Source organism: Momordica charantia (genome assembly GCF_013281855.1).
Source record: "Momordica charantia cultivar OHB3-1 chromosome 6 unlocalized genomic scaffold, Mcharantia_2.0 BLBB01000006.1, whole genome shotgun sequence".
In the NCBI taxonomy this organism is placed as follows: domain Eukaryota; kingdom Viridiplantae; phylum Streptophyta; class Magnoliopsida; order Cucurbitales; family Cucurbitaceae; genus Momordica; species Momordica charantia.
In genome coordinates this window covers 25,656,700-25,782,678 of record NW_028275164.1, presented here as the reverse complement: position 1 = coordinate 25,782,678, position 125,979 = coordinate 25,656,700, and the positions used below count along the sequence as shown (strand labels likewise).

The 125,979-nt window shown below is 34.9% G+C and overlaps 15 protein-coding genes, 1 long non-coding RNA gene and 1 other non-coding gene across 38 annotated transcripts in view; 9 read left to right on the top strand and 8 right to left on the bottom strand.

Moving 5' to 3' along the window:
* Positions 1–10,291: 10,291 nt before the first annotated feature.
* GG1 (Ggamma-subunit 1) lies at positions 10,292–13,744 on the bottom strand. Of its 2 annotated transcripts, XM_022290194.2 has the most exons (6): positions 13,309–13,744; positions 11,984–12,036; positions 11,769–11,813; positions 11,586–11,654; positions 11,352–11,387; positions 10,292–10,897 (listed from the first exon to the last, which is right to left on the bottom strand). In XM_022290194.2, the coding sequence occupies exons 1-6, from the start codon at positions 13,444–13,446 to the stop codon at positions 10,873–10,875; spliced, it is 366 nt and encodes a 121-aa protein (XP_022145886.1). In that variant the 5' UTR covers positions 13,447–13,744; the 3' UTR covers positions 10,292–10,872. The 2 variants fall into 2 exon arrangements, with proteins under 2 accessions (XP_022145886.1, XP_087982311.1); XM_088126185.1 differs by lacking the exon at positions 10,292–10,897 and having other exon boundaries at positions 11,146–11,654; positions 13,309–13,730.
* A 1,292-nt stretch (positions 13,745–15,036) lies between these two features.
* Positions 15,037–18,297, top strand: APG1 (S-adenosyl-L-methionine-dependent methyltransferases superfamily protein). Its single transcript, XM_022290229.2, has 3 exons — positions 15,037–15,914; positions 16,400–16,706; positions 17,958–18,297. The coding sequence occupies exons 1-3, from the start codon at positions 15,370–15,372 to the stop codon at positions 18,111–18,113; spliced, it is 1,008 nt and encodes a 335-aa protein (XP_022145921.1). The 5' UTR covers positions 15,037–15,369; the 3' UTR covers positions 18,114–18,297.
* A 2,112-nt stretch (positions 18,298–20,409) lies between these two features.
* LOC111015270 (uncharacterized) lies at positions 20,410–22,699 on the top strand. Its single transcript, XM_022290230.2, has 4 exons — positions 20,410–21,443; positions 21,762–21,919; positions 22,006–22,083; positions 22,429–22,699. The coding sequence occupies exons 1-4, from the start codon at positions 21,365–21,367 to the stop codon at positions 22,561–22,563; spliced, it is 450 nt and encodes a 149-aa protein (XP_022145922.1). The 5' UTR covers positions 20,410–21,364; the 3' UTR covers positions 22,564–22,699.
* A 1,302-nt stretch (positions 22,700–24,001) lies between these two features.
* On the top strand, positions 24,002–29,149 carry LOC111015296 (uncharacterized). 6 transcript variants are annotated; one of them, XM_022290283.2, is made up of 3 exons: positions 24,002–24,873; positions 25,153–25,223; positions 29,028–29,149. In XM_022290283.2, the coding sequence occupies exon 1, from the start codon at positions 24,044–24,046 to the stop codon at positions 24,653–24,655; it is 612 nt and encodes a 203-aa protein (XP_022145975.1). In that variant the 5' UTR covers positions 24,002–24,043; the 3' UTR covers positions 24,656–24,873; positions 25,153–25,223; positions 29,028–29,149. The 6 variants fall into 6 exon arrangements, with proteins under 6 accessions (XP_022145975.1, XP_022145974.1, XP_022145972.1 ...); XM_022290282.2 differs by having other exon boundaries at positions 25,153–25,235; XM_022290280.2 differs by lacking the exon at positions 29,028–29,149 and adding an exon at positions 25,897–26,075.
* A 3,564-nt stretch (positions 29,150–32,713) lies between these two features.
* LOC111015295 (heat stress transcription factor A-7a) lies at positions 32,714–36,529 on the bottom strand. Its single transcript, XM_088124934.1, has 4 exons — positions 35,242–36,529; positions 34,823–35,139; positions 33,737–34,569; positions 32,714–33,641 (listed from the first exon to the last, which is right to left on the bottom strand). The coding sequence occupies exons 2-3, from the start codon at positions 35,129–35,131 to the stop codon at positions 33,880–33,882; spliced, it is 999 nt and encodes a 332-aa protein (XP_087981060.1). The 5' UTR covers positions 35,132–35,139; positions 35,242–36,529; the 3' UTR covers positions 32,714–33,641; positions 33,737–33,879.
* A 1,202-nt stretch (positions 36,530–37,731) lies between these two features.
* LOC111015293 (kinase superfamily protein) lies at positions 37,732–57,019 on the top strand. Of its 10 annotated transcripts, none has more exons than XR_015791331.1 (21): positions 37,734–38,151; positions 38,685–38,943; positions 41,294–41,399; positions 41,479–41,620; positions 42,145–42,406; positions 42,594–42,961; positions 43,806–43,879; positions 44,540–44,687; positions 45,528–45,708; positions 46,771–46,990; positions 47,350–47,844; positions 49,715–49,772; positions 50,949–51,036; positions 51,618–51,692; positions 51,784–51,867; positions 52,676–52,819; positions 55,143–55,212; positions 55,678–55,760; positions 55,860–55,914; positions 56,501–56,617; positions 56,726–57,019. XR_015791331.1 is itself a non-coding variant. In XM_088124931.1 (20 exons), exons 1-20 carry the CDS (start codon positions 37,863–37,865, stop codon positions 56,564–56,566), a joined length of 3,267 nt encoding a protein of 1,088 aa, XP_087981057.1. In that variant the 5' UTR covers positions 37,734–37,862; the 3' UTR covers positions 56,567–57,019. The 10 variants fall into 10 exon arrangements, 2 of the variants coding, with proteins under 2 accessions (XP_087981058.1, XP_087981057.1); XR_015791329.1 differs by having other exon boundaries at positions 56,695–57,019; XR_015791330.1 differs by having other exon boundaries at positions 56,689–57,019.
* A 378-nt stretch (positions 57,020–57,397) lies between these two features.
* On the bottom strand, positions 57,398–62,669 carry EOL1 (ETO1-like 1). 4 transcript variants are annotated; one of them, XM_022290277.2, is made up of 6 exons: positions 62,333–62,666; positions 61,714–61,910; positions 59,892–61,613; positions 58,849–59,140; positions 58,131–58,440; positions 57,398–57,810 (listed from the first exon to the last, which is right to left on the bottom strand). In XM_022290277.2, exons 2-6 carry the CDS (start codon positions 61,839–61,841, stop codon positions 57,590–57,592), a joined length of 2,673 nt encoding a protein of 890 aa, XP_022145969.1. In that variant the 5' UTR covers positions 61,842–61,910; positions 62,333–62,666; the 3' UTR covers positions 57,398–57,589. The 4 variants fall into 4 exon arrangements, with proteins under 4 accessions (XP_022145969.1, XP_022145967.1, XP_022145968.1 ...); XM_022290275.2 differs by having other exon boundaries at positions 61,714–61,941; positions 62,333–62,665; XM_022290276.2 differs by having other exon boundaries at positions 61,714–61,915; positions 62,333–62,665.
* A 1,899-nt stretch (positions 62,670–64,568) lies between these two features.
* LOC111015253 (uncharacterized) lies at positions 64,569–70,611 on the bottom strand. Its single transcript, XM_022290213.2, is given in 8 exon segments — positions 64,569–65,494; positions 65,496–66,228; positions 67,297–67,560; positions 67,689–67,802; positions 68,488–68,586; positions 68,679–68,831; positions 68,922–69,071; positions 69,879–70,611. Coding segments are annotated over 8 exon segments (2,427 nt in total). The 5' UTR covers positions 70,417–70,611; the 3' UTR covers positions 64,569–65,118.
* A 1,361-nt stretch (positions 70,612–71,972) lies between these two features.
* On the bottom strand, positions 71,973–76,425 carry LOC111015247 (uncharacterized). The gene is made up of 7 exons (XM_088125328.1): positions 75,876–76,425; positions 75,644–75,793; positions 74,771–74,959; positions 74,577–74,675; positions 73,413–74,017; positions 72,784–73,115; positions 71,973–72,651 (listed from the first exon to the last, which is right to left on the bottom strand). The coding sequence occupies exons 1-7, from the start codon at positions 76,387–76,389 to the stop codon at positions 72,327–72,329; spliced, it is 2,214 nt and encodes a 737-aa protein (XP_087981454.1). The 5' UTR covers positions 76,390–76,425; the 3' UTR covers positions 71,973–72,326.
* A 3,748-nt stretch (positions 76,426–80,173) lies between these two features.
* LOC111015289 (protein LIFEGUARD 4) lies at positions 80,174–82,082 on the top strand. Its single transcript, XM_022290259.2, has 4 exons — positions 80,174–80,719; positions 80,825–80,938; positions 81,515–81,672; positions 81,782–82,082. The coding sequence occupies exons 1-4, from the start codon at positions 80,467–80,469 to the stop codon at positions 81,986–81,988; spliced, it is 732 nt and encodes a 243-aa protein (XP_022145951.1). The 5' UTR covers positions 80,174–80,466; the 3' UTR covers positions 81,989–82,082.
* A 696-nt stretch (positions 82,083–82,778) lies between these two features.
* On the bottom strand, positions 82,779–85,586 carry FKD1 (FORKED 1). The gene is made up of 6 exons (XM_022290258.2): positions 85,211–85,586; positions 84,975–85,100; positions 83,921–84,353; positions 83,468–83,704; positions 83,278–83,385; positions 82,779–83,179 (listed from the first exon to the last, which is right to left on the bottom strand). Exons 1-6 carry the CDS (start codon positions 85,559–85,561, stop codon positions 82,971–82,973), a joined length of 1,464 nt encoding a protein of 487 aa, XP_022145950.1. The 5' UTR covers positions 85,562–85,586; the 3' UTR covers positions 82,779–82,970.
* A 156-nt stretch (positions 85,587–85,742) lies between these two features.
* LOC148211015 (uncharacterized) lies at positions 85,743–87,236 on the top strand. The gene is made up of 2 exons (XR_015791538.1): positions 85,743–86,462; positions 86,780–87,236. It is a non-coding gene; the product is annotated as an uncharacterized LOC148211015 (long non-coding RNA).
* A 4,682-nt stretch (positions 87,237–91,918) lies between these two features.
* Positions 91,919–97,923, bottom strand: LOC111015300 (protein NETWORKED 1D). The gene is made up of 6 exons (XM_022290289.2): positions 97,751–97,923; positions 97,429–97,587; positions 97,162–97,223; positions 96,792–97,051; positions 93,663–96,643; positions 91,919–93,326 (listed from the first exon to the last, which is right to left on the bottom strand). The coding sequence occupies exons 4-6, from the start codon at positions 96,892–96,894 to the stop codon at positions 92,094–92,096; spliced, it is 4,317 nt and encodes a 1,438-aa protein (XP_022145981.1). The 5' UTR covers positions 96,895–97,051; positions 97,162–97,223; positions 97,429–97,587; positions 97,751–97,923; the 3' UTR covers positions 91,919–92,093.
* Positions 97,924–101,605: 3,682 nt separating this feature from the next.
* On the top strand, positions 101,606–105,060 carry STN1 (Nucleic acid-binding, OB-fold-like protein). 3 transcript variants are annotated; one of them, XR_015791261.1, is made up of 3 exons: positions 101,611–102,383; positions 102,966–103,131; positions 105,043–105,060. XR_015791261.1 is itself a non-coding variant. In XM_088124808.1 (2 exons), the coding sequence occupies exons 1-2, from the start codon at positions 101,941–101,943 to the stop codon at positions 104,093–104,095; spliced, it is 489 nt and encodes a 162-aa protein (XP_087980934.1). In that variant the 5' UTR covers positions 101,606–101,940; the 3' UTR covers positions 104,096–104,400. The 3 variants fall into 3 exon arrangements, 1 of the variants encoding a protein (XP_087980934.1); XR_015791260.1 differs by lacking the exon at positions 105,043–105,060 and adding an exon at positions 104,050–104,400 and having other exon boundaries at positions 101,612–102,383; XM_088124808.1 differs by lacking the exons at positions 102,966–103,131; positions 105,043–105,060 and adding an exon at positions 104,050–104,400 and having other exon boundaries at positions 101,606–102,383.
* A 5,288-nt stretch (positions 105,061–110,348) lies between these two features.
* On the top strand, positions 110,349–115,508 carry LOC111015230 (type I inositol polyphosphate 5-phosphatase 4-like). Its single transcript, XM_088125998.1, has 14 exons — positions 110,349–111,259; positions 111,357–111,441; positions 111,687–111,752; positions 111,848–111,935; positions 112,056–112,160; positions 112,261–112,879; positions 112,979–113,172; positions 113,297–113,405; positions 113,499–113,647; positions 113,739–114,042; positions 114,330–114,407; positions 114,557–114,629; positions 114,743–114,831; positions 115,167–115,508. Exons 1-10 carry the CDS (start codon positions 111,230–111,232, stop codon positions 113,953–113,955), a joined length of 1,662 nt encoding a protein of 553 aa, XP_087982124.1. The 5' UTR covers positions 110,349–111,229; the 3' UTR covers positions 113,956–114,042; positions 114,330–114,407; positions 114,557–114,629; positions 114,743–114,831; positions 115,167–115,508.
* Positions 115,509–120,591: 5,083 nt separating this feature from the next.
* TRNAK-UUU (transfer RNA lysine (anticodon UUU)) lies at positions 120,592–120,664 on the top strand. Its single transcript has one exon. It is a non-coding gene; the product is annotated as a tRNA-Lys (tRNA).
* Positions 120,665–121,619: 955 nt separating this feature from the next.
* Positions 121,620–125,979, bottom strand: part of LOC111015327 (KOW domain-containing protein) — a 4,991-nt gene continuing 631 nt past the window's right edge. For both annotated transcript variants that reach the window (XM_022290324.2, XM_022290325.2), the window contains 5 exons: positions 125,543–125,642; positions 125,361–125,456; positions 124,623–124,726; positions 124,413–124,549; positions 121,620–121,925 (listed from right to left, as the gene is read on the bottom strand). In XM_022290324.2, the coding sequence (XP_022146016.1) occupies positions 121,843–121,925; positions 124,413–124,549; positions 124,623–124,726; positions 125,361–125,456; positions 125,543–125,602 (480 nt within the window). In that variant the 5' untranslated portion in view covers positions 125,603–125,642 and the 3' untranslated portion in view covers positions 121,620–121,842. The remainder of the gene's footprint in view (positions 121,926–124,412; positions 124,550–124,622; positions 124,727–125,360; positions 125,457–125,542; positions 125,643–125,979) is intronic.

Genomic DNA, 125,979 nt, shown 5'->3' with positions numbered 1-125,979 from the left:
AAAATAAGAAAAATCTAAATCTAAAAATAGAAATAGTTATCAAACGATCTTGATATTTATGTCAGAGCTAAGATGACGAGGTGAAGAATTTAGAGAGATGAAGATTCCATATGGGAAGTAAGAGGGAAAGAGTCAAGGAGCACGTGTTAGCCACAGTTGTCTGTACAGTGGCTAATTAGGAATAATCATAAGTGATGGGACAGAATTTTTCCCATCCCGTAAGATTTTGGACTAAAAATAAATAAAAGACCCTTCCATGTTTGAGTTTTTAGTCTCTTATTGAAAAATCACCAATAATTTATATAAATATGAATGAGAAATTAATAAATTGTTGTAAATTTTTTAGTTGAACAAAGTTGGAGGTGGTAATTTGAAAACTTGGATATTTATTTTGAATTAAGATTATTTCTATTGGAGGTGGATTTTTAGCTTACACATGGATGATTGAACTATAGAAGACACGCGTCTTATACTGCCAATGCAGAGTCTCGGCCATGATAGATATGACCAAGTCGATCTCTTTGGTATTTGAATCGACCAAGCCATGTTAAGTATTGTTCTCAAGTCGTTGGTTGAACCAACTTACTTCACTTCGACTCCACCTCTTCTCTGGTATACTCCACGCAACACGTCGAGTTTCGTGGTAACCTTAAAGAGCTGTTGAGGTATTGTCAGGAACATGACCCGATATTTTGTCTATAAATAGGACTCATTTGCTCCATTAAAAAATACGTGAATGTTAAATTCTCTCTTGAGTTTAGTTTGACCAGCTACTGACTTTAGCATCATAGTGTGTTCTATTTTGCAGGTCACTCGTCCAGTTCATCCTTCGAATAGCTCTCAGTCAGAGCCGAGGTTCACATAATTGGATAACTTTTCTCATCAAACAATTTAATCACGGGTGATAGTGTCCTAATAATTAAGAAGTACATTTTTTTGTACTTCTTAATTTATTTTATACTTAATATTTATTAGTACTTTACTTTTGCCGCTCTACTCGTACGTGCTCCTTTATTTTCAATAAAACTACTATAAGGTATAATGATGGCAGTTTAAAACCAAAAGGAAAATAAGAAAAATGATTATATTTGCTCATTATAGGTTTTCTAGGATTGAATTAATGACAATTTTGCTTTTAAAAAGTATATTTGATTTACTAATTATTTTTCAATAAATACCTACTTATAAAAAAAACAATTTTAAAAATCATAAACAATTTACTAAAACTAAAAATGCAATTGTTAAGAATCTACGTCAAGATTTCAAAAGAATTTTCAAAAATTTCAAATTAAACAAAACAAAAGATTGTCATCAAATAGGATATTAATTAAAATAAAACGAATTTTGTATACATTTTCTATCTCTCAACAAAGGTCAATGTTAATTAGCAAATAATTACTTTAAGAACCATAATATTTTCAATGAAAAATAAAAGATATAATAACTTTCTTTTTCTTTCTGAAAGCAAATATAGAATATGTTTCAAAAAAAAAAAAAAAAGCAAATATAGAATAACAAATACCTATTTTGGTGTTTTTGATAAAAACATAATTAAGCAGAGGTGAGATGATAGTAACAATTACAATAATTAATTGTCGTAAACTTTTCATCCTGTAGAAAGATTTGAGAAAATCTTCAAATTAGTAAAGAAAATCTCATGAGATGAGAGATCAAATATTTGCTTTTTGGAAGTTTTGTAGACCAAAAGCTTCCATTTAAAAAAATAATAATAATAAAAAGTTTAAATAAAAAAAATAAAAAGAAAAGAAAAATCTTTTGCCAAATTTGCCTGGTCACTTGCTTTGCTCCATGTGATCCTTATTTCCCTTTATCCATATGCCTAAGTTTTCACCTCTCTCTCCTCTGTATCACAAACATATTATTCCAAATCATATAATTTATTAGACAATTGAATTATTTTATTTTTCTCTAAAATTCCGGTTGATATTATTGCGTAAAATAACATATCGATTTCTTTTTTAAAAATGATTTAGTGAGATGATAATTGTTAAAAATAAAAATGAAGATAAAAACAAAAAGATAGAGAGAATAAAGCAAAGTTGAAAGTGTATATAGATACAGATCCCTTTTCAAAACTTTGTTATAATAATTTATCCATCTCTCTCTCCAACTCCATTTTAATTTTTAACCCACGTGCATATGAGATCTACAAAACCTACTTTAAACATTTCATTTTATTTATTTAAAAATTATATGTGTGGAAAAAATAAATAAATAAATAAAATGGGTCCCATCCAAGTTCTCTTTAACTGTGACTCAATTCTCATATTCTGCTGCCACACACATTCCTTAATAATGTCCTCATGCCCCTCACGTGACTCAATTTGGGGTCCTGATCTGGCCACCCTTCTTCCATATACATTGTTTTTTTTTTCAGGACTGTTTTATAGTTTTGATATTGATGTATATAATCAAAATTGTAATTTATATATCGAATTTTACCCTATTTTTAGGGTAATATATCAAATCCCTTTTATAGTGTCATTATATTTTGTTAGGTAATATATTCTTTGCTATGGCGTGCCAAATCAATTAATGTTTAATAATTGGCCTCGTATCTTTGGTAGAAAACAAATGTCGCGTACTTGTTATTTAGTTAATGATATTAAGATACGACCAATTACTACTAAGCTATGATCGCTTTGGTAAGTTAAAAAATATATATATATAGACCTCCACTATTTTCTATTTTCTTGAGGAACTAACTCTCAAAACGGATTAAAACTATAATTTAATCTTAATTTTATTTTGAATTCAATTGGTTTGAAGTCTTGAGGCAAATAAAAATAATCAAATTCTTATTCAAAATTTTCCTTGTACCATCATGATTTGTTTATATTCAGTTTTATCCATAATCCAACAAAAATGCATGACTAACAACATTTGTAATCGCTCACATAACTTTAATATAAAATGGAAAATTAAAAAAAAAAGTTAAAAAATACCTATGTTCCGATTACTTTGGTTAAAGTAATGATTTAGTCTCTGCGCTTTCAATTTGGTATCAATTTAATTCATAGTAATGTAATCCTTATAGTTAGAAAATACTCGCCGGCGTCATTGATGTGTAAAAAAAGATCTGATTTTAGAAAAATCTAAAACCAACTCATGAATAAATTTTCATTTTTCACCGATTCCCAATCTTGAATTCCCTACGGAGCGTAAGGCGCCTTCTCTGGGGGTACCAAACGCCTAGAGATAGAGAATCGCTTCAGCCAATCACTAACGCCTAAAATGGGCGAAATTAATTAACAATTGTGTGACTGCCGCTTAAAAAAAGGGAATATTCAATCCTTAAAAAGGGATAATCTGCTAATTAATCCATATTTAATTTAAATAAATATTATTATTGTTTTTTTTTATTTTTTTTACATGTCCTTCCATATGCTTAGCAAAATATTTAATTCATCAAAATTAGGGGATTGGGTGAAATAAATTTTTGGCATTCTGAATCATAATGATGAAAGAGTTTATATTTAATTAATAAAATAAATAAAACGATTCTGATTCCTTTTTATAGGGTTTAGGTTTTAGTAAGCAGCTTTGGAGACTGTTAGTTGTAATCTCCAACCTCTTAATCACATGGGGGCTTTCCCTTAAACATGCATTGTTTTCTCATTATCCCCATTTTGCCCTTTCCCTTTTGCTTCATTAATTTATAAACCCCATTTTACCCCTTCACAACGTTTTTGTGGTCCCATAATTTTCTTTTCTTGGTTATGAAAATTGAGCCCATTTTCTTTCTCCACTTCTTTCTTCTCCAATGTCGCCAAATTTTACAAACAATATATCTTTTTTTGGAAACTATATATATTACATCTCATCTCATTAAATTTCATTTCTCATTTTTTATTACGGATACTTTTGCTTTTATATATACTAAAGAAGTTTGAGAAAAATAAGAGCAAACGAGAAGGAGAAGACATTTCATTCATACTCAATATTTAGTAACCAGTGTAAAAATACTATACTTTGTACTACATTCAAAATAAAATAAGAAAAAAAAATGCAAAAATAAAAATAAAAAGAGCCAAATTATAAAGATTCTTTTTGTCTAAATAAGAAAATTGATCTACAATTAGCCCCTAAAAATTCCTGTTAGGCTGTATTAAAAATGCTAGCTATTCTTCCTTGACACCCTAAAAAGAAAATAACAATAATAAAAAGAAAAAGAAAAAGAAAAAGAAAGAAAGAAATATTCCTGTATTGGTAGGAATTTAGATTCTATTAGTGTTATGTCAGCTAAAGAAGTATTTAAGGAATAAAATCTCCAAGCACAACACAGGTCAAAATATCACTAGTTTCCAAAGCATATTGCTGCTAATGATCAACCACATGAAATCTTATCTTATTTTATTTATTTATTTATTTATTTATTTATATTCCTTCAATAAGTAGAAATAATAATTAGAAAAGAGAGCCAAGAACCATTGCACATGTTTTCCAAGCTGCTTCTCTTACATCATCATGTCCTTGTTTGCTGCTCTACACTACCTTTCTCCATTACCTGTCCCTTCTTTAACACATCAATTTCAATGTTTTATATTTTTCATATTAATTCGTTCCTATATTACATGCTATCATTATATGAAGCTTTAGATCCTATTTCCATTATTTTAAATATCAAAAGAATTAGGTAATTTGTTCCTAAAGTTAATACTTAATGATAATGACTGCCATTTTTTTGGGGACAAATTTGATGGTTTAACATTTTAAGAAAAATGTAGGGATGAAAATAAAATATAAAAGTATTTGTAGGACTAAAATATGACTTATACTTTAGGTTTAAATATTATTTTGATCATTTTACTTTCAAAATGTTCATTTTTCTCTTTGTGTTTTTAACTTTTGTCGTTTTAGTCATTGTATTTTCAAAAATGTTTGTTTTGATCCCTATATTTTAAAAATGTGATTAATTTAGTTGGGTCATTGCTTGCAAAATTTTAACATAAATTTTAATATAAAATGAAAACTTTTCGATATAAATTTATGACTACATTTTAAGAATTCTAGTGAGTGAAGTATCATACTATATGAAAGGACTACAATTGTCACTTTTTAAAAGTACATGGATCCGTTTAGAAAATACATTACCTAAAATGATCGAATGAATGAAAATTAAAAATAAAGAGACCAAAATAGATGTTTTGAGAAACCAAAATAGTATTTAAACTTAAAATTTATTAAAAAAATCAATTTAAATAAATTCTTCCAGTAGATTTTGTATGCCATCAATTTAAACTAGAGTATTTTGCCATTTTCTATACATCTAACTCTCATTTGTCTCGAGATCTATTGATCCAAGCACATAGCTTTTAGACTCACCAATCTTTTAGAACTCAAAAATTTAAACGGTGAAAAATAAAGTAGACATTTAAGGACTTGAATACCACAAATCTGGATATGATATATCTATCTATTTGTAGTAGAATAATGTGAATTATAAGATTAAGTAATCCTAAAGTAATGGGAGATTGAATTTAAGTTGAAAAATGAATGAATGAAAGAAGACCAAACATGAAAAGGAAATGTAGCCTAAACACCATTGTATTTGGGTAAATGGAAAAAAAAAAAAAAAAAAAAGAAGTAAGAGTTTGCTTAAAGCTGGGGCAAAAAGGGGAAATAGGGTTTTGTAGTTGCAAGTTGGTAATTTGGAAAAAAATGGTAAAAGAGGGTGCCATCTCCCAAAACCAATTGCATTTAAATTATTGGATTGGAATGGTAGAGATGCTTAACGGTCACTTTTCCTGCACTGTACATGTACGATTTTGAACTTTGAAGCCCACTTGTTTATTTATTTATTTACGATGTAATGGTTATCTTCATTGGTTGCTTTTTGGGTGAGACAAAAAACAAAGCCGTAGCAATTATGTCCAAAGCAGACAATGCCGTATTCATTGTGGATATATTTGAGGTACTTGGGGTGCTAACGTCCTAGGCCCAGGATTCGGAATCTGGATTTGGCCCTAATCGCCCCGACATTCTCCTTCGATCCGACTACGCCACCACCCTCTAACTCTTAGCTATTTAGAAGAGCATAGACTATCCTTACAAACTAATACAAGTCCTTCCAGCATGCAAGCACACTTAACTTTGAAGTTCTTACGATTGAGCCATCGAAAATGAAGGTGCATCATATTAGTATAAGTAGTGACTATCAATTCTTTTAACCATTTCTTGATCATTCTTCCATGATCTCAGAATCCCCTCTCATTTGGATGTGGTTCATTCGTGTACCCTTCATCTCTAGTCGGGCGTCACAGTACGGTTATCCTCAGCACCAGCAGCAATAGTTTTTTTTTTTTTAATGTATAATTTTTAATTTAAGGAAAGTATGTTTGAATTCATTTGGACTAATTTATAGACGTAAATGGAGAGTAATTATGTGGAGAAATTTGAAGATGGGTTGATGATTAGTTGAAAGTAGAAAGGGAGGAGAGATTTGTGGTTCCGAAAATGTTGAAGACAAAAACTGGCTTGCGTCTGCGCCTGCCTTTCTCAGTCTCTCTGTCGCTCTATAGAAAGTAAACAATTTTTAGAGACTCACTTCCAAACCCAAGCCAAAGCCCATGGCCTCGGGTCCTGTCCACAATTCCATTCATTTATGGACAAAAAAATGCTAAATCAATCTGCATCGTTTATTATTATTTTACCTTTTTTATATATCAAACAACAACTTTTGATGGTGATTGATTTGTATCAATAAAATAATATAGGTTTGTTACAATACAGTGAGAGTCAACTCCAGCACAATTCAGTTGTTGAAAGATATTTCTTCTTTCTTGAAGGTTGAAAGTTCAATCTTTTGGACTTGATAATCTCATGAAGTATATAAATTAATTTATTTTAATCTACAATCGATCTAAAAAATGATATAGTCAATATGAACATAACTTACGACATATGTCATCTACCAAATTAAAAGATCGAAGGTTCGAATCTCTATCCTCATGTACTACGTCCAGTTTTTTGCAAAGGTAAATTTTACTATGTGAAGATTATTATAGTTGGATCTCTAAATGCTCAAAGCTGTTAAGGTATCACAACAATAATGACTACCTAACACTTTAGGATAATGTCGTGGCGCTGTGGACGATACCTAGACGTTTTCTTCTCGACCTCTCGTCTTGTGCTGCAACACTTTCATCCTAACTTTGAAATGATCACTTCCCAACTAATCTTCTCGTTGAGAATTTCATATTACGAAAATAAGTATTTTATACATATATATGAAAATGAGGATTCAAACCTATGATCTCTTGGTCTCGTAAATAGATTCTAATTATGGCTGAACTAAATTCATCTTGACGGTAAATCATTTAATATAAATGGATTGATTTAAAAGTATTTTACTACCTGATGGATTTAATTATAAAAATATACGAACTTACTTTTTGATTAAAAATAATATAAAAATAAAACAACAAAATGTATTTTAACCCTCTGATTCATATTGCATAAACATAATAAAATGAAATAATTTAAATTACTGCCATATTCCACCGTTATTCCATTATTTCGTATTTCTTTTTTTCATTTTTCCTTAAATGCCCTAAACGGTAAAAAAGGTTTCCTTCTACTGGTAGCCGATAGGGTAGAACAAGCAATTATAATTATTATGGGGTAGATGATCAAACTCACAACCTCTTCATTGAAGATATATGTCAATTACTACTCAACTATACTCGTTTTGACGTAATAATATACACATTATACTCTATCTCTCCTTCAACTTCATTATATGATATATCTATGTATCTTTATTTAAAAATGGTTGATTCGAATTATTGAACATAGTTAAAGTGGATAAAGATATTTATTATCTTCTCTCTTGTTTCTATCTCTAATTTATAATTTATAAAATATATATATTTAATTTAACCCAGATGAAATAAATTCAGAAATATATTTAATTTTCATCTGATTTTTAATGTTTTAAAGTATATTAAGTGGATATATTTCAAAGTCATATAAAATCCAAAAGATTTTATTTTATTTTACTTTTTATTTATTTATTTTAACTATTCTACTTCACCTGAAAAGAGGGCATCAATGTCCTAATTACATTCTGAATCTCAAAAAGCACAAGCTACCCATAACCGAGGATTTGATGCCTATGCGCTCATAATTTCTACAAAATTAGCAAGAGGAATTCTTCTCGAGGATGTTTCACAATCAATTTTTCACAAAGGTCTATTTTCAATGAAAATTTTCACTTTTATACTTTTACGATTTTTTTACTATATTGCCCTTTTTTAATTTCGACCATTCAGGTCTATTATGTCTATTTATCTTCATTGATACTTTTCATATACATGTTTTTTTAACTAGTAAGAAACACGTGTCTTGCACATAGAATCTTGTAGTTCTAAATTAAAGTAAAACAAATAGTGTTTTTTAAGTTTATAATATTATCATTTTAAAGAAAGAAAGTGATTATATATAAATATAAATTCAAGGTATGATATTGTTGTAATAAAAGAAGATGATGAAATATTAGTATGGAAAGTAAGTACAAATTTGAAGTGTAAGAAAGATGAAAAAGCACCAACGTGCAAGGTTTTTTTTTTAATGAATGAACGTTCTTAATTTACCTCTAATTTTCTTGATTATAAATTATTATATTACATTTTATCTTTGTTAAATTGTATGACGTTAAATCATTGAGTTTGTTCATTCTAGAATGAAAAAGAAAGGTAAGAGTGAGAGAAAGAGTAAACCCTAAAAGGTCCAACCTGATGATATTGAGAGGGATAAAAATTGTTTGTTTACCCTAACTTTGTAAAAATAATTACAACATTTCACATATATAAATCAAAAACATCAGTTTAAAAAATAAATAAATAAAAATCAAACTCATAAGCATTCTTATTATCCAAATTATGAGAATAATCGAATTTTGCTTTTTATCTCGATTCCATCGACCACCATCTCGACACATCGTACTCTAGAATTTCTTTCAATTTGAACAATGATAAATTTGGGGAAAGTGAACCGATGCCATCAACTCAGCTTTAATTTGGTTTCTCTTCACTATCAATTCTCCTCTCGATCACCCATATGTGCATTGTTGTTGTCGTTGCTAAAGCAAGAGAGTAATTTTCATACCTTCACACCACTTGGAAAATTTTCCACTTTGTTCCATCCACGACCTCTTCATTTTTGGTTGGCATGAGAAAGAGAGGACACATATTTATATATGGATTGGAAGGGGATTAGGAAGATGAAATGATTGGGAGAGGGTATGTGATAATTTGAAGGGGGTTAGGAAGATGAAAGGATTGTGGGAGAGTATGTGGTAGATGAAAGTAGTTAAAAAAGAATCAATGAAAAAGATAAAGTTAATGAAAGAATAATTAAGAGAGAGAAAATTAGTAAGAGAAAATAGGGGAATTTAGAGGGATGAGATCGTGATGGAGAGAAGCGATAAATTGAGAGAGAGAAAATTTGTATTTAAATGACACAATTGCCATCAAAAGAAAAGTGAAAAGAGTTATAATGAGAGGGCAAAAATGGTATATAGAAGTTTCTCTTCATCCTACATTTTATATATACTATAGATTAAGACAAAACATTCTTCCATTTATTAAAGATTTTATATTTTCAAATTTATCTTGCTTAATTTTTCTATAATTCTTTTTTTCTAGTACAATATGTAGGGGTGAAGGGATTGAACTCACAAGTTGGAGATTATGCCAATTATCGAAGGAAAATACTCATGTTTTTCTCAAGGCACAGCTTAGCAAAGTCCCTACCCAAATTTAGATCTTAGGTCTTCTTTTAACTTTAGAGCACCACCGAGAACAAATGATGTAAATATTTCGAAATGCACATGTCACCCCAAACATTTCACCCGAGAGATTGACCAGGTTAGTGGGACAGATTTTGGCTCTACTTCAACCTCGTGAGAGGTGATTGTACCAGTAGCAAAAAGATCTCAATCTCAAGAGTTACCATATCATATGTGTTACGAAAATGAGTTACCATATCATATGTGTTACGAAAATGGACATGACACAGCAAGTTGCTAGTATAACTTACTCACACAAGGGTTAAAAGCTTTTTAGTCAAAGGCTCGCTTTGGCTTTTTGTTCTATAATTCTTGTTCGAATTTTTCGACACATATATATTTTTTCAACACCTACATGTACTCCTCAAAAGGTTGTTATTATATACTAATCTATAATATATATTTTTTTTAATCGAATTTACAGTATGATAATAATATACTCTCAATGTGTTACGTATACCCGATTCATATTCCACAATATATCCAAAATACATGCTGCATATATATATGATTTAATTAAAAGAAATATATACCCAATATACACTCCATATACTTTCTCTTTGAAAAAAAAAATCCTAGGATGACCGCAGATCTGGGCTACTGGCCATTGCTATCGGGGTTCAGCTTGCTGGAGGAGAACCACAGATCTGGTGCGGTGGGGGTTCGCATCGTCGTCGAAGAGGAGTGCAACCGAAAGGGAATCGCCGCCGCGTGTCTGCTTGTCGCGCCGCCGCGACTGTTGCCGAAAGAGTGTTGCAGGGGGCGTGCATATTTGGTTGTTCGGGTCCGTGGGTGTTGCGCTACAAATCTAGTCGTGGAGGTCGTCACAGATCTGGTCGGGTTCGTGGTTGTTCGTGGATGTTCAGGTTCAGGTTCATGGGTGTTGCACCGCCGTGGGTTTGCCGCTGCTGAAGTCGAATTTCTTGAGCCGCCACCATCTGTGGCTTGTCGAACTCGTAGGGGCTGCGTACTATCGCACGTTTCATCGGATGGGTCTCGCCAGTGCCGCTGGTTTGAGATCTGAGGTTGCCGAAGAAAGAGGTTGGGGTTGTGGTAACTGGTCAGAGAGGAGGAAGAGAGATGGACCTATGATTTCAAAAGAATTTGGGGTGTAAAAATTATATAATGGAGATGCCTTAAAATTGAGTTTTCCCCCCTTATCTGTATTTTATTTATTAAAAATATATTAACATCGGTAGCTTGGTAATTTTCACATGGACCCCTATTCTATTTATTAAGATTTAAGTCATTTGTGTAATTAGGTTATCTCAATTAACAAAGGAGTCTTGTGTTTGTTTTAGGGGAAAAAAAAACAAAAGAAGACAATAACTGTCTTTAAGCAAGTCAACTAGAAAATAATTGATACGCCTAGTCATGGGCCAAAAATATTGGGCCGAATCCAGGTTGTTAACAAAACGAGAGCCCAAATGAAACAAGCCGACCCATATCGTTGGGCTTGGGCCGGCTGCTTCCACAGTCCAACCTCAATGAAGCAATAATAACTACACAGATATCAGCAAGCTGAAGAAGTTGGTCTTACCAACAAACAAGTCTGTTCCAATCCACAATCTCTGTCCTGTCCCAAGCAGTGTGAAAAACATTGCATTAGTAGTAACGTAGTAGACACGGATTGTCACCAAACTAGACCATTCAACGTTACGCGTCATTGCAAAATCCGAGCCTCAAATGTTCGAGGATGTCGATTAGTATGTTATATATGCCAGACATCTTCTACATTTGAAAGGAATAGTCAGTTTTTTAGAGAATCCAGCACCTGCAGTCTGGTGAACTTGGGGCTCCTTCGAACCAACGATCCCAGAGTGGATTTACAACGCCATGCAGCCTGTAGACAAGAAGTTAAGCTGATAAATAAATAAATAAATAAATAAATATAAATATATATATATATATATATATAGATCGATATGGTTGAGGGAGGGCGTTGTGTAAAACATACACTGGCAAAAGTGGGTCTGATTTGGCTTCAATGCAGGGTAGCAATCTGGGAGCATAAAAGAGGATTGTTTTAAATCCATATTCGAAAACATTTCATTGTAAATGAATGGATTAAAATTACCTTCTTCCTCCATTTCCCTATGCTAATTAGTGATCTCAATGCGCAACACCAGAAATAAAAGGGGAAAAATATGTAAAAAGGATAACTTGACTTACTCCTTACATATGGTTGAGATGTTTCCCATTTTCTCAACCTCTTCCAACTCTTCCTGAACAGAAGAAAACATTTACAAGTCAGTAATGAAGTCAATATTTGAAAGTGTATATATCTAAGCAAAAGAGAGGAATCATGGGTTGTTCTCAGCTTGTTATTTGGTAGTCAATTTGATAATACAAAGGCATGGAAGTCGGAAGACTTAATACCGATGAACAGACGCAGATCGCTAATGTTACATCTTCCTCGAAGATGAGAAGTCACAGACAAAGCTTAAACAATGGTAGGTATGCAAAAAGTATAACAGCCACAGCTACATTCACAATTAATGGCGATAGGATAGCAATACTGTTACAAGAAACAAGTAACTTTGAGAATCAATGATAATGGATCGTGCACTATAACTATATGGGAATCAAAATTAAATATACCCTTCTCATTAAGCTATTCATTCATCTTAGATTCAAGGATAATATAATAGATAGTACACAGATATCTGGATCCGTCATAGGTTGACGTATCAAGAAGAAACTCCCATGTTTTATAACTTGAAAACAAACTCAACCATTACTATAACAAGAAAATTAGCCCTGCCCACGACATGGAGACATTAATAGATTTATGTTTCTTCTCCATGGCCCTAATGATGTTGAAAATTCCATTCTCTCCTTTGACTTGTTCCATAAATTTTTCTTGCAGTAGGTAACAGAAGATTCATAGCCGATACACTCTAACTGGAGAACCCTACTTTGCTCAGATATTTTCAGGTTATACATTTACCATTATTATCTCCACCAGTTTGATCTCAAGCATGTCTACTTCTCCAGATTTCATCATATCACAGTGAAATGTCAACATAGATTTAAATGGTATCAGAAAAAACAAATTAAGGCTCTCTGATACTTAACTTAGCATACAACTTATAACCCAAAAGGAAATTAACATTGGCGGCTCTCTTTTACCAGAAGAGGAAAGAAGCCATCAAAGTGTCCCAAGTTTTAAGTTCTGTTACCATTGAACAATTCATCTTGAAATTCTGTTTGGAAATTGGAAACCTCTTAACGAATACAGAATATACATTGCTTCATTTTTAGCACAAGACATAGCAAACAAGCCTAATTTTAATCTCTCTTCTGTCGCCCTTACTGTTTTTTGCTAGTATTGCATCTTCTTCTATGAGAGAAGCCTTCATTTCCTTAATTTTTCCAGAATTCCATACGAAGATCAGGAACGGGCAAGTGATTTGAAATATCAAAGAAATTGGGGAAATGCATTGAAAACAAACAGCAAAATAAGCGAGACCATGAGACAAGAGGCGAACAAAAACCTGCAAGAATCTTTGTTCTTGTTCGAGACGCTTGAGTTCCGCAAGAACGCGATGCTTTCCTCTCGAGTCAACGGCGGCTCCGACTCCAATTGAAGCCTCGGGTACGAGCTGTCCGTCCAGAGACGACGCCATTACCATACACCAAAACGGAGCTCCGCAACCCACAGTCTACACTCACTGTCTCTCGGGTCCCATAGAGCAAGCAAACTTGAATTGAACGGTTCAACGGATTTGAAGAGGCAGAATCATTCTGCAACCTACAAATCTCATCCCGCAGACGAGAAAGAAAGAGAGTTCCAACAAATTGATGTCGTAATCAGCAAACAAATCGGGATTTTATTCTTCTTGTTTCTGGTTTCCGTTTTAGCTTCGAAAAATTTCCACGCTTCAACTTCAAAAAAAATTTGTATTTCTTAAAATCTAAAATCAAAGTTATTCTGCATTATAAAACTCTGATTCTCCCTAAAAATAGTCGGGTGATTTTTCAGTGCATCTTAATTACAGGTTGGCTAAGTGATTTTTCATTTTAAATTCGTCAATCTGAACAAATATTGTTAATTAGAAACAAAAAAAAATTTGTTGTTTTTTTCACACGTACTTTTTAAACTCGCCATTTTTTTTGTTGAAAATAAGTTATTTAACAAATTTATTTATATTCAAGTTAGTTGACTGTATTGTGATTAGATGGTGAGAATAAGAATATATAAAATCAGTTTAGTTAATTTATAAAACCAGTTTGTAATTTCTAATTGGTTTATAGGCTGATGTAAAAAAAAAAAAGTGTTTTATAGGCATTTTATATATGGTTCTTTCTTAGTATTGCTTAAATAATATTTTAGAACTTGTTGTAAAATCACATTACGTGATTTACTTAAGCATAGTTTAATATGTATTTGATAATTGTTTTCTTCTTATTTTTTATTTTTAAAAATTAAGTTTATAAATACTATTTTCGTCACTATTTCTTTTTTTTTTTTATCTATTATTTAAAAACGTTTTCAAAATCTAAACTAAAATTTAAAGCTAAACAAATAACAAGAAGTTGTTTTTATTATTTTCAACTTTGGTTGTTTTAAGAAAGGTGAAACATACCAACGAGATTAGAAAACAAACAAAATTTTAAAAATAAAACATAAAAGGATTATCCAACAAAGTATCAATGATGAAGATATTTGTACCTTTGAAAGGTTCTAATTCGAATCTATTTTTCTAATTATTTATCATTATTATTTTTTAATACAACAGGTGGATGTGAGATCCAACTCACAATCTTGATTGAAATATACTAATTACTACTCATCTATACTTGTTTTTACTTTCTAATTGTCTATGATGTAATATTTTAGAAACAATTTAATATATTTGATTTTGTTTCTTAGTTCATCAAAATGTGGAGGTGAAAATTCGAACCCTAATATTTAAGTCAATAATATATAATTTAATAAGTTGGGCTATGAAAAAAATCTAGGAATAAAACTAATTTTAGTTCATTTAAAAATATAATATAATAATATTTGTTTAAAAAAAGAAATAATAATAGTATAATAGAAAAAAGACACTAACATTGCAGAATGGTGAGTTAAAATGGTTGTTATTGTATTATTTAATATGTAATTTAAGTATTCGACCATTCTAAAAAAGAGTTAAATAAAATAAATAAATAATAAAAAAAGGCGCAATCGTTTTCTAATTGGAAATTTGTGTAAAGGAGGAAGTAGCGCCACACAATTGCTGGGCTCACAAGTGCCGGTTTGCGTTAACTCTCTTCCCATTCCACACATTCGAGGCTCTCTCAACTGTCCGCCTCACTCTTCTTTCTGATTTTGCCGTAGCTGTAATCTCCACTCTCCCGTTCGTCGCTCCGTAGACAAATTTTCGACTGCCTCTGCTTAGAAATTCCCTCACGCCTCTGCATGCATGTCGCATCCACCAATTTGCACCTTCAAACGGACAAACTTGTAGGTTTTGGTCGCCGGTTTTCTTGATAAGTTCTCTAATTATCTGACCATTTTAGTCAAATTTCACTGTCTTTGCCTGCTGGGTTGTTTGCTCCTTTAAATTATGGCTTCTGCAATGCTCAATGGAGCTGAAAGCCTCAAGCTCACCAGAGGATTGGCCCCCAAGGGCTTGGGTTTTTCGGGTTCGAATTTTCCCAGATTGGGTATTGTTTCCACCTATAGATGTTCCAAGGCCGCGCCCATGGCGCCTAAGTGCAGTCTTTCTGCTTCCAGGCCAGCTTCTCAGCCTAGGTTCATTCAACACAAGAAGGAGGCATTCTGGTTCTATAGGTTTCTCTCAATCGTGTACGACCACATCATAAACCCTGGGCATTGGACCGAGGACATGAGGGATGAAGCTCTCGAGCCTGCAGATCTCAGCGATAGGAATATGATTGTGGTAGATGTTGGTGGTGGTACTGGTTTTACTACTTTAGGGATAGTCAAGCACGTGGATGCCAAAAATGTGACCATCCTGGACCAATCGCCTCATCAGCTTGCCAAGGCTAAGCAGAAGGAGCCCTTGAAGGATTGCAAAATCATTGAAGGGGATGCTGAGGATCTCCCATTTCGTACTGATTATGCAGATAGATATGTATCTGCTGGAAGGTGTACTGCTGAAACTTTTCTCTTCGTTTTTTGTGCATGTTGTATGTCTAAATGTTGATTTACTAGTTGAAACGGAAGTCTAGGGGATCTTGAACATTGTGAATCACTCTGAAACAGAAACAATTTTAGAATATGTTTCCTAAGAATTTGGCATTCCCATATCAAGACTGAAGAAGTGAGTCATTCCCATTTAATCAATAATTTATTTAGAATTTTTTTATGTGTGTAAAAGAAAGAGATCATATGGTAGCACAATACTACTAAGATAGAAATGTGGCTGCATGGTGGATGGAGATCATTCCAACTCAAATTTTACTAGAAGAATTTGCAATTAGCTTTTTTTTATCTAAAGAGATTGTAGCTGGAGGACAGATAAGTGGCTTTCAGCATAAGGGTTGTGTGTGTTATATGTTTAACTTTTTGTATGTGAGAGATAGACAGCTTTAATGGTAACTCTGATCTTGTTTTATGATTTCTCTGCTCAGTATTGAATACTGGCCAGATCCACAGCGTGGCATCACGGAAGCATATAGGGTCCTGAAACTTGGTGGAAAAGCATGTCTAATTGGTCCGGTGTACCCAACGTTTTGGCTGTCTCGCTTCTTTGCAGATGTGTGGATGCTTTTCCCAAAGGAAGAAGAGTATATTGAGTGGTTCAAAAATGCTGGATTTAAAGATGTCCAATTGAAAAGGATTGGTCCAAAATGGTACCGAGGAGTTCGCCGGCATGGGCTAATCATGGGATGTTCTGTGACTGGAGTGAAGCCTTATTCTGGTGAATCTCCTTTGCAGGTAAGTCTTTTCACCACTTTCAACCTATGCTCGGGATCGTTGTAATGTTTCTCATAAATCATATCTGATTGCCATTATCTTATAACCATTGTCAAGAATGATACAGCACTGGATAAATTGTTATTTTACATGTTCTGTGCCCCTTTTCAGTTTGCATCGTTAAACAATCCCCCGCAAACACACACTCACACACAAAACAACAGCTACAAAAAGTGAGGAATTCTTTTTCTGAGTTTCTGACTACCATTGGTTAAATAAATCTTTGAAAATCGTGTGCTTGTACATCCTTTTGCTGCTTCTTTGCCCTTAATAGTTGCTGCTTCTCCCCCATAATAATGTCAGAGTCTATGTAATATCTTTTTGAAAAAAGGCACTTGAAGAGACCTAGAACGACACAAAAAAAAATTTAACTGTGAGAAATAACTAGTTTCAGAGCAATAATCTGGTGATTCTGGTATAAAATTGCTTATCTATTCTTCTGTTAAGATGTGCAGCATGGGCTAATTAACTTTGTGCTCTGATCGCTGTTATCATAAACTCTCGCAGTAGAGATCTTGATATGCCCCCATATCATTGGATTATTAATCATTCTCAATTCTATAAGTATTGAGTATTGACACTGAATTTCAGACTTCTGGCTGGAGGAGAATTCAGATGGTTAGGATCATTAATTAAATAAAATGTGTTAGAATTTCCTAAGAAAAGCAATTACTCATTTTGAAGATGCATACATCATTCTAAATATATTATTTTAATCTAAAGTCCTAAATTTACCGTCTTATTTTGGTTATTGCTTCTTATAAGTGAGCATGAGATGAGCTCGTACTTGGGTTTTAGCATTCATCGAAGTTTTCAGCATTAAGGTAGACATGTTTGCATATTACATTTTAATTCATCCAAATCTATTCCTATTTACATATTTTAGAACATGTTACATGCTACCCCAAGACTTCTAGGGAACTGCTGTGCCCCTTTGCGAGGATGCATCTGCAAAAACCAGTCCATGGTTATCATATGGATTCAGTTCTTTGAAATCATCAAGTCTCTGAACACGAACACTCATTCTAACCAGAAACAATTATGAACATGAACATCCGCATCAAGACTTTGAAATCATAATATTGAGTGATAATCTGAAGTATGAGATCTTTAACTATGTTTCATTAACATATTCGTCGCAGATGTTCTGTCTTTGTAAGGTTGTTTTTACTTCATGTTCAGCTTTTTGAGCATTAAATGTATACCTTGCAGCTCGGTCCCAAGGAAGAGGATGTGTCGAAACCTGTAAATCCATTTGTGTTCCTGGCTCGCTTCCTTCTGGGAGCCATGGCAGCTACATACTATGTGCTGGTTCCCATATACATGTGGATGAAAGATCAGATTGTTCCAGAAGGGCAACCAATCTGAGTTGGGGAGAAGGGTTCAAGTTGATGTTCTACTCTTGGAGATGCAATTATAGTTTGCTAATCGTAGTACTGTTTGTTTCTTGTTGCTTGTCCTTTCCACTTTGCTAAATGTGTATGATTTTGATTAAAACTTTTGCAGGATTCAGAAAACTTCCATAGAATCAAATCAGTCCTTCCAAATTAAAGCTCCTAACGTCATCTTGAGGTCAGAATGACTTTCAAGAGCCATCCAAACTTATTCAGACTCAAGTAAGTCCAATTTGATATAAAATAATTGCAAGAGAGAGAAATTTGGAATATAAAATACCTTTACAAAAATTAGAGAAGGACAGTGAAGAAGCAATTATAATTTAGTATGGTGAGTCTTGTGTCAAGCCAAGCAACCTAAGGACTACGTTCCTATTGAAATGTGGACTACACATTTAGGGCCACTAGCCCACCTTGCTATATTTGGCTTATTTTTTTTCCTTTGTTAATTTCTTACTCTTTAATTAATTAATTTTTTTATTGTTAAATTTAAACTTTTTATTTTTTTTAATTAAAGTCAATGGTCAGATTCTTGAATTCAACTCTTAACATTATTGCCATCCATCCACTAAGCCCGGACCACTCCTTATTCTACTTATATTTCCACTTCATAACCCCTCTTCCTAATATATGTATTTAAAATTTTCCTTATCTAAACCATTATAGAGAGTCATCAAACAAGTTCTTGTCTTGGACAGGCATCTTCTTGTCGAACCCTTGTAAAAATTGCATCTTCTTATCCACTTGATCTAAAACAGTTGATACAATTTAGTCTTCTTTTGTTCTGATAAAAAAAAATGATACTTCTTTTTGTTTTGTCATTTTTATTTAAAATGTAGAGTATGAAGATTTGAACCTCTGACTGAGAGGGAGTAGATCTCATTTATTACTAGTATCTGTTCATGCAATCATTATTGGACCAAGAGTTTGTTTATAATTTTGTTAATTAATAGGATGTGTTCAACTGTTGAAAATTTTTCGTAGTATAGGCATGCTAAGAGTCCAATCACATGTAGATGTAGTTTTAAAAGTTACTGTCCATGCTCATGAACTAAATAATGTGCACCGAAAGAAGTGTGAATTGAACCGTAATGAAATGAGTCGGAATCGAAATGTTATTCTATTGATGTAATGAAATGAGTCGGAATCGTAATGTTATTCTATTGATGTTGTTTACCACATGGAATGTTATTATCTGGAATCGGAATCATATACTAATTCATAGTGTTTACTTCCATTTAGAATTGTAATTAGACATATGATGATTACCAAAATACCCCATGTATGTGTAACTAATTTAAAATTGCATTAATTAAAAATGATGTTATAAGATTTTTTATATTAAAAATAATAATTGCTTACAATAATTTTTAGATCTATTTTATATTATATTACTTAATAGTAATAAATTGTACCTTTTGTATTTAAGTTGAATTTTTTTTACACTTTATTTGATATTATTATTACATTATTTATTATAATGAATTTTCTTTTACCAATTCAATATAATTTTTTTTAAGAATACAAAATTAAATAATTATAAATTAAAAAATATATATATCTAGAATGTTTAAATGCACCTAGATGAGAAGTGATGTAGGAGACTTCAAATATTTGAAAGTTGACAAACAGATCTGGGTAGAGGAGAAGGTTACAAATGGGAAATAGGAAAAAGGCAAGAAAGCAGTCGGAAAAACTAAGTCTAAAAGAAACATGCAGAAAATCGTGAGAGAATATGAGAGAGAAAATGGTATTAGTTGTCAAATAATCAAAAAATATACTGTAGATCACATGGAACCAGAAATAATAAGACTGTACACCTGCTTTGGGTGTAATGGAATTGGACTTCTTTCGGGGAGTGATTTCCAAATTTGAGGTAGGTCCCACTTTTATTCCTATTTAACTAAACGAGGCCTAAATATATTAACTTTACCTATTTTTCATTAAAAAATCAAATCAGAATAGTTTATGCAAGTTTGGTTGAAGTGATGAGATAATTCAGTGTGTTGGTTTTCCTTTAACAAAAGTTAATTAAGTTTGTCCATCATTTGTTTGAACTTTGGGATGAAATTTCGGGACAACGTGTTTAAAGTCAACGTTTAATTTTAGCACAATATAGAACAGCAACCCTCCAAACGGGCAAAAAATAAAAATAAAAAAATTATATATATATATATATAATAAATAAATAAATAAAAAGTAAGATTTTTCTAATTTGACTTTACGTGATAAGATCTTTATCAATTATTAAATTATACAATGACATATGCATTAATTAGCCGTGAAATTCATATATGTTAACAAATTAATCTCGATTCATTTTTGTACATGAAAGACTAGTTGAAAATTAAGACTTTGAACAACTTTTGTCCTTTCTAGAGAATTGAACTTGAATTGAAAACTTTCACATAGTTAGTTTCAGGGACGTAACACTTTTTTTAAATTTATATATGATTGAATTACAATAAAAACTGTAACTCCGCCTAAAGTAATAATAATAATAATAATAATAAACCAAGTGGGAAAATTACCCTCCTTTCTTTGCTCCTGATTCTTTTCACACCCATGTAAAGAATTCTCTTAAATCATCGTGTTTCCTTCCAATTCTATTTTTTTTTTATATTATATTCTTAATTCATATGAGTTATCTATTAAATCAAATTGGAAATAAACTAATAAAACGTGATTTATTATATTGATTGGAAACGGTCAGGCAAAGACAGCTGCCCGGGGCAATTGTTTCGGTTCCATCTCTATCAGAACATCACGTGTTATTTTGTATTAGAACTCCGCAGTTTCTTTGTAATTATAATCCGATTATATTTGGATGAGATTTGTTGAACTTTGGGATTGTTTAATTAACTTAATAAGTCCGATTTAGTTGACCCCAAAAAGTGGGGTCTGAAACTGGGCATGATCTCAAGTCATCGTTAAGCCATGCGGTTGAAATTTTTCTGGGTCCAACAAAACTTGTCTTTCTAGAAAATTTCTCATTCAAAGGGGCGAAAATTTTCTGGGAAAATTATGGTTTTCTTTTTAGCGCGTTTGACTATTCCAATTTTCATTTATCGACCAACAATTTCTTTTTTCTTTTTGGCTCACCTACTGATTGCAACATGTATATAAGAATAAACTTAGGAATACTATTGCATTACAACTCCTTGGTTTTCTTCTCCTCTTCGTTTTCGTTTCTGTCAATTTTTTATCACAGCGACTGAGCTATCCATGGCAGCTGAAGCTTTGACGGAAGAACAGATTGCTGATTTTCGTGAAGCTTTCTGTTTGATTGACAAAGATGCAGATGGTGCGTTCTTTTTCCCTCTCTTTTCGTTCTTGCCCACCACATGTTTGTTATTTTTCCTCAATGAAACATAAGGCTGGAAATTTGTAGCTTATTCAAAAGGAAGGTTCAATAGAAACATATTTGGGCACGGATGATACAGAAGGCTGAATTTTGTAGCTTATTCAATAGACTTTAAGAAAATTTTTATATTTGAGCATGATGTATTAGGAATTCGTAAAATCAGTTTTGAAAATTTGCTTTTTAGCCTATCCTCTTTTGAGTTTAAAAAGGGAGAAGGATTAAAATTATTGTTAAGTGAAACTTGTGGGGATATTTTAGGATTCATCACCATGGAAGAGCTTGCGGGAGTACTTCAGTCATTGGATGGACATCCCACCAAGAACGAAGTTAGAGATATGATAAGTGAAGTTGATGTCGACGGTAACGGGACGATAGATTTCGATGAGTTTCTGAATGTCATGGCAAGGAAAATGAAGGTAAAAGAGCAAAATAAAGAGTATAATTGAATTGTCATAGTCATTTTACACGTATCTAGTGGCTCAGAAGGGGTTGGGTTTTGCAGGACAATGTTTCTGAGGAGCTAAAAGAAGCCTTCAAAGTGTTTGATAGGGACCAAGATGGTTATATCTCAGCTTTTGAGGTAAAATTTCAATCTCTTTCTTCCATTTCTCCCTGAATTGAAGTCTGGTGACGTATGTACACAAGCACTTCCTCTTCACAACACAAAGATTTTCATTTTTCCAAAAGGGTCTTTCAGAGATTTCTTTCTCCCTGCTGTTATGATTGGTATTATTTGCCTGCCTCTTGAACTCATTTGAAGGCCATTGGTCAAAGAAAAACCATTCAAAACCTGAAAGTCAACAAATACTTTATAGGAACTCCATTATTTTATTGTCTGAAGCTGAAACCCAATGAAGTCCAGTTAGCTTAGTTGATAAGCCAAATCTCTTACCGACAAAGTGCTTTCTATGATTTGAATATGCAGTTGAGAAACGTGATGATAAATTTGGGAGAGAGATTGACAGACGAAGAGGCCGAACAGATGATTCGAGAGGCCGATTTGGATGGCGATGGCAGAGTGAGCTATGAAGAGTTTGCCAGGATAATGACAATCAGTTGATCTCATTTCCAACATGTGATTTACATTAGATGAAACTTCACAATCTTTCATTCATGTTTATTGATACCATCACTGTAAATTAGAATACTAAAAGTTGTTAGATTCTTAATAAAGATTAAAGAGATGTTTCTTTTTCTCTATGTATCTTCATTTGATTTTAAATTACTGATTGTTTTGGTGTAATCCTGGATGTAGCTTCTCATATTTGTTCCTTTTTGAATTCCCATGTATCAATAATATGACCATTTTGTAATACGTGCCCATAGAGAACAGAACAGAGGGTTTCTATTCTAGGATGGCCAATTTGATTTCTGTCCACTTTTTACCAAATTACATTTTACTGAGGTCATGTTGAATCTGAATGCGAATAAATGGAAATGAAAATCGGAATGATAATGTTATTCTTTTGATGTTGTTTACCATAAATTTTATGAAATCGGAATCAAAATTTCTTTAATGTTGTATATTAAAACTGTTTGGAATCCGAATTGGAATTAAAGTTAGATATATAACCATGGCTAGTATACCTCTTTATTCCTTTTTAGTTAATTACAAAGCTATTATTGTGTTGATTTGTTTAAATTAAATAATAATAAATTTTAATTTATGTTTTTATGGGTAATTGTAGTGGTTAGCAAAAATAATTCGTAAATTAAAAAAAAATGTCACCAGCTTTTCAAAATTTCAAATATAGTAAAATATTTGAATTTTTATTTTTGGAATTTTTATTATTCCAACTTTATCCTTATGATATCTTATATACATTCAATATATAATTCTTATTTCCGAGTAAACATGACCTAAAAAAATATTACACTTAGACTAAGATATCTCTAATCTAATATTTTTATCTAAATATATATAGCTTACAAATATACGTATTTAATACGAAAATATATTAGACATTTATGTATGTCTGTTGGAGGTCGTAGATTGGAATTTTAATTCTTCAGAGGTATAAATGACAATAAATGGACCAAGTAATGAGTCAAGGTTGAGTTTATGGACTTCTATGGCATATTGGACTTCTTAGCTTTCTAGCCTACCACAAATTACTTCCATCTTTGGGCTCAACTTCCAATCTGTACATCTTTTTCATTATTATTATTATTTAAATTATTTTTAATATTTTAGTCCAGAATATATGTTTCGTTATTTGTTCAAAAGGAGTAAAACAAACACTTGAAAAATAAAACAAGCAAAATTGATATTTTAAAAATACAAATATTAAAATAAACTAAATTTGAAAAAGTACCTTACTCCTAAAATAAAGGAAATTGTAGTTGGGAATAAAATAGAATAAACTTGAACTTTTACGCCGTAAATTTTTAAGGATGAAAATGGAAGGATTAGCTCAAAATATCAAAATGGGAATTTTTCTTTTTTTGTTTTGTTTTGTTTTGAATAATATCAAAATTGGATTTAAAGTCGAGTAAAATAAAATGTATTTCTCTTCGGAAATTTAACATGGACAGTGGCGATGAGCTTTCTAAACCCTCCGATCATGGAACCCTCGCAACCCCAAAATCCCGACGATTACTCTGCTTCTTCGACAATTATCACCTTCCAGCGCCCTATTCCTCTAATTCGAGGGCCAATTCGAGCCGGTCCATCTGAAAATCCCTCGGCGGGTCCGTACTTGCTTGCATTTAGGGATCCCCAAGCTTGGGAATCTGCGTACAAAATATGCGAGTCGAAGATTATCGAACAATGCGAGGCCGGGGCGAGGATCGGTTGCTCAATAACTGCATCAAACAAATGCAAGCCGCCGTGGTGGGGATTTTTGATACATTCGAGTAAGGGGTTGGATTTGAAGGAGAGGGAGCACTGCGAAGAGCGAGAAATGGAGGCTTGTTTGGCTGCCGCGAAGGAGAAGTGTGTTGGTTTTGCAAAGGAGAAGTGTTCTAAGCCGTTCATGGAAGCTAGAATTGTGGCAAGGGGGAGAAAGGTAACAGAGAAGGAGGCGAAAATGTGGGTTTGTTGGGCATCGGTGGGTAATAAAGATTTTGTTATCCCTTTAGTGGAGATCGGACGGAAGTTTTCTGGGGTTGGGCATGGGGAGACGACTTATAGGGCTGGTGAATTATTTTAGACAGCTACTTCTCTGGAACTGGTCTTGGTGATGGTGGATCAAGTAATGGTTGTGCATCATAGGAGGAACTTTGATGGAAACCTTGGCGTATTGTCGTTTGTGGCTTTATTGAAGCATGTGGCAGTAAACGGATTTTTTTTAAAGGTCTGATCTGATGGAACATGTATTGTGGACGAACAACTGCTGCAATGGTTCAGTCGAAGATGGACAATATGGAGGTATATTTTAATTTGCCTTATTCTTCTATTCATAAATTCGTATACAATTGAGTGAAATGCAAACAAAGTTTCTTGATCTATCACATTGTGGTTTGCCTGTGGTTACATGCTGATGACACTGTTTTCATGATCAAAATGTAGAAATACCAACTATAAATAGCATTTTAGGACTTCCTATCAATCTTAGTATCAAAGGTTATGATGCATAACTGCAACTGTTGTCAAATGGCATAGTTTTGAAAACAATGTAATCGAATCGCTCTCTGTGTTCTTATACAGGCCGGTTCATTGCACTCACTTAATAATAGGAAATATCTGTTCGACGGCCATACATGTACCACAATTTGCGGGTCAGTTTCTTGGTAATTCTATGAACATTTACTTCTAGATGATTAAGTGAATGTGGTGTAGGGAATAATAATTTATAGTTGTTTTAGGTACATAGTGTGCTAGCTTATGTTCAGTCGAATTTATTTTAGTATATTACTTTAGTTAATTTGTAAAATAGTTTCCTTTGAATTTTTTAGTCTTTCCCCCATTTCTTTTTAAGTCTAGAAAAAGCCACTGTACTTAAAAACCAATTGAAGTTGATGAATTAGAAGAGTCACTTCTATGGAATCTTGAGTTCTCTTTGGGATGGATTTCCCATTTCTTTATTGCTTTTGATGTTATCCACCAAATGCACTGCATTCGAGTAGGATCAATGAAGCTTCTGCCCATCAAACTACATGTTAACAAATAAATTGAAAAGATTGAGTTATCTGCCTAATAGCTTGCTTATTAAACTTATAAATCTGGTCGTATTTAACATCTTATCGATGTAGGAATCATGAGTTTGAATACCTACAATGCTATTTTCTTTTGATCTTATATTAATAGTCTAGGTGTTAGATCATGTAATCGGAAACTAATGTTCGAGCCTAATAGCTTGAGCTTTTTAATCTAATGTTGATTCGAATGACATGAGAACCCATCATTCGTGCTGAAATCCTAATAATTAGTGATCACTTTGTGGTTTCACAGAACGACTGGAATGAAGTACATTGAACCTCTGTTTATCTTCATCAATCGTCATCAAAAATAGAATGGCATATAAAACATTCAAATCAAAGCAGCTTCCCAATGTATAATTTGATTCAGACCCTTTGTGGTGGTAGTTGTTAAATCAATGTGAGTATGATGGAAATGGTTTGCTTGAATAACCCAATATTTCTTTTTTGGCACCCAATCCTCCCATAACAGATTTGGTTAATTTGTAGTTTTTATTGCAGATTGGTCTGAATTTAGAGAAATTGAAAATTGTTTCCATGATATTTCTGAAGGTACAACATATCCGTGTGAGAATGATAAGTACCCGAAAGATATTAGTGAAATACTTTAGGCACAATTGTGTGGGAAAATAAATAGATGCTTTGTGATTTAAATATGACGTGACTTATTTTTATTGAAAGACCAAGCTTTAGAACACAAATGGTCCATACAAATAGAAAAGCCCCCACAATGAATGGAGCCCGAAAAAAAAAGCTTGTTACTAGCTACTAGAGTTAGAAAAAGAGGCTCCAATGAGAATGAGGCTCCAATGAGAATAAGGGATAAAGTATAATTGTAGAGTTCCTTTGGAACCAGGAGCATTAAACCTGCATCTTCTCTTAAAGACGCTCAACACCTTGAAAAATTTTCTCATTCCTCTCAAGTCAATTATTCTTTGGAGAGGGAGGGGAGAAAAACTGGGCTTTAACAGCAGGTGAAATTTGACCTCCTCATTAAATATGATGCTCAGTTAGTGTCTGATATATTATCGATACGTTTAAAGAATTTTGGATGAGATCCTGAACATGTGTTCTTGATCTAAGTGGGAGCTAGAAAATCCTCTCTCAGCAACAAAGATGCAATTGAATATGGCTTTCTCACATCAACTGACGTTAAGCCAACCATTCACACGCAACTTTAAAAACCAACTTCAGGGCATTGAATAATTTGCGGTGAAGTTACAAACCATCACCTTTAGTCGGTTGATTGGTTTGCTCAAAGTTAATGAGGAAATTTACGAAAAGCAAAAGGACATGCAAGATAGAAACGAATAAAGGATTAAAGCTTGGGCAGAATTTGTTGCATCATTTGGAAGGCTGTACCATCATAACCACTTTGGATTTGGAACAATCTCCTGATTCTTCTTACTGGTTCTACCACTAGGCATATAGGAGTTTTTTTATTTTGGGTTTCACTCTGAAGTGAAAAGCGGGACCGAGTGCATGATGAAGGGAATTAGTTGATAATTAATCAGGAAATTAAGTTTTCTTTGGGTAATTAATTAGCAGAGGTTTAGACTAATAGTTTTGTAACTAATTAGTACAGGTTTAGTGCAGGTTTAGTGCAGGTTTGTGAAGCTTTAGATTAATAAACCTAGATGTGTGTAATACGTGTTTGGACTGTACAAGAAATGGATAATCAATTTTTTGAGTTATGTAGATATGTGGGTTTATGATTGATAAAAATTAGAACCTAGTGTAAAAGATGGTTCTCATCAACACAAGTTTATGTACCCGTGGGATTAATAAATCCATACCTTGGGATAAAACATCTCGTACCAAACATAAGTTCGACCTCTTAATATCTGAACATGGTTAATGATATAGCTAACCAAGAGAAAAAATAGAGAGATGGGATGAAAAGGTGAAGCCACGTTATTAAAGCGATTAAAAATGGTAGACAAAACCGAGGTGCGCGTAAACTGACCTGGACACTCACGGATATCTTTTAAAATGGTAGACAAGATGGTGGGAGGCCAACCCAACACCAACAACAACAGTCCGCTGTAAACTGTTTCAAAAGTGGAATGTAGGTTTTCTCGAGACCTTCAGACAGACAAGGGCAAAAACAAACATCCAAAACTGTTCATGTTTGGGAATAATGGAATAATATAAAATGCCTCCAACAACATGGAAACAGAATAGTTCACATATATAGTTTCTTTAATGCTTCCTATGAATAAAACAAAAATATCCCATAAAGACAGTATTCCAATCACCATTACACAGGAGCTTTTAAAATGATGTTTAAGATGGAATATTTCAATTACTGAAGAATATACTGTCGAACTGAATTTATGGTTCAGTTCAAATCCGGTTTTAAAAATTCGTATATAACATATTATAGAAAGAAATAGTGAATAAAAGTTTGTAGAAGTTCAAAGCAATAAGCATAGAGAATGGGATCTCAAAAGCACCAAAAACCTCTTTGGATAAGAGAAATTCTGTCACTCAAAACCCTAACAGTAACATTGGTTGGGAGATTCCCAGAGCCACGCATTTATTCTACTCAGAATTCCAAGTGCAGATCTGCTTCCCATGCCATTTTTAGCCAAATCTCAAGATTCTCCATTGCTCTCACCCACCACTCTTTCTACAAACTCTGTATATTATTGCCCCATAACACGACAAAACCAAACCTGCAAGACGAGAGGGAAAGAAAAAAGAGCCTTTTTTCCTATACAGGAAGTTGTTAAAGTGAATTGGAAGAAGCTCAGAAAGAAGTGAAAAGGAGCTTGGTATCCATAAATGATTGATTACTGTGGAAGATTAAAAACAAGGAAGAAGAAATGGGGATGGTGGTTAAAAATAGTAAAAGTGTTGAAGAGGGATTACAAAATGGAACATAATGGGTTTTTATATATGTTTATCGTGATACCATCAAAAGGTGAAGCTACCATATGATCTGATCTTTCCTTGTGTGAAGAGCAAGAAGAAGTTTAGATCATGCTGGCAGCTTCAACTGCTGGTGATGCACGGAAGCCATCACAGAGGAGCCGGGAGAGATGAGGGAGAGAGCTCTGTGTGCTGTGATTTGAAGGGCTATGAGTAGAGGAGGGGATATAAATAGAGAGGGGAAGCATTATTTGTCTCTAGTTTTTGTAGGTGATTATGGTTTGAAAAAAGAAGCCAATGAATATGATGAAACTAAATAATGAACAAAAACCAGATGGCAGACTGGCAGTGGTCCAAACGTAAGACAAAATTGAATATTGTGAAGCCCCACGCCACTCACCAGCAGACAAGCTAGCGAGTAGCTCTAAAATTTACCTGGTGACTTTTTCACTTTATGCAGGTCTCTCTCTCTCTCTCTCATATTGTATTGTAAAATCTTCCATGAAACAGAAAAGATCAAGACAGCAGAACAAGAAGTGAGCAGTCTCTTGGGGACCATGTGCATGGCTTCTAACAAACTTTTGGAGAAAGAAAGACCCAGCATCTTAACCCACCAAACCCAAATCATGCATGTGAGTCTCTCTCTCTCTATCTATCTATCTCTCTCTCTCTCTCTCTCTCTCTCTCTCTCTCTCTCTCTCTCTCTCTCTTGCTTTGCTGGTATCTGTTTTATATATTTCTTGTTGGGTATTTCCTTAAGTTATAGTGACAGTGAGAGTGAGATCTATACTTATCTTTATTGGCAAAGGGGGATGCTATTTGCTGGAGACTTAATAATGGACTCTTAAGACTTAATAATGTCAAAGTGGTCAGTTTGGACTCTTAATAACGTCATATTTTACTCAATCTTCCATAAAAGGAACCCATCTGGTGCAGGTTCAGGTAATATTTATATGAGTCTCCTGGTTTTCCATGTACTGAAAATGATGGATGAAAACAAGACTGATAAATCATTTTTAAGAAGAAGAAAACATAGATCAAGTTGTTTTGCATTTATGGTTGTGACATTGACACATTCTGTTTCTTTCTGATTTGTGTTTGGTTAATTTGGTTGGCTGAGATACAGATGATGGCAACCAGATCTGTTTTCCCCAAATAAATTTCTATTGAAGTTACCTGAAAAAGTGGAAAATGTAAATATTCTGTAGGAAAAGTTCTATCCTTTCTTATCTCGAATTGGGATTTCATAGAATATGATCCAACCACTTCACACTCATTATTTAAAAAAAAAAAGTCTTTAAATTTGAAAATTAGTCTTTTTCTTCCATCTCCTGTCTCTGATTTTGACTGGTTTTGTTCTCATTTGTTTTCCAATTGGATCGTAATAAATTTGACAAATCATTTGAAAATCACAGGATTAGATCACCAAGTACCAAAATCAATTCTTATCATTAAAAATTACAAAAGTAAAGCAAGGAAAACGCTCACTGTCATAAAAGAATTACAGAAGTAAACCAAGTACTCAATGCATTAATGTGATAACCCCTTTTGAAAAAGTCGGCCCATGCTTAACAATAAATTATGATGTTAACTTGGAGAAACAACACATCAAAGAAAAGATTATTTGAATTCATCCCTTAGGGACACATGAACTTTACCTTTTCCATTACATATATATATACTTGGTGTGATTCCAAAATTTTACTACTGATGAATAAGAGTTGTTGGATTCATTGAACATTATTTTTTGTTTATGCATGTGATTGCTACATTTTGTTTGTATCTAGAAAGCTTTATTGGCGATGTTTATGAACAACCTTTCTGCATTAATTGTTAACTTAAATGTCTGTCTTTTTGAGTTTTATTGTGCTCTAATTTCTGTAATGAGATACTTTTTCCCACTAAAACATTGAATTCAAGAATTCCCCGTTAGTATTACAATGATTTAAATACTATTTTGATGATTGTAATTTGAGGCGTTAGTTATTTTAGTCCATAAACTTTCAAAAGTTTTTGTATTTTCAATTTTTGTTTATTTTAGTCCTTGTATTTTTTCAAAATGTCCATTTAGTCCTTGTATTTTGAAAAATTGACCATTTTAATTCCTCGTTCAAGACCGGAGCTATCAACCACTCGATCATCTCTCCGAAAGATAATTTCTATTTGATTTATATTTGATCTCATCGAATAGAATAGTGACATATAAGTTGATACTATTACTATCTATACTATAGAAAAATATCAAGCGTGAGTAATAAGTCTATCTACATGTATATATAAATATATATGATCTAGTATCCCCTTTTGTGAAGTAAAAAAAGACTAACCCCAATCCCATGCATGCTAAAGTATTAAACAAGTAAGAAGTAATATAGAATCAACGGATTTATGGTAAAATCCCTCCATGATACATTTTATAAAAATTTTGACTGGGTGGTAAAGAGATCAAAATGGTATATTTTGTTGGTAGATTGGAGAATTAGAAACATGACTATTGCTTTCTAATTGGCTGTTTTTGCATTAATTGTTACTTCATCAATCTTACTAATCAGTGTGTCCGTCGTATTTGCTTCTCCTGATGGTTGGTCGGATAACAAAAATTTTTCATTGTTATCTCATTTCTTTTCATCATAATTTTAGCACGATATTTCACTTACTCAGTTTCTTAAAATGTAATCATAAATTTGTATTAAATAGTTTTCATACTGTATAAAATTTGTATTAAAATATTGCAAATATAGATCATATTGGTCAGTTTTTAAAAATATAGGAATCAAAATATATATTTTGAAAGTTCAATAACTAATCAAAAGTTAGAAAATACATGATCAAAATAATTTGTTTTTCCTCCTCTTTTTGTGTTATAAATTTTGGCAGACTCATTTTTTCTAAAGCACGTCTTTTTCTTTCTTCTTCTTTTTTTTTTATTTTTTTATTTAACTTGCTTTATAAAGTTTCTTTTGATAAATGCTAATATTCATGAGAAATGATCTACTACTATTTTTAGCTCCAACGGTACTCTGAATGTTTGGAAGTTGTGCATAATTCCCTACACCTTTACGAGTATTCATCATAAATGTTGTTGAATTCAAAGATAGATTGATGGAAATATAAGACTTCTACATGCTTTTTTGATCTGATTCTTGCATCTGCTGGTTTCTTCGAAGCCTTCGATATTGACCATACTCCATAAATGATGTAATCAAATAAATGTTGCATTTGAAATTATAACATATGCTTTTTTTTTTAATATAAAATTTGTGTACTAATTAAGGGGCTTCCACTACTGTTCAACGCGTGAAACTGAAAGATCTCAAGAATTTTGAGTTGGGCCACCGATAAATTCTACTAATCGTTCGATTTTTCAACAATTTGACAAAGTGCGCTGTATGTAATTTTGAATTTAGGACCCAGCAACAGTATTGAATAGTCACTGAATTGTCCTCACCACGAAAGCCCATGTCCCATTATTTCAGTTGACGGGATGATTCTTTTCCTTTTTTTTATAATAAATATCTTGAGTGCCCGGACCAATTGGTGTACATCTCTACTAATCTCACGGGACAACTATTTGATCTTATTGTTAAGAACATATATAGGAAATTAATTCTTAGGTCATTGTAGAGTTTGAACCAACGAGATGAGAAATTGAATCATGGTATAATGAGATAGGCCAATTGAGTTAGGTGTATTTCATTTATAAATTTATTTTGTATAACTTAAATTTGAAAATTTGGGTTCTTTTTAATAATTATTTTGTTTTTTGATTTTCCATTTAAAAAAATTAAACCTAGAAACATAACTTGTATGGTAATTTGTTTTGTTGTATAGTTTTAATAAACATTTTGTAAATGTTGGATAAATTTTGAAAACTAGAAAGTAATTTTTTTTATTTTTTAAATTTGGCAGAAAAGTGAAATATACGTTTTTCAAGTGAAGTGAAGATCTTACCAATAAAATTGTATAAAAACAAACTAAATAACATTTACTAAATAACATTTACAATTAATTGATCATTATGCTAAATTGTCAATATAGCTAAATTATCAAATTAAAATTTAGAATGCTAATATAAAATATTAATAACTTAAAATAATTTAATTTATATTATTTATTCTTTAATTAAATTTGATTAGTTACTAAACAATCTTTACATTGACATAAAAGATATATTTCTAAACTAATCACACAGAATAAACATAAACATATATATAATTTATTCTCAAACCTTCAACCAAACAGCCCCGCGGAAAAGTTGTTAATTCCGGTGAAAAATTATTAATACATTTAATTAACATTTACAATGAACTAAACTAGCCTATAAAGAAATATACTATATACACAATTAGACCTTAAATAATAAATAAATAACCTAAATCACATTCTACAAATCTCAATCTCACATAAGAAACTCAATCGTTCTATTTCGGAACATCAAAATCTCATTTCTCACACAAACCCAGGTTTAATGTAAATTCACATAATGATCATTCACATGCAATAACATAATCCCCCTGCAAGATCTCATAATGTTCTTTCTTTTCCTTCTAATACGTAAGACAAAATCACATCAACAAAAATGAAGTAGTGGTATGGTCCAATGAATGGAGTAGTATTTGGTCATGGTTGTAAGGCAGTGAAGGGAATGGGAAAATATCTGGGATTTTTTGAGTGGCATGACAATGAAAACTCAGATGCGACACCGACCATTTAAAAAGCAAGCAAAAGGACAGAGCTAAAGAAACAAAGAATTGGACCGACCCACTTAACTACCAACTGCTAAGGAGAATTGAGAATCAACTTGATCAGCTACCTAACACCTCCAATTTGGCTGCTTCTGCTGCCAACTTCGCCCATTTCAGGCCACACAAATTCGTTGTTTATTGCGAGAAACTTTCAAACTTAATGCAGTAGTTCAATTGTGAAAGGGAACGGACCTTAGCTTGATTCAAAATCATGATGTGGCTACCAAAGTCTCTCTCCAACCCTGCAACCTAATAAAGCCAGGAGAAAAAATGAGGAGGAGATTTGATTTGTTATAGGAAAAATGAAAGGCAGAGAGAGAGAGAGAGAGAGGAAAAGACAGTTTCCCTTTTATTACTGTGCTTGCCAAGATTTCCCATCCTGTTAATGCCAAGCAAATCACAAGAGAGTTATGGGTTTTGATGGAATATTATTTGGACATCGTTAAGGATTTGAAGTGGGAAGCATTTTCTTACCCAGAAGAAATGGAGATCTGAAAATTCTTTGAACCAAATTGCAAAAATGGCAATGCAGATGTGTGTTTCCAGCTACCTTACTTTGGGGTTGGGCTTGAACTTAAATAGCCTAAGCGATCGCTCAAGGTTTTCATACCTTCTTCTTATTCTTCTTCTTCTTCTTCGTCTGTTCTTTCACTGAAGAACTCTTCCCAAAATTCCTCATCCAGCTCTGTATCTCCACTCTCTGAAGGCTGCAACTCTTCCTTTACTTCTCTTTCTTTCTTCATTGCCTTGCCTAATCCTTGCATTTCCAAAGCAAGTGCTTCCAGTTCAGATATCTCATATCCACAGATTTCCAGAGGCTCAATCTTGATGGGGTTTGAGATGCCTTCACTGCCTCTGGAGCTGCTGGGTCCTTGATCAATGGGCCACCTCCTCTTCTTTGTTGCAGCCTCTTCTATGTCCCTCTTCTTCTTCTGCTGGACTAGTTGGTGAATGAAGCCCGGGTTCTGAATTGCTCTTGCCATGAATTTCATCATCTGCCGCTGTTTCATTTCTGTCCCTTGCAGCTTTTGCTCCATTGCTTTTAGATAGGTTCTTGTATTCTGCTGCTCATGTCTGAGCTTAACCAGTTCCATCATCACCACTTGCTTGTCCCGTTTCAATTGATTGAGTTCGGCATCCAGTCTGAACCGACCGAGTTCGACACTGGGACCGGCTTCTTGTTCCATAGGCAGAGGCTCAGAGGATGGTGGTTTTCTTCTCCTTATGGTCCTAAGAAGATGTTTTTGGCCTCTCAAGAATCCTTCATTTGCAAACTCCCATCTCTCTGGATTTATCTTCCTAAAACCCTGAATGGATCATAATCCATATTCAGAAATCCAAACCCAAACTTCAAGGACTCTAAAGAACCAAAGTGCCAATGAAGAACTGAGAAAAGAAAACTAGAGAAACTACAAACAGTTCAGTAAATAAATAAACAACTTGGAAACAGACCATCTCTTGTGATGTTAAGTACAGAGACTTTGGAGAACTAAAATCAATCTTTCCATAATTTACTCAATCAGGGAGATGCAATAGTATTCTAGACAATTCCAAACTTACATAAGTGTTGAGCTGTCGAATGAAGCTTGAGAAGTTGTTGTGATTGAAGAATCGAGGCAGCAAATTTGCAGAGAAGGCCTTAGGATCCCATACGATGAAGCTGACGCCTTCCCTGCCCCAAGAGATAACGTGATCGGTACTTGGATCATCCACAATCTCAAATGTCTTGATCAGAAATGGCGGTGGACCAACTTCGTATAGACCCTCCATCGGTTCCGGCGTAGGCGTCGCCGATGAGCCATAACCGCCGCCTGCCTCCGGCGAGCTCGGCCCCCAGTTCTCCTCCTTTACTGGGTATTGAGGATTCATAGAAACAGCTGCCAAACAAACGAATAAGAAGAATAATGGAGTCAATTGAATAATCTGTTGGAACAAGAAACCCCCCTAAAAAAATTGCCCAAAATTGTAAAATGGATTACAGTTCAAGTGAGAGGAGAGGGATGGAGTTGGCAGGTGAAGCTATGAAAATGGAGACGCTGATCAGAGGCAATAACTAAAATGGCAGCGAAATTCGAAAGAATTCAGTAGAGAATGACCTGTTATGGCGAGGAAATGACAGAAGCCCAAAGTGATGATTGCGAGAGGACAAACGCGGTTTCAATTCTTCGTAAGAACGTCTCTTTTTCCCATCGCACGTATTAAACATAAACCCCAGAAGGAAAAAAAAAAAATCTACTGTTGTTTCTTTCAAACTTTTGGAGCCCATCTCAAAATTAAACCCATTGAAAAGAAAATAGTTAAACCAAACGCAAAGAGTGATATTATTTTGTTTAATTTGGAAAATGCAGTTGGCCATTCTTTCACTTTCTGTGAGCTCTTCAAATCCCAACTGCAGGTCTGCAACTGGGGTCTGATTTTGTACGGATGAAAAATGAAGTTTGTCTTGTAGTGATTGAAACTGGATGGCGTTAGTTAAAATATAAAATATTAATAGACAGGTTCAAGAGAAAAGTCTAGGCCCGGGCCATCCTTTCGGAATTTATTCTTTCATTTTTGTGCCCCACTTTCTATATATAACAAGTTCTGCAAGAAACTTCTGGAACACTTCTTTATGGCCATGGACAAATATTATTTTTCTTTTAAATTTTTTACCTGCCTATTTGGACATTTCCATTTGATACTTTGGGACACCAACTCATGATTTCTCGTTTAGTTCGTGCTGAAAGGTTGTATCTTATTTACCCTGGTATATCAATAATAGACTATTTTTACATTTGTCATAAACGCTATAAGTGATATACCATTTTCATAGACGGGTTTCATTGATCGGTTTGTACAATGTGAAAACTGATGCCTCTTTCCTCTGGCCTTCTATGGCTGTCGGTTTAGGGATAACTATTTAGGATTCTGAAGGTTGTGTCCTTTTCACTTCAACAAAATTCATTCCCTATTTGACACGATTGATGTGGCTGAAGCGTTGGTTCTTCGTGAAGATTTGTCTAGGACGGCAAATTTAGGTTTTTGGCCGAGATTGACTCGCTTCACTGTTTCTCGTTGTTGACATCCTTTTAGAAGTGGGTTTTTCACTTTCAGACCTTCGTTCGGGCGGCGCCTCTTCTTCTGCTGTGCAATTTAGCTGTACTCATCGTGAAGGAAATATGGTGGCCCACCAACTTGCTTGCTTAGCCTCATCTAGACGGTTGGATTGCTCTTGGGGCGAAGATGAGCTGTCTAAAAAGAAGCGATATACCATTTTCCTAATTAGCAATATATTGTTTTCATTTTATTGATATGATGTATCAGTGATATATTACGTAGTAAATTAGCATGCAAGCAAAATAATGATAGAAAATAAAAGATGCATAATAATTTATATACGATTTTAAATACTATTGATGGACCATATATGAAATAATCATGCAAACTTAATACTTAAGTAAAACAAAAAGTTACATAATCGTTGTTATAGAGTTTTCAATTTTTATTGAATTGATGTGTGGTATATTAGTGATAGGCTGAATATAAACAAGCGTGCCAATGTACTAAAAAAACCGGTATAATGTACTGTCAATGAATCAAATAGTAAATAAACGTGAACAAGATTTATTGGGTAGAAAACTAAAGTTATATAATCACTTGTACACTATTTTAATTTTTCTATTGTATGGTATAATAGACCAAATATTAAACAAGTGTACAAAAATAATATTGATAGATAAATCAAAGTTACATAACCATTAATATATATTTTTCATTCTATTGATACAAAATAATAATGATAGACTTATATTGCTGGTAGGATATCAATTAGTGATAGACGCTGCAATGTTGAAATATGTTGAATTTTTTCGATATCCATACACTTTGTAGAAACTATGCTGGAAACTTGTCATACGCAAAAAAAACATAACAATAAATCTACCTAACTAATAAACTTTAATAATTTGTTAACAAATATATTTCAAAAGAAAAATTTGTTAAAATATAGAACAGAATTTTTATTTATCATAAAACACAATAAGTTGTTTATTATGACAGTATTTATTAAACAAATTTACTAATATTTTAGTACCATTAATTTATCATATCAAATTTAATAATTATTAAACGACATGTTTTTTTTTTTTGAATTCAAAACAAAGGTAGGAGATTGTAAATTTCACTTGTTCTAAAAGTAACAAGTACCTGTGATAAATAATACATTTAAATAAAAAAGGTAAAAAAAGTGTGTTAAGCTAAACTATTAATTATTGTAGTAATAATTAGCTGGAATATAGTTTAAGTAGATAAAATATTTATAGTAAAAAAAAAAGTAGAAAAAATATTTATGGTCATCCGGACAAATAATTATTGAACTAAAAAAATTAAAATCATAATCATGGAGTGGGAAATAAATAGTAAAAAAGAAAACAAAAAATAATTTTAATAAAATGTCTGAAACGGTCATCAAAGGAAAAAAATATAAAAAGGAAAAAGAAAAGAAATGGGAATCACCGCCATTGACACAGTCCAAGCAATCCCGCGCTCTCATGTACTTCTCATCTGTTTCTCCCGCTTCCACCCTTGCAATTTCTTTTGATTTTCAGTCTCATGAGTAACAATGGCTCTCCAGAAGATCGAAGTAACCAAATTTTATATGATTATTGTATGGTTTCTGGCGTACGCAAGAACGTACTCCTTTGCGGAATCGTCGACGTGCTTGATGGTGTACAAGGAAGGTGGCGCTACGGCAGTATTTCAATCCCCGAAATGTCCTCTCTGGAAGCTCTCCGACTACACTTTTCAATCACCCAGCGCCTCTCATTGTCAAATTGCAATGCATCAGGGTCGAAGAAAGTATCAGGAGGATCGCACTCTCTGTGCTCTCGATGTTCGAATTCCCTTCCCAGGTACGCCGTATCTTCCCTGTCCGATCGTGAATATTCATTCAGATTTATAAATATGCATGTTCCTCATGGAACTAGGAGCTCTGTTGCATGCAATATATTTAAGATTCGAGAAACCTTGAAATTAGGAGCTTTGTGTAAGTCCTTCACTTAGCCTATTTGTTAAAGGGTGTGTGTGTGTGTGTGTGTGTGTTTTTTTTTTTTTTTTTTTTCAAAATTTTATTTGGGGAAGCCAGTGAACTTAGGCATTAAGTCTTGTGAGGTTATTTCCATAGAAACGTCACTCGCTCTTTGCATATGTCTTAATTTTAATTTTTTTTTTCCAGATTACGTGTTAAATATTTTCCAAATGATAATTAAATTGGTGGTTAAATGTAAACTTCTGCTCCTTTATTAGAATGACTAGCAGAAATCAGGTCTTTAGTGTAAAGCATCTTATGTAATGGAAAGTTTCTCTCCTGTTTCAACTTTCCAGTCAGAAAAACGCAATTGGTTTTTTCTTCTATTTTGGAATCTGATATCTTTAATATTTGTAGGTAAATCAGGTCTCACGGAGATCCCTGTCGGAGTAATAGCGGTTTTCGATGGTCACAATGGTGCTGAAGCTAGTGAGATGGCTTCAAAGATTTTGTTAGAGTATTTTGTCGTGCATACTTATTTTCTTCTTGATGCCACTTATTCTGGAATTTTCAAGAGATCCGTTAAGACGTTTTCGAATGAGAGGGATCATGGTACCATCTTTAATCAGCTTAGTTGGAATGAGGAAATTAGCAAGCGTGGTCTGGAACTTGGAAGGTGCTTCCGCTCATAGCTTTATATGGTTTTTATCTATCATATTTTGGTAACTATGGTGTTAAAAGGATTATTGTTCTTGTTTTTGGTGTTGTTATTATTATTATTTCCGTGTTTTGTTTGGATAAGAGACAAAAGTTTACATTTGTGAAAAGTTAATTACCTAAAGGTTTAGCCAAAAAGAACCAATTAGCACCCTTAAGTTTTCTCTAGTCCACAAATCTTCGTTTTAATTTCCTTTTGAGAAGATCCCAGCGTTGCATTCAAGTCACAATTCCCAAACCAAAGCTTTCACCCCGTTCAATTCCATAGAATTCTGCTCTCTTTTGCAAGTCTTTGGCTGTAGTAGAGGGCCGTCTCCTTTTACTTTGTTATTATTATCTGAACATAAATTAAACAACCGGAAGAAAGCAGTTCAACAATATAGATTGTACGGGCAAAGGAAGAATAAGTGACCTTGGTATTCTTCACTTTGGTAGGGAAGTGCACACCAATTTGGTACCATAATCATATTGGGCCGTTTTCACTGTATGATTTCTCGTGTGAATGCCTCCAAGAAGAAGAGTCCATACAAGAACTTGGTTTTATTTGGTAGCCTTTTTTCCAGGCTGCTTTCATCACTTTGAGAGGTAATTCCTCACTGGTTTCCAGCAAAGAACTATAAAAAAATTGATGGAGAAATTACTATAGTATTTATGGGGCCACACCTTTTACTTAGGACATCTGCCTCATGCTATTTAGAGTTACCGTACGACTTCATCATACTCCCTGCCACTAGCCCACACCTCAGAGGCAAATTACAACTCTGACCGTTGCCATCCCAGCAGTTTGGATCAGGCAATTCTTCGATAAAGTCACTTGGTAAAGACCTGGAATAGCTCTAAAACAGGAGCTTTTGCCCACCACCCATTCTCCTAGATGCAAATTGAGGTACTCGTGTTAGTGAAGTGAGCTAACATGTGATATTCTTCCATGGGCTCCTTTTGAAAACATTCCTCTTTATACTTGGAAACCCACAAAGATTGGTGATGATCCCATGGATACTCTTGATCACCAAATGCCAAAGAGTATTGTGTTCAACTTGGAATCTCCATAACTATTTTGTTACCAGAGGCTAGTTCCTTATTCTGAAATTTCTAATTTTCTTTTGGAGCTCTCGCAACCTTGCAATGTATTTTGAAGATTGTCAAAAATAGGGAGGATTGTAGCTAAACACATATTGCGCTAATGCTGGTCTACCCCTTTTGGACACAATTTATATATTTATTTTCCACTTCATTTTTTGGGCATTCGTTCTTCCCTAATATGCACAAGAAGTTTTTCTTCAAGTCTTGGAATAACTGCTAGTGATGGTCATTTTTGCAAATGTATGGATTGGTCTAAGTATTCAGTGATGTATAGAGTATCATCCCTACAGGGTTGGTTACTTTACTAATATTTACCAAATGAGCTAGGCCTAGATCTAACTCTTCAAACCAACCATTTTTAGCTTTTAGGATAATTATTTATTCGCATAAAAATGAATAAAAACACAAATTAAGGTCACAGTTACTTTTGCTGGCTTGGATTTGAGATTGTTTAGGTTTTTTAGTGGCTAGTCCGAGAAATAGTAGTTGAGGGGTCTTTTCTTTTACCTTGCTATGACTGACCAACCTTGAATCAAACAAGTGAAAGAAAGCAGTGAACTATAAAGATTAAACGGGCAAAGGAAGATATGTGGTCTTGGTATACTTCACTTTGGAGGCAAGTGCGCACCAATTTGGTATGAATAAAGTAGCTCATACTTGAAGGAGAACTTCCAAATTCATATGTTTTCAAGCTTTTGTTAAGCCTTTTGTTAGTCAGCTTTTGCTAGTGATGCTTTGGGGTGGTCTTAAATTCTATTTGATGGACTTTTGATTCATGTATATAGCTGTTTTGAGGTTATTCTTCCCATGTAAGTTGTTGGTACATGTGTAATTTTTCATTTCATCAATGAAAAGTCGTTTCCTTTTAGGAAAAAAATGTCTCAGAAAGAAATGATAGAGATTTTTGCAAGTGTATGGATCCCTCCAAGTAATAAGTAGTATTGTCTCCATATGAATTGCTATTTTACTAATAATTATGAAATGAGATAGACCAAGATCTATTTGATTAATCTTTTGTGCAGTGGTGTTGACTTCTATTTGGTTGTGGCTAAGCCATTTTTAGCTTTGAGGCTTACGTATATATGTGTGTGTATGTACGTACGTGTGTTTTGTGGATGGTGAAGATTTTCAACAAAAGAGTAGTGGAAATTAACTTAAAGTTGTGTTATAAATCTCAGTATGAGAATCTTCTATCCGTTTGTGTTCAAAGTTCTATCCTTTTCCAGGCTTAAATACTTACTTCCAGCAGATCTTGATAATGATTTCCATTTGGAAATTTTGAAAGAAGCACTGTTGAGAGCTATACAAGATATTGATAAAACATTTTCCAAGGTAGGTTGTATTTGATGTCTCTTTTATTCGTGTAAGAGTTGTTGCTTTGGATGCTGATGTGTTCTATTGAACCATGAAGGAAGCACATAAATATAATCTCGTTTCGGGTTCTACTGCTACTGTTATATTATTAGCAGATGCGCAAATTTTGGTTGCAAATATTGGTGATTCAAAGGCTTTCTTGTGCTCTGAAAAATTTCAGTCACCCACAGAGGCTAAAGGTCAGCAGGAATTATCTTCAAATAAGATTGCATTTAATTTTTCCTTCCTTGTGTGGGCTGATCTTATCAGATTGAACCATTAAACTAAATCAAACCACCCTTTACATGATCGGGTTTCTATCCTTTATTATTATTCTTCTTACTTTTCTTAAATCAACTAAATCTGTTTTACATTTTGTAAAAGCTAATGATTTGGTTTTGTTTAGTTCATGGTTATGCCTGTTCCTTCTTTTTAACATAAACTATTTTGGTTCCCTTCCCGAATTATGTATGTCTTTTTGGTTTTCAGAACCACATATACGAACCTTGAGTGTGTGGTTTCTTTGACTCTTTTTGTCACTGTGATAGCTGAGTGTTTTCAGCCTGCAATTATTATGTAATATCTTTTATTGTAATATTTTTTATGGCCATCATATTTTAAATTTGATCTCTTCTTTATCTTAACAATTTTCTTTCTCATGTCAACAAAATCATGGTAAAAGTTTTATTTATTTATATTTTTAATTGTATTTGTTGAACTGCAGCCACATTCTTAAGGTTATACAAGCAAAAAAGATATAGTGGTGCCCCACGTGCAAGGGGCCATGGCAATTCTAGACCGGATTCCTATGATGGGCTGGCACATTTTTATGTCAAAGAATTGACAAGAGATCATCATCCAGATAGAGAGGACGAAAGATCTAGGGTGGAGATTGCTGGGGGTCACGTTGTTGATTGGGGTGGTGTACCTCGAGTAAATGGTCAGTTGGCTATAACCAGAGCAATTGGTGACGTGCCTTTTAAAAGGTGCAGTCCACAAACTTAACAATTATCTTGTTTTGAGAAAATGATTCACTTTAGTTCAACATAGATCTTGTACTTTATGCAAGCTGATTTAAGAATCTTGGCAATGAATTATTAATAGGCATTGGGAATTTATAATAATCAACACTGTTACCAAGTAATTTATTAATTTATTTGTTTCAATTATCAGCTATGGGGTTATATCTGCACCAGAAGTGACTGACTGGCAACCTTTGACTACTAACGATAGCTATTTGGTGGCTTCATCTGATGGCATTTTTGAGAAACTGAGCTCACAAGACGTATGTGACTTGATGTGGGAAATACACAATGATGGTATGTCAAGTTCTGAACATTATCCTTCATGCTCATACTCATTGGCGGATTGCATTGTTAGCACTGCCTTTGAAAGGGGCAGTATGGATAACATGGCTGCTATTGTGGTTCCTTTAAGACCTGCTAGTTCTTCTCAGAGATATTTGGAGGCAAGCTTTGTTGCAAAGAGAGACTTGAGTTTTCCCATATCTGGATTAGAAAAGCTTACTAGAGAGCACTCAGGTAATCTTTTGGGCTGTTAAATTATAATGTGTATATGGATAAGATTTAAAGAGAGAAGGCTTGGGAGTCCAATTTTCATCACTTTGAGACTATTAAAGAGAGAAGTTTTTGTTGCTTTGGCTCATTGACTTTCTGAGTTCTTCTTCACAGAGATACTATACCTATCCTTGGTGCTTTTGTTCTTCAATATTTTATTTATTTGGAGATCTATAATTTATTTGTTTAGTTGTTTGTTCTTCTTTGAACTACCAAGGGAGTTTGTATCCTTAAATATTTTTCTTTTGTAGTTAAAAAAGAAAAAAATAATATGGGTATTATTTAGTTTAGAACTCCTCTTCATCTGAGTGCTGAATTTGGACTTTGGCAAGACAATTATGTTTTATCTTGAGAAATCGAAAACTTTTTAGACATCAAATACCCAACTAGGATGAGAAAAATTAATACCTCAATGTAGGATTCTGATCATTTGGATATTTTTCAAGATGACCCTGTTTTGTTGGGGTTCTGAACAAATGAAATGCTTGCAAGGACTGAAACACACGCAGTATAAAATATTCTTTTAGACTTTTGAAAACGTCTGAGCATTTTCTTAGGATTTAAGTATTAACCTACAGAATATAAAGTACTCTTGTTGAAAAGTTCTACTTGTTGCATGTCAGAAAGAAGTAACGACAGAATTTCATTTTAATTTTAGAATCAAAATATCTTTTTAAAATAAAATTTATCAAGTTGGATATTTTTTTCAAGGTTTTTACTTTAGGTGTTTACCTGGAAGTTAACAATTTAGTTATCTAGGTGATTGCTTATATGCTCAAATTCATTTTTATTTTATTGTGCTGATCAGCCAATGGCGTGTCTTCAAATGCTGTCCAATTGGAGCATTCTCATCCAGTTATGTCCAAGTTCAAGAGATTATTAGTAAGGCTATAGAAAAAAGATTATTTATTTTGTCTTCCTTTCTTAAGGTTATTTAATTTCAATCACCCTCTTTAAAATTAATGCAACAAATTTTCTGTTGTTTCATGGAAATTCTTGAGTTCCTTGTTCATTGTAGACCATTGATGTTCATTATATTTTTGCATCTTTTCTCCTTTACATGGCTATTGCTGTTTGAAAGATGGAAGAAGGAAGAATTTTGATGGGAAACACACACATACATATATATTGCATTTGAAATAATTCATTCTTTTAAATGCTTGGAGTAGTATTTTGGAGCAATTTCTTGCTTTTTCCACATTTACCATGGACGTCAAGTTCACGGTTGACAATTTAGTCCTTATGACCATATCATTTCTTCTTGCCAGTATATTTGCAAAAAGTTCTTTTTGGTTGAATAGTCGAGTTGCCTTTACGTGCAAGCAATTCTTTATTCTTGACCTGTTTATTTATCAAATTGACAAAATTAATTTTTCAGGAGGCACTGGACTTTCCTGTTGTCTCTCTCCTTTATTTTTCTGCAGTATCTATATCTCTGCACTGAAAAGACTTCTGCCTTTTATTTTGTCAAGGTTGTTGTATGCGTTGTTAGTTGGTCCCAGTGTTACTAAAATCTGGTTTATGGTTGGTCACATGGTCTAGGTTGAAGGAAGACACAGTAATGTGGGATGTTTTTATCTGTCTGAGAATCTGGATGAATACAAGGATTACGGGTTGAAAACTCAAAATGAAGAAGAATATTTGTGTGATCTACCCCACACTCTACCAGAATCCATCAACCAGCCCTATGGTAAGTAAAGAGTTTAGTTTTCTTGGTGGTGTTTACGACTGACCAGAGGATTCCATGAGTTAGCACGTTCTATCCAATTTAGCATTATTTAGTTGAACCGTGTATACATTTATGAACTCTTTTTCTTTCTTCGAATCTAGTGCTAATATATCCTACATTTTCTCATCTAATATTATTGGTCAGCTACATATTTTAGCTAAGATGTATGAGCACCCTATAGGAGAGAATAGTTTGTGATCATGATGATTATGAAAATGGCACAAGATGGCTGTCTGTCTTCGTTTCTCTTCCCTTTATCTTCCTCCCTGCCTAACTGATGCAGTCTTGCACACAAAGTTTGATAATATTTCAATGAATATTTCAACGAATGCTTTATTAATGAAGCTGAAACCTATTTATAGAACACTTGACAACAGTAACTAGTGCAGTAAACTGAAAAGCTAACTAAACATAAGCTAAAACTAAGGGTAATTACATGGTAAAAGCTATTTAACAGCTACTGACTACATCACTAACTTTGTTCATCTCATGATGGCTGGTCGGTCTAATGATTAATGAAAATTCCGCATGATATTTTGGTTGGAAAGGAATTGGCAAAATTCCTAGGAACTTATGGGTGCTTGTGATACTTTCTTCTCGCTTGTGGGTTTTTTTTTTTTCCATCCAGTCATTCTAAGTTTTCATTCTATACTGCATTATTCTTCATTTTCCTTCTTGCTTGTTTTTTTCCTTATGTCCACGCACTCTTAAGTTTTCTCCATTCTGTACTGTAGTTCTCTCCACTCTTCTTTTTCTTCTTCTATCCAGGAACTCTTAAGTTATCTCCAATCTATACTGTAGGTGGATCTTTAAATGTGTACAATGATCAAAACTTGTGCTTTCATCTTGGAACGACTGAAGCTAAAGATCAGTGCTTTAATCCTGAAGGCTTTGCTAGTTTTCTTGGTTTTCTTGAATCAATTCCTTTTCATGATCCTGGTCCAGATTATCAACTATTTGAGCATCCACCGCCTGTCTTGAGGTGCATAAATTTTCTCTACTGTTGTAATCAATTTGGATTGTGTCCCTTTTTCAATTGCCTTTTCTGATTAACTGGGAGTAGATGCCTTTATCTCCTTGTCTTTTAATTTTAATTATATATATATAGATAGATAGATTTGTATATAGACACGTATGTACATATATGTAATGTATATAGACATGTATATACATATGTCGATATATACATGTATCTACATATGTATATATAGATATAGATGTATATATACATATGTATATACATGTATATACATACATATATAGGTATGTATATGTACATGTATATGTGTATATGTATATGTAATGCCTGACAATATAATTTTTGATAGATAGTCGTAGGAGAGGGAAGGGGATACGTGAGTGATTTTTCAGATTTGTTATTGTTATTAAGGTGCAGGGACCTTTGGTGGGACGCAGAACATATGAGTTAGTTTTGGGTATGTTTGATTTAGGGGCAAAAGATAGGATCTGGGGGTATCTTTGTTTGAATTATTTTTGTACTTGCTTTCAGAGTTAGGTAAGGAGAGGCCGGGAGTGCTCGAAACACCCTTGACAATTTGACAATTAGCTTGGTGCATAAATAAACTGGATCCTATCAATTTTACTCTGTAATTTTTCACTTATAAACACAAGTTTCATTTGAGTATCTGGATACTGTGTACTGCATTTATGCTTGTTAGGCTTACATTGGAAATTGTTGCTGGGATCACATTTTCCTGAGGGAACATATATATATATAGATATATATTATAACTGGAAACAACTGGAAAGCTCCGGAAAGCTCCTTTCCTTTTAAATGAATTGGAGTATATTTTTCCTGAGGGAACAACTGGAAAGCTCTCATCGTATAGTTTCTTTTGGGAGAGGGTGACCTCCGCTCTCTGCCCTTGGGTTGTTGGCTCCTTTTGTGTTTAATACACTTTCGTTTCTTATCAATATATATATATATATATACACACATATACATACATATATATTATAAAATCTTATTTCTTGTAAATATTTTGTATAGTACAATCAATATACTCCCCCTTCTGGTCTTTAGGTATGTCTTAAAGAAAAGGTTCGGTCGTGGTTCCTATGGCGAAGTATGGCTGGCTTTTCATGGGAACTGCCAGGAAGGCTTTAGTGGAGTTGGAGAGAATATTAATGTTTCATGCAACTCACCTTTTGGTGACACCAACGTTGGAAACTGTAGCTGCTCTTCAAATAGTTCTCAAGCTTACTTTCTGGAGGATAACTTGTTCATCATGAAACGTGTAATGGTAATTATTTCAAATGGTGTAGATTTCACTTATTCATTTATATCCCATGACAGTTTTTTCCATCCCACTTTTTCTCTAAGACGTGACTAATGGTGCGTTCTACTTCAATCAAATGCTATCTGCATCATTTTGACAATTTGAGACTGCCTGGGTTGGTCTTAGGTTAAATTCAGATAAAAGTAAGTTTTTAAAAGAATTCTGAAATCAAAAGTATCTTCTGTGATCAATGAAGAGTTGAAGACTATATCATTGAAGTTTAACGGTAATATTCAGTGTTATTCATAGTAGAAAAGTTGTCCATCAATAGAAGGATATTACAAAATTTCTCTCTTGGATGATGAGTTAATGTTCATTGACAGGTAGAAAGAGGTGCTGGAGTCTATTTGAGTGGCTTACGGGAGAAATATTTTGGTGAATTATTTTTTAATGCAACTATACGCCTTGGAGATGTGTTATCAACTGGAATATCGAACTTTGTCTTTGAAGAGCCACTGTGGGGGTCAAAAGACTTATTGGCAAAAGATGAATCACTGAGTTATGAAGTAGGGAAAATCAGGCATTCTAAAAATATTTTTCTGGATCAGTTTAGACCAAAGACAGTTATCTATGAAGAAGGTTTAAATCATATTGCGAGATATGTAGAATCCTTTGAATCTAGGTCTAATGAAATATGGCTTGTATTTCATTATGAAGGCATGTCCCTCTCAAAGCTTGTATATTCTATCCAAGATTCTGATGAAGAAACGGTTGAGCCAAAAAAACACGTTCAAATTTTACAACCTTCTAAGTGGTGGCACTGGTTGAAAACAACAGAAGCAGGACAAGAGGAAATGAAACATTTGATACGCCAGTTGGTATGTTTCTGACAATTAGTAGGTTGTTTTTACATATCTTTTTTCATCTAAAAAATTTTGTTCTTCTCTCAAATATTTTAGTAGCATTATTTTTTATTTTCTTTTATTTTAATCCTCCCAAAGAATTGGGGAGACCTCGAGCTCTTGAACAACGACCCTTCTAATTCTTTCACTCTGGATCTCCTGAAGAGGAATCTGTTCTTTTTCTAAAACACTTGCACAAAGAACTGAGGAGGGGTCTTTTTGGCTTAGTGCTAAGAGACATAATTGAACCCTCATGATCAGGTGATTTATCTTGTTCATGATTTATCTTGAGAGTGAACAAGTTGTCTAAAGAATTAACTAGTGAATCCTGGGCCTGGGGCGTTATAAAATGGTATCAGAGTGGAACCTCTCCCAGTACGATGTGGTTCGGGGGCGAACCAAGGTGGAAGTTGGTGGGCATGTGATGTTCGAGTAGAGAGGAGGTGTACATGAATGAACCGATATCACATTCGAATGAGAGAGATTTTGAGATCATGAAAGAATGGTCAAGAAGGGCTTAAAAGAATTGATAGTCACTACATATACTAACAAGGTACACCTTCCTTTTCGGTAACTCAATCGTAAGAACTCCAAAGTTAAGCATACTTGACTTGGAGCAATCTTCGACTGGATGACCTCCTAGTTGCTTTACTAGGAAGCATGTGAGTGAGGACAAAGCATATTGAAAGGACTCGTGTTGGTCTGTAGAGATAGTCTACTCTCTCTAAGTAGCTCAGAACTAGATGGTGGCGCAGTCGGGTCACAGGGGATGCAAGTGGAATGCCGGGGCGATTAGGGCCAAAATTTGGAATCTGAATCATGGGCCTGGGGCATTACAGAATAAAGAACAAGTGAGCTGTATTTTCATTATGAATTTTATAAAAAAAACATATATATCCTGAAGGAGGGCCTGCTTTAGCTTTCTAGCCTGATTCTTACCTTATTATTCATACTGAACCGCTAGGCTTATAGCATCCAAAAAAAAAATCTCCTTAGGATTTTTGTCCTTCCGGAGAACTTTAAAAAGAACTTGTGAACATATAGGATTTTTTAAGAACAGGGAGATCTGCAAGAGAATAACACTAAGTGCTCAAAGTTCAGCCATCCTCATTTTCATCGAGGGAAAAGTTCTCCAGCAAGGATTCATAGTTACCCTCTCTTTGATTTCTTCCTCTTCCAAATTAAAACAGTAGCAGCTGCTAGTGGAGGGATTCCAGCACTGTTTTACAGAAGGTTTTTAGTCCTGCTAGAGGGTAAAGCTTTGGAAAAATATATGAGAGAGAAGGGATGCTGCCTGATCTGCACTCTAGAGCTGGAGTAATTAGTGAGGTTTGCTAAAGTCTGGAAACATGAACGTGGGCTACGGCTGCTAGAATTTCATAGTGCTCAGTTTCTACCAATATTGTCCGAAGTAATTTGAATCATTTATAGTACCCACATTTGTTATACCTAAACCACCAGGTTCTCAGGGAAGGGATGCTGCCTTCCTCTTAATGTGACGACTTCATTTTTTCTGCCTCTTCCTGTGAAATATTTGTCAAAGCACCGTTAACATCTTTAGTCACTGCTACAGGAACTATTAGAAATGATAGGTAATGTAAGTTGGTTGATTTGCAAGGACAACCGGAGCTAAAGTGAGCCTTCCACGTTCAGAAGTGAAGAAAATCCCAATAATTTATTTTTTTTGGATAAGAAAATCCCAATAATTTAGGAACACTTATTTGTGTAACATTGGTATATTTTTTTTCCTGGACTTGTTTGTCCGCTGTTAGCTCGTTTTAGTTTTCTCCCTGTATTTTTAGCAGAAGAAGGAATATATCTGAGATGTCTACTTGATTTTGCTCAGTTGATGGCACTCAAGTCTTGTCATGACCGCAATATCACTCACAGGGATATTAAACCTGGTAAGGGAAACTGGCTATTGTACCAACTGTTTAAAGCAACATTGTTACGTTGATTGTAAACTTAATTGTTGTCCTGTCCTTTGTTGCCTACTTAGTCGGTTAACCAACCGAAATAAAAGAAACTTTGTCTCCAGTAGGACAGCATGATTCCAGTGGAGAGCTATGTATTTAAAAATTATGATCCTTCCCAAAGAAAAATATCATAGCAGCATAAGTGATTAAAGAATAACTTGCTTGAATTACAAGTTATTCTTTCTAATCAAGGTGGCAGGCTAAAATGATATTAATTGTATAAATAGAAGGTTTTAGGAGATGACTTCAATAAAATTAAAAGTTGAATCTGTAAATTATTATTAGACGAAGGGAGTGAAGTATGATTAATTTTATGCTAGCTAAAACAGAAAGATATTGAACATTATTTTAATTGGTTTAATAATATTATTTATGCTGATGTAGCATTAAAGATTTGATTTTATATTTTTCTTATTGCTTACGGGGAAAAATGTTTATTGCCTTAGAAGAATATAAAACTTATTTTTAATGCCACATTTTTTTTAACAAAAAAAACAACTTTTCATTGATATATGAAAATATGAAAAGGAGAAAAAGTTCAAGGTTACAAACTCCCAAAGGAGTTAGAGAAAAAGAGAACAAACTAAAGAGGCTCAACAAGGAGCATTACAAGCAAAATAAGAAAAATAATAAAAGCCAAGGATCAAGCTAACTACAAATAAAACAAACCACCAAGATGCGAGGACACGAAAAGAGAAATTTTATGAGTCTTACTTCGGGCTTGCCAACTTAAACTTCTGGAAATATATCTTTAAGATCCTGCGAAATTTGGCTCGAATTTAAGCTAATTCTCTAGTCCGATCAGCTTGTATGTCCAACCTTCTTCTATAAAACTCTTCTATTATCATAGCCCGTTCTTTGCGAAGCAGCAAAAAAAGAGGCTGCCAAATGGTAGCCAAGCATCTTAAGATAAGAAATGCGTTTCTAGAAAAATCTGCAACCCAAATATATCAGCCAATCAGCCGAGAGAAGGACAAATATATATCAGCCAACCAATCTATTTTACTATTTTAATTTTGTTTAATTGTTTTAGATAGGAGTAGAGGCTACAATACTGCGTATGAATGGAGATCTTGGGCTAACTCATTACTTCTTATTTTGAAGAGAACATGGTGATATGCTTCGAAGATCAGGCTACTGGAAGATGCTTGAATGGAAGCCGATGGGGAGATGAGAACTTCTCTACTAAAATGTATCATTAATTTATTTTATTATTATTATTATTATATTTGGTATTAAGTTTTGTTTGTTTAAATATTCTTCTACTTCATGATTCTTCTGTGAGTGTGGGGTGAAAGTTGACATTATAGTGTCTGATGATGTATGGTAGTTTATGTTACTAGCTAAGTTGGAGTCCTCTGAGTTAGTGTTCTCTTGGCACTTTAATATGTGTTACCAGTTTCTTTTGGTGCATATATTGTTGTTAGTCTTAGTCTCCGGTACTCTCTTTACTAATTATTTTTCTTTAATAACGGGGAGTCGGAGCTTTACTCCACTATATTCATGGGCACCCACACCCACTTTAAGGCCTGGATCCGGGAGACATCAAGAGTTTTTGGTATTAAGCTCACCGAAAAGTTCGGACTTGAGACCTCTAAACCAACATGACCAAGAAACTCCAAGCCGTTGTCAATCGAGCTGCTCATTGGGGCCTCTCTCTACTAATTATTCAAGTAGATGTGTGCTTTTCTTGTTGTATGATTTTTTTCAGAGCTGTGATTTTTACTCAGATATCATGGCAGAGCTTACATTAGCGCTTTACCAAATTTTCAGGCGCATTATTGACTTTGGTAGTGCTATTGATGCATTCACAGTTAAACATCTATATGGATCTACTGGGCCTTCCAGGTATCTCATTCCTTTTTGAGATATTATTATTCAAAATTTCTTATGTTTAGGTTTTGTACTGCCTGTTCTTAACTAATATTTGTGGTTGTAGAGCTGAACAGACTTTGGATTACGCACCCCCTGAAGCCTTACTTAATTCAAGTTGGTATCAGGAGATGTCAAGCTCGACTTTGAAGTAAGTTGTGTTGTATCTGATTAGAATTAAAGCTTTGTTATTCTTAGTTCACGTATGAAGCAGCTAATCATAAACATTAGAGTTTCAAAGTTAAACTTCCATTTTGATTAAGCTGGCTTGGATTGGAAGGGTGACAAACATAGGGAAGTTATTTCTCTGTTGTCTTTCTTATAAAATTTTAAACACCCAGGATAGCGTGCAGAAAATAAACCCTCATCTGACCATCTCCCCATTTGTTGTCTTGGCTACAAGGAAGAAACGTTAGACCACATGTTCATTTATTAGTTGCGTCTAAGCATTGGTCCTTTGTTTTATAAAAGTTTGGCTCACTGTGGTGCGCTATAAAATATTATGGACTGGCCTCTAGAGATCCTCTCTAGGGTTTTTTTTTTCTTTTCTTTGACAATATAGGGTGTACTGTTATGATTACGATGATACCTTATTAAAGCCCTGTTGTGGTGTATGCAAAAAAGTGGCTGAACGTTTGGTGTTTTTGCTATAATCTACGATATCTGGTTAGATAGAAGTAGGATGGAAGAAAATATGGGGTTTCTAGGGGTTTGTGATTTCTGGAAGAAAATTAATATTCAGCACATTTTGATGCCTCCTCGTTAGGTCCAATTGACTAATTTTTTTGTGACTTTTCTTTGCTTTTGTTGGTAAACAATTGGTGTCCTTTCTTGTAACTATCTTTTTGCTCCTTTATTATGTTTGTGGCTAGTACTTCTGGATGACCTCTCATTTGTTGTTCATTACACTCGATGGAAAAAAAGGTTAATTATTCCCATTTCATGTTAATCATTGACAGGTATGATATGTGGAGTGTTGGTGTTGTGATGTTGGAATTGATCTTAGGATCGCCCAATGTTTTTCAGGTAAGTGATTTAACCCGCGTTCTTTTGGACCAGCATCTTCAAGGTTGGAATGAAGGCTTAAAGGAGCTAGCATACAAGTAAGTCATTCCATACGAAGTTTTGTGATTTTAATGTCAGTTGTTGATAGTCATTCTTTATTTTGGAAATTAGTTATGAATCTGGTTAATTCCACCAATGATGATGTTTTCCCAGTGTTCTTTTCTGAGGTGGCCTAAGTTTAAAATTCCAAAGGCTCTAGTAGGAAGAGAGTTCGCAGTTTCAAAATTTCTCTACATAAAAACAGTAGATATTTGGTTTTCCAAAACTGCATCTCCAGAATGAGACTGTTGTTTATATAATGGTAAGTTTTGACATGCATAATGAAAACGAATACTTGGTTTCTAAACGCTGGATTATTATTTTTTGGATAGGAAACAAATTTCATTGATATCATGAAATATACCAAAAAAACCTTATCCAATGAAGTTACAAAAAACTTCTCCAATTGAATATGAGAGAGTTCAGACTGTAACTATTGAAAGGATTTACATTTTTGCACCAAGATAAAGCCAAAAAAATAATAGTCTATCAATTGTTGGTGTGAATGGTCAGAATCCTTGTAAACGTTGGATTTTCAAAACTAGTTTATTATGTATGGAACAAAAATATTTTGTTGCATGTGTTTGATTATTGCGCATCTTTCTGCTTCTGTTGTTTTCCTTGCATATGATCAAAGAGCAAAGATTTCATTGATATAATGGATAATTTTGTAATTGTTTCTATTGAACACTGCAATATCTAGATACATACATGGAAACTTTTTTCATTAAGGTTAAGAAGATTTGCAGTATAGGAAAATCTGATAATTCTATTTTCAATGTATATAAGCTGGCTGTAAAGAATTTTGTTTATCAGGAACTATGTTATTTTGTTTCAGTTTGTGGTGAAAGTAGAGAAATGAGGTTCTTATACGCCCCCATTTATTCTGGGGGAAACTCAAGTTGATCCTCTGAGGTTAAAATAAAATTCTAAGATACAATATATAAGAAATTCTTTTGTAATTACAGCCACTCTATTATTATTCAAGATTACAAGATTACTGAGCTTTTCTAGAGTAGTTTTTGGTTTGAGAGGGGTTCCTCTCATGCCTGCCCATAGGCTGTTTGCTTCCCTCTTTTCTCTATAAAAGGTTTCTTATCCAAAAAAAAAATTATATATATATATATAGATTGAGATTGTGAATCTGAAGTAGCTCTATCTACTTAAGCACGTGAAAAATATCCAGTAAAGTCTTCCTTTCCTCGTGAGGGAATCAGTTGGTGAATATGTGGTAATGTTTTAGTGCAACCATTTATTACCTCGGCTTCAAACGATTTTTAAACTCCCAGTTGAGTATGAGGTAACTTCGTCAGTTAATTTTCTTATGATAATCGAAATCATAAAATCTGTAGGAAAAAATAAGAGCATGGAAAATAAATACGTTGCCACATTGTCAACGTTTTGAAATTTCTAAATTGTATCCCAAAAATGGTGGACAACGTTCTTTTTCTTAAAAATCAATTACATTTTCAATCTTGTCCTTCTGTATTGACACTGATTCTTTAAGATCTTCTCCTTCACCAACTCGTTTTCTTGAACTGTCTTCTTAAAAGAAGTTCCAACAAATAGAATAGCTAGGCCAGGCAACATAATATGACACTTTTTCAAATGAAAAACCAGCATTCATTTCAGTCAATGAAAGTGCAAAAGCACGGACCAGTCAAAGATGAAGCAAAGGAGTCCACAAAGATAAGAACTACAAAATGAGGTTCCAATTATTTAGACTAAACACAAAGGCTACTTTACAAAAAAATAAATAATTAATTTTAGGATACATCCGAATGAGGCATTGCAGTGCGCAACACTCCAAACCTCCTTCCAAAGTATGCTAAGATATTTTAGAGAATAGCAAAGAGAATCAGCTGCCAAAAATGCTGCCATCCGCTAATACAAAAAGGTTGGTAGACACTCCTTATTCTGACAATCTCTACTCAAGGAGGAAGAAATCGAATTTATGATAACAGCGCTAGAGAGGAGTTTTACTTGTGGGACTTGATTAATTTTTTGAGCTCATATTGTACATTATCTGCCTTCTCTTTTTGCAATTATAACTTTTTTATTTCTTGTAGAAACCAATTGAATTTATCATAAAATAACTCTAGATAAGATCGGGATTATAATTGCTATTTAAGTTGGATAACCTAAAATGATCTGTTGTGCTAAAGAAAAAGAAAAAAAAAGAAAGGAAAAAGTGTTCCACCTATTATTCTTGAGAAGTGGTTTGTTTACACTTTTTCTAATATTAAAACAAATACAGGAACACATTTTGAGGATGCAGCAAATTATTTACTTATGTAAGAAGTATTTAATTTTATTGTGCAGGCTTAGAACGTTCATGGAGTTGTGCATTTTAATTCCTGGAAGTTCCTCAAAAAGTAAAAAAAGTGATCATGTTAGTTATTTGCGATCTTTTCTTTCTAAATTTTCATTTGGTAATGGTATCATATATCAACGTGTTCCTCTTCTCTTTTCCATCATTTGCATAGTACCTAGACAAGGTGGTTGTGTTGTATCAGTGTTTAACTAGTATTGTCAATTGTGCGTGTTCGTATATGAGTAGTTAAATGGGATAGTAGTTGTAGTCTCTTGGATGGGATTGCTGATGGCTAGTGGTTGTATGTAAGGAAAAAGGACAATGAAGTGAGATAAGGTATTCTGCTCAGTGGTATCTGGAATAGAAATATAGCACTTCTCAACTAGTGGTTTTGGAGGTTGGGGATAACGTTTCTCTTTGTGGCAGAAAAGGTTCCCTTGGTAGTTGTGCTTATTATTCTGGGAGGTTTTGATAGTTGCATTTTTTTTCCCTCTTCCTATTTGTGATTTGAAATCTAGTTGACACAAATCTATTATAATCTAGCAAGGAGGTTCACCAGCATCCTGGAAATGCTCTGAAGAAGTTTTTGGCCACCAAATAAGGAGTAGAGATCCTCTTAAACTTGGGTCAGTAATATAATAAAGGTTTAATGCGATAGATACTATCATCATCTAGATTTCTTAAATTTTTTTACTCATCATAATACGTTTTCACTGTGGCATCAGGTTTCCAAATGTTTGGGCTTTACGGTTAGTCCGCAATCTACTACAATGGAATCCAGTAAGTTTTTAGTTCGGAAGTATGAATATTTTGCATCTTTTTAGTATCAATAATGGAAGCACCAATCTTGCATGCGGTGGTAAAAACTGGATTGAGAGAAAAATTCTCCTGGAAGTTGTCTATAAATCAGATTTTTAGCTTGTCTGTTAATTACCAGGGAAAAATGTACCTACAGGTTTATATGTTTAAAATCTTTGCCGTGAAAAAAGTTAATATATTGGTATATGCTATCTACCTTGTGATTGCGCATGATTCATATTTTTTAGGAATTGTATTTGCTGACATAAATATATGACCTTGGCATTTTTATCCTTAGAATGATCCAAATGCATTTAAGAAGACATGCCTATGCAAATCAATAATCTTATTTCAAACCAAAAAAATTGGGGTTGTCATTGATGATAACCGTTGAGCTTTTTGCAATGTATTCGCCTAACAATTGCATCAGACAAATAAATAGCTCACTTGACAAGAATTGTGGGCCAGATAGTGGTCTCAGTGAATAGTTTCTTGTTTTTGCTTCATGAAGTCATACAGTACTGTAGTATCATTAACTGAAACGTTGTGTAATGCGTATGAACTGTAGGAGGATCGTTTGAGTGTCGATGATGCTTTGCGACATCCTTATTTCCACCCTTCTTCTAAAGGATGACCTTGCAGATTGACAAATGTTATACAGAGAGTAGTTATAATTTCACCAAAGGTACTACTTTCTCAAGAGTCTTATATTATAGTTAATATTTTCCTACAATATACACAATTCTCTTTCACAAGTTGCAGATTTTGTTGCCTACAATCGAAAATTGAACAGAATCAGAAGCTCGGTTGATGCATTTTTCCATCAATTGAGGATTTCGACATTCTTCTGCATAAGAATACTGATGCAAAATCTGGATGGAGCCTTTCATCTCTTATTCACAAGTCGCCCGTCTAGAGCTGATTATTGCCAGTGTTGTTATGATACTTTGTGAGTAATCCACTGTATCAATGATGCTAAATTTCTCGGTCAAGGCTCGAGATGTTCTGCTGCCACTGGTAGTAATATCATATTCATGTAAAGGTTGTAATTAAACAATATCTGTGTTATATCAAATGAGGTTACTGAGTTTGGGCTCTCTAGAAACTAATATGGAGAAAATTATAGGAAATTGCGAATTAAAAGCAGTATTACTTCTACTTATAAAGAGGAAATAGTAAAACTAAGAATAACAAGAAGAAATTCAAGTGACTGACCAACATTTTTATTACCAAAATGTATCAAGCTGTGGTAATACTTATCAACTTTCAAGTAATGCATTCGTCTAGTATCGATTCAAAGAACTACAGTGATATCAGTACCAAGATTAACTCTAATAAGAAAATTAAGACCTTACTTGGGAGGAGGGAAAATAAACCCACATTTACCTTTTAATAGCTGAAAATACTTTGATTTTTGTCCCCACTGTTTAAGTACTTTGGACTGATTCTTCAGAATACATTACGATACAGGAATGGAATCAGATGATTTTACATTAATTGATTATAATTACCAAAAATCTTACAAATTTATAACTTACAAAACCTGAAATACGGGGAAAAAAATCTATGAGAAATGGTCGTTACATACAAATGCTCTAGTATACATTATGCTGATGATATTGCAACTTGACAATTGTTTTTACCACCCATTCTACATTCATGGCTCATGGCTGTTTACCCGGCTGTGGAGCTCCAGCATTTCTTGATGATTCGGGTCAACTGAGAGAGCAGCTCGACAATCCCGCAGAGCACCCAAGACGTCATTAGTATGCTCGTGGAATGCGGCTCGTAGATGTAGAAGGTGAAGGTCTGCTTTGAATGCAATTGCCCTCGATAGTTCGGCAATCGCTTCATCTACCTTGTGGCTATCCATCAACACTGCTCCCACAACAAATCATTTAGTAAGACAAAAAGTGCAAGAAACTAAATCCTTTGCAGTGGGGCAAAATTGAGGAAAAATTTAACTGGTTCATCTAGAGAATTTACTGGCCCAAACCAAAGGGCCAACAGGTCACCAATGCCATCCATCTAAAAAAGTTCAAATGGATAATAATTATGTCCTCATTCCACATTTATGCTTTATTATGTCAACTCTATTATGGGCTCACTAATCACATGTAATTATTATTTGCTTGACGTTTAAGGCAATATTAACTCTTAATTTTTGAATAAAGTAAATAGAGGAAGAATATAACAACCTGCAGCGCGGTATCTGTATGGGTACACCCGAAGAGGATCCAATTGAGTGACCATATCTAGATCTGCTTTTGTCAAGTCACGATCACCATACTCGGACCTCTTCTCATAGGCAGATGCATTATTGCGCGCCTTCTCGATTAGTTTGGTCATCTCCTCGTACGCTGTAGTCTTATCATTTCTGAGATAGTGAACCCGAGCAAGGCCTTGATGCGCTCGAGTGTGACGGATTTTGAGGGCATTAATGTAGCAATCAGCTGCTAAGTCTAACTTCCCACAGTCAACATAGACACTCCCAAGATTGTTCAGTGCCTGAGAAAAAATGACCAGTTACACAATTTAAAGATAATTTTTCAGTACTTGTCACGAGTAGTTGCCTAATCACATGTATCATTCCACTGGCACAGGACGAGAAAGGAAACGACATAGGCTACGTATTTCTTCCAAATGAACCAAAGTTGCATATTTTCTAATGATTTAACATCTCATAACAAAGGTATATGGAAGAAAACAGACACTAAAAAACATGTTTCAAGTTATTGCGATCCTATTTTAAGACGATAAACGAGTCAAATGAAATATATCCACTCAAAAACAGAATGCTTTGAAAAAAAGTCCAAACATTACATACTTAAAGATTTATCATAAGTGAAAGACGCTAACCATTATACCACTTCGTGGAATTTGTACTAAACATGTAGGTGATTGAGAAAACCATACCTGACCTTTGCGCAACCTATCAGAGGGGCACTTTAAAGCATCTTCTAGAAGGGAGATAACTGTAGAAGAACAAGAGGGATCTTGGCTTGAGTCAGCCAGTGCATAGGCCTTCAAGAAGAAAGCTTCAAAGGATCTCTTAATTTTAATTGATTCCTCAGCTTTTTGGAGCCCTTCCTCGCAATGACCTGTATCGTACAAGATCCAACCCTCATAAACCAACCTTTCGTGCTCGCTGGATGCATGTTGACGAGCTAACTGTAAACTCCGCATGGCGGCCTCAGGACAGTTCAACCTGACAAGTCAATGAATGAAATCTTCAACTGACACTTGAAAAAGATTGCTTTCCCACTTCACTAACGGGCAAGTTTTACATAGAACTGAGGGAGTCCCAAAGAGGGAAGGGATATGCAATGACAATTGAGAAGTTTCAAGATAAGAGGAGGTATTATTGGTTCATTTATTATTGTTATTTTTATTTCAGTTGAAGAAAATAAAAAATACAATGCTGCTGATGATGAGCTAACTATTTTTAAGTAATTAGAAGTAGCTGCTAATCCAGACTACATTTCCTTTTCATGTGGTGTAGATCCAGCTCTCCTCTCATATAGTTTCTGGTGCATTACATTTCCAGCACAAATAATGTTCTTGCACTCTGCAGTTGTGACGTAAAGGGTTCAATTGGAGTTTATCGTATGTTGGAAGAGCAAAAAAACGTTCTCTCGTTCCTTTGGAAAGGCTAGCATTTAAATGTTTTAAATCACCAGTTGAAATCCATAATATAACCGTTTTGTCTTTGGTTATGAAGTTTACATGTTATGAATTTAGCATGCATATGCTCAAAAATCAACCTAATTTCTGCAATTGTAAGCAATGCTCAAAGGTCATCTAAAGCCAAAACACATAGGTTTCGTAAACCTATCAGGAAAAGAGAGAGCACTCTATTCTTTTGATTGCTTAAAGAAAGTTGCATTCAGCCAATCATTTGCACGCCAAATAAAAATAACTCAAAAGGAAAGTCTCAGGCTGGGGTTAGAATAACATACCGTAGAAGAAGCAAGGACTGTCTGAAATATAGAACACCTTTTGATGCATCAGACTCAAGCATCTGGTAGATTACAGACAGAGACCCGATATCATCAACTGAAGACCATCTATCATACAATTGAATCCAACAATCTGCTGTTGTCCAATTGTTAACATGCTCACGTACAAGAGTTCGGAGTTGAACTGCAGCTGCTTTCCCCTCAAACATCCGATAATCAGGTGAGAGAGTAAGAATTGCTTGAATGTCACAGATTGCCGCTTGATAATCTTCAAGAGCAAGGTAGAAACAAAACCGAAGTTCCAAGCATTCCAGTGCAAGTTTAAACCCAAGAATACGGTTGATTTCGGCAAGAGATGCATGAACATCCTGTTTCCTCATTAATGAAGCAGCTCGGTACATATAGGGATATGTCAGAGTTGGATCCAAGTCAGTTGCTTTCTCAAGATCTGAAAATTTCTTGTTGCCTTCACAATGTAATGATCTCTCCTGATACATCCACCCAAGTGGAACACCAGTAGAGATGATAGATGTCAGCTTCTCTTCGGACCAGCGCTTGTTACCATTGATCTGGCTCAACCTAGCCAACCCAACGGCAGAATAGATATGGCCTGCACTAAAAGCAGCCTCGAATAGACGTTTGGCTTCATCATACTCTTTCCTCAAGAACCTTACACATCCCAATTGATGAGAAGCAAATAGTCTCTGCCTATCAGTTTCGGCAAATTCCACCAACCTCTCTAGAAAGCAAGCGGTGTTCTCAGATCGAGGATCAAGGTTTATAGAAACTTCACTTAATAAACAATAGAGGGAAAATGAGGCATGACCAACCATAATTGACCTTTGTTGTCTATTTGCATGCATAAATATTTGCACTACACGATCATCACTCAAGCAATCAGGAAGATCATTTAGAAAAGTTTGCAGACACGATGCAGCGAGAACATGGCAATTTTCTTCCAGAGCATAGTCCATGAGCTCCACCGCATCATCTCTAGAGGAGGCAAGAGATGCTAGCTTTCTGTCACATGCATCTTTGAGCTTTTCGCAACAAAATTTATTTGCAAAAATCAATATTTCCAACAAAATATCTGGAGAAACTTCACCCAGGTCCCCTGTGTTGCTGAACTCCCTTATAGCCCTCATGCCAGAAGGGGAAAGATTGTTCTCAGACAAATCAATGACCTCACTGTTTGATTCAGTGAAGCACCCATTAAGCATAGCATGAAAAGGAACTGAGAGACCAGAAACTTTCTGCCTATCACAAACAATATCCTCATCATTAATTTTAAAAGTGACATGCCTTGATGTTGGGTTCCCATCAGCTGGATACGTGTCATAGGGATTTCCAGCGTCTAACACAGTATCTACAGGGAACTGGGAAGCAATCTCGACCAGTCCAAACTCTTGTGCGCATTTTTCACAAGTGGAAAGTAGGTCAGTAATAATCTCTTCCCCCTGCTTCTCATATTTTAACCATGCCCCAAATATAAGCTTTTCGTGAACAATGCTAGCTTTCTGCCAAGCAGAACGAAGACTTCTTCGCATAAGTTTAACCTCGCCAAGCCCCCTAAAGACCTGAAACTGAAGCAAATAGAGATTCGATCTCTCATGGGCAGGACATGACTCAAGCTCTTCATGAATTTGAGCTAAAACTTGTACATAATCAACAGGTTTGAAGTACGGCAGAATTGGTGGCTCAGGGACCTTGATAAGAGATTCTCTACAACAATTTAATCAACCCTAAGAAAATTAATTTGCTGAAATGAATCTCAAATAGCTACTAGACTGCAAAATAAAATAAAATAAAATCATAATCTTACATCGACGAAGAAGAGGATTGTAACGAGAGTTTGGATAGTTTCCCTCGTTCAACCTGAAGCCAAGCCTGCGGATAGAACGCATTGAGCTGCGTTTCTTTACAGGATTCGGAAGGGAAGAAAGTCCTCATAGCGCACAAGAGATCAACGCGAATCCCAGATCTCCAAAAATGCCAGATTGCTATCTTTCCCCAATCCAACTAACCTAACGAGGACCAAAAAGAGAGAATACTGAAACATGGGTTGCACACAAAAACAAATCGTTAGATCGCAAAAACCTAATCTGGTGGGAAAATTTCATGCCGAACTATTCAAAACTCTGCAAGAAAAATAATTTCAGACTACGGAAAGGCAGCTCAAAATCATTTTGAAGCGGAAAAAAGCCGAAAATGAAAAAAGAATCTATTTTCAATCCATAAAAAGAAAAACCCCTTATCTTCAGGGATCAAAATCCGAGCAATTTGCAGTGACCACCATTGACGGGGCGAATAATAAAATTAAGAAAAACAAAAAACAAAAAACAAAAGTTGTGAATCACCATTTTAATTTGAAATACAGAAATATAAAAAGAAAAATGAACAATCATTGATTAGTGTCATCAACATGTAAAGGAAAAACCCACCGCAGGCGCAGATTACGTAAGATCTCTCTCCCAGAAGCGCGACGAAGAAACCCACGAACTGATCCATCCAACTCCTTCATAGATGATCAAATCGGAGATTACAAGCTGGGCTCAGAAATCGTGGAGATCAAATCGATAGGAAAACGAAAATTTGAGAGTTGAAACCAACATCTTTTGGTTTTTGCCCTCCCTTTTTTTTTTCTTTTCAATTTTTTTGGGTTTGGTAAAAAGGAAAGTAAGTTGTCTTCTTTTTGTCTTCCTTTCTCACGATCTTTCCGTTGGGGGAGTCCAGAAAAGATTGGAGGCATCCACTGTTCGTGTTTGGTTGGAGAAAATGGTTAGAAAATTAAAAATATTCGCAAAATTAGACAAATCTGTACTGTGGCATTGGCTTGGCAACTGGCTAAACGCCGTCGTTTCCATCTAATCTTTTTGTTCCCTTTGCCATCTGGTCCATTAATAAAATTGAATAAATTTAATTAATGGAATGGAGAGCATAGCAGAGCAATATTGGTATGTTGCGCTCGTACCCTTGTCTTCGGTACGAACGGATTGTTGATGGAATGTCATCTGGGTCCCACATCCACCACAGCATAACTTCTTCCCTACACACAAATCAATTCGATTCAATTACCCAAAATTCAATAATTCCATATGATGTCAATACAAGCCAAACAAGTTACAATAATCAAATCCCATTAAATTAATTTCTATAATCTTTATTCGAGGTTAATCATCAATTATTTGGTTTTGGTTTCTATTTGGTCTCCGAATTTAAAAAACATAACGTTTGGTTCCTAAGATTTAAATTTAATTTCTATTTGGTCGTTAAATTTCAAAAATGACATGTTTGGTCTCTAATGTGTGAATTTAGTTTTTAATTGGTCCTTGAGGTTTGGGATTGGTTTCAAATTGAGATTTAAATTTTGTTTCTAATTGGTCATTGATTTGAGTCGACCATTAGTTGACCTAACGAAATTATGATATCACAATTAACATATATTGACTAGACTTTAATACTTAGGCAAAAGAGAATGAAAAATCTGGTTAGGTTTAGTGACGGTCAACTTAATTCGGGGACAAATTATAAACCAAATTCAAACTTCATGGACCAATGAAGTCCAAATCTCAGGGACAAAAAAAATATATTTTACCTTAGATTTTATCTATCTTTTTTTAATAGGAGACAAATATATATATTAATTATCGTTGTGCTATGCTCGCTTTGACTTATTATGATAATAAAGAAATTGGGGGCAATCGAGGAGGGGCAAGATGGGAAGTTGGGTAGTTTTTGTGGGGCCCGGGAAAAGCGTGCCAATAAAAACGCATGAGTGAGCAGTAGCACAGGGAAACAATTGGCGTGGCGTGGGGTCCTGCCTCCCATCCCACTCACAACACCAATGCAATTAACAACTCATTCCATTTGGTCACCCAATAAAACCAGCTAACTGCCAACGTGACCAATTTTTCGCATCAAATTACTAAACTCACCCTCACCCTCACCCTCACCCTCACCCTCACCCTCCACTTGCTTATACTTATCCTCCAATGTGGCTCGGTTGGAACTTGGAACACTTGTCTATTAATTAAATATCATCTTGCTCTCTCAATTCTCAAATCTCTCAATTTTAAAAATTTATGATTTTGAGCAAACTTTTAACACTTTTTTTTAAAAGAGAAAAAGAAGATTCTTTTAGATTGTTAGCAAGGATTTTGGCTACTCAAATTTAAGAAGATAAATTTAGATTTTTAATAGATACATTTATTTATCTTGAATTACATATTAATCCTAAAAGCTACACAAATTCATAATTATGATTTTTTTAACTAAAAAATCAACTTATTATAAATATGCATTTAACTCTTCTTTTAAATCCAAATAGATAGAGATATATGAATAAAGTAACATCACGTCTGAATTGAGAGTGATCTTGAGATACGAATGTCGAGGTCATAAAGTATGAATCCAAATTCTAAATCCGGGCATGAATCATGAACTTGAAACATTAACAAAACATATGCTATACAAATCCAGATTTATACAACATATTAATTTTCTATATATTCAAACACATCGCACAAATTTAGTTTTTTCGAAATTTTTTTTATTACAATCGGGTGTCAAAAATCACATTTTTCGCGGTTGTTTGAAATGGGGAGAACTACTCAGCTTTCAAAAAGTATGTTTGATCGACGAAATTCTTTAAAGCCTGGCATCGGGTATTGTATTGCGTTACTTTAAATGCACATAGGACTATGCAGAGAAATTTTTTATGGAGGGATTTTGGGAGTTGGGACAACTATAAAATGTTAGTACACCGTTCCTTTTATTTGGGCTCCGAAGAGAGAGAGGGCCGACCCAAAAGCAGAAGTATAGTCTAAAAAGCCCAAATTAATCAACATGGTGGCCTGCTAGGTCTAACAGAAGGGGTTTGTGATAAGCCAAGATCTAGGTGAAGAAAAGAAACCGAGTGACGGAAAAATACTTGATTCCTTACCGGCAAGAACCTACGCCGTTGATTTGATCACTTGTCATTTTTTTTTTTTATAATAGTAGTGAGAACTTATAGATCTTTAAGAGCGAGGTATATATTTTTCAAAAAGAAAAGGAATACTAAGATGAGTTAAAATAGTTAGACTTCTTTAGACAAAAGATTCTATCTTTATCGTTATTAAATATTTGACGACATATTTTTTATAAAAATTAATGAGTCTGTCATTTTTAAAGGGAGCGAGAACCATATTTGATTCTCACCGTCAAGAGTCAAGAGGCAAGTGTTTTTCTAGGATGGGAGGACGACTGAATAGCTTCTCTGAGGAACCTTTTTGAGAGTAGCCCAGAGAAGATCCATGTAGAGAGGAAATTGAGCAATGGCAAACAAGGAAATCGGGAGGCAGGTGACGGCGTACACTGGGAATGCGGCGTATTGAAGCTTTTCCTCCAGCACGAAGAAATGCCCAGCGCAAAACGAAACCAACATCGTCGTGATGGACACGAATAGCGTCGACAACCCCACCAGAAGCTTGGTCGGGAGATTCCCTCCAAAGTCCTTTTCTTGGAACCTGGAGGTCAAGATCGACAGAAACATCACCAAAGACGTCACCGAGCAAGACAGCGCAACCAGCGACGCGATCGCAAATATCTGGAACCCTGGCCGGCAGCAATGGGGTCCCTTTTATCTGATCATTCCCCCCGGGCACAGTTGCCGTGGTCGCGAACGCCACGGTTGCGATCAGCGCAGCCACCAACGAGCAGGACTCGGAGGTGTTGGTCAGCCACTCCCCGCCGCCTTTCACAAGCTCCTTGTGGGTGTCCGTGAACATAACTCTTGGAGTCTTCCCGTCCTTGTTATAGCGGGGGAAAAAGTTGAGCGGCATCGAGTCCTTCACGAACCGGTACCATTTGAGCTCCCATTGCAGTTGCAAGGCGGCTCCCGGGATGAGCCATGGCTTGTGATCCCCGAGCTTCGCGGCCAGGTGCAGCGCGCTGTTGCCTCCACAATCCACCTTTCGAAACACACTCTCTTTTATGATTTTGCACTTGTGCAATAATTGGTACACGTGGGGCTGTCTGTTCTCCACGGCCAAAAGCACGATGTTCTTCCCGTCGGCGTTCAGGTCATGGATGGCCACTGGGAAAAGTTGGAGGATTTTCTCCACCATTTCCACCACACCGTTCTTGGCTGCAAGTAAAATGGGCGTCTCTCGCAATCGCGAATTGTACTCTTTGGTTTTGTCTGTTGCTAAAAGAACCACGTTGTTGTTGCCGTGAATGTCTTGAATGCTCATCGGAAAATATTTCAAGATTTTGTCACCCACGCTGTAGTTTGATGCTATCAAAATTTTTGTTGCTCCTTCGTCTTCGTCTAAGTTTATTCCGTCTTCTTTCCTCTCTATTGTCATAAAAACAAAACACATGCACATCATTAATATCTTATAAATTTGTTGTAATCCATTTAAATTAATTAAATTTATCAATCTTATTAACTTCTTGAGTTGAGTAATGTTTCATCTAATATAACATGTATAATCAATACTTAGATTTGACTGGTAGAAAGAATCTATGTTAACGATCTTTATTTTTTCCCTTTAGAATTAAAAACAAAATATACAAATTCAAATAGTCTCTAAATGAATAGACAATTTCGAACTCATTTTAAAATTTTTAAAAGTTCTCAGCTAGAAATCCTATCATTTACATAGGACTTTTTTGATCTTTTTCTTTCTTTTCATTTCACAGAATGCGTAGTTCCTTATATTATTGGATGAAAAAATAATTTCTTTAAAAAACTATTGTTTTTTCTAAATTCTTTTAAAAGTTGATCTACTATTTTATAAAATTTCATTTACACACGTTTGAAAAGTAAATATATCACTCAAATGTTACTCGTTGATGGATAAAATTTAGCTGCATACAGATAAGGAAGAATCTTCCTACTCACCACCATTAAAAGAAATTGACAGCTATTTATTTTATTTTCTCTCTTCTTGCATCTCCCTTAGTTATATAATTTTTCTAAAGTTGGTAAATAAGAGATATCTACTTGCTTACAAATCCACCTAGCTAGCTATGTTAATAAAATAGTAAATTGAATGGAAATGATACGTTAGTTTTATGTTAATATATTTTAACAGTTTTCTTTTTTAATTTCAAAATAGAGTATTACCTATAAAATACCTAAAAATATTTACTTTTGAACATAATAATTATCTTACTAAACTAAAATGAATATAATACTTGATGATATTATTATAGAAATTGTATAGGTATATACCTTGACTATTGTAAATCATTTTGGATGGTTCATTGATCCAAAGGGGATAGATTAATTAAGAGGGAATGAATTCAAACCCATGATCCTCACATACCTTAAGAATGAGTAAATCTTGTGTTTTATGACATCAAATGTTATAGGGTTCCATAAGATTAGTTAAGTAAAAAAAAAAAGAAATATATATACCTCGAGTATTGTTGATGTTGTGATGTTGTTGATTAGAATCAGAGATGTTGTGATCAACGAAGGCGACACCGCCATGGATTAAGCTATAAGGTTGTGTTATTTCGTCGTGGTCTTTTGACGTGGATTCCGCCGCCGTCGTCACCGGCACACCTCCATTGTCATCATATTCGTACATCCAAGCACATTCTAGAAGCTCCTCCATAACTTGGACCGACCAAACATGCTTCTCCTTCTTGCTCTTAATCTTTCTTATTCCTCTAAATCCTTTTTTTTTATATGATTATTAAACCACATCCACACCCAGATATCAAAATCAAAACTAGTTACATGATCAACACATATTTCATATATGTGTGGTTTATTTAATTAATTAAATAATCAATTTCATATACCTTGCCCCAGGATTACCAGCACTGCCTTGGAAACTAGTTTCACAAAGTTGAAGCAGGTTGCATAATTTTCCGGCAAAAATTCAGTCCCTTGATGTATCACCACTGAGTCATGCCCTGTAATATACTTATAATTAACTTATTCATGCTATTATCATATATCATAAATGTTTTATATATGATACAAAATTGTGTTGGAATTGTAAAGTTTGCCAACAAAGTTCTATATTAGTTAGGGAAGAGAGTAATCATGATATATAGATAAGAAGAATTATTTTCACTGTTAAGAAGTTTTTTCATTGTTACGAAGACAGGTGATGATCTATCTCATATTCACTGTCATTAAAATAATAGATAACTTTTTAAAAAATTAATAATGCGTGGTCACAAGTATCTAATGTTATCATCAATGTATTAATATTGATGAGTTTCATCTCAAAACCAATTGACAATAAGAGAAGTAACGTATGTCTATTATAAATCATTCTAAAGTTTTTTTTTTTTTAATTCAATGTGGAATCCTTAACGTGCCTCTTAAGATCGTGGTTCTTTTGACTCATCTATCTTGACCGAATCTCATTTTTTGATCGGTTGTTCGTTTGAGCGTGTTGGACTCTGATACCATATTAATATCCATGAGTTCCAACTCAAAATCAATTGACTGTAAGAGAAGTAGTTCATATCTCTTATAAACCCGTGTAATGTCTCTTTTCTTTTTAAATTCATGTAAATAAATTAAATTTATCTAATTCATGCTTTTCGAGTTGAGCAGTGATTTATTATCGTGACATAAAGAAAAAACCTTTGGGTTGAGGGTGAGCTGGATTCTCTGCATCTGTACCGTTGTCCGTTGCTTTATTGTTGTTTGGTAATTTTTTGTTTGTAGTCCACACGGCAATTACTACACAGAAAAAGGCCGAAATTAGAGGGGAATAATATTTAATTAAAGGATTTGTGGGATTGCGAAAAGGTGGCGGAAAACTGAAAACTGACCCACTTGAATTGCTTTCCTCAGAAGATACAAGAAGTTGACGCAGGTGTTGTAATTGTGTGGATAACATTTCTGAGGTGGCGGCGAATGCGGCCTCTTCGAAAGAGCGCGGCGAAATGAGTTGGGTTCAGCCTTCAGTTCATCCACAAACATACCTGTAATTATTATAACCCAAATGTGCATACGCCTACGCTTGTGATTATATATTTTAAAATTAAGAATTTAGGGCTTGATTATTGTATTACAGTGATAAACGATCATCTTCCATCTTCCTAATTGGCTTCCACTTGGGAAAGCTGAGGGCTTCGTGGCTAGAAGATGTAGTGGAGTCAGACCATACACGTTCACCGAGTTCACCAACTCCTTGTACAGTTTTATGATATGGAATGCCAAATCTGTATTAAGTTCAAAATGGTTTAAAAACTACTATTTTTATCTTTACAGTACTTTGAAAATATTCATTTTGTTAACTTTGATTCATTTTGGTCGTTCTACTTTGAAAATGTTCGTTTTGGTCTCTATACTTTAAAAAGTGACCATTTTAGTCTCTCATTCTAAAATTTTAACACAAATTTTACACTTAACGGAAATTATTTAGTATGGAGTAATGTTTACATTTTAAGAAATATATTGATTGTAATATGGATGTTGATATTGTGATAAAAATAATTAGATTTAAAATAAAATGAAATTACCAAAATAACAAGTACCACAGTGACCAAAATGAACATTTTCAAAATGTAAGTATATGGACTAAAATGAACCAAAGTTGAAAGTAGAGCAACAAAAATGAAATTTTAAAAGTACAAAGACTAAAATGAACTAAAATTGAAAGTCACATACCACATTAAACTAATATTTTAACCTGTTCGTTTGTTAACGTTTCCATTTTTTGTTTATCATTTCCAATTTTCTTTACAACTAACTATTTTTCTTATTTATTATTATTATTATTATTATTATTTTGGAACATTATCAAATTTGTACTGAAATTTTAGAAAGAACTAAAGTTTCTTATTTCTTGTTTCTATTTTCAATTTATTCTAAAACATAAATAAAAATATTGTTTTATAATACTTGAATTCATAGATGTTAGACAATACAATTCATGTTTATCGGATAAACATAAATAAGAAATAGAAACGCCTTCATTGGCTAGGAAGTAAATATTTTATTTTTAATTAAATTTGCAGTGAACTGACCGAAAAAATCACCCATTATGGCACAGTGGAGAACGGTCTCGCCATCTTTGGATCTTCTGCAGTTGAAACAGGCTTCATCGGCGGCGGCGCACAAGGAGTGGAGGCAAAGGAAAGCATCTTTATTGCCGTGGAGAGCGGCCATGAAGAGTGGGGTCTCCCCGTCATCGTTTCGTATATTCACCAAAGAGGGCTCCACAGAAGCGATGTCGTAACACATCTTCACGTTTCCCAGCGTCGCCGCAATGTGAAGCGGAGTAAGGCTCCTGTCGTTTTTCATCTCGAGCACTTTCTCACCGGCGCCGGAGCTAATGATAACTTTCACCAGTCCTTCCACCACGGCTTCTTGGTCGTCCGACACCGCCACGTGGAGGGCCGTGTCTCCCCCTTTTGTGATTTTGGCATCGTGGGCCCGCTCATCTGTACAGTACTTCTCCACGACTTCTTCCCATTTTCCTTTCATGGCGTTTCTGAACAGATATTTCTTCAAGCTTTCCAACTCCATGTCCCTCCTCTCATCATCTGTTCTGGAGGAATCCATGTGATACTTAAACTTCTCTCTCTAATATAATCTCTTACTGCTAATTATGATCTCTGCTTGGGCTTTTAATTTATACACAGATCACATAGAGGTGATGAGAGAGAGAGAAAAAAAAAACAAGCAGAAATAATATGTAATGCATCGTAGGGTTACTTTTAAATTAAATAATAACAATCTACTCCAACATAGAGAAATGATAAAATTGTTATAATTAAAAGAGAGAGAGAGAGAGATTTTGAAGATCATTCCATTCGACTTGAATTCCAAGTTAGGGATCTTCTTTGTCTCAAAAAGAAAAATGAAAGAGAAAAAAAGAAGAAAGTTATGAATCTTCTGGTCTATGGTAAGTTGGAGTGAAGCGTTCGCCTTCTCAGATTTAGTTTTATGATTTATCTACTCAATATATTATTATTATTATTATTATTATAATATACATAGATGGCTTGAAAACAAGGAAAAGCACATGCATATATGTATATAATAATCTACCGTCAAAGAGTATGAAAATTTAGGGTTTGTTCGTTAATATTACTTCTTTTTTTTTTTCCAGAAAGAGGTACCATTTCATTGAGAGGTATGTGAGAAACATACCTACAAAAAGGAAGAGCCTAAAAAAAGGCTGTCCAGTTACAAAAAATGGTAGCTATAGAGTAATTACAAAAAAGATTTGATTTGGAAGATGAAGATGAGACATTTATATTGATGTTCTCCCCAAGCCAAGCAGTAGAAATCTAAACATTTTGTTTCTTATTTTTAATTTTCTCAAGAAATCTAAACATTGTGTTACTAACTACATTTGTTGTTTTTCTCCCTTTTCGAGAACATTCTCAAGATTGTATATAGAATTTTGGAAACAATCAAAACCAAAGTTTCTTATTTCTAGTTCTCATTTCCAATTTATTCCAAAGCATAAATTAAAAAATGATTTTATCATATTTCAATTCATAGATTTTGGAGCCATGTAATTCCTCTTTCTTAGTGAAAAATAAAGAAATTAAACAAAGACAAGAAACGAGAACATTACCAAACGAGTCCTTAACAACCGCACGCTACCTTATAATAATAATAATTTTTGTTTCGTGAATGTGACGTAGGACAAGGACTTACTTATATACATTCATCCTCGATATGATTAGGTCCTTTTTCAATTTACTTTTTATTAAATTTTGGTTCAATAGTCTTTATCGACCCCTTCCCAACCTTATCGAAACTCTTATAAATTAAAACTAACATTTCTATCCAATTAAAATTTTATTTTTTATTAATCTGTATATATTTTAGTCTGATTAATTATAAAATTTGTAGTGACGTCACGAAGATTTGGGTAACATATCTCATTTCAATGGTGAATTTCCCATCCTGGACGTACGTAGCAGAAACTTTTTTACATCTTTGTATTATACACTCATGTTCAAAGTTAGGATCTCCCCTTGCTTAACTACTTACCCTTCTTGCTTTTATTTCTAGTACCTTATTGCAATGAAATTCAATCCTGTCAGAGTTTCTTAGGCGAAAAAAAAGGATAACAATACACACACAAAGGAACCTACCCAATATAAACAATAACCTTACAATTCAAGAATTAGAGTCTCAAAATAAAGGAAATACAAAATAAAAAAGAATTACATATATGTCACTACATACATAAATGGATGACTAAATGATTAATCAGATCATTGCATTGGGACTCATAGTTGGAACAATATGTGAGTGTTATGATCTGTTTTTGTATTTTTGTGAAAAAACTTTAGGGTGACAAAGGTCAATATTTCTTGCATTTCTTACTCGTTGTCAAATATTTAATAGGTAAAAACAAGGTGGCCGTGACAAGTTTTTTCCATGCATTATTCCGCCTTGCATTTGCAAGATTTCTGGGGTGTGGTGTCTTTGAAATCGCATTTACTGCATAATCATTTACTGTATGCATTTTGATGAGTGAGGGTCTCGGCTTTATTATTATTAACGATGACTTGAGCGCTCCTTCTAGGTACCGTTCTAACAATGGCATTCAGCAGATCGTAGTATAGAGGAAGCTGCGCAATGGCGAAGAAGATTGCGACCGGGAGAGAGACAGCGGTGTAGACGACAAGCGCGGTGTTGCGAAGGCGATGGTGGAGAAGAAAGAAGTGGCCCGCGCAAAAGGAAGCCAACATGGCGACGATGGAGAAGAAAAGTGAGGATAGGCCAATGAGCAGCTTCCATGGGAGGTTGGATCTAAAGTCCTTATCGTCGAACCTGAGAAAAAATTGAGAGAAAAACAAAATACGAGATTATTAAATACTTTGATCTCCATACAACATATCATTCTATTTATAATAAAAATGATTTTTAAATCATACAAAAATCCTAAATCATATATAGTTTAACCTGGAGGTGAGAATGGCGAGAAACGTGATGACTGAGGTTGTGGAGAGGCACAACGCAACCAGGGAGGAGAGGGCAAATATAAGGAACCCCAACTCCTTCTCAAGTGGTGGGGTGCCCTCCTCGCCGTTGCCACCGGGGATGGTGGTGGCGGAAGCAAACGCCACCGTTGTAATCAGAGCAGCCACCAAAGAGCATGACTCTGAGGTGCTGGTGAGCCACTGCGAACCGCTTTTCACCATCTCCTTGTGGCTTTCATGGAATATGGTTTTTGCAAGCCTTCCCTCGTTGTTGTAGCTCGCAAAGAATTGGGGTGGCATAGACTCCTTCACGAACTAGTTAAAAATATTAATTAATCACTGGAAAATATTTGGTTCCTTCGTGTGCTATTGAAAATTTGACGACTTATGTTTTTTTTTAAAAGTTCATGTTTTTACTTTTCGAGTTGTCAAAAATTTAATAGTCGCAACGACAAGGTTGCTATTTATCTTAAAGTTGCTCTTAAGTATTTAGCTTCTTACTAGTAAAAACTTTTTCTATATAATTATTAAATATCTGACAATTAAGATAGAAATGTAAAAATAAAAACTTAAAAAAACAAAATGAGTTGTCAAATAATTAATGGTAGTTACCTTATACCACTTAAGCTCCCACTGCATCTGCAAAGCAGCACCGTTGATGCGCCAAGGCTTATGAGTCGGGGCGTTGGCCGCTAGATGCAAGGCGCTGTTGCCTTTATCATCGACCCCACGGAACACGTTTTCTATGCGCTTTCTGTTGTCATGAAGAAACTTGTAGACGTCCGGCTGCCTGTACTCCGCAGCCAAAAGCACCACATTCTTCTTCTGGGCGTTAGTATCGCGAATGGCCAGTGGAAAGTGTTCGAACAGTCTCTTCACCATCTCCAGCACCCCGTGCTTTGCTGCCAATAACATTGCTGATTCTTTTGGACTTTGTTGATCTGTACTGTGAATAGCTGCAGCTGCAGGGTGTGTCGTCGTTTGATCATCTGTTAGATCTTGTGTTTGCTTCGTATTGAACCCGACCTGGTCTCCTACCAAGATGTAAGGAAGTGTTTCAGTTTCCTCGTCCTCGGATTGTAATTTCGATACTATCGGAGTATTTCCATCGTAGAAATACTTCTCCGATGAAGTTAATTCCAGAAGTTTCTCCATCACTTGGACTGACCAAGTGTGTTTTTCTTTCTTCTGCCGTATCTTTCTGATTTCATTAGATCCTAATTCATTCATTTAACAACAAAATTTAATTAATATAAGAGGCAGTTGGGAATATGACAAAAACATTTAATAAAATAGTAAAAAACGGAGATCCAATTTTAAAATGACAACCTTATTCAAATGATATACATTTGTAATAATATCTATAATATATATATATGTAATATATCTAACTATTGATATATGCATGTGATATTGAAATGAGTATTTGTGTAATATGTATATAATATGCTACTGATATGAATGTTTGATATACTTGCAATATATATTTGGTATACATCTAATATACTACCAATAAAAGTATATGTGTAATAAATATGTGATATACTACTGGTGTGAGTGTCTGATAATACTACTGTTATGAGTATCTGAAATAGTATTGATATGAGTGTCTCAAATGGGAATGAAGGAGAAGCGAGAAATTTTATCCCCGAGATCTGGAAAAACAAAAAGGATAAAATTGGAATAAAATTCTAATTCTGTACTATATTTAAAAATTAAAAAGCAATAGATGACACATTTTGAAATATTTATTTATTGCAGAGTTCGGTCACGTACCAAAGCCCAAAATGATGAAGATGCCCGTGAAAATTATTTGGAAAAAATCGACGCAGGTACTATAATTTTCGGGGAAATATTTAATCTTGGGCTTGCTTGCTGCAATCAATAATCACAAATATTACAATTTCAAGAATATGAATATATATTTATTATATTATAGTTGAGGATTAATTTATAAAAATAAAATGTACCCGGTAATGGATTACGATCAGCTTCAAGAAGTCGAATATTGGGATGTTCATGGGCTTCATCGGTGTCAAAATTTTCACTTTTCTCGCCAACTCTAAAACCTTTCTCCAGATCTGCATCGCTCTTCGCTTTATCATTGTCGTTGAGGCTCAGGTTTCTCTCCTTCTTCGATACTTGTTTCAAATTGCTGACTGTACTTTTACAGAGAAAATATTAGTGCTCATATCTGAATAATTCCAATAATAGACTAAATCAAAGGAAATTATCTGAGCGACGATAATAAATAAATAAATAAATAAATAAATAAATATATCTATATATAATAACTAGTCGAATAATGTTTTGGAGAATATAGAGAAAAAGGCAGGAAGACGAACTTATTAAAAATCCCTCCCACAACATTGTAATGAAATAAAGGCACGTGGCGTAGTTTTGTGGATAAGAAGGAGCTTTATTTTTTTGGACAATGTTTTACACACTTGGCGAAGCGTTGGTGCCGATGCAGGCTTCAGTTCATCCACAAATGTACCTTCCAATTGAAAAGAAAAAAATGAAGGCGTCACACGAGGAAAATACTTTGGCTCCTTATTTTCTCCTCATTAGTAAAAAATTGACAGTTCATTATTCTTTTTTAAAAAGATTATGTTTTTGCATTTCTCATTTCTCAATCTTAGTTTGTCAAATATTTAATGAACGTGAGGACGAAGTTACTCAACTCTTTAGGAGTCAAATATTATCCGTTATAGAATATGAAAATTAAAACTTGTCAAATACGTGAAGATAAGATTTGGTCGTCAGATATTTTCTGACTAGAAGAGGCATATAATTAATATGAATGAACTAGATTGGATAATGTAGTTGAAGCGAGGAGTCACAGGAGTAGACGATATTCCGCCACCCCTTGATGATGGTTCCACTCCTGAAGGCAGTTGGCTTAGTTGCAAGAACGTGAAGAGGGGTTAAGCCTTGCATATCCACCCAGTTAGCAGCATCATTGTTGACGCTAATGATATGGAACGCCAAATCTGTGAAAGTAGAGAGAAAATAAAAAAGCCCATATTTATACTATAATCAAAAGGTAGGAAAATGATGAAATGGTTGACTGACCAAACTGGTCGTTTCTGAGGGCACAATGTAGTACAGTGTCTCCATCGTTCCTTCTGCAGTTGGGGGTGATTCGATCGGAGGCGCAAAAATGGTAAAGGCAATAAAAGGCTTCCTTGTTGCCGTGGAGAGCGGCCAAGAAGAGAGGCGTTTCCCCGACGTTGTTTCTTTGGTCCACCAACGAGGGATCGAGGGAGGCGATGCAGTGGCACATCGTGGCGCTTCCCACGGTGGCGGCGATGTGGAGAGGAGTGTTGCCTCTATCATTTTGAATGCCAATCACAGCTCCAACTTGGTGCTGGTTTCGACAACTACTGATGAGGCTCACTAGCCTTGCCACCACTTGTTGTTGATTGTCAAAAGCAGCCAAGTGCAGGGCTGTGTCTCCCGATTGGGGCAGCTTAAGCCCGTGTGCTTCTGGCTCTTCCTCGTACTTTCTGATCACTCCATCCCAATTCCCTCTCCTCAAGTTTGTCGATACAAACTCTTGTAAATTTGCTCTCTCACTACCAATCATCTTCACCAACTACTTCCACCTCCACTTCAATTTCCTTCTTACACTTCCCAACTCATTATTTATAGTAATGACAATGTTGTGCCTGCTTTAATTTTGACAATAAAGTTAAAAGACTACCCAAAATCACATGCAATACAATATTAATAATTGTTTTAAAAGCTCAAGCTGATGCATTGGATAAATTTAATTCATTTATGGATATTTAACACTCACTTCACTCGTAGGTTTGAAAAATTACAACAAAACCCACAAAGTGGAAATTATAATAAATGGGGAGTAAATAAGAATGTAGGGATTCGATACCATATTAATATCCATTAGGTTCTACAGGATCCTCAATATGATCCCTCAAAATGATGTCCTTTTGGATTCATCGATCTTGGACCGAATTCTATTTTTAGACTGGATGCTAGTTTAAGTCTTTTGGATGGTGATATCATATAAACAAACTACTGCTGAACTCAAAAAAAAGTTAAGCTGATGAATTGGTTAAATTTAATTCATTTATGATATCTTACCACTATTTCGAAAATCAATATTCTCTCCTTAAACAATAAGCATTTCCTTTATTCCGCGTTTCCTTCGTGCTACTGCCCACCGAATTTCCTTTATTCGCTTCACTTTTCTTTCATGCTTCCACTGCCAAGCGATTAGCGTTTTAGATGAGGGCTAACTATATAATTTATTTTTTTTTTGTCTTTTCTGAATATGGTCTCTTACATTTTCATGCTTTTTAATTCTAGGTTAAGATTGGTTGATGATATGATAATTAGGTCTACCTAAGTGATAGATTTTTTATAGTTCTTCTCCTTCAAATTTCTTAAAAAATTGTTGAAATTTATACTTTTCCTATTTTATTTATTCTAGGACAGTCTAGTTTCTCCTCTAAATTTACGCAAAATTCGATAAGTATAATGTCAGGTAAGTTTATCATTAAAGCAAAATTTTAACATTAATGGGTATAATTGAAAACTATAAAATGTAATTAACAAATGGAAACTTTTAAATACTAGGGGATGAAATTGAGAGAACACGTTAATATTGTAGACTAAAACATCTATTTAACCTATTCCTAGTAAACAATTCAAGTAAGAGTTTTTTTCTTAAAAATGTGAAAAAAAAAATGACACCTGTGTTGGATCTGTAAGGAGTGCAAACAAAATTCCAGATTGGTTAGGGAAGTGAATGATCATAGGTATTGTTTGAGTTCTGATTAGGTGTAGGTCGGAATGGACTGGATGATCTTCTCTGAACTGTCCAACGGCCTCCCAGAACACTCGGAGGACCTGCAAAACAAAGTTAGCACTCCAACAAGCAAGTTAGTTGAGGTTTGAGCTAACTTGTTGATTTTAACTAGGATTGTCTACTTTGTATTTAAGGCAAGGGTTTCTATTTATAGAAACTGGACTCGACAGGAACTCTGACACACCCTAAAAACGCGGCGTGTTGTCGGGTTCGGAAGAGACCAGGTTACGGACTTTACCGAAGATCAGCTCGGCCATTTAGGTCATACCCTAACTGCCGACCTAAATGTTTTTGGTTCAATTTCCATATTTCATGCCGCGTGTCAACTCAACTCACCTCTTCGATCATGTTACGCGGTAGGCCAAGATTCGCATCTAACAGGTATAAGGGAAACAATTATCTGAGACCTTTTAGATAAAACAAAAAAGCGGGCGATTTTGAATCTCAATCCCTCGGGAGATATTGTACAAGCTTGATTTATTAGAATAAACTATATTTATAATATTGATATCTTTTTAACTAAAGTGAGTAAATACTATATAAAAGGAATCGGATGATTAGAAAAATGAAAAAAGAAAGTAAAATATTAATTAATTGGGATGACCAAGAGGGTCGTTTGTTAAAGCTATTTTGGGAATCATAGGATCGGGTAAGGAGACGTGCAGCGCAGGACATGTGTAGACTACTTAAATTTGAAGCTATGAATTTCTTCAAATGAATCCGAGAGACAAAAATGCTACATTAAAAAAATTAAAAAAAATATATTGGGTTTGCTTTAGCCTTTAGCAGAAAAAAGGGGGGAAAGAAAGTTAAATATTGAAGGTTACTTATTCAATCCGTACATTTTTTCTTTTTATTTTCTTGTCTGGAAAACTGTAGCACCAAAACTTGGATAGGAAGCTATGACCACAGTGGTGTGATTTTATAAAAGAGTGAAGCAATATAGATTAAAAAGTTGCTGACGTGGATCCAAATATAGTTTAAGAGATTAAATCACATATGTTCGATAGGAATGTTCATGGTATTGTAGGCATCCCGTACACCCATTTAATTCTGCATCCTCACGAAGTTTCGTGCCCTCGCGGTAGGAATTGAGTTCCTAGAGAGAGTTGTTTCTATTTCTTTTTTTATTTTTTAAATTATCTTTCAATAAATACCTTTTTCTTAATTTTTTATTTATTTAATTGCTAATGTCTAAGGTATAATTCTCTAAAATATATATATATTAGGTAGAGAGTAGATAAATAGATGACTTTTTTAGTATATATTAAAAAAATGACTTATGGTGGGGGAATGAAGAACGGGGAAGGAACATATTTCCCGTCCCATTTAGGCGATGGGGAAATTTTTTCTCTTATCCCGCCCCATTTAGGCATGTCTCATAGAGACGGCCCTATGGAGGAAATGAACATCTTTAATATTCGATTAGATTGTGATTCCGAATCTTCCATCCCACATGTTGTATTCAAAATATAAATATAAATAAATAAAAGTCGTTAACATCGTATTTTACTTTAAAATATATGTATGATCTCGTTTACATCCAAATTTAATTTCTTTATCATCTCATCCATGCATCTTCCTTTTCTCTCCTGTTATCACTTGAGCGCCTTTTTTTTTCCTTCTTTTAATTCCTTCTAATTGAATATTATTAAGTTTTGGTTTGATAGCCTTTTATCTATCTACCTCTCCCTAGCCTTATTTAAATTCTAAATTGAAACTAACATTTCTCTCCAATTAAATTTTTATTTTCTTCTTAATCTATATATGTTTTGGTCTATAATAATAATAATAATAATAATAATCATCATCATCATACTCAAAAACCCCAACCTAGATGCAATCAGTCGCCGGAGTTCTTTTCCCGTTTTCTCCTGAGTCCTGATTCCAGATCCGACATCTTTGGTTTGATTATCGCAACTTTTGGATGTACTCTATCGCCATAGACCAAGGACATTCTCTAAGATGGGCCTCCCTTCTCTTCCCTTGTCCAAGCCCATCATGTCTGGCCCTGCTCCTCCTCATTATTGTAAGGATCTTTATTTTTAATAAATTGGGCCCTTTTAGTTTGGTTTACCATGGGCTTAGCCCAAGCCCATGTACTCGCCGGAATCTTGTCATTGGGTTGCCCGATCCTCAGATTTCGTTGGACTATTCCTTCGATGTATTCAATAACTGGTCGAGTTGATGGACACAATAGATATTTATTCCAACCTTAAGGGATACATCCACTATGCCAAAAACTAAATTTGGAAAACTTATGCTATTATATAATATTAAATATAATTAATATTTTATTTTTTTCTTCTAAAAAAATCAACATCAATATGTACAAATGCGTGCGTGAGAGACGATTATAAAATGGTGTGGTTATTCGTGGTCGAAGAATTTCAAAACCATTATTTTTAGGATAAGTTTTAATTAATGCATTATACATTATACATTTGATATGTTTTAAAACAAGCATTATTTTACAAATAAATTTGAAAATAAACATTATTTAGAAAAAAAAATTTTCCTTTCTTCCATGTTAAGGAAACCCAGTTAACCACTTAGAATTTCATGAAAATTTAGAAGAAAAAATTTAAAAAAATAGTAGTAAGAAGGAAGAAAGAAAGTAACCTATTGTACTTTCGCGCTAACACGCGATCCATCCAGAAGTCTCCGTCTACCGGAATCTCTCCATCTTATAAACTCTGCAAACGGATCGAATCTCAAACCGCCAATTTGTCCAACCTCCGATCTTTCTCGATCATTTTGCCGTCCGCCAAACATCTTTGATTAAAGCTTTGTTTCTCTGTTATCCTTGGATTTGTACTTGGCGTTTCGAAGATGTGGAACCAGCCGCCGTTTAGGAAGACTGATGTGGAGTCCGGATCCACGCCGCTGTACCCGATGATGGTCGAGAGCCCGCAGCTCCGATGGGCGTTCATTCGGAAGATCTACTCCATCATTACCATCCAACTGCTCGCCACCATTGCCGTCGCGGCTACTGTTGTTTATGTTCGCCCGATTTCTACATTCTTTGCGACTACTGGGGCAGGCCTGGCTTTGTACATCCTTCTCATCATTACGCCTTTTATAAGTTAGGGTTTTTCCTCTCCCCTCCGATTTGTTCTTTTCTTCTTTTTTTAGGGTTTTATTCGTTTCTGATTGGGGTTTTCTTGTTATTGTTTGGAAATGTTGACAGTGTTGTTCCCGCTCTACTATTACTATCAGAAGCACCCGGTAAATTTGATTCTCCTGGGTATTTTCACGATATCTTTTGCGTTCGCGATTGGGTTGACTTGCGCGTATACAAGCGGTGAGTAGAGTAATCTTTGATTTATCCCTTTTGGTGATTGGAAATTAGAATATAGGTTTTTAGTTGAGTCGATGTTGTCGCGTGTTTTGGGATAGATTTCTTCGTTCGGCCATGTCTTTGTGTTTCAAGATTCCATATTGGGTGCTCTTTTCTTCTCTCCCTGGAGATAGGCTCCTAAATAATCCTTCTATTTTAAGTCCACCGATGAAAATCTAAGATGCTGATTATTCGTGGAAGATGATTTTTGACATTTCTTCAGGCCATAGGATAAGAGGTTCCACAATTTAGATGCTGATATGATATATCTTGTGAAATGACTATTCTTTGATAGGATCCAAAGATATGTGGTAAATACTCCTCCTCTCCCCCTCTCCCTCAGCGTGGCCTACGGCCTACGAATTAAAGCAGTCCAACAGATTATTTGTTGTTTTTGCTTGGCTTTAGGAGGTTGTAAGTTTGGTGTAGGTTTTCGGGTATAAAATGATTTACATTTTGTATAACAGTATAAGTTGGTAAAAATGGTTTAGAAATAGTTCGTGGTCTGAGCTTTGAAACTTATGAACTAATCATGAACAGGGAAAGCAATTCTCGAGGCTGCAATTCTAACTGCCGTGGTTGTGGTTAGTCTCACCCTGTACACGTTCTGGGCGGCCAGAAGAGGCTATGATTTCAACTTCCTTGGTCCATTTCTGTTTGGTGCTCTGATTGTCCTCCTGTTCTTCGGTCTGATTCAGGTACTTGTGCTTTTTCAAGACATTTTTGCTCAATAGTTGCAACCCCTTGTGAGTATACTTGGAATTTAGTTCTTCATTAGTAAAATATGAACTCCATTCGTGGGTGCAGGCCTTCTTCCCATTGGGTCGGACTTCTATGATGATCTATGGGTGTGTGGCGTCCATCATTTTCTGTGGATACATCGTCTTTGACACCGATAATCTCATAAAAAGGTACTCATACGACGAGTACATATGGGCGTCTATTGCCTTGTATTTAGACATCATCAACCTTTTCCTCTCTCTACTACAAATCTTTAGAGCAGCTGAAAATTGAAGAGGGTTCACATTGTTGTTAGGTGTCCACTGAGATTTTTCCTTTGTGAAACAGGATCATTGTTATTAATAAATGTTCGTACGCTCTCTCTCTCTCTCTCTCCCTCTTCTTCTCCCCTGTTAATAACACCGTTGTGAAAAGCATCAAACTGTAATGTTTCTTTTACTGTTTACAGGTGATAGGTTGAGTCTCATGCCAATTGTAACTAAATAGATTATATCCCGAAATGCACATACTTGTACTTGAAAGTCAGCTATTGTTGAATGCGTTCTTGTCAATGTGTGTGGATGAACTACATTTTCTCTCAAGATAATTTGTAGATCTATTAAGTTAATGAAATTAATCAGTAGGAGAGGGAAACTTCTCTTGCAAGGTGACTAAAGCATCTACAACTATCATACATAGGAGGAATGATGTGGAAATCAGATTCGTATCTTGTATTGGTATGGTGTTCCAGTCAATCTTCATCGTGCACCGACATAAGAATGAATAATCTGACCAACTGAAATCAATGTCGTTTGAGAAATCAAGCTGTGTAGGAGCCTCTTTTATGGGTTTGAATTTTACATCACCTCAACTCAACTCGAGTATTTTCAATGGTAACAGGGCCACGGTCGGCCGTTGCCTTTTGCTTGCTCTTTCATTGTTACTCGATGACAGGTTTCATTGTTACTTGCTCATCATTAGATGTCCCTTTTTTTCTTTTCTTTTTTAATTTATCATTAGATGTTCTTTCCTTAAAAATATTTGTATCAAGTCTCTAGCAGGTTCGATTCAAGTAATATTCCGCTTCTAGGACCGATCAAAATAATGGTTTTTATTGGGATTTCTGCCACAAGTGATTCAGATCTCCCTGCCATCTCCCTCCTTCCCTGTGTACATTCTTCCAACGGGGAAATTAAAGTGCTGAAACTAACCACATTCAACTAAACTAGGCACTATCTAAGTCACAATTACAACAGAGATGAAACATTAAAACTTCCTAATATCTGTTCTTTGAATCAGCTACCATCGAAAGAAGCCTTGAAACGCCTTGTGTCCACAGATCATACTCGCTCTGGCTTCTGCATTCGAACTCTACTAAGCCTCGCAATTCTGTCTTCAATCCAAAGTAACGTCGCTGCTCTCCGCCCTCAAACAAATGTCGTCCAGGCCATGCTGGTACGTCTTTGCACACCCCAAACACCACATCTGCACCCAATGCCAACAACAAATACTATTAGAACATCAAGCTTCAACTATAATTACCAAGTTGTTAATGAAATGGTAAACATTCAGCCACCACTTACTCTTTTTCTTTTTGGTGATTGTTCCTGCAACATGTCTGCTCTTCATCTTCAGCATCACCTGCCCTGTGCGGTGAATGTAAACAGAAACTATTTTCCAGTGAAGATCGCCTGCATTATCGATTCAAACCCATCGCATCAATGTTATTTCCAAATGGAGAAGTGTTTGAGAAAATATGTTTCGAAAGAACACCTTTGCGGGTGCGCTTGAGGAGCTCGGTGCCTCTAGCAAGTAGATCTTGGGTTCGAACGTATAGGTAATTCTCAGCTTGGTGAATCTCTGCCTCTTGGTTATGCCCATCGTTGGAATGAGGTGTGTTGGCTTTACCACAGACACCCATTGGTACTCCTTTCTCCACTGGTAATACTGATGAGATGTTCCATACTTCCTTTAGTGCTCTTGCCTTCAGTGTTGCTGCTCCTCGTAGAGCTACAAAAACAAAGACAGAAAAATGCTTCATATTTTACATTTTTGGGTCTGTTTCTTTTTCATCTGAGAGAAGAAACACATATACAAAAGCTTGGCATCTAAACTTCCACACTCTGTTTTTCACATTTGCTCTGTTTTCGGTTTTTGTAGTTACAGATTTTCTAGATTTTTATGAACCAAAGTTGAAGGGAGTAGACGAATTTTTTGCTGTCTTACCAGTAGCTGCTGCAGCAGTAAGAGTAGAGATATCATCATGTGATCTAACGTTAACAGCAGAGCTAATAACCGAAGCAAGGTGGTCTCTTTCAGCCCCCATTGCCTCAGCAGCCTCCACACACTGAGCAGCCACCAGGGTAGCGGCTGAGGCCACCGCCATGTCCGTCTTAGCCGACTGCTCATTCTTCTTGGACGAAGAAGAAGCTGCTTGGAATGCTGCAATGGCCGCCACCGCAGCAGCCACCGCAGCAACCGAAACAGCAGCATGGAGTTGGGCATTGTGGGCTCTGTTCTCTTCCTTCTTCTTTTCTTTTCTGTCCTTCAGCCACCTCCCCACCGTCTTTGATCCGCCGCCGGCAGTTCCACCGACATTTCCGGCACTCGCACGGCCATTTGTGAACAGTGGCTGAATGCTGTGGTTGGCTCGAAAGAACTGCACGCAGAGGAAGATCAGTCAAGAGAAATCAGTGTTAAAGATTAAGTAACGATTGTTGGTTTAAACAAATTCAAAAAAGAAATCTCTTAGACATCATGAAAATGACAAGTGGATTACTGTTTACTGTGAAGCTTAGGCCATTGGTTACGTAATAAAAGGAAGCCACAGCAAGCAAGCAAGAGCCAGAAACTGCTGGCTCCCAAATTGGAAAGAAACAGACGCGGTAAAAGTAAAACCAGGGACTTGCTCCATTTTTACCATACCGCAAGATCCTAAACCAAACTACTTTTGTTAACCATGGCTCAGGTAACTTTACCTTCCTAAAAAGGGGAGTTCTACAGAAAATTACAAGATACAAACACCAAACTTAAGTATATAAGTTAAGAAAAGAAGCATTATTTTAATCTAAAGCATTTTATGTTGGAAATGTGTAATACGAATTTTAAGGAGAAGGAGAAAAAGCTGCAGCAAGGTTGCAGTTGGGTTGGCTTAGAACACACTACAGACTGCAGAGTGTGCATCAGAAGGCTGCAGAGGGAGACAGAGAAAGCAGAAGGCTTGTCTCCTAAATTCGAAATTCTAGAGAGATTTGTCTGTTTGTTGGGTTGGGTATGGTACCTTAACAACGTCGTCGAAGTCGTCGGAGGGGGACACCGGCGGGCTGTCTGTTTCCGTCAAAGAGCCACCGCCGTTGAGAGGACCGCTGCTGTGGGAAAGCCTCCCAGAAGTTAAAGGCGACACTTCCTGCAAAACAGAGCAAAGCAGAGGAAAATGAAAATCTGTGATTTAAGATTAGGAAAGTTGAAGAAAGAAAAGGGTTGTAATTTGTGCTATGAAATTTACAAGAATCTGACCTCCCTGACGGACTGAGACATAATGCGATCAAGGACGAGCTGAGAGGTGGCGGAGGAAGAGAAAGAGAAATGGGGGTTTCCGTGGAGAACAGGGAAGTCGTCGAAGTCGCCGGAGACATCTTCGGGAATGGACATGGAGGAGGTGGTACACGAAGACCCACTTGTGGATTTGGGAATTGGAGGCATGTTCAGCAAGCACGAAGAAGGGGGAGCCGGCGCCGGCGCCGGAGCCAGAGCCTTCGAGACTTCGAGCGCAGAGGCGCTCCACGAGCGCGACAGAAACTCCATTGGAGCTCTTGGGCTCTCCGGTAACTGATTTCTACACGCCTTCAATGGGTAAGACTCATCCATTAAAGAACCTCAAACACAGTTTCAATTTCACTTCACACTTCACACACAGTGGGAGCTTGCCTTGCCTTGCCTCTTTTAACAGCACAGGGTTTTATGCTTATGCTTCAAGGTTCAAACATATGGTCAACACAGTGAATAAAATGTGGGCCACACACTAGTCAAATTTCCCATGTGCCCCCAAAGCAAAAGATACACCTACATTTACAACAAAAATCAATCTTTTTATTTTATTTATTATGAAAAAGCAACGCTTTATTCTGGTTATGGTTTGGGAAATAAAATTTAGTTCATTTGCTACTGTTCTTTCTCAAAATGTTTTCTTTTTTTATGATTGGAGTGATCTTTAACCCTTTTTTTCCTTTTCAAAATAAGCTATATAAATGAAAGGTTCAGAAATTGATTTTAAGTATTGAAATGATGCGATTTGGAATCTGGATTTGACCCTATAGACCAACACGAGTCCTTACTATAGTCAAGCACGTTTAACTTTGGAATTCTTACTATTGAGTTATCGAAAAGGAAGGTGGTATAGATATCGAAAAGGAAGGTGGTATAGATAGTGACTAACAATTCTTTTAAGTCTTTTTTTACCATTCTTCTATGATCTCAAGATCTCTCTCATTCATATGTGGTATCGATTTATTCATATATCCCTCCTATCTACTCGGACGTCACATCTCCTGTCCTAATGATGGAACGAGAAGTTATTAGTTTTGCAGGAATAAGGGAGGCAGAATATTGAAAGAAATAATCGAGGATTATGCTTTAATGAGGTGTTGATGTTCATGAGATTCAAATCAGCTTCTTCCTTTAGAAAAAGAAAAAGAGGAGCAAAGGGCAAAATGCACACATCCCCAAGAGTCTTTATCAAAATGAGCTTTGGGCCAAGTCAAAAAGTGAGGTAGCTCCCTCTATATTATTTATGTACACACTTCACACTACACTCACAATTGCATATCTATCATATATATCTTTCACCTTTAATCATATTCCTTGCTTCTATTGTTTCATTTCCTACACTTTTGCATTTTTTTTATTCACATTCTCATTATTATAATGAGAGAAAATGACAATTTTGGATGATCACACCCCACCTATAATTGCCTTGTAATTATGAACAAAATGATAACTAAATTTCAAGAGGATACACATCACTCATATGTCATGTATTTCTTTATTTATTTGGTTTATCTATATGCTTATGTTTTGATTTATTAGGTAAAAAGTAAGCAACCACAAGTAGTGGATCAGAATGATAGTCCTACAATTGATTTAAAGGAGATATAAATGCTTCAAATAGGACATGGATATGGACAATTTTTCAGAAACGGGGTTGATTATTTCAACGACAACGAGAGATATTGCGAACCGATTATAAATTACCTTAAACTTCTCGTGAAGGGACAGCAATGATGCAGCACACAGGCTTGCGAGACACACTTTGAGGCGGAAGGAATCAATGATATGAATGGAAGATTGGCTTATGGAAATGACAAATTTTCTTGCATTTGGGTGTTTGGATACTTTATTTTGATTTGTTTTGTTTTCTTTCCTTTAAAAAATAAGATACAAATGCAATCAAGAGATTGTGAGTTTGATCTCCGATCCTCATATATTGTACTAAAAAAAGAGATAAATCTCATAAAAAAAATAGAAAGTAGAATTATATGTTTAAGTCATATATTTTGGTAATTATTTTTTTATAATAATTTTATTTTGGTTTGTAATTTTTGTTTGATTCTCAAATTGCATATAAGACCATATTGGTCATTGTCATTAATTTATTATAATGGTTTGAAAAAATTTTGAATATGTTTTAATCTACCTAACATACCTTTTTAAAAAAATAACAAAGACTAAAATGCATTTTTTTAGTACAAAGTTTAGAAACTAAAATTTTGGTAGGGATCAAAATAAAATATAAACTTGTGTTATATATACTTCTGAAATAAAAAACTACAAGATATAAGAATTTTGAACAATATAATTGTTTTCTTTTTGTTAACTTTAATTGCTTTTTTGCCAACATAATGCTATAAAGAGAGACAAGAGAGAAAAATGAAGATGAACAAAATGGCAAGTGTTTTTTAAGTGGAATGAAAGAGAAAGAGAAAAATAAAATAAAATAAAATAAAGTAATACATCTAAGCAAAGAAATATTGTTTTGTGGGCCAACCCAGATGAGAAAATTACCTGTTGAGGGAGAAAGTAATCTACTTTAACCAAAGTATAATCCATTATTGTATGGGAAAAGGTAGAAGTCAATTAGCCAATTATGAAACAAAAAGAATTTCTGATCAGATGGTAAACTTTGCTGTCTTTTCTCTTGTACTTTCTTATTAATATTTTGAAACATCTTTTTTAAATAATAAGTTAATCAATTCAATCTTTCTTTTTTGTTAGCGTTATTTTTAGAAGCGAAGAAATTTGCATATTTTCTAAAGACTAATCCAAGAAATCAGTCGAGATTTTTGGAGCCAATTTTAAAAAATGGTTAATTTATTAGAACTAATAATTTATTTTTCCATATCACTACGAGATGAGCAGTAAGGTAAAATGTAAGATGGAAAGTATCTAAATAAAATGGTTCATAAGAATAGTAAGCTTGCGTACACCTCGACTGATCTCACAATACAATCGTCTGACCCTACTATATTTGGTTGTCTCTACTATATCTAATTATCTAAGTAACTCGTAGCATATTAAATCCTAAGTAGCTAACTGGTAAGAATATTTGTAATGTAGATGGTAAGATAAGAGATTAAATGATTACAAACCGAACGTTGCCAACCAAATTAATTCACGTGATTACATATGGTTTTATGAAAATTTGTCTAATTCTAACTAAGGAGGAATAAAAGTCAACTTGACATTGAAATTTAAACTATATACTTCAAATTGGGAATAATCAAGATTAAAGGAAATAATGGATGATTTATGTTTTATGTTGAAAATTAAAACACTTTAGTCTCCCATCAATCACCATAAACCCTTTTGAAAGAAAGAAAGGGAATAATCTTGAGGCAATGATCACAAGTTGACCGATCAACGAGGATATTCATTAAAATGAGTGAAATTCCATTGGGTTTTTTTTGTTTGTTCTGAAATGTCCCGGGATCCCAAATCAATCATGTTTCCTTTTTTCTTCCAATGTTTGAAGTTTGAATGAAGCAGTAGGGCCAACCGGAGCAAAGGAAAACCCACAAACCCATTTTCAAAGTTTTGAAGTTGAACACAAAACACACATCCCATCAGCTCTGCCACAATTTGGGCCACATCCCAGAAAAGAGGGCCCCTTTCGGGTCCATTTGATAGGTGTCAACTTCGAAGAATTCAAGTACGATAAAAATTTATTTTGGTTGTTTTCAAAATTGAGAATGTTTACGGAGAAATCAGAATTAACCGTAAAATATTTAGATTTCTTAAAAGAATTGAAACAAGAAACGTGAATGTTACCAAATCGGTCCTTTCCCTTCCCGATCAAGCTGTGCTAGTAGTGACCTAAGCAGGTGAACACATTGCATTCAAATTCCTACATTGGCATAACTCATAGGTGTTGGCAATGTCCTAAGCCGACATGTTTGAAGGTGCAGACAAAAACTTGGAGCTGATCCAAAGCTTCCCTCTCTTCAGCCTTTGTATGACAAAGCTGTTGCTGTTTCTGTTTCTGTTTCTGTTGGAGATAGAGAACGGAGAGTGACCTATGCTACTATGCGCGTGCCTGCTCGTACAATCCTCATCATCTGCCTCCTTCTCTGCAATTTTTATTATGCCCACCAAAAAAAAAAAACTCACTTTTCATAATTTTCTGGCCCTGAAAAAGATCAAGCACAGAGGAGGGGGGAGAGGGAGAAATGGGCACTGTTCTTTTTTTCTTTTTCATTTTTATTTTTTAATATCTCTTTTCTGAAAGTGGTTTTGTTGCGTAGTTCTTGCTTTTGAACAAAAAGGAAAAACCTTTATTCCTTTTGCCTCATTTTCTCTATGGTCATCTCGACATGGCCTTCCTATTTCATTGTTTTGTTGCTCTTTTGTGTTATTAGACGTTTTTGTTCTCTATTCGTTTCCATCAAATTGGCATGGCTATGGGTAGCTATGGTGTAGGCCTCTGTAAAGAGATGGTTATCCATTATAGAGCTACGAGAATCCCGAAAAGGAATTTCTTTCTTCCGTTGTGTCATCATTCCCATCAGGATTTCAATCAATTAAGTTCCTCAAACATTCTTTTTGTCCACTTATTGGTTTTTGAATGAGAATTAATAATTCGTCCGTATTTTGCATAACAGAGCTTGGAATGAACATAGCCATTGGTTTCCCATCATTAAATCCTTGAACCTTCTTCAAATTTTTCATTTTTTTGGTTTCACTGAAATGTAGAGCAGAATTTCCTCAGCAAGATTATTTCTGATATGTATGTCCATTAAGAGATTGATGTTCTTGGAGCTGTTCAGCCGACAGAACCAGATGGTAGTTTTCGGTTAAGAGAAGTTGCAACAACAAACCAATATCTTCAAATCTTTCAAAGTGTAATAACCAACATAATAATATACTCCAGCTCGAAGCTGGTGAATGAGAAATCAAGTCATGATTCCAGCAGAAGGGCTTTGTACTGCCAGTTCCAAGTTTGGTTTCAAAGCATTCACTTGAAATCTAGGAATCTCATGGCCAGTAATGGCTTTTGATTTCGGTTGTTGCAAAGGTTGTTTGAAATTTGAGCAGTATTTTGGAGCAAAAGGCCGTTTGGGGGAATGGTGATGACGTCTCTATGGAGAGAGAAGGAGAGAATCTGCAGAAGGAGCCAAAGTGAATTCTGCAACTCTGTCCATGTTATCGGAGTTAAGAGAGACATCCTGAGATTCCAATCTCTGAATGGAACCAGAAATGGGTGTACAGGGCGTGGTAAAAACGGCAGCCTTTTTATTACAGTGGAAGAGATGCACTGCGAGGTGACCAAAATCTTTCATTAACGCTGTCAATTTTAAGAGAATAGTGGAGCAGTTAAAGAAGTAAAGAACACACACAAAAAGTTCTCCTGTGGTCTTTAATAGGCATAAGAGGTGAATTATATATCTCATTTGGTTCCAGAAACAAGTGGATTCTGGCCAGGTCATTTGATCTCCAAGGATATGAATGATTAAGCTGGCTTTAATAGGAAAGATGGTTCAAAAATTGTTTAATCAATTGCAGCAGAAAGTGAACTGCAGCAAAACTCACGTGACGGTTGGTAATTTATCTCATTTCTCATGTTAGTTCATAACAGTTCCCTCGATTCAACATTCCCTTTTAATCCTAAAATCTACCATATAGAGTTTAATCGTGCATTTAAGGGTGTTTAATGGCAATTTTGATTGTAATTGTCTGTGTTTAAACGGTATGCTTGTTTATCAATAATTTCTTTTTCGTGGTCTGCATCTTGTAAAAGTTTTCAGAATCTTATTCAAAATTTAAAACTAAAAAGGTAATTTTCAAAAAAAGAAATCAAAAGTGTTTTTGGAAAGTAGAAACTAAAGCAAAGGACTCAGGGAAAGAAAACCTAAAAGAAGAGAATTATGAAGCAGGGCCAAAGAAAACAAAATTACAATTAGGAAAAGAGGATGAGTGAAACATATCTGTACGTGTTGTTCATTGCAATTTCTGCATTTTTGTGTTGCATACTTTCAAATTAGGAAGCCCTTGACCGAATGTTTTGTCTAGGTTAGATCTGTGACTTCTGAATAAATTTTGTACGAGTAGAATGCCTTTGTTTTTTCCTAAAGAAATGGAAGATAAGATAAGGAGAGAATAGGTAGATTTTCGTTCAAAGTAGTCCTTTTTGCATCAAAATCAGGTAACACAAAACACGCAAGATTCCATCACTCCCAGAATTGGGTTGCCTTGGGATGGTTGTCTCTTGTCTCCTTGCAGTTGGGGAATCTGCTCTCCTTCTATTTCATTTTGCTAATTTTTTAGTTAACTTTGGAAGTCAGGTTGTGTGACATGTTTTACTATACTGTATATGGCCATCCTTCACATCAGTTGCAAGGTTCGGTCGCTAGAAAATAGACTTAGCTTCGGTAAAAGGCCATCTTTAGAGCTGGCCTCGTGTATAGATAGACCTCCGCAACTTGCCTAGCAGCTCTCCTCCTTTCAACTATTTTTTCTTTTCTGTTCTGAATTTAGAGCAAGAGCATAGGTTATATAATCTGCATTACTTCAATATGCCATAAACAGAATGTACATCCTCAAATATAGTAAAAAATTCGAAGATCATCTACTACCAATGTTCTCTTTCATTATAATTGAATGGTCAGCTAGTCTTCTTATTAATAACAAAAACAAAATAAAAATATAGAATATCATCAAGACACTCTGGAAAGATGCAGTGAACTGGAAGCAAATTCATTGTTAGAACAGCTTCCTCTAAATTAGATGGTAGCTTGAAACGTACAGGATGTTCTGAAAGCTACAGAAAAGTAGATCCCCTACTGTATGAAAAAAAGTAAATATGTGAGTGTGAAACTCAGTTGGAAGAAATGTCTAGAGACCTTCATTTTCAGTTGTTTAATCTATGCTGATTATCTAACAATGAAGTTGAATAGCTCCATGGACCTACTGTTGGACTTGGAGACATGGTGGCGTGCATGCATCCGCAGAATGTAGCTTTCTTGTGCTTATTCTTGCTTCTAATGCTACCATAAAGATAATCCTGCAGGCGAATTTTGGGTCGTTCTATGATCCTGGCCTTACTCTTGTTTTCTTTTTCTTCATCTTGTTTCAGTAGAAGAAACTGTAACCTCTGCACCTCAAGTTGCAGCTGCCCAATCTTTTTGGACCCTCTTCTTGCTTGGGCTGAGATTATCCGTTTTCGGACACTTCCAGTTTCATCAGATACAATGGTGGATGCTCCATCAGAAGACAGGGTACCATCTTGTACATTCTTCATCAATTTGCAGTTTGCATTAAACAGCTTCATGACAGCAGCCTCAACTTCATCAAGTTGCTCTTTCATGGTGTCATATTCCGCAGCATTGTTCCTTTTACTCTGCTTTGTAATCACGATCCGCATTAAATCTTGAACAGTTATTTGGAGGTTTGTCAATTTCTGCATATCAGAATCAAGTCTTTCAAGGATCTTCCTCTCTTTGCGTTTGTGGAGTGGCACTGGCACTCTACTTGTGGTCTCTAATATATCCACTCCCACCTCTTTCTCAACCAATGAATCAGTAGAGCGGCGCTTATTCTGCTCCTTAACTACTTCAAACCTGTTATAGTTAGTTGAAGAAGTGGCAGTGTTCTGAGATTTGCAAACCATAAGATCAATGCTGCCATCCTCATCAGTTGCCTCCCATAATTCTAGCATCTGATTATAAGCATCTACATTCTCTATCCTGTCAGCTCCGTTAGAACATTTGGCTATCTGATCGAGAATGATGTCCTTTGTCAGTATTTCACCACTAACTTCAAATACTTTAGTCTTTGATCTCTGCAGTTCATTTCCAAGTTCAATCTCTCTTCTTGGAGTAGTTGGCCTTGTCTGGTTATTTTCTCTAACCAAACTACTTCCACAAGTCGCCTCAACCTTTCTCGTTACCGTCTCTTGTTTGCTAGTAGAATTCAAATTTTCAAGAGTCTCAAGTTTCACTTTTTCTATTACAACCATTTCCACAGCCTGGATCCTTCTATGCAAATCTTTCAATTCAAAAGATCCATTGTGCAGTGTCGCAATCAGATCGTGATATCCTTGCTGGTAGCATTCAAAATGCTGATGATCTACTGGATCGATATCCTGCAAATTAATGGAGTATAAGTTTTATACCAAGAAAATAAAATAAAATAGGCCAAGAAAGTATATGGCATCACAGTGTCATGACAGTTACCATCTCTTGTCCTCCCAGTACACTTACGGTTCGAATGTAGGAGTAAATTTTAAAATCCAAACTGAAAACCAGTTAAAGATTTATGAAAATGTTATTTTGAGATAAAAGGGCTAAGTTTAGTGAGCTGGAACTGGAAGCATCAAGCTGTAAAGAAAGTTCATACTGTTCAAGCAATACCAAGTTCTCCCAAACAAAATGCATGAATATAGCAATATGCCCTGTTTATAAGCAGATAAAATCATTACCTTTACTTCTTGTTTCTCATATTTGTGAGCTTTTTTTCCCAGAAGAGTATGCTTCTCCAGATAGGTCACAGAATCGTTCAAAGACGTAACAGCCGAGATATATTTGGCCAAATGAGCTCCTAGTTCCCCACTTAGATCGCTTATGCTATTGATTCTTTCCCTACGAGTGTCAGTCTTCACATCTCTATAATTACTTCTGTCTTTGAGGTTCGCATATGCCTCATTGAGTTCAAGAAGCTTTCCCCTAAATATTATTTCATGAACAGTAGAGATTTGGAGCTCACAAAACAATTCAGCAGCCTGAGTCTCACATCTCTCAACCTTCATTCTCTTCTTTACTAGCTCACTCCTCAAACTTTTCTCCCTATGTTTATGCCGTTTGACATCTTCTAGCATTTTTCCAAGTTCCACTTCCAAAGTAAAGTTTAGTTTCCGCAGAGATGCTATCTCACTGATTAGATGTTTGCTATCACCAGATAGTTTGACAATTTGGTTCTCTTTCTCTTCCACAATCGCGTTAGCCTCTTCACACATAATAGTAAGTTCCTCAACTCTCTTATGCAACTCTGACTTCTCATTCTGTATCATGATCAAAATCTGTTCTGCTTCCAAAAGCTCATGCTCTGACCTGTCTAATGACTTCCTGAGATGCAAGTTTTTCAATTGTACATCTTCCAGATTGCCTTCCAGCAACCTTACTTTCTCTTCAAGATCATTATTCAAGCAGTGAAGCTTTTCCAGATTTTCAGCAAGTCGTTTTCTTTCAGAGTTAGCATCAGAAAGTGAACTCTCAAGAAGAGTGTTTTTCTCTGAGAGTTTCTCAAAGTTATCAGTTGCCATCTGCAACTGAGAAGACAGGATGGTCCTCTCAGTCACAAGAGTGGATTTCTCTCCTGAGAGAAGTTCACAGCATTCTTCCAATATCTTCACCTTTGTTTGATGACTTTCCAACTCGATGTGTAAATCTGAGATAGTATTCTCTAGAAGAGAATTTTTCTCGCAATGTTCTTCCATGACTTCCAATTTCTCCAAGAGAGCTGATTTTTCTCTTTTTTCCATCTCAATATTATCTATCATCTTTGAATACTCATCACATAGTTCTTTCACGGATGATCCAAAGTTCTCAGGAGCAAAGCCGACGGACTCAATCTGCTCCAACATAATCAAATTCTTCGCTTTTAGATCGTTTAGCTCTTCTTTTAGACAGAACATTTCTCTCTCAAGAGAATTCTTTTGGTCAACTTGAAACTCAAGACTTGCTTCTAGTTTTTCCAAATTTGTAGTCATATTCAACATCTCATCCCGCAAACAGTTTATGGACATCTCCGATGATAAGTTAAGGTCTTTCAAGCTCCTTTTCTCCTCCTCAATCTTCTGGACTTCACCCTCTAGAACCTGATTTCGACTTTCCATATCCTTCAATGTCTGAACCTGAATCTGGCTTTCTTGGGCCATTGATCTGATTTCTTCCTGAGATTTGGAATGCAGTTCTTGCAATGTTCTGAAAGCAGTGTCATTCTCCACATATCGTAAATGCTCTTCCTGCATACAAGCCCAAAGCCTTCCTAACTCCTTCTGCTTCTCTATTAATTCTACACTTTGTGTGCCTATCTTCTGCACCATAGATTCCATCTCAGATTGAAGAATCTGATTTGATCTCTGTAAATGAAGGCACCTATCTTCAGCACCCTTCAACTTCGCAACCCCATTATCTTTTTCATCCTGTAACCTTTCTAGCTCCTTTTGGACGCTAGAGATTTGATGTTCCAGACCAGCAATCTTATCTGTACACAGCTGATGCCTGAGACCAGCAGCTTTTGTTTCTTCAACTAATTGTGTGAGCGCTTCTCTAATGGTTAAAACTTCACTTTGAGCTTCATCAGCTTGCTCCTTGTATCTCCTGGCATCCTCTTCTGCATGCGCAACTCTTTCCTCTAAGCTTAAAATTATGTCTGAAGACTCCCTATATTGGACAAGAGCAGCTTCTCTATGAGATTCAACACTTGAAATTTCCCATTTTAGTCTTTCAACTTCAGTTTCGGCTTTACTTGCTCTCTCGGTATTTTCGACATTCTTTTGGACATACAAGATGCTGTCTTGTAGAGTAGATAACTTGTCTAAACATTGCTGGTATTTTAGAAGACTGGTTTCTCTTTCAGTCTCTAGCTTGGCGAGGGACTCTTTCAAAGTCAGAACCTCGGTCTCCGCCTTACCAGCTCTTTCGTCTAAACTCCTCGAATCCTCTTGAGTACGAAAGACTTCGGACTCTAATTTAGACAACCTTTGTAGACTGTCATTGTACTGAAGTAAGCCTGCTTCCTTTTCAGCTTCTAATTTGGCAAGCGCATTTTTTAAGGATAAAATCTCAGTCTCAGCTCTGTCCACCCTTTCAGACTCGAAAGTTACTTGATTCTTAAAATCATGGCTCCCATTATTTTGTATATTCTCTTCTTCGGAATCGAGATCATGAAAATTGAGACCTTTTCTCGCCGTCCCATCTTCAAACTTTGAAAGGTTCCTGGCTTCTCCTGAATTGAACAACTCATTAAGATGCTTCAACCACTTCTCCCTTGTCATCAAATTGGAGCCTTTGCTGGAAACTTGATTTTTTTCCCCAAGGCCAACACAAAATGTAGGTAAGCCGAGAGCATCCGGTTCCAGAGCGTTGTAATCAAATGAGGTGCAAACATGGGATGATTTCTCAGGTGTCCGAAAATTAGCATCAGAAGCAGCAGGGCTATCATCAGGGTGCACAATGGATATATGATTAGGAAAAGCTTCTGCCATTGTTCGATGAGCCTGGTGAAGCACTACTGTTGCGTGATGATATCTTTCGGCCAACGCTCGGTATGCTCGATAAAACTCTTCAACTAGTTTCATAAGCTCTGGACGCTTTTTATAATACATCTCAGCCCTCTTTGCAAAAGAATCTGCATCTTCTTCAATAAGCTTGATCATCTGTTTGATCTTTTCATCCATGTCTGTCAAGAACAGATAAGAAATCAAATGACTACTCATAGATGGAGCAGAACTGACAAAGACAAGGCGAAAGGGAGCAGTTGAAAATCATATTTTGAAACAAGAACAGAACATTAGAAAATTTGAGTTGCACAGACGACAAAGGAGCACCTGAAAGATTCTCTACAAGCCATTTAGAGGTCTTTGGGCTTATGTGGCTATCCCACCACCAAGAATACGAACGCTTAGAATCTGCAACCAAAGGGGTTTCCATGGATTCCCCACCCCACGCCCTGCACCACTCACTCTTTGTGTTTCAACCCAGATGCAAGAATTAACCCAAAACCTTACAAATGTGAACCCCAACCATCCCAGCCAAAGAATATGAAAACTGGATCAAGCCGTCGTCTCTGGTCTGGTCGCCTTGTTATCTAAAAGCAAGTTTTCAAAAGAATGAAACGCCAGAATTTAGCTTTTTCCATACTCAGTTTAGAAGATGAAAGTTAACTGAGAAAAGGGTCCAAAAGAGAGTGATAAGTACCTGAACAACATGATGGGTTATGTTCATTAATCTTTTTCTGCTCAGTAGTTCGAGCAATCTACCTGATTAAGACCAACATTCACACAGCAAAGGGCGTCAGATTCATACATTATGGGCAAGAGTTGGAGAATTGGAGTGAAAAATCAGGAGGAGCAATCATTTCCAAGAACAAGAGCGAGCAAGAGGAGTTTTAATGGCTTCTGAATGGTAATTTTGCAAACAACTGATACGTGTTACAGAGAAATATTCAAGGATCAAAGAGTTTACCAAACAGATTCTTTGTTTTAATCCTGGAATAGTTACTGCCGCTGCTTTTGCTTTCTCTTCCATTCATCCATGTCTTCAGTATTCTTCTTTATTTCTCCCTCCTGGTTTTCCTTGCTTTTTATGCAGTCTACTGGTAAATATTTCAGCTTTTTGCAAACTCTGTGCCCAAAGATGAAAAGCAAACACCACCGTTAAGGAAAAAAGAGAGAAATTTTCACTAGAGAGAGAAGCAAGCTGCCAACTTTTTTTCCTTTAAAGAAAGTAAAGAATCGATCTTTCTGTTGTCATTTATACAAATCTGGATCAATTCCTTCATACTTACTCAATTTTATTTGTTAAAAAGAAAAAGAAAAATATAGAGAGAGGGAGATTTTGGGAATAGTTTGACATAGGAACGTGGGACGGAATGGAAACGAAATAAAGGCTTGCGTATGAGTATGATGGAAACTGGAAAGAGAAGTAGAATAATTGCTCTGTTTAGAGCTTCAAAAATGTCTTATTCTCCCATTTTGTTGTTTCTTTGGGATTTTACTAAATTTCGGCCATTTAACCGATTGCCCCAACAAAAATAAACCTTCCATTGGGTTCTGAAGAGTTTGACTTTGTGAGTGATTTTTGTCCCCATGATTTCAGCAATTAATGATAATAAATAAATAGAGATTGCAATATTCAAGTTCCCTTACTTTTTCCCCATGATTTTAGATCTATCTATTGGATAATTACTTCCTCAAAAGAAAAAAAAAAAGGAGAATTAATGAGGAGAGTAATTGAAGGCAAATATTTGTAAATTTGAAGCCTTTTTGTCAATTTAATTATAGTGTAATTGGCTGAGGTATATATCATCAAAATGTTCGATATTTAAGTTTGGGGGTGGTTTTTTTTATTTAGTACAATAATTTAGGGATATGAAGGATCGAACCTTCACCTCGAGGGAAAAAGTACATGTCAATTGAAGATATATGTCAATTACCATTCAAGTATGTTTGCTTTAACTTGACGAATATTTTTTTCTTTATTTCGTAAGTATTTTTTTATAATATAAATATAAATTACTCCCGTACTTAAAAAGTTTCTCAATCTTAAGTATTTGTTTTTCTTTTTTTTTCCCGAAGTTTGATATTTGCGTGTATTGTGTAATGTGATTAAAGGAAAATTTGTATATTTAAACTTGTAAAATAATACTAAGTAGAATAATGATGGGATGAATAAATGTATATTGAAATTATTACAAAATGCACATGCCATATCATGGTGTTTATATCACAAAATCTCTTCTCAACCTACTATTAACTAAACAAATCATCTTTCATGCCATGAATGTATGAGATATTCTTTTTAAGAAGAAAAAAAGGTTATGAGACAAAAAATTTGAAAAAATAAAAGGAAGAAAATAAAGTGCTTTACGGGAATGTCATTTTCTAGATTGTAGATCAAACATATTTTAGATTTATCTTTCCCTTACATAAATAATTAATGGGTCATTGATTAAAATTTAATAATAGGAATGATGCATAATTAATATTTTTAAAGTAAAGTTATTTTTTAAATAAAAAAATATGGGTAATGTATAAGTGAAAATGATGAGAATAATAGACAAGTAGGGGTTTAGAATCATGCTTTGCTTTAGGGGAAAAAATATGCATAGGCATGCTTGGTATGTTTGTTTAGGGCTTTCTCTATAGTGAAATTAAAAAAAAAACAAAAACAAAAACAAAGGTGAGAATGGAAAGTGCAAGAAATAGAAAAATGGGTGAGAGAGAGAGAGAGAGACAGTGGATGTTCTTCACAACAGACAGCATTGATCATTTGGCCCAAACATGTTGCTCACATCTTAACAAGTCTACCCAAAAAAAGCCACAACTCACACACTCAATTTCATGTCCAAATCCAAATGCTATTAATTATATTGTTGGCTTTTTATTATTGTTTGAATCAATAAATTATAAGTATTGTTTAAACAAAAATAAATACATTGAATGTATTTGAATCCTCTGTGGATATGAAATTAGCACTTGATGAAGTTTTTGGACTTTTTAACTTTAAAAAGTAATTGTTTGCTAGATTTAAACTTGTCAAGCAAACAATCTCAGGGTAAATATGTAGAATTTGTAGGATCGTTAGTTATATATTCTTCTAAATAAGTTTTTTCATACAGCAAAAAAAGTATTTAACCGTTTTCACAATAGTGCCACGTGGAGGACGAGTATTCATCAACATTGAAACTCTTCTATTTTCGGTAGCTCCACCTCGAACCAACCGAGGTCAGAGATTGGCAATTTCCTGACATCTTTGTTCTCGAATATGGTTCAACCTGCTTTGGTTCGAGCTACGTAGCCCGACAGGTCCGACCTGAAAGACAACAAAGATAACTGCCGATCGTGAGGTCTGTCGGATCTCTCGCCTATAAATAGAGGGTTTCATTTTCATCTCAGGTATCGAATTTCTTCTCGAACTTCTTATTGAATCCGAGCTGCTTGCTGACTTAAGCGTTGAAGAGTTTGCCCTCTTGTACAGGTCAGTCCGAGGAGATTCGAAGTTGCTCAACAACCGAGTTCGACCTACACCAAGTCAAACCTTGTGCGAATTCTTACACAAACATATATGTTACCTACCTAGTTAATCCTAGGTTATAAAGGTTTGGATTTTCTTCCAAAGTTTTTATATCTATAAAAATGTTGTCATTAGTACACCAAAAATTATTTCACTTCTAATATGAGACTAAATTTATATCTTTAAGGAGTGTAATCTAAACAAATATTTACAAATAAACTAATAGGTTGCGGTCTCAATATATACTAAATACTCAGCTAATTTTCATATTGTTGTTAATTAGAGAGAGTTGTTGATGTAGATGAGGGGATTGAAGATGAAACTCATTTTTAATTCTAGAGATATAAAATAAAAAGAAATCTAAATTATTCTCAGAAATTATATTCATTCAGGTATAAGGTTATTAACATTTTGAAAAAGTAAAACTTGTGTACATCTATTTTGTGTCGGATAAGATTGTTGACCATCAAGACTCAAGCACGTGGCTGAATTTGATCTACACAAATTAAAAACTTTTTGACCATATAATATAATATTAAATATGAAACATGGTCCCTTTCCAACGTTGTCTATGTGTGCATCTTATGACCATATACAACCAAGCATCCTTAATTGCTAAAATTTGTGGTTTGTGGGTTAGTTTATTGTCTTATTAACAGTCACAAATTTTGTTTAATTATGAATCAAGGAAATAATAGAAGTCCTGTACCATTATTTTCAATTCAAAGTTCAATTCTCATTAATTTTAAACCAGTTATCAATAGAAATTTCAAACTCATATACATAACTATTTCATTTTTTAATTCTTAAACAATGTTGCTAATGAGATAATATATACTTTGTACATAAGAGAGTGTTTGGTTATGTATAATTATTTAATGAGTTTCATACAATATAAATAAATAACTTACTAACTCATATCTATGTAAATTAAATAACTATTCTTACAGAGATCGATCCAAAAAGATATATGACAACATGAACATAACTAAGTTCAAATCTCTTTATTGTACTTATAAAAAAAGTCTAGAAGGATATATAAGGAGAAAGACAAATAAAATCACATATTCTTTTGAATTTTTTGGTTTGTCATCCACCAGCCACTATTCCCATGTCTTGGGGGAACCGTTCCTCCTTTGTCCTATGCACAGAAAACAAAGTGATGAAAGGAAAAGATATGTCTTTGTAGTTTGTAAATAATATTAGGGTTCGGGAGCATGGAGTTTAACATTTTTCACTATTTAAAGTTTTAAAAGTTAGGAAAAATATATTTAGTTAACTATTTAACAAAGATTATTTTTATTCTTTTTCTTATCCGCAATAAATAATTTATTTATACCAAAACGAGCATCGTTTAGTGGTAATTGATGTTATCTCAAATTAAAAAGTTGTAAGTTCGATTCTCATTCTTATATTTAAAAAATAATAATAAATAACTTATTTATAGGATGGTCTTTGAAATAACTTATCTATAAAAAGAATTAAAGTTATTTTATTTTTAAAAATAATGAAAAGGAAGCATAGTCTACAAAATAATCCTTAAAAACTATTTGACAGGACTCTATTTTCACAAGAAAAACGATTTTGATTTTATTATTTCAGAGTTTTTTTCATTTAATTTTGCTACAAAATTATGCTGTCTTGTTCATTTACTAAAGAAGACAAATAAAAAAACAAAAATAAAATCCTTAAATTGTCATGATGTTGTTGGCTTGAAGGAAAGGCATTGAGTGTGAGGTGGCCCCCACAGAAATGACTTCCTTTGTCAGATGTCGGTTCTTTACTCTTCCTTCAGTCGTCTCCTATTTATAGGCTTTATGGATTATGGGCCTATCAATGAAGCCTACAATCAAATTGGGCCTCATCATCCAAAAAGCCCAATAGAAACCCATGGGCTAGAACTTTAACATTGTTGGATCGGCAACGACTCGGTCAGAATCGGAGAATTTCGGTAGCTTTCCGATGGACCACCGCCACGTTAAGCTCCTGGGTTTTGACCTTCTTTCACTCACTCAAACTTCATCTTCTTCCTCCTCCGATGCCGTCTCCTTCTCTCGCAAAGGCCACGCCGTCTCCTGTGCAGAGATCGTCGGCGTCGTGGTCTCCCGTGACCTCAAACCCAACAGATTTCTCAAGTTTTCCGTCGACGATGGCACCGGCTGTGTTAGCTGTATTCTATGGCTCAATCAGCTGAGCTCGCCTTACTTTGCAAGCCGGCGCCCACCAGATGTTCGAATAATTGCTAATATGGCGACCCATTTCGCTGCCCAAATTAGGGTTGGGATTGTTGGTAGAGTCCGGGGGAAGGTCACCAGCTATAGGGGCGTGGTGCAGATCACGGTGTCAGATGTTGTGGTTGAGGATGACCCAAATGCTCAGATTCTGCATTGGTTGGATTGCATGAGGTTGGCTCTAAAGTGTTATGACCTCTTGCCTACACCCACATAGCTGTAGATTCCTCTGGTTTTGAAATGCTATCTCTAATGTTGTTTGTTGTGTGCGCTTTTTCTTTTTTTCTTTTTTTTTTTGTTTCTTTTTGCTGGATGCAGAAAATATTCCTCTTTGTCGAAGTTTACTGTACAAAATTTTGACAAAACAGCTTGGTCTTTGAACTGATGTGATTATACAATAATATGCAAGCTAAGTTATTACTGCAACTGCATGTTTAGAATGGTAGGAAGAGCTGAAGTTGAACAAGGAGAATTAATGGCAGGCCGATACTAAATAGCAAAATTTTGTGCTCTGGATGTAAGCAAATGGATGGTGGCATCATGGCATGGCACTGTGAGCACTAAAAGTCCAAAATTTTTAAATATACAATTTAAACTGTGAACACTACAAAAAAAATTTCATCTCAACCCCATACCAAGCGTCATCTGAATTTACCCATCCGTAACATCAAGTAGCAGTGAAGGTGTTTGTTTAGAAAACATGATTGGTAGGTGTATGGGCCTTAACCTAAAGCTTTTGGCTTGTTTGTTTTTTAGGGGGTTCTGTGGAACTGATTCTTTTCGAGTGAAATATCAGTTTTGAGAGAAAGATATGGCGATTTTATAACCCCAAGCAAGGATGGGCACAGGATGAGCAATTAAAGGTCAGAAACAAACAAGTCAATGTTGGTTGGAAGGAGTGGCTTACGAACACAAATGAAAGGTAAGTTCAAACTGCAAAATTGAATCCTGTGTTACTGCACACCCCAAAATCTCCCTTCACTTTTGACCTCAGTCAATGCAAGAATTCTGTGTCACTGAAGTTTTACCATGGCTTCCAGTCATTCTTACTCCTTTCCGTTGCAACCTATGAAAATGGTTGGTTCATGTTGCTCTGCTCTCTTATTCCTAAGCTATTCAAGTGAATCCCTGAACAAAGAGCATTTTGTTTTTGGTGTTGTGAAAGACTTCTGTTTGGTATGTTAGGGCCCCTCAAAGCACAAATAGTGGAAAGAGCTACTATCCCCTCTTTTTGAACTTTTTTTTTTCATTTTACTTGAATTTTTTTTCATTTTTCTTTTCAAGTATTGGGATATGAGAATTTGAACATCCGACCTCAAGAGAAGAAGTAGGTGTCAATTACCATTGTGTTGGTAGTTTCCTCTACGCTCTATTTTTTTTTGGAGTTGGGACTTTTCTTCCCTACACCCAGGGGCACCCGCACCCGTCCCAAGGCATGGACCCAATAAATATTAAGGTTTTTGATATTAAGCTTATCATAAAGTTTGAACTTGAGACTTATAAGTCATTATGATCAAGAGACTCCAAGCCTTGTTAAGTGGGTTGCCCCTAGGGTTCCTGTGCTTTTAGAATAAGGGTGTTAGACAAATTCAATCACCCTAACAACTTGATCGATGGTATGATTCATTCATGATATTATTATTGTGGATAGGATATTATTATTGATTTTTGTGTGCTTAGAATGATTAAATCATTGATTTAGATTTTACGTTCATATCAACCGAGCTTAGATATATAACAAATTGGAGTTGAAAGACGACCCTGTCTAATTTGCATTTTCTTGAACCGATTTACATACATTTAACCTTATGTCTATATGGCAAACTGTTGTGATAAATAGACCAATTGCAAGGAATTTAAATGGGCTTCTGGCTCTGGCTAGCTGAGGTGGCTACAAATTACAGAGGTCGAGCTGCCTCTGACCAGCTTGATGACTATAATGAAAAAACAAAGAAGACGATGGACAAGGACCTCATGATTTGATGGGCTACAAATACAATGAAGAGGACTGTCAAATTAGTTTTTAAAAAGCATTTTTTTTCCTTCCCTTCCCCACCGTTTTGATTTGAATAGCTTTTTTTCATCTTAAATACCGGGAATTGTCCTTGACTTTTCTAAGAACAAATTGTTGTTTTTTGGTATAGAAATCACGTTCATGGATTATAAACGATATGAACAAGTTGTTTTTGTATGTTGTGTTTTAGTTTGTTGACTCTTAGCTAGCTATCTTGACATCCTACACTTGAACTAACGAGTTTTTGGATTTTGACTAGCTACCTTAAGTTCAAAATTTCACTAATTATTAAATGAGATTAAGTTGCTTCCATCTTGCAGCCAATGGATTATATTTAAATTGTACATCAAATCAAATGATTAATGGAATAATCAAATCTTTTACTACCCATGACTCATCAAATTCCATTTCCTTTTTATGAGAACAGAGAGACGGTTGGTATAATTAATTTAGTAATTTTGGTATAAATTAAGTGTTTGATTCTGTATGATCTAATTGTGCTGTTGTTGAATGGAGATCATAACTGGAGGTGAATTTTATAATCAATGGAAAATCATGGGAGATTACAATATTTGGCATAAAATAAGCACGAAAAGGAAGTAATGAGTTGTGAGAAGCAGGGAATTGACTTTGTAAATATATCAAAGGGGAGGTCTAGACATGTTCCTTTGACACTTCAGTATTTTTGTCTTTATTACTTTTACTTACAAAAGTAAATTTTTCTTACCATGCTAGAATAGCTCCAATTTACCTTCCGCGGTTGTTAAGATGCTTTTTCCAATAAACGTTGGTTACATTTCTTTATGTTATTTGTACCAGTAACCAGTTTATGGATGAGTGCTCTTGGAGTAGTTGGTCTGCCCTGAACCTACGTGCCTATGATTTCGTTTCTCAGGAAATCCGTGCAGCGAAAGATCCGGAATTTGAGACTTTCTATACCAAAAATATTCTCTTAAACGAAGGTATTCGTTCTTGGATGGCGGCTCAAGATCAGCCTCATAAAAATCTTATATTCCTTGAGGAGGTTCTACCCTGACAAATATTTTTAGGATAGAGTATTAAGATGCACTGCAGGGTAAATTTAATTCATTTATAGAAATCATTATAAATGGGGAGAAAACAATAATGCAATAAACCAACACTCAACCTAAAAAATGGGTTAGGTACATTTAATTCATAAAATGGATATCTCTAACACTTTCTTCACTTGTGGGCTTGGATAATTGTACACCGCCACTGAACTCAAAAGTAAGCTAAATTTAATTCATTTATGGATATAAAAGATGGAGGATTAAACATTCCATCTTAAAAGGAATTAGTTAATTGATCCTCTGTAAACCCATAAGATTGACAAATATTGATTAAAGTCTTCCATTAATTTTTATTATATTTTATATGCAAATCTTTTTGTTTCCTTAGCATATTGGAGGCACCGCCCAAATATCAAATCTCTAATAATTCTCTCCTCTTTTTTAACATAAAAAATATAATTGTTATATCCACGAAACAACAAGAAGTGAAAAATTAGGAAATAATTAAGACCTTTTTTTTAAAAAAATAATAATAATAAATACGGAAGTGCACACATGAATTAGGAAGGAAAAAAAAAAGCATATATATAAAATCCAATGGTTACTTAAGCATATGGTAGAATTGATTTCATTTTTATAGTCCATACACATTGTATAAACATATTATCGAGAGTGTGACATCCCACGTGGTTGAAGGAAAAGATGATAAGGTAGGCATTCACGTAAAAGTAAATGGGGGAATTATAAACTCACCAATCACCATATTTTTTTTTATTGAATCTAAATATATAAAAATTAAAGTGGAGTAATCTTAGATCCTTTAATATAGTACATATGATAATGGGGGTGGGGTCTGTGTGTAGTAAAAAAAAATTTATAATAGATATGAATTACTCATTTCATTCGCAATTGATTTAATATAATATGATATTAGAATCCAAAAATCTCAAACGGGCTTTCTGATCCAAAATATAGAATAAGAGTCAAATGAAAACATGAATATTAATATAATTAAAAGAAGCCATATGTTCTTGAAAAAGGAAAAAAGATGGATTAAATTGTGTATAGCTTATAGCTACGGCACTCCCATTCCATTTCTTTTAGATAAGCATTTTCTTTGCCAAAATCCATGCTTTTAAATATTGCAAAAAAGTTGCAAAGAAAATAAGAACCCTAATTAATTCAACAACTATATATCTATTTTCTCTGTTGGGTTTTGTCCTCTCCACATGAAATTTATGGTCTCAAGCTTATTCTGTCTCCCATTTCACTTAGCTCTAAATCTTAATAGAAAATATCACATCACAACTCTGTCACACAGCATATAATGAATTCTTTATGATCAAATTATACAGACTAAATTGAAACTAAACTCAAAATTATGGGACAAAATTGAGTGAAGCAAAGAAACATTGTATATGGGAGGTCGAATTTTAGGGTTTTTGTTTGGTAACTGCAAAGTTTAGCAATCAAGGAGCATAGGTAGGATAGAAGGTGGCGGAGTTTCCCACATGAAGAGCATGTGTGGTAAGATCATTAAAATAGGCCAAAGCCTTGGGTTTGTGGGTTAATTAGATGGGTGATTTGATTAATTAAACCTAAAATATTGTATTAAAATGAAAAACAAAACCCTAGGAGTTGTGGGGGGAAGGGGAACCCTAAATCCCCTAACAAGATCCTAAATCGAAGTTTCAAAAACCCAAATAAGGCCACGTCTTTTCCAAAATCTCTTATTTCTTTAATTTCTTTAATTTGGTGGTGCTGCATTATGCTTCTATTTGACTCGAGCCTCGATTATTGGATGGGGATGGGGATGGCTAACATGTTGTTTTGTTGTATTTGGAAGTAAGAATTTGAAGGATTTGAGGAGATTGTTTCATCATCAGTTTAATTTAGTTTTTCTCCTAAATTTTTCCATAGCATATATACCAAAACATTCCAACGGATGTCTCTTAATTATATAAATATATGTATAATCAAATAAATTATAGACGTACTATATGCTTCTTTTTCTTTTTTCCTTCTTTGGATGAAGTTGCGAGTAGGGTGGGGACAACTTTTGCTTTCAATTTTGAAACCTTATATATCAAATGGAAGTTTTTGGGAAAATGGGATTTTTTTACCATTTTCTTAATTTTATTTCGACTTTTTTTAACGAGATAAGACTGTTTTAAAAACTTATTTACACAAATGTCTAAATTTTTCTAATTTTACCCTTTTAGATTTCTGCAGGTAGGATTTTATTTTAATTTCAATTTTATCCTTGCATTTACATTTATTATAGTTATCTTTTTTTTTAAAAATATAAAAGATTTAATTCCATTAATTATTGTGGGCCCATACTAATTTTCAATACAAATCCCTTAATTCACCATTCAAAACCTTAACTTAATCCTTCGAAAAAGATTAAAAGATTGATTTTCCCTTAATTCATTCCACACACAGTGGTGCTCAATATTCAAATACAATTTAAAATCACAGAAACATCTTTTGAAATCTCAATAAACATATATGCGCATATTCAAAAAATATATTCAAAATCAGAATATATATTCACTTATATATTCGCGTATATACATTCAAAGTCACTATAGTATATATCCGCATATATACAAGTTGAGTTATAAGATATATCCTAATCAAATCACTATACTATATATCCTCACATATACAATATTTCACACAAAATCATAAATTGAAAATATCTGTTGGAATGCAAACTTTTCAATCTGGGGATAAACTGCTCTGGCAACTGAGAAAAATGGAAGCGGCCGGAGATGAAGGCAGGCAAACGTCGACAGAAACGCCCAGAGAATAAGAACCAATGAAAATCTCTTTTCGAAGGCGACCGGAGATGAAATGCTCTTGCGACAAAGAAAAGCGTAGCCGGCCGAAGAGGAAGACAGACGGTCAGAGAAGAGGAACGGAAGGTCGGAGGAAGGACAACCACAGTCGGAGGAAGAAAAGAAAAACGAGAAAGAAAAAAGGGTGAGTTTCGAAAATAGATGAGTTTTTGGAGTTTTGAGATTTTTTTAATTTTGGAAAGTATATTAGCACATGATTTGACTTCCAATTTACCAATTCTAAATTATTTGATGACAAAAGTGTAAATTTTATACTTTTCCATCATTTTACGTAATTATGATTTATAAATAGACGTACTAATCCTTTTTAAAAAACTCTTATTTGTGATCACTCCTATTCTATTTTTCATTTTCTTGCCTAGGTAAAATTATCAAAATATTCTCATTTTCCTTAAAAAAAAAAGCAAATTTCTCCACAATTACCTTCATCCTTTTAATTTTGAATAATCAATTACGAACCTACAAGATCTAACTTTTAAATTTGAAAAATCAATTACGAATTAGAAAATAAATCTCAACTTTTTAATTCGAAGAATCAATTACTAATCTAATTGGAAAAAAACTAAAGAAAATGATTTAATTACATAATAGAAATTGGGCAAAAAATAAATACCAAGTTAAAATTTAAAATTAAATAAATAAAAGTGGAATGACATGAATCTTGGCCCATAATAGCACAATCTTGGATCGGGATTGCATAATCCAGATCAGAATTGCACAATCTTGGACAAAGATAGAACAATCTTGAACCGAAATTACACAATCCCATATCAATTGTGCAATCCAGGCTCGGGATTGTGCTATCCGAGTCGGGATTCTGACATTCCATTTTTTTTAATTTAGGCATTTATTTTTTCCCCTCTCTTTTAATTGAATCCCAAGCATTTATGCCGGTCCGGGATTGATGGAATCTTGAATTTTTTTTTTTGTAATTAAATTTGGATATTTATGCAACCTTGTGCCGTAAATTCGACTTTTCAGATTAAATAATTAAATATTTAATATTCCATTATGTAATTTAAACTATTTTTTTTATAGATTTTTTCCATATTAGATTATTCATCATTTCAACTTGGTTAAATTTTTAAGATTTGTAATTGAATCTTCAAATTAAAAAAGTTTAGATTTTTCCAAAAGGTGAGAGATTGGTGTCGGGGAGAAATTTGTTTTATTTTTTTTTAAATAAGGATATTTTGATAATTTAAGTCCAAATGTAATTAAAAAAAGGTTAAAAATCTCCATTTTCCAAAATTCTCAATTGAAAGATTAGTAATAGGCTGAATACAATATATGTCAAACTTTCCATTTTCTTTTGAAATTTGATATATCTACCTACCTTTTTTGTTGGCCATGCATGTTCACTATGTTGGGTTAATTCATAACTATTATTATCTATAAAGAGAGAATTTGCTTAAAAGCAATTGCCTTGAAATATTTAATTCCTCCCCAACTAAATCTTCTCATCACCTCACCATTCAAAATTGACAACTTATCATTTAAAAAAGAAATGTTTACATTTCCATTCATCTTTCTTAGTTCTCAAACGATGGCGAAGACAGGGTTGTTCTTTTTTAAAATGATGACTTAAAATGAATTCAGGACATGTTCATATGTAGTAGAGTTTAAACTCTCCAGTGTTTGTTGAAGTCGAGAAAGTTGTCTTTGCTCAATGAATTTTGTACCAAGGTAGTTGTCGTGAGGTAACGGTGTTGGCACAAATATGGTTTTCTAATTCGAGTTTTGTATTATTCAAACAGTCAATTACATCACAAACAGTCTAACAAATGAGATAATTAACAATTTTGGTCTAGCTTTACACATATAGTTCATTGTTATGGTCACTCGAAAATCTACCCTCTTTTTTAATTAGTCAACAACACCATGAGGAGGCGTGAGTTTAAACTCTTGACATTTGGGTAGAAGATATATATTTTAACCGGTTTGATAGAGATTTGAGTTGGCATAAAGATAGAAAAAAAATAAAGAGGAAATAATTGATATTTTGACAAAATAATAGAATAGGGGAAGGGGGAGTTGCAGTGAGCTAAAGGGTGAGGAGAGGAGGCTAGCTTTTTGTTCAGTGTGAAAGTTGAATATGGGACAAATTCATTTATGGAAGTTCCTTCCTTGGAGTAATTAGGGAAATTTCTCACCACACCCTCCTCCCTCCATTGGCTCACCATCACTTAAATATTGTTGACCACTTCCCTTTTGGTTTTGAAAAATTTGATTCTTGAATTAATATACTAAGTAATATATTCAGAAAGGAAAGAAAAATTGTGTGTAGAGGCACAAAGCGACGCGGTTGCTCCCATTTTTCTCCTTCTGTTCACTGTTTTTTCTCCTCGCAGTCGCAGAAGATCACAGAGATGAACGGATACTCATAGTACTCCCGTACTCTGTTCTACCCCTACATCAAAGTTCAAAACCTTACTTTACTGACCATTTTGGAGCGAGAGCGAGAGAGAGGGAAGGGTCTCGGTGTGGGCACTGTGAGTTTTAGTGGGTGACCCAATAGAACAAATGCCCCCCTTCCTTCAGTCTTGGATTTTGGGTCTAATTTTGCTTTCTTGAAAGTTGCAAACACGCAGAGCTTCTCTTCAAATACAATACTCCACACTGTTGTGTTGTGTTGTGTTGTGTTCTGTTTCCCAGCGCCACTTTGTCCATTGCCCTCTTCTGCGCCACTTTGTGAAAAGTGAAACTGCCCTGTTTCTTAGCCTGGAAAATGAAATGCCAAGAAACTGGGATTTCTCTTCTTCTTTCGATTCCTTCTCTCTTTGTCGAATAATGAAAACAGGGGATTCGGCCCCCGTTTTTTGTTTGTTTGTTTACATGTCATTCCAACAGTTTAGGGAGCAAATGCGTTACTTCCTCTGTTGCCTTTTGATTGTTTGAATAGAGGGAACCCAGAAACTAACCATGTATTTGAAGCCGCATTTGTGTTTCCTTCTAGTTCCTCTGATTTAATTGATTTCTTCTGATATTTTAGTTCGTTATTCTTTGTATTCATGCGCCTACGCGCTAATCCCAGACCCGTTAACCAAGAATCGTTTGGGTTTTCCTTTGTTGTTGTAACCTTTTGAAATAGTTACATGATTCGGTGAAGCAATGAGAGATGGAAATTCCAAGAAGAGCAAGGTTCAGAACTTTGCCATTACTTCTTTGAGTTTTTCTGTCTCTATTTTTCTGGGTTTAGTATGAAATTAATTAATGACCTTTTCTTTTCTCTTTGAAGCTTTCATGGACCAAGACATTATTCAAGAAGTGGCTGAATATCAAGAGCAAATCAGAAGATTTCGAGGCAGACGATGGCGTTTACGGTGGGGAATCCTTCTTTTGGAAAGAAAAATTGCTAATTGAAATTCCCAGAAACTAAAATTACTGGGTTTGCTTTAATGGTTCTGGAAGACGAGCACTTCGGTTTGATGGGGTCTGCCTGCTCAAGATCTATCGAACGGAAACTCAATTTAATCTCTCCTCTTCAGTGAATCTTCTGTTCTTGTTGACGTTCGAAAATGAGTAAACAGTGGCAAAGCTTTAACAGCTTTATGGTGTTCTTTTTCAGGTGGGCATGAAAAATGGAGGAACGGCCAACCAGAGGAGGCATGCACCACCACGAAAAGCCAAACAGGTTTAGGATCAAGCTCCATCCTCATCGCAAATGAAGTCTACTTTTTATTTTCTTTCTAAAATTTCTGTGCTTTTTTTTTTCTATGTAAATTTCAGAGGGATCGAGCAAGAGGAATTTTGAAGGAATCCTTCAACATAGTTTTGAATTTGATGCTCCACAGACTAACGCCGTGAACAATTACAGGTATGTTTTATTTCCTTGTTTCCATTGATATTTTGGATAAAGATTGTGCTTAAAGTCTTTAACTCCCTCTCTCTCTCTTCCACCCCTCTCCCTTCTTTCTCTTTCTGTTTATATGGACAGAATATTTGTAGCCACTTGGAATGTTGCTGGAAAGTCTCCTCCAAATTATTTAAGTCTCGATGATTGGCTTCCGAGCTCTACTCCTGCAGATGTATACGTTCTTGGGTGTGTCCTACTGCTCGGAATTGTAATCTGTTTCTTAGACTTTTAAGTTTATGTTAAATCTTTTAAATAGTAGAGAAGTTTTTTTCTTTTTGGCTCCCAGATTTCAGGAAATTGTTCCTCTGAATGCTGGCAACGTGTTGGGAGCAGAAGACAATGGCCCAGCTAAAAAATGGCTCGCTCTTATTAGGAAGACTCTAAATACTATTCCTGGCAATGGTGCTGGTTATAATCCATCTTCCCCATTCCATGATCCATTCACAGAAATGGATGCAGATTTTGATGGATCAACCAAGCACAAGGCTTTGTCGTTCTTCCATCGACGCTCGTTTCAGTCCACAAGTCGCAGCATGAGAATGGATACTAACATTTCAATGCAAAAATCTCAATTGGATCGAAGATTCAGTGATTTTGATCAGGTTATGTTTGGGCACAGGCCAAGTGATTATGACCCCAATTGCAGGTGGGGTTCATCCGATGAAGAGAATGGACAGGGGGACTCTCCATTTGTCTCCCACTATTCGCCTATTTCCCACTGTGGTTCTTTCTCCATAGATGATAGAGATAGACAACCTGGGCGCTCAAGGTACTGTTTGGTTGCCAGTAAACAAATGGTTGGTATATTTCTTACCGTGTGGGTGAAAAGTGATCTGAGGGACGATGTCCGCAATTTGCGAGTGTCCTGTGTTGGCAGAGGATTAATGGGTTATCTTGGAAACAAGGTAAGACTTGGTTTCTGTAATCCTTTTCATTTTTTCAAATTTAAGAACCTCTTGTAAACTCAGTTAAAAGTGGGTCATTATTGATGCCTGGTGTTCTAGGGAGCAATCTCAATTAGCATGTCCTTGCACCAAACAAGCTTCTGCTTCATTTGTAGCCATTTATCATCCGGGCAGAAGGAGGGTGATGAGCTTAGGAGGAATGCAGACGTTATGGAGATACTGAGGAAAACTAGGTTTCCCAGGGTTAACGGCATGGAAGATGAGCACTCCCCTCAAACAGTTCTAGAGCACGAGTAAGATCATCCTTCACTTCAGCATTTACTATCATATTTGGGTCATCTTAACCTTTCAATGATTCTCGTTTCCGATTTCTCTGTATTATTGAATTGATTTTCAATGATGACTTTCTTTGTTCAGTCGGATTATTTGGCTGGGCGATTTGAATTATAGGATTGCGTTGTCTTATCAATCTGCAAAGGCTCTGGTTGAGATGCACAACTGGAGAGCATTGTTGGAGAATGACCAGGCAAGTTTCTGTTAACTAATATGGTGGATAGCATACTTGTATTGGTTGTTACTCTCCCAAAGCTTTTAAGAATTGGATGGTTCACGTTATCAGCTTAGGATAGAACGGAGGTGTGGGCGCATTTTTGAAGGATGGAAAGAAGGGAAAATCTGCTTTCCTCCGACCTACAAATATTCTTATAACTCAGATAGATACTCGGGAGATGTTAGGTATCCCAAAGAGAAGCGGAGGACTCCTGCTTGGTAATTTCTCTTCCTGTAAAGGAGCAATTGTAGTTATGAAGTAACCTTCTCCTCAATTACACCACTTATGATTATGGCTTTTTAATTGAAGGTGTGATCGAATATTGTGGTACGGTAGGGGTCTGAATCAATTGTCTTATGTTCGTGGAGAGTCGAGATTCTCAGACCATAGACCAGTTTGCAGTGTGTTTTTGGCTGAGGTTGAGTCTCTAACTTCAAACTGGATTAAGAAGGGTCTTGGTTATTCCAGTAGAAAGATTGAAGCTGAAGAGCTATTGCCTAAACATGAATGGTTATTTGGGACTTGATTTCTTTGGAGAATCTTCTCTAGACGTAAAACTTCAAAAAGAAAAAAAGAAGACAGTTCAAAAGGGGATCCAGAGCACTGCTATAAGGTAAATATTTGAAAAGGAGACTGCTGGCCAAATAACTTCTGTCATGCATTTATATAGTACTGTGATTTTACTTCCAATGACAGTTAATTTTCATTACATTATCTTTGGGAAATATCTGTTAACGAAATATGATTTCCTTGGGAGTTCAAACCTCTGTTTCATCAGACCAAAAAGGATGCAATCATTAAGTTTACTTGATTATTTATTTATATTTTCTCTGCTTTAAAGAATTGGTGACAAGGACCTATTTTTATTATCCTTTGTGATCTAACTGTTCTTAATAACAGATGATGAATCACAGACCATGGTGGCCACTGGTCTGCCTTTTGAGTTAAATAGGAAGCCTCACATGTTTGACAATTGAAGTACGTGCTCGATTCAATTGACTTTATGAATCGAATGTATAGCTTCGAACTATGCACATTTTCATGTCATGTTTCTCATTAAAGCTTTTTGTTGAGATCTTTTGCACTAGTCATCTTCTCATCTGTTAATTTTGGTCCCCATTTTGCAGGTGGGCACTGCCAAAAAGCTCCTTTGTCTCCATAATTATGGAGGTTTCTAATGCCTAAAATCCAAAAAAGAAGGTTGGTCATTCCCTTTATCTCCTTTTCTTGGTCTGGGTCAACTTCCTTCTACAAATCCATGTCAGTTTCTTTCCCTTTTTTTTCTCATTGCATCTTGTTGATCCTTATTCCAGATGAAACTTGAGTCGATCTTCTTGACCCCGAGCTAATATGGACAGGACTTTGTGACCTTAGCTAGACCATATATGATATCAGTTGCAAGGTATAATTATATTGTTGCTCATGCTCTTGATATCTAAAATCTTTTGAGGTTTTGTCAACATTTTTGGCCGAGTTGCCAACCCTACCCTGAATCAAGTATTTCTATCTGCTTGATATCGACTGTTCCAATGCCATAAATGAGAGTAATGTGTGTTAGTTGATCTTATCGTCGGTTCGGTGCCTTCATCGCGAAATTACTAGACCTTGACAGTTTCTTTGGATATGTGTCTTTAACGACTTGGAAAATTACAGTTTTTTGTTTTTTAACACACCATCTCTAAGCAGAGTTACCTTCCTAACCTTTTTTCCTTTTGTTCCTTTCATGTGCATATTCAGGACAAATGAAGGCAGAGAGAGGGGACAAGTCCTCCATGTCTAAACATTTGCAGTCCCTTTGAAATGAAAGGAAATAAATAAATGGGCCCTTTTTCTTTGAGGTAAGGAGGGAGGAGGGGTTGGAGAGATATAATATCGGCTTCTCACAATTAGGACACTTTTTCCTGTTTTCTTTGTTATTTAAATATTCTTTTATTCTGCGAAATAGAAAAAGGGTATTGTACAGATGACATCAAACTGCAGCTGCAAGTGGGGAATAAAAAAAAGCTCTTATTCCCATTCATGTGGCCTGTGGGTGTTGGTTGTTGGTTTTTTCTGAGAATTACTCATCTTTTGTCTCCACTTTTCTTTTCTTTTACTGGGGATTGCCATGACCACCATGATGCCTGAATTTCAACTTAGCCCTCTTTCACGCCAAACTTGAACTGCCCCAAATACCTTCAAATGAGGGAGCTTCAAACTATCGTGAAAGATCATGATTCATTCACAATCACAACATGACTAAAAAGGAAAAAAGAACCAAAATTTCAACTATATACTAGCTCGATTCCCTTCCTTTCACATGAACTGGAACTTGGGAGGAGTCTTACTGGTGGTCTTTTGAGAATTCAACTCAAGAATGCTTGATTTCTATTTTTGAAGAGCAAAGTTCAGGAAAATTTGTAAATCCAGCAGCAGACACCTTTTAAAGGCATCAAATATATTAGTAGATCCAAAAAGGCAAAGAAAAAGTTTGTAGGAAATGGCAGGTGCCTAATTGGTGAATGCATTAGGTGAACGTGAAACGAAAACTGCCACTGCCACTTAGTTAAGGAACATTAAAAATTCTCACAGCAGTAAAAAACTGGCCGACTCCATTCTGTTTTTCACCAAAACAGCCTAAGAAAGTTACCATTTTGAAGACACACAGCTGAATCTTAAACGGTTGGTATTGGCCCAAAAGCTATGTGTGTGGCCTCACCCTTTACTCTGTGTTTGTGACCCCACTGCATTTCTTCTCCCTCTGTCTAATCTTATTCTCACATTTACTGCCCCCATCGTACCATTATCAGTCTTTTCAAAAGGACCTGTCTTTTTCTCTCCATTTTCTTCTTATAAGATGGCATATTTAATGTCTCCTCACCTTCCCTTCCTTGTTACCATGGAAGAAAAATGAGACATCAAAAAACAGTGAGCAGTTTGGAAGCTGTTCTATTTTTTACTGAAGTGTTCTACAGAACCCATTTGATTAACTGCTGTTTCTTAGGCGCTTTTTTTTTCTCTCTCTCAATTTTTTTATATAGTCTACTTTTTAGATCTTCTTGAAAAAGTTATAGGCTCTGATCTTAAGTGCATTAACTTTTTACAAGCTATTAAACTACAATGACAAAAAATATCCCATCATACAACTAGGAGAGCCTCTGATTGTTGATAAGTTAACTGAATCCCATTAGAGAAGAAGGCAGAGGACTTGATTAACACGAAACGTGATTGTGGAAAAAGATGAATTTTGAGACATGTTTTATCGTTTAGTCTGATCAAATCCCAAAATTTTATGGAAAAGTTGCAAGTCTTATGACTTTAGCTTCCAAGAATTGCAAAGCTTGAAACTGACCATTTTTACAAACTTGTTTCAAGAATATATACACACTTACTTTACGTGTGGCAAAAACTGCATTAAAAAACACCCCATATATTTAATATTTTATATGCAACTTCTAACTTTCACAAACTGTCCTTCAAAAAGTATACGTGTAGATAAAGACCCAAAAAGAAATGAAATGAATGCTATTGCTATAAGTTATGTCATTTGAATGGAGTCAGAAAACTGCAACTTTTTCAGCTCGACACTAATAACCATGAGACTTTGTCCAAGTGAATAAGCAAACATTCTCATGTGTACAGTGATTTGCATTTATAGTTTCTTTAGCTGGGAAGTTTGAAATCATGACTCTTTAAGAATGGCTGGCTGTGGCTGGAAAGGAAATGAAAAAGATCTATTAATTATTTGCTAAATTATTTCTGGTTTGTGTTTTATCTATCAAACATTGAGATGGGGTGCAGTGGGGTTTCAAAGTCAACTTATTTGATCTTTAAATAATTATATAAAATTATTGAACTTAACAGTGATTGAAATCACTCTCTTCTCTCTGTTGTTGGATTAATATTTCTTTTATATTAGGTTCTGCTCTATAATCCCATTTTTTTAATCTAGCTATCTTGTTCTTTGTTTGCTAGTTCTATTACTAAATCACAAATAACATATGTCGGGCCATTACCTTGCCTAGTAAACCGACATAATTAACCTTGTTCCTTCAGCTAGTCAATTGGCTCCATGGTTTGTAAGATGCATTTTTTGTGTCATATGTGTGTATAGATATATATGCTATTAAATTATTCGGTAGAGAGAGAAAGTGATAATTAAAAGACAATATCATTTTCCTAGGTTGTTCTCTTCTGTGATTTTCTCTCTGTTTCTGGGTTTGGTTCTCATCATAATTCAATCCTACGCTGATATGTTTCCTAATATGAAAACGATGGCAGAATTTGGAAGCACGAAATGGTAAGGGCCCATTTGGTAACGTTCAACCATTGTTTCTTGTTCTTGTTTCAAGAAAAATGAATTGTATATCCCAACGTCTATGAATTCAAGTATCGTAAAACAATCTTTTTATTTATGTTTTGGAACAAATTGGAAATGGGAACAAAAAAGAAAAACTTGTTTTGATTGTTTCTAAAACCCACTTGGTAATATTCATATTTCTTGTTAGAAAAATGAATTGCATAACCCCAATATCCATGAATTCAAATATAATAAAATAATTTTTTTATTTATGTTTTGGAACAAATAGAAAACGGAAACAAGAAAGAAGAAACTTGTTTTGATTGTTTCCAAAATTTCTATATAATTTTGAGAATGTTTAAAAAAAAAAAGAGAGGAACAAGAAGTGTAGTTAGTTGTAAAGTGTTTAGAAAATTGAAAACGAGAAACGAGAAACATAAATGTTACCAAATGAACTCATAGTTTAGTTGCAAAATGTTTACCTTTCTTAAAAAAATTGAAAATGAGAAACAAAAAATGTGAATTAACTTACTTAGATCGTCCTTAACACACACCGCTAAAACAGATGCTAAAAAAATGGCAATAACAGCTCCTACTCACTAATGTTTCTTGAAACTGCTCTCCTAACTCAGTGTTGTATATGTAAGACACGTCAGTCCCATAATTGGTGGAAAATCATTTGTTGATTGAAAAAGGTATAGACATTATTTATAAATCAGCAACCGACCCAGTTGAATGATTCTGTCACATGCATCTACTTGTCGAGACAATTTTATATACAGCCTTCCCTCACCTTAGACTACTCCCCAAACCAACACTTGTGCAATTATTCGGTCTATCAAAAGTTGTCCATATCTTCAAACACTTTGATTTGATTACAAAACCATACAACTTAAACAAATATTCACACCCTTTAAATATTATCTGATTCAATAATGCATTTTGTACTGCATTTCCCTCGGCTTGGTCCATATGGATTTTAGTTTCAGGGTCAATTATTTCCGGTAAATAATTTGGTGTTTTCATTATGTGGGTGGTTGTGATTTAAAGAGATAAATTGGGCCACAGGTAGAAACTACAACATTGAATGGATTGATACAGTAGTAATTGTGAGAAGAATGCAGCGTTGGCATGGATCATGGGGACCAATAAAGCAGAGATTTTGAAGCTTGAGAGGTAAATAATTGAAGATCAAGGTTAATAGAAGGTTGAAACTGATAAGGTTATTCATTTGGGCACGTGATATCACGTGAGCAAGCATGAACATGCATGTACATATATGATCACAGTCAGTGGTTAAGGTTGGTCCAAAAATGGAAGAGAATCACATTGGGCCAAGACAGTGATTCTTTTGCTAAAGTTGCCAACACCCCACTGTTTGATTGATATTGCTGACTTATTTGCAGAGTTACGTTGAATTTAGCACAACCCCATAATCGAGTGAAGAGATAGAGCCATAACTTTTTCTCCCTTCCATAAGTTACTGCAAGAATTGCCACAAGTGGATAGGTGGTTTCTGGGTTTGTGTGAGAGATTTTTCAAAATTAGATGGGATGTGCAATTAATGTCACTTGTTCAAAGTCCACCATTTGAAACATAAAAAGACACCCTTTAAATTGTTAATTAATTGGACTGTTGAAAGAAACACTGTCTCCAATGGACATGAATGAAACAAGACGACAATACCAAAGCTCGTGGCTAAAGTATGAAGATTGTTGGCTTTTCTGTCATCTAAAACATGAGTCAAAAGTCAAAACAGAAGGCATTTGAATCCGTGCAACAGCCTAAAGTTAACGCAGGCGCCAAAGTTTGGAATATGAAGCAAGATTCAAGCATTCATTTTTATGGCAACTCTGTTTTGACAGATAATGTTGTGTAAATTCAAAGGTTGTGCTTGGTTTACTTGTTAAAGATGGCGTGTGTTTGTGAATGTCAGAAGGAAGGGACAATGGATGAGAGCGGGGAGATCCAAAAATTCACGAGTCAAACAATATGCAAAAGCCAATCTCTGTGATATGATGATACAATACAAAAAAAAACCCAAATTAAACTGCCACTTCTTTTCATGTTGGGGTCAGAGGATTTCCCAAGTGATTCAACTCTGTAGAGAATGAAAGGGAGTTGGGTTTCCCCATTATTCCACGTGCAGCGAAACCCAACTGATCCATCATTTTTGCCAACAGTTAAAATACAGAAAGAGGTTGATTTGGTTCACCAGCTCCACACTGATTCAATCACATATTTTAAGTTAAGACAGCTCTGCTGTTAATTTGGTTCACCAATCTCTATATTACCTTTGCACAGGTGTAAAGGACAACAGTTCCACGATCATATATTGTCCGCTTTGAATATTTATTCTTAGTTTTACCAAAAATTATCTCATATCAATAGAGATAATTGTCCTACCCGACCATTGGGCTTTGTTTGCATTTTTATTACAAATCCAACGAGCTTTCGCAACAAAAAGAAAAGCAAGCCAGATCCAAAAATAATACATTATAAAGACGGGAATGGTACTTTGGAGTTGTAAAGTATGGTTTCAGCTCTGCGGTTAATCATTTGCAGTGAAGTGTCAAATCAGCAATCAGCCATGTTTGATCGCTGCTACTGCAGTTATCATAATGACAATGCTGATAAATAAGTAAATACCAGTGGATAAATCAATGGTTGCTCCTCTGTCATTGGATCTTTCTGTTGTTTGGTCCCAAGTAAAAGTGGGTGAAGAAAGTAGCTAAGTAAAACAATGTTGTTCCTGGTTATGTAATGTTATGTTAACCATTTGTCCTTTCATTCTACCTCGATTTTACAAGTCCACTGTTTGTGCCAAAAGTGTCTTTTAAAGTTTTAATTTAAATATTATGTATTATGATTTTTAAACACCAAGCCGTCTTAGCTCAGCTGGTAGAGCGCATGGCTTTTAACCATGTGGTCGTGGGTTCGATTCCCACAGACGGCGGATTTTATTTTTTAGAGTTTGTTTTTTTGAATGTAGTTTATGTTCCATTAAATATATATAAAAATTCACAGAATAGGACACGCATGCGATAATTAATGGTAACTTGAGAATTTTAAACCAATAAGAACGATTAGCCTACTATTTGTTAGATGCTATGCTGATTTGGTCCTGATGCATTAAACTTTGTCAATTATTTTCTATCATTCGTTTTGCCAATTACTTTATAAATTGGTTAGATGTGGGTTTTTCATTAATGGAATTAATTATACCACTCTCTTCTTAGTTCATTAAGTTGTTTCCTAAGAATCCAGATGCCTAATTGAATGTATTATGGAATAGACAAAATGCGTGTTTAGAAGAGACGGTAGAATTAGTGATTTTGAAATTTTTTTTTAATATAATTGATTTTCAAAAATCAACATTCAAGTACACTTAAAAATTAATTTAAAGTGATTTTAAAGTCTGCTATAATTAATTTTTTAATTTACCAAATATGATCCATGGAAAAGAAAATGATTATGAGAATGACAAAATTATAGCTAAAATCACACCCCAATAGCCAATGATATGATAATAATACCTTGACGTTAATACAACTTTCTCCGCAAAGACAACCCACCAAGGATTTCTCAATGACAGAGGATAATTCTTCTACTTCTATGCAACAACTTAGAGTATGTTGGAGAGTAAGAGTAAAATTAGTAACTTTATTAAAAAAAAAAAAATTCAAGTATAATTGATTTTCTAAAATCACCATCCAAATAATACCTTCAAAATCAATTTAAAGTAAGCTTTTCTAAAATAAATTGCTTATATTACCAAAATGATTAATGGAAAAAGAAGTGATTTTGCCAATGACAAAATGAACTCCCTAAGCATATGGAAGTATATCGACAAAACTATAAACCAAAAAGTTTTGAGGCTTAGATATACTACTTTTCAGTTTCACGTGGGGTTGAGTAGAAAATCATGTTGTGTCATAAAGCTTCATGTGATTCGCAGTCGTCCTCGTCCTTTCAAAAGCATGAATGAACAATAATCTCAAAAATGGTAAACAAATAACAAACAAGGAAATGGAAAACAAGTTGCCGCCAATTACAACACAGATGGATCCTCATATTCTGTATTATTTTCTAACCTAGTAGAACCATGTCTTCGGAATTGGATAGAAGCAACTTTTAAAGGTCAGGCATGCCCTTCCCTGTTTTAGCATCATAAGTTTTCTCCAGCACCACATCCATTGGAGTATCCTTGGGACCAGCTGCGAATCAACAGATATGACCAAGTCAAAAGGTGCAGACGTAGTTAGAGGAATAACTTCAAGGCAAAAGTTAGAGAACTATATTGAATTTCACATGCACGCCAGAGTGCCTAAGCACAAAGTTCATGTTTAAGCATCAATCTTCGCACCTCGAGCACAGTACATCTGTTGGGGTGGTCTGAAAAGCTAATGCAAACCAGACCCCGAGTCTATCGATTTTTCCTTATCAAATTGACTAAATTGGTGTGGATCGAGATACATCAGAATTATGCATGAAGTCTATGTTTCATCAAAGATGCAATGTTGGTCATTCAGGTATTCTAATTTGTTTTTCAAGAATATCGAAAACAACAGTATTGACATCCTTCACAGAATTAGTTACTTGAGTTATTATGGGTGCACGGAAGAAAACTTTTGTAACAAAGACAAGAATTGAATTATTATCAACCCATTTATAGAAGCCGTATAACATTCTATTTACAGTACCTGCAACACTGAGAAAGAGAGAGGACAAAAATAACCTAGCTAAGTATTACAATTTAAATGAAAAAATCAGCAGCCTAAAGAATAAAAGATAAAATCAGCAGCTTAGTTCTTCATTTGACTATTATAAGTTCTAACATCCCCTCAAGCTCACAATATCTCAGTGAGCAACTATGAGCTTGTTACAAAGCTTTAGAAACAACTTGTGGAAGAGCTTCCATCAATATCTATTTGGAGTATGACGAACATGAACAATAAGAGATCTATTAACCACGTGATCATGAACAAAATGTAATATTTTATAATGGTTCAAAGGTTTAGAAACAACTTATGGGACGAGCCTCCATTAATATCTATTTGAAGGAGTATGATGAACATGAATAATAAGAGATCTATTAACCACGTGATCATGAACAAAATGATTTTTTTTATTTTTTTTAGAGTGTCCATGTCAACTTGCACGCATCTTATCACAGAACGACTATTTGACCCTACTACATTTGGTTACCAAAGAAACTTGTAGGATATTAAATCTTAGGTTAGTTAGTGACCACCATGGTCGAACCCATTCAAGCCCTTCATTTTTCTCATTGGTCCCAATGACAAGAAGATCAACCCATGGTGAAGAACAAAGTGATAATTGGCTTTCACACATTATGTATGAGCATGTAACACAGGATTTGAAACTAAAATACATCACACTAAAATTATCACAAAGAAGAATTGGAGCACAAGAAATAGGATGATGAAGGATGGGTTCAAGAGCGGCCGTTGATCTTGCTTGACATGAGGTCTAAGCTGATTTGGTAGAAAGATGGGTCTTGTGGTGTATAGCCTGGTCTATGATTGACCCATGTTGACTTGAACACAACGGTTGTGCACACTGAATTTTTTTTTCTTTTTAGTTAACTTAGTTCTAATATTAGCGATATACTACGATGTTTTTAAATGAAGGATTCTCTTCTTGTATCTAAATCAACTATAAAAGCATCATATTCTTTCTCTTTTTTTTCCTTTTTTGTTAACAAGAAACAAATTTTTCATTGATGATATGAAAAGTAATAGAAGCATTATATTCAACCACAAATCCTCCCTATTAGAAGTTCACCTGTTGTTGGTTCACTGATTCTAACCAAATTATTAGCTAATTTTCTGATCCTGCAAGTTTCACATTCCGAAGCTTCCTCCTAAGGTTCATGGTTGTGGCCTTCAAGGTGTCGTTGTCCATTGTGGCTATTGCATGCCAGACAGAACAAGCATTCCATACTTTGGATTGATTTGAAGTCTGTTTTCATTGCAGTATTGAAGAGGACACAAGGTTTGATTCCTCAATAGCATGATAGCATTCAATAGTTGGTTTTGTCACAGCAGATAGTTTTCATCATAGAATGACAAAAATAAGAAAGAGATTGGTTTGGTGGAAAGCTGAAAGTAGCTGAGGTATTTATGTTGCTTCGCTTGGAGGAAAAGATTGGTGAGTGTAAGAACATTGATCGATGTAGATCAAGAAGAGACCATATAAGCTTTCGTTTAGAGCTCTAATACCCAAAAAAAAAAAGTTTTCTTAATAAAGAAGGCAAGGAACTTTTTACCATCGGACTAATTTCAACCCATTTACAACAGGCTCATCTGTATAGCACTCTATTATGGTACCTATTATACTGAGAAACAGATAGGACAAGAGAATAACTTAGTTGACTAAGTAATACAGAGACTAAGCTAAGATGTTACATATAACTTCAACGACTCAATCAGCAGCCTAAAGCATAATACAGAGATCTTAAAGATATGACCAATTAACACGATAAGGCTCATCTCAGACTATAGCTCTTGGAAAGAACAAATAATAACGTGAAAAAGGGAACAAAGGAAAGGTCCAACTACAAATGTATGCCATAGAAGCACCTTAGAGCAGAAAACGTAGCAAATAACAAGAGAAAAAAATTAAAGAAGAACAAAGTAAATAAAAATAAATAATGAGGTCTATAAGATTTAGGTCAGTACCAACTGTAGGTCTGGGAGTAGTCCTTATCTTTAAGATCTCTGGACGAGGAATTATGGATCCCGAGGCTCCAATTCCTCTTGATACCCGTACTTTAGAACCATCTTCAAGATATCTGATACCAACCTTACAAGGCTTCCTGCAAAGGAATAATATTTGTCACTGCTCCAGTTAAAGGCAAAACAATTAACAGCCAAGGATAGTATCCAGACCCTGTTGCTGGATCAACAACTTGAACATTTGATACGTGTAGGGGGGCTTCAACTGTAAAGATTCCACCTTCATGGCCCTGTCCTTGCTTAATGTGTTTCTTCACCTGCATGAAGCAGAAAAGTGAATGACAGAGAATTGAACTGACACACTCATATCATGTGCAACTGCTGGAACCATGAAACGACAAGATTCATAAGTAGTTGTAGGAGGAATCGTAGCAAAAAAACAAGACTCATAAGCAAACTAATGGAACCATAAAATAGCATTCATCCAGACAGCAGCATCTGTATATTACACAAGTTGATGAAATAAACAGAATAACTAGACGTTTTTCACTAATTGACATCCTACTATCCTTGAACATTAATAGATTGTTGACACTGATTGAATGGAAAATGGTTGTTGAAAATACTTCACAGATTCAAAGAACATCAAGCATAAGTTTAAAATTGGTCTTGCTCCTGTTAAATTGGTAAGGATAAAGTCAGTTACATAATGTCATTACTAGAACACAGTATTTGAGCCCCCTACCCAAACTTTCAAGATGGAACTCTAAAAATGACTTTAGATATATTCATTTGGTGTAAAGCACTCATACAAAGGGAAAAAAAAAAGGTTACAAACCAATCACTTGCACTGGTTCAGTTGCTTGCATTATCACATGTGTGCCTGAAAGTGCCCAAGCACCATAATTGAACAGGAGGAAGCTCAACTCTAATTGGCAACCATTTGCTTACCAGGTTTTTACCCTCGACAATGACACGATTTTGAGAGCGAATGACACGCTTGATTAAACCAGTTTCTCCTTTATCCTTGCCTCTGATAATCATCACCTATGTCAATTACAGACAATCATGATTATCGTAAGGAAACTTGCAACAAGAGAAAATAAAGCATTTATCTTAAAAGTTTCCTTTACATTATCTCCTCTAAGAATTTTCCAATGCCTAATCAGCTTTTCAGCAGCCTTCCAACCCATTTAACAGAAATGCTAATACCAGAGCTATTGCTGCCAATATCTGCACAAGTTACCTCAACAATCAGCAGTTCATCATTCAGGTCATTCTACACCTTCATTACCACTTAGAACATGGATGAAATACTAAGTAGAAAAACCCAAGCAGATCCCAGGGATTTATAGCATACAATCAGTGGCAAGAAAAGTACGTGAGCTTGGTAACCTCCAGCAATTCATCCTGGCTCGGTTCATTGGTCAAATCACCAGCAAAGCAGAAAAGATAATTTATTCTCCATCCGTGCATAAATTTAAAGCAAAAAAATTGGTGATGAAGTATTTTCGATCAAGGATTGTGGAATATTGAAATCTTACCCTAATATTTGTTCATCGGAATACAC

Excerpts from the sequence above, each read along its gene's own strand:
- LOC111015289 (XM_022290259.2), top strand. The coding sequence starts at position 80,467 with ATGTGGAACCAGCCGCCGTTTAGGAAGACTGATGTGGAGTCCGGATCC. Across the intron at positions 80,720-80,824 it reads CATCATTACGCCTTTTATAA|TGTTGTTCCCGCTCTACTAT; the intron begins GTTAGGGTTTTT and ends AAATGTTGACAG. Across the intron at positions 81,673-81,781 it reads TGTTCTTCGGTCTGATTCAG|GCCTTCTTCCCATTGGGTCG; the intron begins GTACTTGTGCTT and ends TCGTGGGTGCAG.
- LOC111015300 (XM_022290289.2), bottom strand. The coding sequence starts at position 96,894 with ATGGAAACCCCTTTGGTTGCAGATTCTAAGCGTTCGTATTCTTGGTGG. Across the intron at positions 96,644-96,791 it reads GCTTGTAGAGAATCTTTCAG|ACATGGATGAAAAGATCAAA; the intron begins GTGCTCCTTTGT and ends TGTTCTTGACAG. Across the intron at positions 93,327-93,662 it reads ATGAGAAACAAGAAGTAAAG|GATATCGATCCAGTAGATCA; the intron begins GTAATGATTTTA and ends ATTAATTTGCAG.
- LOC111015293 (XM_088124931.1), top strand. The coding sequence starts at position 37,863 with ATGGCTCTCCAGAAGATCGAAGTAACCAAATTTTATATGATTATTGTA. Across the intron at positions 46,991-47,349 it reads TCATCATGAAACGTGTAATG|GTAGAAAGAGGTGCTGGAGT; the intron begins GTAATTATTTCA and ends GTTCATTGACAG. Across the intron at positions 55,761-55,859 it reads AGAGATCCTCTTAAACTTGG|GTTTCCAAATGTTTGGGCTT; the intron begins GTCAGTAATATA and ends CTGTGGCATCAG.
- LOC111015247 (XM_088125328.1), bottom strand. The coding sequence starts at position 76,389 with ATGATTGGTAGTGAGAGAGCAAATTTACAAGAGTTTGTATCGACAAAC. Across the intron at positions 74,960-75,643 it reads GCGGAATATCGTCTACTCCT|TCAGCAATTTGAAACAAGTA; the intron begins GTGACTCCTCGC and ends GTAAAAGTACAG. Across the intron at positions 74,018-74,576 it reads CTTCATCATTTTGGGCTTTG|GATCTAATGAAATCAGAAAG; the intron begins GTACGTGACCGA and ends TGAATGAATTAG.
- LOC111015295 (XM_088124934.1), bottom strand. The coding sequence starts at position 35,131 with ATGAATCCTCAATACCCAGTAAAGGAGGAGAACTGGGGGCCGAGCTCG. Across the intron at positions 34,570-34,822 it reads TTCGACAGCTCAACACTTAT|GGTTTTAGGAAGATAAATCC; the intron begins GTAAGTTTGGAA and ends TGATCCATTCAG.
- FKD1 (XM_022290258.2), bottom strand. The coding sequence starts at position 85,561 with ATGGATGAGTCTTACCCATTGAAGGCGTGTAGAAATCAGTTACCGGAG. Across the intron at positions 85,101-85,210 it reads TGTCTCAGTCCGTCAGGGAG|GAAGTGTCGCCTTTAACTTC; the intron begins GTCAGATTCTTG and ends TCTGTTTTGCAG. Across the intron at positions 84,354-84,974 it reads ACTTCGACGACGTTGTTAAG|TTCTTTCGAGCCAACCACAG; the intron begins GTACCATACCCA and ends CTCTGCGTGCAG.
- APG1 (XM_022290229.2), top strand. The coding sequence starts at position 15,370 with ATGGCTTCTGCAATGCTCAATGGAGCTGAAAGCCTCAAGCTCACCAGA. Across the intron at positions 15,915-16,399 it reads AGATATGTATCTGCTGGAAG|TATTGAATACTGGCCAGATC; the intron begins GTGTACTGCTGA and ends TTCTCTGCTCAG. Across the intron at positions 16,707-17,957 it reads CTGGTGAATCTCCTTTGCAG|CTCGGTCCCAAGGAAGAGGA; the intron begins GTAAGTCTTTTC and ends TATACCTTGCAG.
- GG1 (XM_022290194.2), bottom strand. The coding sequence starts at position 13,446 with ATGGTAATGGCGTCGTCTCTGGACGGACAGCTCGTACCCGAGGCTTCA. Across the intron at positions 11,655-11,768 it reads TCAGACCCACTTTTGCCAGT|GCTGCATGGCGTTGTAAATC; the intron begins GTATGTTTTACA and ends TCTTGTCTACAG. Across the intron at positions 10,898-11,351 it reads TGGAACAGACTTGTTTGTTG|GTCCATCTCTCTTCCTCCTC; the intron begins GTAAGACCAACT and ends TTGAAATCATAG.
- STN1 (XM_088124808.1), top strand. The coding sequence starts at position 101,941 with ATGGACCACCGCCACGTTAAGCTCCTGGGTTTTGACCTTCTTTCACTC. Across the intron at positions 102,384-104,049 it reads CATTGGTTGGATTGCATGAG|ACCAATTGCAAGGAATTTAA; the intron begins GTTGGCTCTAAA and ends TGTGATAAATAG.
- EOL1 (XM_022290277.2), bottom strand. The coding sequence starts at position 61,841 with ATGAGGACTTTCTTCCCTTCCGAATCCTGTAAAGAAACGCAGCTCAAT. Across the intron at positions 61,614-61,713 it reads CAATCCTCTTCTTCGTCGAT|AGAATCTCTTATCAAGGTCC; the intron begins GTAAGATTATGA and ends AAATTGTTGTAG. Across the intron at positions 58,441-58,848 it reads ATAGGTTGCGCAAAGGTCAG|GCACTGAACAATCTTGGGAG; the intron begins GTATGGTTTTCT and ends ATTTTTTCTCAG.
- LOC111015230 (XM_088125998.1), top strand. The coding sequence starts at position 111,230 with ATGAGAGATGGAAATTCCAAGAAGAGCAAG. Across the intron at positions 111,260-111,356 it reads GAAATTCCAAGAAGAGCAAG|CTTTCATGGACCAAGACATT; the intron begins GTTCAGAACTTT and ends TTCTCTTTGAAG. Across the intron at positions 113,648-113,738 it reads AAGCGGAGGACTCCTGCTTG|GTGTGATCGAATATTGTGGT; the intron begins GTAATTTCTCTT and ends TTTTAATTGAAG.
- LOC111015270 (XM_022290230.2), top strand. The coding sequence starts at position 21,365 with ATGGCAGCTGAAGCTTTGACGGAAGAACAGATTGCTGATTTTCGTGAA. Across the intron at positions 21,444-21,761 it reads GATTGACAAAGATGCAGATG|GATTCATCACCATGGAAGAG; the intron begins GTGCGTTCTTTT and ends GGGATATTTTAG. Across the intron at positions 22,084-22,428 it reads GTTATATCTCAGCTTTTGAG|TTGAGAAACGTGATGATAAA; the intron begins GTAAAATTTCAA and ends TTGAATATGCAG.
- LOC111015296 (XM_022290283.2), top strand. The coding sequence starts at position 24,044 with ATGAGCTTTCTAAACCCTCCGATCATGGAACCCTCGCAACCCCAAAAT.